At 42.1% G+C, this 121348-nt stretch overlaps 1 protein-coding gene across 1 annotated transcript; it reads right to left on the minus strand.

Moving 5' to 3' along the window:
* Positions 1–657: 657 nt before the first annotated feature.
* Positions 658–91661, minus strand: SDR42E2 (short chain dehydrogenase/reductase family 42E, member 2; the record flags this gene model as incomplete). Its single annotated transcript, XM_082261294.1, has 12 exons — positions 91545–91661; positions 56448–56807; positions 47375–47470; positions 46083–46140; positions 41840–41958; positions 34377–34452; positions 24138–24220; positions 6913–7050; positions 6215–6280; positions 4119–4182; positions 1801–1874; positions 658–867 (listed from the first exon to the last, which is right to left on the minus strand). Exons 2-12 carry the CDS (start codon positions 56772–56774, stop codon positions 658–660), a joined length of 1311 nt encoding a protein of 436 aa, XP_082117420.1. The 5' UTR covers positions 56775–56807; positions 91545–91661.
* Positions 91662–121348: the final 29687 nt, after the last annotated feature.

Raw genomic sequence — 121348 nt, forward strand, 5'->3', positions numbered from 1 at the left:
CAGATCCAAGCAGAGAGTCAGGTCCTTACTCCTGACTAGGCAGAAAAAACTATAGCAGGAAGTGATGGTATACCCCCTGGGACTGCCTCAGGGGAGTAGCCAAAATTGTTTCCCACTAGTCCTACTCCTGAAGAGAGAGTAGAATAAGCCCAAGGGTCTAGAAGACATGGAGCTGTGTCCGGCAGTGAACGAAAGAGAAATTATATTTTTACAGTAGTGGGTATAATTTTTCATATACTGAGTGCTTTGCTGTAGTGGCCAGAAATAATGAGATGTAGCAAATTATTTGGTTCAGATGGTTCCAGTAAAAGGATACTGTTAATGCTGTAGCATCCAGAATCAATACATGTTTTTCTAGTCTTAAATTGATCTAGGCATTTGCCATTGTTGCTTGGTTAGATTTATTGTAGTAAAACTTTGGGGATCTGTAGTTGTTTTTAGCAATAATCGGGCTTCTGGTGTGCTGCTGTACCTTTAAAGAGGAAGGGACTGCCTTAAAGTAAGCATACTCATTGTATGCATTTCTATATACAGTATGTCTCAGAGTTAGGAGCTCAGATCTAGTTAGCCAAATGTGGATAGATCTTAGCATGCCCTGTCAATATTTTGGCTGGCTACCCTCCAGCTAGGCAAAAAGCCTGCCTCTGCCTTACAGATCTAAAAAAGTAAAACCAAGCTCAAACATAGAAATACACACAACAAAATTTGCATTAATTTTGTAGAATTCAGCTTTTGTTGGGTTGGACTCTGTCGGTTCCTGATATAAAAATCCACAGAATCCGCAAAGGAGAATTTCTTTGGGTTGTAGCCAAGTTCCCTCCGAGCCTTATCTATTCGAAAAGTGTGCATGACTGCGATTTTCATTACCTGTGGAGAAAAATCAGACCCTAAATTTCATGTAGGGAAAAAAGGAAATCCTGCTTTTCTTCAATTAAGTGTCATTAAGCAGATCTGTCACTTGAAGCAGCATTTTCTGCATTCCTCTTGCCATTGTTTGTCTCAGGAAAGTGTTTACAGCTGGGACAAGATGCAGCTATGAATCAACTGTCTCCATCAAAGTTGTTGTTGGGTTAGCCACAGCAGGAGGGGAGGGGAGCAAGTCAGTACCCATAACTAGAGCACTTAGAAATGTGGCACAAAGTACCACATGTACTTCATCCCATAGGGAAAAGAACTGTATAATAAAAATTTGAATGATAGATCTTTATAATGGGCCTATTGCCAAATTTTAAACTCCCTGCCCTGCCTACCATATTTCCTAATAGTGATGACAGATAACAGCAGTCATCACTTAACTTTCACTTTGAGAGAAGTCGAGGAGGTTCACAGGACACAGGAATTGATATGAAAGCTAACATAAGCATTCTTGGACACTACAAGGTGCCATTCTTCAGCAGTATTTTTACCTTCGATACTTGTTAGACCAGAACCAAGTTGCTTTGAGCCATGGTTAGCCCTTTAAGCACCATCTTGCTCAACAAAATTCATTTTAAAACAAATTACAGGTAGAAAATGATTAGCAAAACAAGGACTGCATCCTATTAGACGCAACCACTGTTCGGGAGCACCACTGTATTGAGGCCTGAATAAGATTGCCAGCAGTGGAGATCCCTCCATCCATGCTATTAACATAGATGGGGGAATGGGATTATTTCCTCTTATTCAGTTCTTCAGGCTGATCAAGAGAAAATTGAGCCGTTCCTGGCCAGCTTTTCTCCTCTACCCAAACGAAGTGCAAACTAAGATAGCAGAACAGTTCTAATAGGCTTGATGATGGGGCACTTTATATATAAGCCTTACCTCATTTCTGGTCAGTAGTGGGTTCATATCTACAAACGGTCTCAGCATTAGGTGTGCATATTCCAGCATGAGAGCTATGAAACAAAGAAACTTATTTATAGGTGATGAGAGAACACAGTAACTCCCCTCCATAATGCAGTATGTTTCCAGAAAGCTCCCTTGCACTTATCTGCCAGCTCCCCTAGCAGACATGCTATGTTTACTGGCAGCTCTCTCCCACTGCCCCCTTTCCTTTTCCTGGCAGCTCTATCTCACTGTCCATATTAATACCTCCTTGGCAGCTCTCTCTCTTGTCTACAGACTCTACACTGCTCTTGTACCTCTCTTCCATTGTTCATGCTACTGTTGGGAGCTCTACCCACACCTATTTGGGAGCTCTATACAGTACCTCAAACATGAGCCCTGTGACAGGTAAATTGACACTGCTTTTGTGCCCCCCCAATATACATATATTTGTGTATCTATATATTTATTAGCCAGGTGCTGGGCTACAGCAATATGGAGAAGGAGACCTTGCCTTATAGGTTTCTCTCCCTCTACTGAGATACTGTTATGCTCCACCATTCTCCTCCAACCAGCAGAGGGCTAAAACCAAGCAATAGACATCTATGCAAGGTACAGCACAGATAATCCTGGGAGTTGCAGTTTGAGAGGTCAGCCATATAATGGAAAAAATGTACTCATTACACTACATATCCTAATAGGCATTTTGCAGTAGGAAGAATGGAGAGATCATTTTTATAAACTGCCTAGGAAATGTTTTTTTGTTTGCACCGAGGGAGTTAGAGGGAGCTCAGCGCACCTATGTCTGGATAATCACCTGCCAGCAGGAGACCATACCAGCGGAGATTTGAATCTAAAACTGGGCACAGCACCTGTTTCGGGGTGACATCACGCGGGAGCGCCAACGGGAAGACAATCCAACCAGCCTGGATCGCAAAGGAAAGTGTTCTAGGCTGGTTGGATTGGCTTCCCTCTCCAGTTCAGCACTTTACCCCCTGTGTCGCAGTGACATCATGCAGGAGTGTCGGCGGGTTCCGACCTGGCTCCCGAGTGTCTGTGGCTTCATGCCAGTGGCTGGTTACTGCACAGACTAGCAGACCCCTTCTATCCTGCCCACTGGACTCAGCAGACATTGGCTCTTCCTATATCTGTCTATGCCGGCTTGGTATTGTAATACTTCTTCTAATGATTTTTCTTGTCTACAATAAAACATTTAGACTTACAATCAGCTTCCTATACCTGTGGAGTATTAAGGCCTCTTGCACACTGCAGCTTAAAAATGCTCAGTACAGCTTTTTTTTTCTGAGCTAAAATAGAGCCCATTCATTCTTAATGTGCCTATGCACACAGCCGCGTAAATGAGCAAAGCATATTCTTCAGTAAGAACAAATGAGGCAAAATGCTAATTGAATATCAAGAACGCTAGAATAAATTTGCGTGCAATTACGCACATTTGCGCGAACGCATAAGCGCGAAAATGCGCGCATTACAATTACGCCAGAAAACGTAGATGCTCTAACAGGAGTATCGTGTGTAAGCTGCCTTAATGTCTACCACCCATATCCAGATAGCGCTTCCCAATCTCTTGTCTGCTATTTTACTTACTGTATGTACTTATCCTGATGGCTGCATCTGTTTGGCCCTGGGAAAGTGAACAGTGCTAATTTCTATAGGGTCTAGCGCTTAGGACACCTTGTTGTTTGAATTAATGCTCTGCCTCCCTTTCTGCCATACCCAGTCACCTACTCTAACTTTTCTGCCTCTACCATCGATTATCTCATGATAGGCTATCTTTCTTCCCTCATGGTTCACGATTAGCTCCTGCACCGCCTCCTATACTCCCCTGTTCTACATTCGGTTTACAGTCTTTATTATGTATGTGTTCAGTTCCAATGAGGCAGCACGCTTGATGAAAGAATACAGTCCCAGCTAAAATATTGCCTGACTGGCCAGTAATACAAAAAACCAGCATGTCATCAATCATTCAGACGTAAACATTATTTAGCTTCAATTAATCAGTTCATGTACAAGCATGCATTTACTTTTTTTTTATCAAAGATAGTCAGATTCTCTTTTGGGATCAGAATAAAACTTGGGGAAAGGCTGGATAGTTTACATTCTGATCTCAATCAGACACACACCTCTTAAACATTTGATGCAACTTTCATTACAAACTTCTTGCTAACAAATAATACTAACAATACTAATAATGCTAAAAGTAATATACAAAAAAGCCGATGGCATTTGTTTTTCCCTAGATAAGCCAGACCCTTGGCCTGATAACTGTAATCCAAGTTGTGAATGATAATACATACCTACAACATAAACCAAAGAACTAGGAAGAGGTATCCAAGGATCAGGAAAGCCAAGCTTTTCAAACTGCAAAAAAAAAGGCAGTGGTCTGTAGTATATATACACACATTCATGCTAATGTCCAGATAATACAAAGTATTAAGCCAAATTCACAGTAGCAAGTGCATTTTGGTGTGTTTTTGTGTTCACATTTCTTCATTTATTCAGATGGTTTTTGATTTCTAAACATGAAATGCCTGTTCTGGTCACTGCAGCTCTCAGATTTGTGTCTTTACATCCAGGGGCCTGATTCATACTGTCCATGTGCAATGTTTCCTTGAGTACACTGGTTGGTGGTCTTTTAGCTATGGTTGGTCGCACGTTTGTGTGTATTCCTTGGCATGTGTGAAATAGTGTGCAATGGCATGTGTCCCTGATGATGGGTGCACACAGAGGCCACGGAGGGAATTTAAATTCCTTTCCGTGTGGTGGCTGTTACTCAAACTTTTTCCCAACTACCTGGTTCCTGAAATTGCTTAAAGATTGCTTATTCCTTCCTTGCCCATTTTTGGCCTGGACTGGCTGACTGGCCTTTGTTGCCGATTCTGCTGCTTCCTGTTTTACACCCTACCTGCATAAATCCCTGCATGGGCAATAGTTTTGCCTGATGCCTGCTTTGCCCTGTACTTGGACACAGACTACCCTTGCCTGCCAACCCCCCCTGACCTCAGCCTGCACCTTGACTGGCTTCAGTGTTGCCAATCCCTGGCAACTTGAGCAGGCAAAATCATGGATGGCAGCAAGGGTGTAAGACGGTTTATTAGGATGTGTACATACATTTTACTATCTACATTAAATAATGGGATATGGGATTGGCCTGTAATGAGAGTTGTGGCATCTTTACCTGGTTTTGGTAAAGCCTAGTACACACCACTAGTTTTTTTTTCGTTCAACCCAGTGGGGTGAATGCAAAAAAAAACAAACTGACAGCTCCAGTCATTGTACTAACAATCCGATGTTTGTACAGCGATCTCCCCTGCTGTTCTATTGTTTTTCTGTTCTATTGTTCTACTGTTCTGACGCATCTGTCTGACCGGCTGCCATACACACAGGTCAAATGTCGGCCAGTGTATATTGAACTTGCCAATGTCATCTGACATTCGGCCCAGGTGTACAAGGCTTAAGACTGATATAAGCCTCTAAGTTGGGGATTTATGTTGGGCAGTGAATACATTTAAAAAGGTCAGCCTGACGGGTGGCGATTTTTTTGTGTCTTCTGACACAAGCCACATTTTCTCAGGGCTGGTGTATACCCTGTGACCTTGGGGAATCGCTCTATTTACTGTACCTACCTATAAGTACCCTGGCTTCTTACTTTTATTGGAGTTTGGGCTTTTTGGCCCCTCTATACACCTTACTACAATTTGCTTTTTGGATACCTATGCTGGTGGCTCACTACTACTTCCATCCCTGAATAATAAAGCATATATAGTTTGTCCTTAGCACCTCTGCCCGCGAGTTCCTGCTGCTCGGCTGTGGGTCCTGGTGCCCCTATGCCCACCCCAAGGCTGTACCTTATTGGGTAGGCATAATCCACTACAATAGTTGTTGCTCTACTGTGCCATATGGGGGTCCCAAAGAAGCCATGTTATTGGCGAAACAACCTTGCAGATTGGGTTACAGGAAGCATACAGCTCTACAAATGTGGTCACATTGTTTGATACCTGTATTTATGGTCTTCCAGTACCTCAGTAAAGTTTATTTTGCAACATTTATTTGTGGATCAATTTTAGGCTTGTATGCCTTTGTTTTTATGAATGTTGTACAATAAATATAATCCATTTATTTATGCATTGTCTCCCATGTTGTAAGTCCAGTTAATAAGTTGGGTTCCGGCACATACGGCCCCACAATCATTTTGTATTCTTTATTTTAAGATGTGGCTACAGCCTAGATTCCCTTTCGAAATTTAGGATTTATAATATAATATTGAAAAGCCACCCAGACCTGTGCTTTTCCCAGGTTTAATATATTTGATCGCCAATTGTATTTCTTCCATTTCCAAAGGCCTATCAAAATTCTTTAGCTAGATTAGTAATTTTGCATTTATTACACGTACCATTGGATGAAACCACTTGTGAAAGCTGACATGTTCCCCGTCATGGATAAAATACGCCTTTCCACTCTGAAACATGGTAATAAAGGGTATGTGGTTATTCATTAAAATCAAGTAAAACCACATCACGGGATAAAAAGGAATATCCAAACCCAAGGACAAAATTGTAATATATTGCAGCTTACAAGTTCTTAAACTTGATGTCAGCATGTGTCCTTCTTTAAGGTAAAGTAAATTTTCTACAAGAACAATAAATACCTGTTGATCCTGTTACTGCATTTGTAACTTCCTTTGGACAAAACTGAAACTTCAAATTTTAACAGCTTTCTCAGTTTTTTCATTTTTCAGCTTTACCGACTATGAAACTATGTGAACTACATAGTAACTCTGCCTAAATGCCATGAAATAGGAGGTGTTTGCAGTCCAAATTGGGCGAAAAGTCTACGGTGACTACACCATTCCACCATGCATACAGTGCAGTAAGTAAACATTGTAACTCTCAATATACAAATGCCAATATATTCACAAAGAGGGTTGAAGCATGACTGGCAGAAAATCACACTGGTGGGCTATGCATGGCTAACCTATATTATCTGATCCCCTAATCATTACAATGTTATCCTTCCCTATTTCCAGTGGCAATACATACATTTTACATGTTCTTGTGTTCCAAAGGTAATATACATAAACTTTCAACTCACCGCAATATACCCTTTGCTGGCGGTCAGTGCTTCTGCGGCAAGTACATGAGCGTCTACCAGATTATACAAGTGAATCCAATTTATCTTGGTATGGTCATTCCAAAACTTGAAACATAATAATCTCTTCTCAGCATTAGCCTACATTAACATAGAAAGAAAAACTTATAAACAGCAGAGCTAATGGAAATAAGAAAATAAAGCCACTGCCTACCTGAAAAGATGTTTTTTACTGAAAAACCATTTACATCAGCAGCTTAAATATAGGAAAATGGAAATCATAGGTGTTTTCGTTGTTGGATAATTGGATATACAGTACATTATTTTGTAATGCAAGCTTTAGGGAATTCTCAGCTTTCTTTGCCAGGCATAGAGTTATAGAAACGCCACATACTTCTGCAAATGACATTATAGAACCTAAGCTAATTTATTACAGGTCTAGATGAGGAGACAAATACAGATCAGTGGAACTAGTATATTCATTTGTAAGTGAGTCCAGGCAATAAAGCAGTGGTGTGAAATTTGATCAGAGGATTTGGTTTCTTTATAGGTTATCTGTCAAGGAATAGAATTGTGATAGAATAGAATTTTGAGCTTTATAAAGACTGCATACTGTAGCTCAGAAAAAAAAAAAGAAGGTGCTTTTTACAGGCATTTGAGCTTTAATTTATAAAAGCTTGTGCTTTTTTGTGCTCTTTTGCACATTTTTATTGAGCTTTTTTGAGCATTAGCGTTTTTCCCCCCACAAACCCTACCCTCTGCTTATTTTTTTGTTTGGGGTTTTTCAAGCATTATGGGCACTTAGGCGTCTTTTCTGCTCGTAAGAGCATATGCCTGTAAACTCCTGAAAAAGCCATAGAGGTTGATATACTAAATGCAAATATACCGTGCACTACTAGTGCACTGCAAGTGGAGTTGCTCTAGATCTCAGGGGAAGCTCTGCTGAGTTCTATCATCCAATAACGTTTAAGCAAAAATGCCAATTTTTTTTATTTTCCTTGCATATTCCCCTAAGATCTAGAGCAACTGAATCTGCAGTGCACTTGAAGGTGCACTTGCAGTGCACAGACTATTTGCCTTTAGTAAATCAACCCCCTACTGTGCATGGGCACAATGGGGTTGATTCACTAAAGGAAAATCCACTGTGCACTACAAGTGCACTTGGAAGTGCAGTCACTGTAGATCTGACGGGGAGGATCTAAAATGAGGAGAAGCTCTGCTGATTTCTTTCATCTAATCATGTTCAAGCAAAACTGCAGTTTTTTTTTTTTTTATTGATCTTGCATATTCCCCCCAGATCTACAGCTACTGCACTTCCAAGTGCACTTGTAGTGCACAGTGGATTTGCCTTTAGTAAATAACCCCCATAGGCTAACATGGAGGGGAGTTTCCAAGCAGAAAAAAAAAAGAGCTCAAAAGCCTGTAGGAGCCGCTTCTTTGAGTTTCTATGAGATGCAGTGTGCATTATGGTCCCAGTGGGACATGAAATCTCTATTTAGTACACTTTGCAATGTGTTACATTTCTATATGAATATATGTTCTCATTCTAACTGCTCTCTTTATATCCTAAAGTTCCCTATCAGAGCAGTAATCCTCAGATCCTCAATATTGTGTTCAAGGTGAAGGTGTTCTGTCATTAAAAGTCCCATCCTACTACTATTAAATAGTAAACTGATGCAAGTTTATCTGCTGATGATGTGCTTACCCTGTATCGCCCATATAAACTGCAGTGGGACATTGCAAGCACATTTTCAAATATATTGTATAAGACTGGACATAAAAAAATGGCTTTCCTGATCATTTATATTAGCAATCATGCTCAAAGCCTAATTTACTCATAGAGTCAGACTCCATGTTCTAAGTCAACGGTTAATCATCCATATTGTTTCAAATAGACTTCTTGTCTAACCCTTGTGGCTGGCGTGGGGACTCAGAGAGGCTGTTGACAGAAAAACTCCACAAGCCTGCATTCTGATATCAGAAAAACAAGAGGAATGTTCAGAATTGTCACCAGTCACTAATCCCCAGCGGGGACGATGACAGTAACAGCTAACGCGTTTTGCACCAAAATTGGTGCTTAATCATAGTGCTTAATTGAGCTATGATTAAGCACCAGTTTTGGTGCGAAATGCATTAGCGGTTACTGTCATCATCCCCGTGGTGGTATGTTCATCTTTTATGGAGTTTTGCAATTTTGAATAAATGTGAATTTTTTCAGAGTGCCGCCATCCAGTCCATTTTTTCTACATGCTTCTGTTGCAACCAGGGCGTGCACCCGAATCATCTTCATGAACTTCAACAAAGGTTCCTCTGTCCCATAGTAGCACACTACTTTGTTTAGTTACTAATCCCCCTTACGGGCAGTAGGTAGCATTTGTTTAGCCCCTAGCAGTGTAGATTTATTGCCCATGGAACACTTCTACTACAGTCTAGCCAATCTGTAATTAACACTGTACGCCTTACACAGTTTTCGGAGGCTGTTAAAGAAATCCCACAGTGTGTCCTCAGATAACCCCTTTATAAGACCGAGAAGGTTTGTTGCTCTGCCAAAAAGAAGTTTGCAATTTTCTCTATTTACTAAAGGAATAGAGCACTAATACTTAGTGAGTAAAGTCGACCCAATTATATGAAGGCAAATTTTGGAAAACAGGATTTTCCTTGCACTTGACTGTATGATTGCGGACACCTCTTCACTACACTGCACTAAGCTAAATAGGCTCTCTACTCTACAAATCAACACTATTACGTCTAGGAGTGCTAACAATTATGTTAGTATATAATTATTTTATGCTCTACAATTTACAGATTCTGACTGTATGTCTGCCTAAGGTTCAAGAAATTCAGGTTAAACTGGCCATACACATTTTTTGTTCAGTCGGTGGGCTGAACGAAATACAAACCAACAGATTCTTGCATCCCAAAAAATGAGGTGGACAGAGAAAGCCCCCCCGCTGGGGCATAGTATTCTGACAGCTGCACCCTCTGTCAGCATACACTGATCAGTGGCTGCAGCCACTGATCGAGAAACGTTTTTCAACATGTACCATGGATAAAAGTCGATCAAACAATCTACTTCTGTCAACCAAGGACAGCCGCACACTAATCAAAATTTCACTGCTCCCCGCTGAACTGGTTGAATTTCAACAAGTGTATGGCCAGCTTTGGACCCTAAAATCTGATAAGATAAAAAGACTGGGGAGCTACTGAGGACAGAGCAGTTTGTGGAAGAGCAGTGGTGAAGGGAATTAATCTATAATCTTAAAAATTTCCAGCAACCAGGGCCACTGATAAGCCAGTACAGCCAGCCCTTCTGTACTGGGCCCAGGCCCCATCAGTTCAAAAGGGGGGCCCCGGCACCTGTTGAGCAGGAGGTCTGGCTGAACTGTCTTAAGGCAGACACCAATTCTCTTTGGCCTTCCCCTGCAGCACCGCAAGCTTCTCTTCTTTCCCAGTCTGGCTGCACTGCAGGGGGATGGGTTCTAGAACATGTGCCCCTTCCATCTGCTCTCTGGCACCCCTGTGTGTCCCTTTCCCTCGCAGCTACGTCAGCCTTCCTCCTCTTCCACCAGCAGCTGCTGCAGGCCTACAGGGGGATGTATCAAGATAGAAAGCAGGGCAAGGGGCCGGCAAGTATATAATTTACTGTCCCCTGCCTTTCCAAAATGAACACAGTGAGCAATCGGTACCAATTACTCCTATGTCCATTCATCACTGAAACATAGTAAACTGTGCTTCAGTTTGTGAATGAGCAGAAACTCAGAGCGCATCCTATTTATTCATCTGTGCAGCTGAGGCTAAAGAGAAAGTGACTGATAAATCTATGTCCTCAGTCACTTTTGGACAGTGGAAGGGGGCCCTGTCAGGTAGGTTGTACAGGGCCCCATGATTTCTAACAGCACCCCTGTCCACAACCACTTCTATCCATAGCACTGGCCCTGTGCTGTGTATTGACAGCCCTCCTGCTGCCTTGCCTTGTTTACTATATGATAAATGATAAAGATCCTTTGACACTACCATGTGCCACAGAAAGAGGTTGCTGGGGGCTGGGTCGGGGACCTATTAATATTTTGATATAGGGCCCCATGATCTTAAGTTATATCCTTTGGTATACAACAGTATTTTTGGTTGGTGATCTGATACAACTGCAATAAACAATACTTTATGTAAATTATGTAAATATTACCTTGGTGAAAGATGGGTGTTGTCTTAACCACTTGCAGACTGCCTAACTACGATTTACGTTGACAGCCAGCCGCTCACAGGCAAAGTGACGTAGTACTATGTCGCTAGTCTGTGAGGCTCTAGGGAGTGAGCACGCGCCGCTGGAGGCGCGCTCCCGCTCGCTCACAGACCCCCCCCCCGCGCGTGTGAGCGGCGGACCCGATGTCCGCCGGTCACTCGCGATCGGCGGTTACACCGGGTGAAAGGCAGGCGGCTAATGTAAACAAAGCCGCCTGTCATTCTTCCCTGTGTAACAGCACAGATCATACGGTCCTGCTATGTAGGACCGTAGATCTCTGCTGTTACATCACAAGCCACATCCAATCACAGTTAGAAACACGCCCCTTAACCCCTCCTTCTCCAATAAAGTTAACCTCTTCCCTGCCAGTGTCATTTTTACAGTAACAGTGCATATGTATAGCACTGATTACTGAAGTAATGTCACTGGTACCCCCAAAAGTGTCAAAAATGTCAGTCAAGGGTCCAATCTGCCTGCCGCAATGTCGCAGTCCCGCAAAAAAATCGCAGATCGCTGCCATTACTCGTTAAAAAAAAAACAATAAAAATGACAAAATTCTTTCCCTTAGTTAGTAAACGCAATAACTTTTGCGCAAACCAATCAAAATACGCTTTTTGCGGGTTTTTTTACCAAACATATGTAGCAAAAAACAAATTGGCCTAAAATGTTAAAAAAATTTGATTTTTACATTTTTTTTGGGGAATTTCATATAAAAAAAATGTGAAAAATATTGTTATTTTTGCAAAATTGTCGCTCTTTTTTTGTTTATAGCACATGATCAAAAAATCGCACAGGTGATCAAATACCACCAAAAGAAAGCTCTGTTTGTGGGAAAAAGGATGTCAATTTCATTTGGGTACAGCATCGCACGACCACGCAATTGTCCGTTAAAGTCATGCAGTGCCGAATCGCAAAATAGGGCCTGGTCAGGAAGGGGGTAATATCTTCCGGGGCTTAAGTGGTTAAGGAACATGCTTTATTGTAAAAGACCTATTCACATACTGTATATGCTAAAAAGGAGGGGTTGTAATGGATGCATTGCAAATAAGGCAGTGCTTTATGAGGTAAACAAGATAACTGATGCTTTATGGAAATAACTTTTTTTATGAAGCCTAATTTACCAAATGAGCACAGCATATATTTTACAGTTTTGCATTCTTCCAGCATTGACTTCCTCTCTGTATTTGGTTACAAACATCTCAGTACAACAAAGGATGTACATATTGGAAAATTGGAGGTCTGGACATGGAACATATACCTATATAACATCCAGCAGCTGTCACTAATTGCAGTCCGCTCTCTGACTGAGGCATCTCACATGTTGGCCACCAGCCCAATCTGTATTATTTGTACTAACACAGGGGGCAATTGTCACCCCTTCTCCCTATCCCGGCCCAATCTCTTCCTGGAGTCAGTCGATGTATAGGAGAATAACACACTAGATGAAATGGTAAGCCATAATATAAAAATAAAAAAGGGAACAAAAAGATCTTCTCAGACTTAAAACAATATTAAACCCAAAACCAAAACTAATATATTGCAGCTTGCCAATCCTTAGATGTGGTGGCTGCATCCATTTTTTTTAGGCTTTTCCCCCCTCTTTTTTTACTTTGTGATCTGGCTAGTAACACTCCTTTATAGGAATGACCCCACTCTGCATAAAGGAGCACATTTAGACAGTAGCATTGTCATTCTAGGGATGAGGGTGATGTTAGATGTACTAGCAGATTTAAATACACCAATTAAAGATGAACTTCAGGTAACACTTTATAAGCAGTTACAACAAACATGTTTTTCCCTTTTGGTATAATACAAGAAATGGGCAATTTGGGACTTTAAATGAGAACTGGCGAGCACTGCACAGTGTCTCCATCCCTGTCAATTGAAAAAAAAAAAAATCCCATCTTGTTTTTCAATTGACAGGGATGGAGACACCGTGCAGTGCTCGCCAGTTCTCATTTAAAGTCCCAAATTGCCCATTTCTTGTATCTTACTAGGGATGGAGACGCTTGCTTTACAGGCGGGTGTCTCACTCAAAGTCCCCATTTTCCTATGGCATCTTTACTAAAGGGATGGGGGTGTGTGTCTCCCAGCTGATCACATTTAGTTTGCACCCCATGGCTTTTTTGTGCAGCCATGCGTTTTTCGTTGCCAGTCGTGGATTGGAGCAGGTGGGGGAGGATTGGGCGGTCTCCATTCCCATCTGTTTCCAATCCACCTATTAGCAAGCATGTACTTCCCTTTGTGAAGACACTTATACACTCAGGTTGAGCAGTGTTATTTAGTGTTAGGTTCTGCAAGAACGCAGGATGCCTTGTCGCTGGCCTTGCAGCTTCCGCATGCATTTGCAAATATGTGTTAACTAAACTCCTGCTTTTAACTAAAGGCCCGTACACACGTACCGATCGTCGGCATACAAACGTCGGTGGACGAAGGATCTGCCGATTGTACGCGTGTTAGTATGGTGCCTCCGACAGATGTCTGCGCACAATCCGCGGACAAAAGTCTTTCTTGCAAACATGAAAATATTTGTATGCCGACACCAGAACGGACGATTGTTCGCCTGTCAGTACGCAATTCTGCCGACACACAGCTACAAATCCCAACACGCATGATCAAACCAAATGAGTTCCCGGAAGAATTTTCTCTAGTAAACTCAACATTTTATTCAGAAAGAACTTTCGGCTCGCGGAAGTCCAAGAAATAGGTGAAATGCGGAGCACATGCTCATCTTGATAAATGTGAGAAGAAGGAAGATGCTGCTCATAATGCCATACTTTTCTAATAAAAAGGCATGTGTTCTGTTATGATGAAGATAATGTTTGTCTATTCTATCTGTTCTATCAAATTTTAGAATTAAATAATTTGAACTCTTCACCATTATTTTTGTATTTTCACACCAAAGATCTAACTATTGATATGACCCTTTATTCTTTTATGAATTAATGTCTAAAACATATTTTTCAGGTTATGTACAATATTAAACATGTTAACAAATTCAGATAGGCCATTTTTTATTTTCAATTTTCTTTATTTTTTGGATCTCAGCAAAAAAAAAACAAAGCAAACATCAATACTTTCCGTATAATAAACATAAAAAAGGTCCATTTGGACAAAATTAAACTAGAAACTGGCAAACAGGGGTAAAATAAATAATAGGGGGTTACACAAATTAAAGTTGGTGATAGCTATAATCAGGTTGCCATGAGGGCAGGTTTGGATCCTGCTGGCCATATTGCCACTGGCCATGTGGCATTTGGCGAGGTGGTGGGTGTTGTGGAGGTGGAGGTGGAGGTGGAGGTGGAGGGCACGGGTGCTCCTGGCATGCATGGCTGTGCTCATTAAGTATGCCGTTTTCAGCGTTTTGCAGCACATCCAGAATAATTTTTCTGGCATACTGACACTGCCTGAGGTCCACCTTATCCAGGATTTTGGCAGTCATATTCCCGAAGGACTCATTGGCCTCCGGTTTCCGACGTAGGGCTATGGTGGCCTCCTGGATAAACTCGTCGGTGATGTCATCCACGTGCTTCCTCTTTTGCCTCCGTTTGGCAGGAGGAGGTGGTGGTGGAAATAGTTCCGCAGGCTCCTCAGGCTCCGCAGGCTCCCCAGGCTCCTGGCTGCAACCTGGCTCCTCCTCAGTGACACTTCCCTGTTGATGAAATGAACAATTGATTAGAATGTTATAGTGTATATAAAAAGTCATGTTTGTTATATTATTGTGAACAAATAGCAGACTTTACATACAGTGGCGTATCTAGGGTCTCCAGTGCCCTTGTTGAGGAGCTGTATTTGGCAACAACCCCCCCCCCCCCCCCCAAGATCAATGGAAAACTGTAACCCACCCCCCCAAAAAAAAATTAAAGGGCATTAAAAGTTTCTAATTTGCCCCTTGTTTGCCCAGTGTAGAGCTCTCTAGTGGGCAATCATTGTCTCAGGTGTGAAAAAGAAAGAGAGGGTTGAGAGATAGAGAGAGGGAGAGAAAGAGGGGGTGTGAGAGAGAGAGGAGGGGGTTGCAGAGAGAGAGGGGCCTGAACTTGCAGAGGGCTTGATGTAGGGCATTGAGGGTGAAGCAGTGCAGGGAAACATGAATAAGGAAGCCACCTGCCTTGCTGACCCAGAGTGAGAGACCAGAGACATGGAAGCAAGGATGGATGGATCATTTGCAGGAGCTGTTAGTTTTGTATTAAAAAAGGTTGAGCCAGAGGAATGCTGAGGCTACAGCAGTGTTTCTTTGGACCAGAGGTGTGCTGGGGATGCAGCACTGTTTGTAAGACCGGAGGTGTGCTGGGGATGCAGTGAGAGGCAGTCTCAGTCTCCTGGTCTTTTGGCTCAGCTGCTCTCAATGTTTTACACCTGCATGAAGCTGCTCTCAATGTTTTACACCTGCATGAAGCAGCTCTCAATGTTTTACACCTGCATGAAGCTGCTCTCAATGTTTTACACCTGCATGAATCCGCCTGCAAACTGGGGGTTCTGGGGTGTGCAGGCTGAGTGGATTGTTAAAATAAACAATAAAACAATGCCAATGTTTTTGTGACCCACCCCCCTTGGCCTGCGCCCCTGGCGGTTGCCTGTCATGCCAACCCCTTGCTATGCCCGTTTACCTAAAGGGTCAATTATGGTTTAGCTTATAATTTTGTTACATGATTACATTTTAGCAGACAATATATTGTGAAATGCCATACCTGAGTAAAACTCTCCTCCAGGAAATCCTCATCCTGGCTTGGATCTACCGACACTGAGCCCTCTGCCGAAGTAGAAGGCAGTGTAGAAATTGACGGCCTGGATTCCAAGGTGTCTGCCAGGAACCGCATGTTATCATAGTACCACAGCCGTGGTACATGTACATTCCGTGCCCCTGCTCCAGACTGGGTGGACTCCTCTATTTTTTTTAACTCCCGCCTGTAGGCAGTACGAATACTGTTTATTTTTTTGCGTATATACTCAAAATTTGCCCCAGGACAGACGGGCTTGTAGAAGGCCACCAAATGTTCCATGGCCTGTTTTCGGAGTTTTCGATTTTTATAATCCGCGGACTTCACTTGCCACAAACACGGCAGTTGCCTGAACTCATCAATAAAACTTATTAAAAAGTTGTGGGTGGTGAAATTGTCCACCATATTGCAGGACAGTATATGCCTGCAAGACACAAAACAACACAAAACATATTAAAATAGCATGTATTTTGGCACATAATAAAGATATTCCTAATAAAAGCTGTATAGGGCCCAAAACACACACTTTCTATTAAAATAGTCGTACCTTTGTTTGTGGGGAAAAGTCGTGATTCGCCGCTCGATCGTGCTCCAACTCTCGATATGTCCGCTAGCGAATCGTCGGCCGAACGATCTGGCGTCCTTTAAATACAGCGCAGGCGTCAACTCCTCCTCCAGTGGCGGGCTTGTGCAGGGGTGTGTACGTGCCGAAGATCAGGCCTACATGCGACACTCACACCTGAGGCAGTGGAATAATAATTGTTTAATTAGGAACCATGTCTCAACAATCTGGGAGCTCAATTAGTGGAGGCCGAAGTGATTGGGCCACCCGAAAATCAAGGGCTACACCCATGTCAAAGCCAGAAATGGTGGAGATGGTCTCCATTTTAGAAAAAATGGATTACGATGGAAAGTTGGCAAATTACGAGCGGCCCAATGCCAGGAAAGATGGCATCATGGACAAGGTGGTGGCCTGTTTGGTCAGAAAATTCGGTGTCGAGCGATCGAAAGATCAGATTAGGAAACGATGGTCTGACCTCAAACACCGTGAGCAGGATCAGCTTTCCCAAATCCATCGGATTTTGAAAAAAAGTAAGTTTTATTTTTTCTTTATTTTTTTAATCATGCAATATGTTTTTTATAATTTGGTGTATGTTGTATTAACATGTCTAGATTATAATGTCTATGTAAAAAGTTAGATTACTCATTTTAGTTGTCATGTCGTGATTTGATCGATCTATTGTTGATGTTTTAGTATATGACATTAAAAGTCAGGAAGCCATAGTGAAAAATATATGTATTGTGTTGCAACGAACGTTCTTTCCTGCACGAATCTTCTCAGCAAACATTCCTATTAATCACAGATTATTATTCAAACCTTTAAATAGGAGAAAAACGTAAACTCCGTGCCAAACAGTGGGAAAGGAGGAGGAGAGGTTTGGCAGCTCCATCTGCAGTGGAGGAAGAAGAGGAGGACATGGGCACAGAAGGTGGCACAGATTCCACTAAAGGTAATTGGTTCCTATGCACTGTCAAACATTAATGTACCATATTTTTCGTAGATAACCATGTACATGTCTTCATATTTGTTACTAAAAGAGCTATCAAGCAGGGCACCATGTCCTAACAAATGTACCTCTTGTGACTTTTATGATATGGCCAATGTTTTGTATTATGTAGATGAAGACATTATGCCGGAAATAATCCTGGTGGAGCCTACAAGTGACCAGACACCAGAGCAACAAGAAGGTTGGTAGTCACAGATTTTTGTGTAGTGGGATCATAGAAATATGTGTATTTGCAATGATTGTTTAACCTTATATTCTTGTATTCCCTTACAAATTTACATTGCAGATGTTGCATCATGCCAGGATGTGGCATCCCCAGCCAGGTCAGAAGCCCGATCTCCTGGCAACTTGGCAAGCAGCGTGGAAGCCACTTCAGAAACTGTGGAGGAACCAGGACCAAGTGTCCAAGAGCCAATTGTGTGCCCACGTAGGTTTTTTCAGAATGATTTTTATCAGTGTTATTTTTAGCCTCCAATTTACAACACTAGTTCCCTATGGGAGCCTCTTTATTTGAATGGAAGTCGCACCGTAAGTCGGATCAGGATGCTCTGACTTGCGGGGCCACTTGCGTTGTGAAGATTTTTGAGGGGGAACTACACCAAAAAATTGAAGAACCCACCGTGGGTGTCCCCCCAAGTTCACAACCAGGCCTTTTGTGTGTGGTATTGAGTTTGAGGGTATGCCCACAACAAAAAGACAGCGTGGGTTACCCCCAAAACCCCTACCAGACCCTTATACAAGCATGCAGCTTGTCAGGCCAGGAAAGAGAACGAGCAAGCGGACCAAACACCCCCTGGACCACAGCAGGACACATGCCCTCAACATGGGGGGGTTTTGTTGCTTTGGGCCAGGGGGCCTCTGCACCGCACACCCAAAAGCACCTTACTCCCATGTAGAGGAGGACAAGAGCCTCATCCCCACAACCCTGTCTGGTGGTTTTGGGGGGTCATGCGGCCAGGGGGTTCCTAGGACTTTGGAAGCAACCTTTAACAAAGGGTGGCCCCCAGATCCCAGACCCCAATCACTATGTGAATGGGTATGGGGTACATAGTACCCCTACACATTAACCACATAAATGGAAGTGTATGTGAATAACGACAGGAGACGTTTATGAAATGTTCTTAAAGATCTTCATCCGGTCTTCTCCACTCTGCTCTTTGGATCTTCTCCTCTCCAGTCTTCTGCTGTCCAATCTTCTGCTCTTATGTTGTCTGCTCTTTTGCCCTAGGCTCTTCTTCTTCCTCCTGTCCTCCTCCAATGCTGTTGCCGTGCATTCTGCCCGTCTCTGGTCTCTGCATCTTAATATATATACATTACAACCATGCCCTCACAATGACGTCATCATGCGTTCACACCCCTAATGAATATATAGTAAGCTCAGGAGACCGGCAGAATCATCAGCAACAGCATTGGAGGAGGTCAGGAGGAAGATGAAGAGCCTAGGGCAAAAGAGCATAAGAACAGGGTAGGTATTAACTCGAGAGGAATTTAAAGATTACCTGCACACCAAATGTTTCTATATTATGACCTCATGTAGGTGATTCACATTGACTCCGTTGTATTTTATTTTCCAGATCATGTATTACACACTTGCACATTGGCCAAATTGACCCGTGAGGCTCTTCAATGCTGCTCAGACCTCGAGCAAATAAAAGAGACTGCAACGGCATTGCAAGGAAAGATGCGTGATTTTGTGGACATGCTTGCCAAATTTTAAAAATAATTATTTTAAAATTTTTTACAGTTTGTATTGGGATGTTCCCATTTTTATATAATATTTTAGGCCAGTTTTATGACACTCAGATGTTAAAGAGTGTACCCAAGTTTGGGAAAAGCACTTTCCAACACCCTAACCCTAACCCTAACCCTAACCCTAACCCTAACCCTAACCCTAACCCTGTGAATGTTTGATACTAAAACATTTTTACATTCAACAATGTGTGTTCAATTCTTTATTAGACTTTCGTTGGGGGGTCGAGGTCTAAAGCTGTGTAAAGAAGCACTAAATGTATGATGGCTGTCCTATTCACATATTTACATGTTAATGAAAGCATTTTGGACACTGCCATATGCAAGTTGCTGGAGGTGTCAATGAAATGTTAAAGATACCCCCAGTTTTAACGCATATCACAGTGCGATCTGACATTTCACACAGGATCGGAGCACACAAGTTTGAACGACTATGCGATCCTATCCTGATGCGGCTGAATAAATGCATCATGTGCGACTTTTGTGCGAGTGCAGTGCGAATTGAGCCATACAAACTGTATAGCTGATTTTCGCATGAACATCTGATCGCATGTAATAAAGGAGCAGTGCGCTACGATATTACATGCCATCAGATGTGCAGTGTGAATTGAGACATACACTTTGTATGGCTACATTCGCACTGAACACGCATACAAGTCGCACATGACCCTTTATTTCTGATGTATCTGGATTGGATCGCACAGTGCTTAACACTTGTGGAATACAATCCTGTGGAAAAAGTAAGTGGCGGGTCACCCTTATGCAATGCTGGAAGGCTGCAAAGTCGCAGACTTCCCGCATCGCATAAGTGTGACTCAACACTCAAGGTACTAGCAGTCCTAGGATTCAATATGGCATTGATATTGCCAGTAGCAATCAGTGTAGGGAGATCAGTGTAATCTATAGTGTATTGCTTGTTCGTTGCTCTAGTTCACTTTCCATTACCTATATATATATAACACTTTGAGATGAACAATGATCAAGTTTCACATAACACTGACATATCCTAACATTGGTGGGCAGTGAGAAGGATGTCATAAATGAACACAACATAACAGGTGTAGGTACTTTGTTAATACCCTAATGTATTATCTGAAATATATAGTAAGGCAACTTCTGGACAATGAACACCAATATAAGGTGACATTAGATGAACCTTGGGTGTGACCTAGTTCTCAATGTGACAGGGTTTGTGTACATTTTGTGGGGTGCAGAAGGCCCTTGTATTTACACCACTGGCTAAAAAATAACACATGGCCATCATCACTTTGGATCAGCTGGTGAGAGACTACAGTCAAGAAACACACTGATGAATGTATTAACCCTTCCAAAGTCACACATATATAACACATGATTAACCCAAATAATTGTGTTTGGCATATGTGCCCAAATGATTATAATCCACAATACAGAATCATTGCAATTTTTGTTTAATGTGTTGAAAAATAAGATATCTCTGACATTTATCTTGTGTGTCCAATCTTTAACAAGATTAATGTGTTTGTGACAGTGATTGCTGCCAGGACACAGCTCCTCTCCCCACGAAATAGTCCAGATATTCCTGGCGGATCTGACGGGCCCTGTGTGATGCCAATGCTGACCGTCCAACTTCCATTGACGGCATGGACTCCACTTGGTTAGAAGGTTGGGCCTCTCCACTTGTACCTGGCATAGCAGGGTCAGTATCCAGTTGCTGCAAGACATAATTTTGTGCATTCCTGCGTAGGAAGTTGTGCAAAATGCAGCAACACAAGACCACATTATCCACTTTGTACAGTGCCAGGTTTATGGACGTCAGGAATATCCGGAACCGGTTGGCCATTATCCCGAAGGCATTCTCCACAACTCTGCGAGCTCTGGACAACCGGTAGTTGTAAATCCTTTGGTCTGGGGTGAGGTTCCTCTGAGGGTAGGGCTTCATGAGATGCTCCCCAAGCGCAAAAGCCTCATCTGCGATAAACACAAAGCTCATACCCTCAACAGTTTGCTCCCTGGATGGCAGGTTCAGAGTGCCGTTCTTTAGACGACGAGCGAACTCCGTCTGATCAATAACTCCCCCATCCGAATTGCGGCCATTTTTGCCAATATCCAAAAAAATAAACTCATAGTTTGCATTAACTATGGCTAGCATGACTATACTAAAAAAACCTTTATAATTATAATAAAATGTGCCGGAATTCGGAGGGGGGACAATGCGGACGTGCTTCCCATCAATAGCACCCCCACAATTGGGAAAATTCCACTTCTCCAGAAATTGATCAGAAATCTCCAGCCATTGCTCTGCGTTTGAAGGAAACTGTGGGGAAAAAATAAAAAAAAAAAAAAATAAATAATTAGTGCTTGAGCACATCACATTATTAATTACACACACAGTTGTCTGTTAAATGCTTATGCAACTTGCTAAAAAAATATACAACAGGAAGGCAAAGGTTTGGATATGGGGATGTAACATCTACATACATTTATTTTCAACCTCCTATTGTTCTTATATTGTAAAGGGCCATACACACTAGAAGATTCTCTGAAGACTTTTTCGTGCAGATTTAACTTTTCTATGTAGTGCAAGGGCCTACCAGATTGCATAGGATTTGAAAGTGTTTGTTGGACCTCATATTATTTGGTTTTGGTAAATCGGAAGGATAAATTGTTCTGACAATCTTCTAGTGTGTATGGCCCATTATACTCACCAGCTAGAGCTGAGATTTACAAACTACGGCCCTCCAGCTGTTGCAGAACTACACATCCCATGAGGCCTTGTAATTCTCTGACATTCACAGACATGACTAGGCATGATGGAAATTGAAGTTCGTGAACAACTGGTGGGCCATAGTTTGAAGACCTCTGAACTTGAGCTTTGGTATATGCTGACTTTGAGATTTAGCATGTGGGTGGGGGGATGGGTAAGTAAAACTGGGCATTTATACATCAATTAGGGCTTGTGGTCAGTGAAGGTTTTAACATCATTACATAAACATACAGAATCATAGGTGGGAATGGATGGACTGATGTATTTTAGATAAATCATTAACTAGGTACTAAAACATTGGCCAAGGAATAATTGTTTGAGGGAAAGCAATAAAATGACCCAAATTCAAAATACTGTTAACAGGCAATGCGTTTAGGGACACATAGGAGAGAATGGTGGGGTGGTTAGTGGGTAATTTTACAAATGGTTAAAGATAATCTACATCTTTACTACTATGTGCATGCGGACAGAGGGTAGTTTACAAATAATGGCCTGTGTCAATTGCTGTACATCCAAAAACATCATAATTCGGGTGAAACTAGTAATACATGTAATGTAAAAAATCAAACATACCTTGATATAGTCCTTCTGCAAGACCTTGATGATGGCAGAGCAGGTCTCAGGGATGATGACTCCCAGTGCTTGGGGGGAGATGCCTGTGGTGAACTTCAGATCCTGCAGGCTTCTCCCTGTTGCAAGATACCTCAACGTCGCAATTAACCTTTGCTCAGGAGTAATTGCAAGCCGCATACAAGTATCCTGCTTCAGAATATAGGGGGACACCAGGGCAAGAAGACGGTAAAAGATGGGATCCGTCATCCTCAAATAATTCCTGAAGTCATCAGGATTATTTTCCTGGAGCTCCCTCAGCAAGGACATATGAGAAAATTGATCACGGTTAAGCAACCAATTTTTCGTCCAGGAGGTCCGCTTCTTCTTCCTATTGCTCGTACGTCGTCTCAGAGCCAAAACTCCAACACTAACGACAGCAACGGACGAATTCACGGTCGCCATAATAAATTCTCGAACGATGTCTCGGAAAATAGCGAAATGTCGTCAACCAAACAAATGCTACCGAAATCAGCGCGAGATGCCCAGAAGGGTCACGGCCAAACACTCACTTCCTCTTTTGTAGCGGCGAACGTGCGTGGAACGTAGTGACGTCATTTTCTGTCGGAAGACAAATGTCCTGGGCAAGTTTGGAGCACTTTTCAACAGACAAACAACAAACACACCAGCCGCGAACATTTGTAGGACGTTCCGTCGGCCGACGATCGGTACGTGTGTACGGGGCTTTATTTGTTAGACAGGTTTATTTTGGGTTGTTAGCAGACTGGTGGGTAAGTATTTCAAACTAGGGATCGGCTGTTTTTCACACACCCTCATGTATCCCTTCTTTTGGTATAATAGCGCGACTTGTCAGGCGACTTGTCAGCCTGACAAGTCGCGGTATGTCGCGGTCCATAGTGTAGTTCAGGACCCGTTTTAATAGTAGCGACACAAGTCGCTCCGACTTAGAAAAAGGGTCCTGTACTACTTTGGGGCGACCTCGGAGCGACTTGCATAGACTTCCATTATGTGAAGTCCTTGCAAGTGACGCCGAAGTCGCGGTGCACGCGACTTCACAGGTCGCCCCCCGACGTCGGATCGCCTCAGTGTGAACCGGCTCTTAAGGTTTTACATAAATAAAACAGATTACTGTAAGCACCCTTGCCAATGTTGAATTGTTTATCTCATCCCTGTAACTAATACATTTTGCAAGATAGCTTGTTCTTTTGAAAAAGAACAGACTTACTGGTCAGATTACCAGATAAAAATTAAGAAAGAAAACCTAAAAAAGAAAAAAAAAACGAATGCAGCCATCACCTCCATAATATCCATAATCTAAGAATTGCTAAACTGCAATATAATAAAGGTTTTCCTTTGGGTTTAATACAACTTTTATAGATTCGGTCCACACATGGCTCCGTTCCATAGGCATCAAAATAACTTATAACTATTCTTCTATATTTAATTGCAAGTTAATACTCTTTAAAGGCTTTACCTTGTTGTAATCCACAGTCTAAGTGCTGGTCCAAATCTACATTGTTTGCAGAAGTGTCCCTTAACTGATAATGCACTTACAAAGTTTTAATCCCATTTTCTGCACCTTTTCCTAGTTTGTATATAAGCTTTATGTACATAACGTTTAATAACTGAAGACATACCACTAGCCTAGGCAAAAGTCTTCTTTCATCCGGTCCATAAATTCCTGGAGGTCGTAATACGCAGGTCAGGAGTTTACTGCCGCCTGTAGGAGCAAGTACAATTCACTAATGTAAAAAACTTTAGTTTTGTGATCTTAAAGTATTACTAAACCCACAACAGTAAAATCAGTCTGTATATACAGTAAAGTATGCTTGTTATACTCACTGTCGAACCTAAGGGGTTAATCCTCCGCATTGTGCAAAAAGGCTGTTTGCTCCTGTCTTCTCTGTCAACACACAGTTTGGTGTGCATTGCTAGAGAGTTTTCTTTTCTTGGGAGAGTGCTTTTGATCAGCACAGGGCCAATCAGCACTCTCCAGACAGAGGGTTAGGGGTCCTGCAGCCTCACAGGACAGTCAAAGTAGAATGAAAACTCCTACAAGCTATAACAATATATATACTGCTGATGAGAAAAGGTATTTAGAAGTTTATATTTACTAAAATAATTGCATTGCCATGTTCCGTATACTGTGGGAGACCAGATATAAGGAATGCAGAGTCCTGGGTTTAGTAACACTTTAAGGTTTTATGGCACTTTTAGCAAATTTTTTATTTTTCGGTTCTGGTTGCATAAAGTCCAAAGTATACTATAGTACACACATACAGGACACATATTTTGGACATTTTGAACATGAAGGCAAAAAAGGAATAATTAGCTGCATTAAAAAGGTTAATATTCTAGTAAAAATATAATGAAAATCTGCCACCCTCTTGTTGCCTTGGGCTCATAAATTGGGGGTTAGTGAATGCACATGACAGACGGGTCATCAACATTCCCTATTTTTGCTCCATATATTGTATAAGCAAAATTGTGCATAACCTATGTGAATTGGTGCCACCTGGCAAGAGTCTGAATCCACCAGCTTCCTATAGGAGGCATGTTCGGCTTGCTGGTTCAGCTTCCCATTCTGTAACGGTTCCTTGTGACAGCTGACCACTGACTGTTTCACTCAAGCTGCTTTCTTACCGATACCATTGGCATAATATCTTTTTATGTTAGCAGCAACAATAGAACATTCTTATGCTGTTGACTTCAAGAACCTACTGGGATTTGTGCATCTGCAAAGGGATAAAGATGACCAGCAATGGAAGGGAGATACCTCCTCCCTTACAACACCATGGGATACCCATTTAACACTTTCATGTGGTAGTGTGCTGCTATGGATTGGAAAGGAAAATTACAGTAAGTATTTGATATAATTTTCCATTATATTTTCTTAATCATTTAAATGGCCCTGTGGCTTCTTTAAACATGTTAATGTGCTCAGTACTATAGCTATTTACTTTACAATACAGATGTACATTATATCCTCTGCAAGGTGTCGATTCATTTGGAAAAAGGTAATCAAATAATACTTTTATGATACTTTTATGATGGAGAATGTATTTTCACAATAGAAATAAACAGTATTTTACTATGCTGGTTTTACTAGCTGATTACTTGCATGTATGCCCCAGTGTGTGCAGGTATCAGGTGTAATGATATCGTATTGTAACATTTCCCCGGCTATAATTATCACGTCTCACCCTGGGCACCAGGGATCACATTGCACTTTACATTAATTTGTTGTACACTGGCATTTCTAACCTTATCTTCTCTCAGGGCAGCTTAAGTGTTGAAATGCCTCCCATGCTATGGAAATGTCTGGGCTTCGCCATGAATAATTCCAGCTGAGTATATCAGGTGACCGCTACAAGGCTTTTCGCTAACAAAACAATTTGAGGCAAATGTGGGGAAAACAATTAGAGAAACTTATGATGTCCTGTTTGCACAATAAGCAATCTTGGACCAGTTACTCCTGGCGCCGGGATTTTGGTGTACAAGATTTCAGTGCAGAGGTTCCTGTTACAGGACAAGTTCGGTATGCAACAGAATAAGGGTTAGGGTTTAGTTTGGTGGGTAGGCTCAATTTAGGGGTCATGTTAGTGCCTATTTGTGTTTTCTGCTTCCGTATACCTGACTATGTAGAATCACATTCTTTCTAATTGTGCCTGTTCCCACTTGTACACTCAGTTGCCCTAAGCTCCACGCCCTACACTCAAAAAAGCACATGAGTTTTTTTTTGTGGATTCAGGCATTTCTGAACTCAGACTTCAACGGGAATGCCCATAAACCTTTTTTGGGCTTGTTTGTATACCTAAAGAATTTCTTTCCTCTTATAAAACTGCTCTCCCCATTTGACCAATGGAGGAAAACATCTCCTGAAGCTTGAGACATGTACAAAAACACTTGTAAAACACCTGCAATACGTCTGAAAGATGGGTGAAAAAAAAGCTTCAAAATCACCAGGAATACACACCGCTTGTGCTCTGCTCAGGTCTTAGGAAAAGTTTAAGGGTTGAGGGGTTAACCGTTAACATTTATTTTTTAAAATGTAGGTCTAGTGAGGGTTAATGTGTGTATATATATATATATATATATATATATATATATATATATATATATATACACAGTATATATATATATATATATATATGTATACATACAATATATATATATATATGTACATATATATATATTGCCGCAGCATCTCATATTCCTGATATGTGCCTGTTGTACCATGTGCTCATAGCTCCCAACTGTCCCTGATTAGGATAAAAGTCCCTCTGTTCCCCTTCCCTGATTTTGACCAGAGCTATATAGTTGTATATAAAATGCAAATTTTTATCTTTCAAAATGTGTTTTACAGTGTTTTACCTTTCATTAAATTTCTAATTTGCTGCATTTGTAAATCCTTTAAGGTGGCGTGGCAAGGGTGTGTGTCCTAGGGCTACATACTTTTGCTAATAGGTGTCCCTTGTTCACATCTCAAAAAGTTAGGAGGTATGTGTACTCGTGTTAAAAAGTCTCTTTTTGTATTGCTTCCTTTGTGTGAAATCCCTGGTGTTCCTGCCAGTCCCTCTGATTTCCTATTTCAGACTGACCACGCTAAGAATCAGAGTAAAGCCTTCCCAGCATGGTCAATTTTCTGGCTGTGCTGGGAACAAAGCCTACCTGTCCTCCAATGACAAGACTTCTGCTGACTTTTGAAAGATAAAGGAATGGTTTCACGCTATGGACCTAATGATGTATGTCCCTATACCTGCTGCCTCTACTGAAACTACCAAGGTAGAAGTCAGGATTTAACCACTTGCCAACTGTGCACTGTACATTTACGTCAGCAAAGTGGCTCTCCCAGGCAGAATCACATTAATAAATGTCATCTGCCTGGGAGGAGCTAGGGGGTGAGCGCGCGCCGCCGGCACACTCCTGCCCTCGATCGTCAGCGGGAAGGCCAGTGCGGGTGTCAGGCGGCTCCAATTGCTGCCTGACACCGGCGATCTCCTCCCCCCCCCCCCCGCTGACAGAGAAGGACGGACGGCTGATGTAAACACAGCCATCCGTCCTTCTCCCTCGGATGATCACAGAGGCTATGTGATCCTTCTATATAGGATCACATGTCTCTGTGATCATGTCACAAGCCCAACCCCCCCACAGTTAGAATTACTCCCCTAGGCTTACATTAAACCCCTTGATCACCTATACTGTTAACCCCTTCCCTGCCAGTGTCATTATTACAGTAACAGTGCATATTTTTAGCCATGATTACTGTAGTAATGTCACTGGTACCCCCAAAAGTGTCAAAAATGTCAGTTAGGGGTCTGATCTGTCCGCCGCAATGTCGAAGTCCTGCAAAAAAATCGCAGATCGCCGCTATTACTAGTAAAAAAAAAAAACAATAAAAATTACATAAATCTTTCCCGTAATTAGTAGACGCAATCACTTTTGCGCAAACCAATCAAAATACGCTTATTGCTAATTTTTTTTACCAAAAATATGTAGCAGAAAACAAATTGGCCTAAAATGTTAAAAAATTTCGAATTTTTTTTGGGAATGTCATACAGCAGAATTTGAAAAATATTGTTTTTTTTTTTTGCAAAATTGTTGCTCTTTTTTTGTTTATAGCGCAAAAAATAAAAATCGCACAGGTGATCAAATACCACCAAAAGAAAGCGCAATTGTCCGTTAAAGTAACGCAGTGCCGAATCGCAAAATAGGGCCTGGTCATTAAGGGGAAAAACCCTCCGGTCTGAAAGTGGTTAAAAAAAGGGGATAGGTGGATTTGGCACTGCTAATGATAAATGTGCTATGCGTTTTACAATATGGGTAACAGAAAGAAAAAAAAATGATAATTTAAAAAAATGCTAATAGTTAAAGTGCTATGTGCGTTGCAACATGTGTGACAAAAAAAAAAAAAATGAGCAAGTAAAACTATTCAAAGTATTATACAATCCTAATAATTGAACATCTATAGCAGGCATGTCCAAAGTCCGGCCCGCGGGCCAATTGCGGCCCCCAGGCCGCTTTAATACGGCCCCACAGGTAATTTGGAAAAATCTATTGTTGTGGCCCCTGTAAAACCCAGAGATCTTTCAACGCCCATGTTACTTGTGAATACACTATTGTTAACACCCACCGCCCGTGCCCACCAGCTTTATATCCCTTGCTCAATACAGCCTCAGACTTAACCTGATAAGGGAGCACTAAAAAACACAAATAAATTTGGCGCTAGTATAACAGGACCAGCGCCCTCTCCATGATAACTGGCATAACATCTGTTTAGATTTGTCATCCATGTGACGAAATGGAAAAGTATGCCGTTTGCAATAAACTTTGCATAAAATAGTTAATTTGCATTTCATTTTAATGGTCCAAAGAATGTCTGGCAAAATGGTCGGCCCTCACGCATGTTCACTTCATCAAATCTGGCCCTCTTTAAAAAAAAGTTTGGACACCCCTGTCTTAGGGTGGATTAAAATTGCTTAGTCCTGACCTGCAGAGTCTGCCCTCCTATATTGGTGCGGATTTCCTAAAGCAATAGTAAAATCATTACAAAAAAAAAAAAAAATCTGGGCCCCGGCAGATTCATGTCATATTGTACTAGTATGTAAAATTTTGATTTATAAGTAATTACAGTCATTATACAGCATAATTGTTAGAATCTATTGACCCAATTACAGTTGCCCCAACACATACTGTGACTAATATAGTAATAAGCTGAATAAAAACAATGACAGCAATGTTGGATTGCAGCTAGAAACCTATACAGGCATATTAAAAGTGTAAAGGAAAAGCGCTAACACTCAAGTGGACAGTCTTCCTAGAAGAGTTGAAGCTGTTCTAGCTGCCAATGGTTGGCCAACTCACTCAATACTGAAGCCTACGGATTAATACTGGGATGCTATTCAAGTCCATGTCCTTACAAAGGCAATCATCCCAATTCTGTTGACAATATAGTGTATATTAAACTATGATTCAATAAAAGTGAGACTTAATGTCCTTTTGTAGAAAGTGAAAATAAAGTCTATAAGCATCAATGAAAACCTCCACCATGCGTATTAAATCCTCAGTGTGCTCTTATGAACTCTTGCAGCTGTGCCACCACAAATCACCATAATGTGTGAAATGCACACTCGCCATCAATCCAGAGACCTTTATGTTACTAAAGGTCTATTAGCACATTGGGATATCGCCTCCAAATCAATTACATCACACATCTACAAATCTTCCTACTCCTCTGGGTTCTTCAGTTTGTACTCAAGAAACACCATAACATCAAACCATAAAAGGACACATAGTGTAGTATATTATTGCACCAAGGTGTATAAAAACTATAAAAACATAAGGTATTCCACCAGCCTGCTAAATTCCAGCACCACCGCACCCCTTGGTGACCGGTGTGTTCCAAAAACCTGGAAGTTAGACCTGGACGTGATGTCACACCGAAGCAGGAAATGACCACGTCCGTGGAGCCTTGACTAGTTTCACAAATAACCTTTTCAGGAAGCCACCATAGTGAACAAATTTTAATGGCCTAATTTGCTATCAGTAGTGACATGCATCAAAGAAGCTGCTTTTCCTTGTGTAGCTATCAGCCACCGATATTTTTGTCGCCATCAGTAGAAATAAAATCATCTCCTATAAACTTATTTACACACTGTCCCAGTATCTGAGAGCATGTAAACCCTAACAATGAACTGCTGTTCGATTCTTCAATTGTTCAATTGGCTTTGAGTGCAAGCATCGGCATGGCAAGTAAGGAAAACGGGAAGTTAAGTCTTGCAGTTTCATAGCCCATGTTCTTACAGTGCATGTGTGTGCCGCATTGCACCTTGTGAATGTTCCTGTAGACTTCTGGGACCAATGATGTGTCCCAGAAGACTGACGGGGAAGAAGAGGGGCCAAACTTCTGGTTCAGATTGCCGCGGAGATCTGAGCTGGAATTGAGAGCAGGTACCTGACAAAAAACAGGTACCATCTCCCCCCCCAAAACTGCCAAATGTGGCCGTTGAGGGGGAGAAGGTGGGAACAAGTGGAGCATCGCCTTTTAGGTGGAGCTCCACTTTAAAATGCATAAAAATCTCGCACTGACATAGCCTTACTATTGCAAACCACTAACAGTCCATAATTGCACCTGAAATCACATGCAAAACTGATTGCACTAGTGTGAACCTAAGTCATTTTAGGAGCAGTAGAATATTCTCTGTGTAAAAGACAATCTTAGCAGAAGGCTTGTGTGCCTAAATGCTTCAGTAAGGTAAATATGCCTCTGCCCCTATAACTATCCACCATAGGGGATGTACGACTGCAGGACAAGGGTTCTTCTGTTTAGTTACAAAAGGGTTTAATGGGACCGTTCCTTTATACTACATGGGATGAAGCATGGGCCTGTTTTGCCTAGGATTTTCCTCAAATTAAAATATTTAATTTATACTCATTAGATTTTTATAAATTGTTTAAAAAAAATATAGCACCCTACAGGTAGGTGCTAGGTAAAGGTATAGTGGGCCGTGCCTGCCTAACAGCAGGGCTGTGATTTATTAGTCAGGGTGTCATGGTTTACAGGTGTGCCTGCTGAAGGAGGAGTCTCCCCACTGGCTCCTGTGAGAGGCTTCTCATAGGGCAGTGGAGGAAACCCAATCAGGGGACACATCCAGGCTTGTAACTACCCCAGAGGTCAGATTGTGCTGCAAAGGATTCTGGGAGTGGGTATAAGTCTGGGGGTGGCACATGACACAATGTCTTTGGCGGGAGCAGAGTCCCAGGAGGGAGAGAACGGCTGTCTCCCCTCCTGTCTGAGGAGGAGGATCTCGGGGTGCTGCCTGAAGATCCAGAGAGTGCTGAGCTAAGCTGAGGGGCCGGTGTGCCAGTGGACCCTGAAGAGCTTAAAGTGTAAAGGGGTTGCCTTTGGTTAGGGCCCAGAAGTGATAGTGCACAGTGTGAAGTGTGCCAGTTGAGAGTTGCAACAGTACAGGAACTTACAAGGAGTTTCTCAGTCAGTGCAGTGCTGGAGGGAGCCATTCAGTGACTCTGAGCTATTGTAGTGTTACAAGTCAAGCAGTTCTACAGTCCTGGATCTTCTGGACTAAAGTCGAGGATCCAGCACAGTTTCAGTAATTACATAGTTACATAGTTACATAGTAGGTGAGGTTGAATAAAGACAATAGTCCATCCAGTTCAACCTGTGTAGGTGTGTGTGGCTGTAATCATCTCGCATACCCCTGAATGTTCTGATCCTTGAGATGTACGTCTAGAAGTCTTTTGAAAGCCACCTTACTACCTGCAGAAACCACCTCTTGTGGTAGAGAATTCCACAATCTTGTAGCCCTAACAGTAAAGAACCCCCCACGTTGCCTGAGGTTAAAACGCTTCTCCTCTAATCGCATTGTATGCCCCTGAGTCCTCATGCAATCCCTGCGACTGAACAGCTTTTCTTCTAAGCCTAGATCCCCATTGAGATATTTAAAAATTGCTATCATGTCCCCCCTCAGGCGTCTCTTCTCCAGGGAGAATAAATCAAGCGATTGCAGACGCTCCTCATAATCAAGGTCCTCCAATCCCCTAATTAGTTTAGTTGCCCTTCTCTGGACCCTCTCCAGCTCCAACACATCCCTTCTGAGGACTGGTGACCAGAACTGGACAGAATACTCCAGATGCGGTCGGACCAGAGCTTTATAAAGTGGAAGGATTATAGTCTTATCTCTGGAATACATCCCTTTCTTTATGCATGCTAATGTTCTGCTAGCCTTGGCAGCTGCCGCTTGACATTGCATGCTGTTGCCTAGTCTATCATCCACCAATACTCCCAGATCCTTCTCCATTTTTGATTCTCCCAGGGGTTCCCCTCCTAACGTGTATTGTGCTTTTATGTTGCTAGTCCCCAAGTGCAAAACCTTACACTTCTCCACGTTAAACCTCATTTGCCAAGTCGTTGCCCACTCCGTTATTTTGTCCAGGTCATACTGTAGGATATCTGCTTCATGCTGTGCTGTTATTGCCCTGCCTAATTTTGTGTCATCTGCAAAAACTGATATTGAACTACAGATCCCGTCCTCAATGCTGTTTATGAATAAATTGAACAAGGTTGGTCCTAGGACTGAGCCTTGGGGGACCCCGCTTACTACCTCAGACCAGTCTGAGTATGCGCTGTTTATTACCACCCTTTGGACACGCCCTTTTAGCCAGTTCCGTATCCAAGAGCAAACCCTGCTGTCGATACCTGCATAAATTAAGCGTTTATGGGGAACTGTATCAAACGCCTTAGCGAAATCCAAGTACACCACATCCACTGGTCTGCCCCTATCTAGCTCACAGCTCACCTCCTCGTAGAATGTTAAGAGATTGGTTTGACAAGAACGCCCATTTGTAAACCCGTGCTGGTTACTACTGATGATGCTGTTGTCCTTAGCAAACTCTACGATATAGTCCCTCATCATCCCCTCCAGAAGTTTACATACTACTGATGTCAGACTGACAGGTCTATAATTTCCCGGTATATGGCTCTGACCCTTTTTGAATATCGGAATCACGTTAGCTTTCCTCCACTCCCCTGGTACATCTCCTGTCCTAATACTGTCCGCAAAGATCAGGAACAGTGGTCTGGATATAACCTTACTGAGTTCCTTGAGTACTCTCGGATGTACGCCATCCGGGCCTGGTAATTTGTTTGTGTTAAGTTTATCCAGCCTTTCCCTGATTTCACCCTCTGTTAGCCATAGTGGCAAGTCCTGTGTATTACTACTAGCCATACAGTCATGGTCAGTGTACCCCTCCTTTTCCTGTGTAAAGACTGACGAGAAAAAAGCATTCAGCACGGTTGCTTTTTCAGTGTCCTCTGTAACCATCCTCCCATCAAAGTTAATTATGTGTGCAATATGCTCTGCCCTAGTTTTTTTGCTGTTGATATACTTAAAGAATTTCTTTGGGTTTTTTTTACTATCCTCCGCTATTTGTCTCTCAAAGTCTATTTTAGCCATCTTGATTTCGTGTTTACACTTCTTATTTGCCTCCTTGTATTGGTCGAAAGCCAATACTGTGCCTTCTGATTTATATTTCCTGAAGGCCAATTTTTTTCCCCTAATAAGATTTTTAACGCTACGGTTTAGCCAGCCAGGTTTGGCTTTGTCTCTTCTAAATTTATTTCCCATAGGAATGCACTGCAAGATGCCTTTGCTTAATATATTCCTAAAGCATTCCCATTTTTCCTCTGTGGTCAGGGATCCCAGGGTTCGGTCCCAGTTTACCCTTTCCATCAACGAGTACAATTTTGGAAAGTCTGCCCTTCTGAAGTTAAGGGTTCTTATGTTCCCCACTTGCCTTGCTATATTGTTATTTACGCTAAATGTGATCATCCGGTGATCGCTAGAGCCCAGGTTGTCCTGGACCCCTACCTCCGAGATTAGGTCTGGGTCATTAGTGATCAATAGATCCAGGATTGCGTTTTCTCTAGTAGGAGAATCCACCAACTGTGACATGTAATTATCCTGTAAGGTTTCCGTGAATAGACGGGCCTTCTGTGAGTGTGTAGTCCCCTCTTCCCAGTCAATGTCGGGATAATTGAAGTCCCCCAAATTACACAGTGTTCAAGTGTCAGGAAGCATTGGCTAGCATCGGCTAGCGTCAAGACAGCGCTAATAGGCATTTTTGCCAGAAAATTCCCACAATTGTATCTAGTTAAGCCTTAAGGAGTATCCCACTCATTCCCTTTTCCCATCCCCTTAAATACAATAAAACCACAAAACAAAGATGCCGGAGTTGTCAATGTCTCAGTGCTCACACCCAGGGACGCAGCTCACAAGGGCTGGAGGGGTAACCAGTACCGATGGCAGACCCACATCAGGCCATAGGCCTGGAAAATCTGCTACAAAAATAAGACTTACCTTTGAGTGTAGTTCCATTGGCTGCCAGAATCATCTGATCAGCAATAGTCTTTGTCTTGGAATAATAATCCAGCTGCTAAAAAATAAACAGTAAACTTTTTAGATATACAGTAATATAGGGTAAAACTACATTCAGTAGGAGTGCAGCATCAACTGCATAAAAACAGAAGGAAATGAGAATTCATGGCACTGTGATGGACGTTTTTGACTGAAGTAATAGAGCACACAGGGGTCTTTTTGAAGAGTAGAACCCTCTAGTGTGTGCTACTGGTAGTGGCAATTTAAGTAAGAAGCATTTTTCTGGCTCTAGAACTAAACCTGAGTCAATTCATTGGGTCAGTTAGAGACCAGGGCTAGAAGACTCATCCTGGCAGCTCTCTGGTGCCTCCCCATGGTATCTGGAATATTGGAGAATATTCTAGAACTAGAGGGCGGGCTTGAGGAGGGGTTGCCTTCAATATTTAGGGGTCTTTAGCCAATCCCCAGGTTGGGTACTTGGCATGGAACTAAATCGCCCATATGTAGGCTATTAACCATACCAGCAGGAAGTTCAGGTGAAAGAGGGAGAAGCAATGCTGAAGAGGCTGTTGGTGGCCCTTGAGGGACCCCTTACTGGGGGGGGGGGCGGGGGTATGGAAGGATCCTATCACAGGAGTCAGAAAGCACAGAACAGTGCTCTAAGTGCTGATTGATTTATTGGGGTATAATAAAACAAAAGTAGCAACTCACAAGAGCCAAGGAATGAAGAGGCTGATGTAACAATTATTAGGCAATGCTCCTCTAGCTAATGCCATCCATCCACATGCAAGGACACATCCGAAGTAAACCGTCTGTCACAGGAGGAAAGATGCTGGCTGCCTGCTGTGATTGTCCGCGTCACCCGAAAACTGCTGGGCGCACAACGCGTTTCTGAGCATGCGCCAAGTCTCGAACGGACATGCGCGCTCTTTCATCAGGCACCTGATGAAACCTGGGACCCAGACAATCACAGTAGGCAGTTGGCATCTTTCCTCCTGTGACGGACGGTTTACTTCAGATGTGTCCTTGCATGTTGGTGAAAGGCACCACCTAGAGGAGCATTACCTAATAATTGTTACATCAGCCTCTTCATTCCTTGGCTCTTGTGAGTTTCTAATTTTGTTTTAATATACCTCAATAAATTAATCTGCACTTAGAGCGCTGTTCTGTGCTTTCTGTATTCGTTCCAGAGTTTTCCTCACTCGTGAGAAGAGCTGCTTGGTGCAGTTGTATGTCTTACTCAATGGACTTTTTTATATGGACATTGCATACTAATTTATTGTAGACTGATTTCCCCCTCCCCTCTGCTTTAGAATTTAGTCATTATTTATGTTGGATGGACTTTAGCGCTTATACCTGTATGTATGTGCTTTTTATGCTACCACGGGAGGCGGTGGGGATGTTCAGACTGGAGAAGCAGCAGAAAGGAGCAAGCAGAGACAGTGAATAGATCAGCATGGTGCAGGGGCAGACAAGGGGAGAGACTGCCAGCTGTAGTAGGTCTCTCTTGAAGACTGCGGTGAGCCAAGTCTTCATCTAGCCTTGCCCTGGGAGAACTCCATGTGTAGTGTGCCAGTCGGGCAGGACTGGGGAAAGTAATCAGCCAGGTAGGCTGGTATCCATTGCAGCAGTAGAACTGGGCTCAGTCTACAGGAAGGTAGAAGGTGTTGCTGTTAACTCCACAATGTGCTACTTTATCCACAAAGGGACAGGATGTTCCTAGCCTGTAATGGGCTGTTGCTGAATTAACTAAAGAGACTTAATTCCCCTGGATTGAATTAGCAGGCGCTGTATACAGGAAACTGGTGCATGCAGGTAGAAGGAGAAGACCTTTGTAAATAGAGTGGAAGTTATCCCCTTTTGTTCTGGACATTTTCAAGTTGGGCATCCTATAATCCTTTACCCCATCCAAGTTATCTGCCCCTAATAAAAAAACAAACCAGCCAAGGACTGTTTTTGTGTTTTAGTGCATGAAGGAAATGCTGTGTGCCTAGCTGTGCAGTAGTGGGGAACCCTAACTCTTGCAGCTCCTATGATGGGTGTGCTACAAGAGCATAAAAAAGCACACAAAATCAACCAACCACACTGACCGGGGTTATAATCCTCCTCTACTCTATCCAAAATGAAAAAGAAAAAGTTTTACCTATAATTCTACTTTAAGTCTGCTGACATCACATCCAAGATGGTGTCACCTAGCAGCAGTCTCAGGGCTTTTGGATGTCTAAACATGAATACCATGCATAAAATATGTTAAATGGACATATAATCTTATGGAAAGATTATTGTTGAACTGAATGGTCTGGTGACAGGGTGCCTTGAAGCAAAGTCAGAACAGGCTGAAAGTCAGAGATAGTAGCAGAGAAATGTAGCTTAAAAAACATTTAGCAGGTCCAGTTGGGCTTCAGGCAGAAAGCCGAATTAAAAAACAGTCATTAACAGAGGCAACCGAATGTAGCAGATATCCAAGGATTAGTGCTAGTCAGAAATAGATGCCAAGTTTATATCAAGTCATAAAACAGAACACAAAATCTGCAATACAGAATTGCAGAGTGCAGGCAAATTGGTCAGGCTATGGACACCATTAATCGCATATTCATGGAGTACACTAATTCCGATTTAACCTGTGCTGATTGAATTCATTCGTGTACCTGACCACACCACAGTGCTGGATATCATTTAATAGAAGGAGTGGGCACACATCTAGACCAACCTTTTTCAACCAGGGTAGCCAGGCACCCTGGGGTGCCTTGAGGTTTCTTCAGGGGTGCCTTGGCAAAATGCATAAAAAGTGATTAAAAATTGTATACAAGCCAGCAGGTGGATGAAGCCTGCGTTTTAGTTACACAAAGCCACAGGATTTATTATGCATCATCTTGACTTTCTAGACACTGGCACCCTAACAGCCAATGATGTCATCAGTTAAAAAAGAAGGATTTCTGTTACCTCCACAGCATCCTTGTTTGACCCTCCTGTGCCCCTCTCACTCAGCACTGGGGTGACATCAGCTGACAGTTGAGGGAGAAGAGAAACATTAGAATGCTAGTCAGTACGTGTGCAAAAGTGTATTTGCTTTGGAAGAATAAATCGCCTCTAATGTTGGGCGTCCTACGTGTGGATGTTGCTCTTTTATGTAAAGCTATTAGAATAATTTTTTACATTTTAGAATGGGATGCCTAGAGGTTTTCCATAATTTCAATGGGTGCCTTGAGATGACCTATAATTTTAAAGGGTGCCCTGACTGAAAAATGGTTGAGAAACACTGATCTAGACACAGCATCTTAGAATACCCCAAGAGTATCTGGATGCAGGCATGGGCATCCGCAGGTAGGGGCAAGGGGGGGCAAATGCCCCCCCCTGGAATCTCAACTTCCCCTTTCAAGTGGATGTTAAGCCACTTTATACCATCCTGTCTGGTCTGTTTAATAATCCTGTGTGCCCCTGTGTCTGTGTATGTGTTTTAAAAAAATAAGCCGGTCTTTACAAGTTTTCAGAGGGCTGAGCTCCGCTCACGTGACCCACCAGCTCTCTCTTCTCCCAGTCTGACAGCTGCCTGCAGTGGACGGGGCCGAGGATTACTCACTGATGTAAGTCGGGAGGGTAAGGAGGATGGGAGGGGAGAGGAGGAGAGAGGCAGCAGGTCACGTGAGCGGCGAGTGGCGCTCTGAAAACTTGTAAAGAATGGCTTATTTTTATAAAACACAGACACAGGGGCACACAGGATTATTAAACAGACTGTAGACAGGATATGAAACTTTAAATGAAACTACAGCTGCAGGAGGGGAGGGGGAGGGGCACTGACACAGGAGCAGTCAGGTAGGGAGGGAGGGGGGAGAGAGGACAGAGGAGGACAGGAGGGCTGCAGATGATGGAGGCACGTAAACCGACCATAGTGTCAGAGTTCAGCAGCCATGGTATACCGTGGTCAGTTTACAGAGGGGAGGACATAGCCAGGCAGGATCAGCCAGGTATTTTAGGTGATAGAAGGGGCCAAATTACACAGCAAAGCATTGTGCTATATAACATGCTTTAAGGGACCGGATTAATTTTTTTAAATTTGTTTTAGGTTAACAAATGCTTTAAAAATAAATGCTGCTGTTTGCTCTTTAAAAATAAATACCGTATTTTTTGCCGTATAAGACGCACTTTTTCTTCCCCAAAACTGGGGGGGAAAAGTTGGTGCGTCTTATACGGCAAATACACAGTCTGAGCCGAGTGACCCGCACGATCGTTCTGTCCGGCCGCCCCCCCCCCCCTCGTGCAGCAGTGTCAGAAGGAGCCGATGGCTTCGTTCTCACACTGTGAATCTCCGAAAAGGGTGGACCCGAGGCGCAGAGCAGTGCACCTCGAGCCCGCCCATTTGTGTGACAATAGCGAATGAAAATTCGCTACTGTCTCACGGATCCTCCTCTCACGGACGCAGGAGGACTCGAAGAGACGCGGGGACTGAAGAGGAAGCCGCAGCTAAAACAGGTAAGTGAAGTGCACTGGCTTGGTACGCTGTTCACTCTGCATTCTGGGCACTCCGCATTGAAAGGGGGGAGGCTGTAGGCACTCCGCATTGAAAGGGGGCAGGATGTGGGCACTCCGCATTGAAAGGGGGCACTCCGCATTGAAAGGGAGCAGGCTGTGGGCACTCCGCATTGAAAGGGGGCAGGCTGTGGGCACTCCGCATTGAAAGGGGGCACTCCACATTGAAAGGGGGCAGGCTGTGGGCACTCTGCATTGAAAGGAGGCACTCCACATTGAAAGGGGGCAGGCTGTGGGCACTCCGCATTGAAAGGGGGCACTCGGCATTGAAAGGGGACAGGCTGTGGGCACTCTGCATTGAAAGGAGGCACTCCGCATTGAAAGGGGGCAGGCTGTGGGCACTCCGCATTGAAAGGGGGCAGGCTGTGGGCACTCCGCATTGAAAGGGGGCACTCCGCATTGAAAGGGGGCAGGCTGTGGGCACTCCGCATTGAAAGGGGGCAGGCTGTGGGCACTCCGCATTGAAAGGGGGCACTCCGCATTGAAAGGGAGCAGGCTGTGGGCACTCCGCATTGAAAGGGGGCAGGCTCTGGGCACTCCGCATTGAAAGGAGGCACTCCACATTGAAAGGGGGCAGGCTGTGGGCACTCTACATTGAAAGGAGGCACTCCGCATTGAAAGGGGACAGGCTGTGGGCACTCCGCATTGAAAGGGGGCACTCCGCATTGAAAGGGGGCACTCCGCATTGAAAGGGGGCAGGCTGTGGGCACTCCGCATTGAAAGGGGGCACTCCACATTGAAAGGGGGCACGCTGTGGGCACTCTGCATTGAAAGGGGGCACGCTGTGGGCACTCCGCATTGAAAGGGGGCACGCTGTGGTCTGCATTGAAAGGGGGCACGCTGTGGTTTGCATTGAAAGGGGGCACGCTATACCTTGATTACTGAAGGCTCCTTTCAAAATTGTTCTTAAACTGCTGTTAACTTTATACAGTTTATATAAAATATTTTACTACAGTATTTGGTTCAGAATCTTTTTTTTCTAGATTTTCTCCTTTAAAATTGGGTGCATCTTTTACGCCGGTGCGTCTTATACGGCGAAAAATACGGTACTCAAAATAAGTAGACTGACTAAGCCCCTGCCCTTCATGACATTATTGAAAAGGGGTGGAGCATGGGTGACCTTAAAATAATGCCCCCCCCCTGAAAAAAGTTCTGCGGATGCCCATGGATGCAGGGTGTATATATCATTTGGCTGGCCTCAGCAGCTAAATGGACTATATAGGTCTTCTTAAACTCCTGTTGAAAGTGGTTACACTGCTCTGCAACTTCCAGCTGCAAGACTCTGCAGATTCTTGTGGCTAGAATGGACAGCCGTGTGCCCAACCTGTGGCCCGAGTGCTGCATGTGGCCCTTTGGTATGTGCAGGCCTCAAACCTCAGCAAAGCAGACTAATAAAAAGATTGATTGGGATTATAACACTAATCTCTACTGGCCTCTGCCGGTTTTGTATGGTCTTCTGCAGCTTGTCTCAGGCCAAAAATGTAGCATATGCATAGTCACTGACCATCATTTTATCTATTAGGTATGCAGTCTGGCCTCTCTCAAGCATTACATACAGTCACTGGCCACTTTATTTGGCACACCTTGCTAGTACTGGGTTGGACCCCCTTTTGCCTTCAGAACTGCCATAATTCTTCGGGACATAGAATTAACAAGGTGTTGGAAACATTCCTCAGAGATTTTGGTTAGGATTGACATAACATCACGCAGTTGCTGCAGATTTGTGAGCTGCACATCTATGATGTGAATCACCCGTTCCACCACGTTCCAAAGGTGCTCTATTGGATTGAGATCTGGTGACTGTGGAGGCCATTGTAGTACATTGAACTCATTGTCACTTTCAAGAAACCAGTGTGAGATGATTTGCGCTTTGTGACATGGCGCATTATTTTGCTGGAAATTGCCATCAAAAGATGGGTACATTGTAGTCTTAAAGGGATGGACATGATCAGCAACAATACTCATGTAGGCCATGGCGTTTAAATGATGCTCAGTTGGTACTAAGGGGCCCAAAGTGTGCCAGGAAAATTTCTCCTACACCATTACACCACAATCACCAGCCTGAACTGTTGCTACAAGGCAGGATGGATCTATGCTTTCATGTTGTTTATGGCAAATTCTGACCCTACCATCTGAATGTCACAGCTGAAATCGAGACTCAAACCAGGCAACATTTTTCCAGTCTTCTATTGTCCAATTTTGGTAAACCTGTGCGAATTGTAGCCTCAGTCTCCTGTTCTTAGCTAACAGGAGTGGCACCCGGTGTGGTCTTTGGCTGTTGTAGCCAATCTGCTTCAAGGTTCGATGTGTTGTGCTTTCAGAGATGCTATTCTGCGTACCTTGGTTGTAACCTTGGTTGTAACGAGTTTCTATGATCTCGAAACAGTCTGCCCATTCTCCTCTGACATCAACAAGGCATTTTCATCCACACAACTGCCACTCACTGGATATTTTATTTTTTTGGACCATTCTGTGTAGAGATGGTGGTGTGTGAAAATCCCAGTAGATCAGCAGTTTTTGAAATACTCAGACCAGCCAGTCTGGCACCAACAACCATGCCATATTCAAAGTCACTTAAATCCCCCCATTCTGATGTTTGAACTTCAGCAAGTCATCTTCACCACATCTAGATGCCTAAATGCATTGAGCTTCTGCCATGTGATTCACTGATTAGCAATTTGTGTTACCAAACAATTTAACAGGTGTACCTAATAAAGTGGCCGGTGAGTGTATATTGAACATTATGTGCAGCCCTTTAGTGATGTAAGGGGCTGCAGGTGAGGCTCCCTTAGCTCATACGTTTTCAACCACTGGTCTAGAAAATATTAATGATAGTTATTAATGAAAAGAACAAACATTTTTTTTTTTTTTACTATGATGTTCCGTTCCTACATGCTCCTTTAAAAGTTAGACTTTACCTTTTCGGGTGGATAATATGAGGTTGTTTCTTCATCACCGTCCTCTATGTAATTTCCGCCAAATACTACATTTACTGTACTGGTGTAAATTATTCTAGGAATATTTCTTGCTATACAAACTGCAAAACAAAAAAAAAGAAAAGTACACGATTTAGTAATAACTTTGTGATTACCTCAGATTTTGAATACTTATATAGAATATTATTTTTTTGGGACTAACAATGTTTTTTTTGGCAATGTTGTCCTGCAAAGATTTTTTAAGTGAAGTAATAAAAAGCTTGACCAGAGTTTTTGTTGGTTGAACCAAATGGACTTGTGTCTTTTTTCAACCTGACTAACTATGTAACTATGTAACTATATGTAAAGTAGTTCTAAAGCCTGAAGGTTTTTTACCTTGGAGTTGTAAAGGCAGAAGGTTTTTTATCCTAATGCATTCTATGCATTAAGATAAAAGGCCTTCTGTTTGTAGCAGCCTCCCCAGCACCCACTAATACTTACCTGAGCCCCATCTCTGTCTAGCGATGTCCACAAGTCCCTTGGCTATCTGGAGTTCTCCCTCCTGATTGGCTGAGACACAGCCGCAGCGCCACTGGCTCCCGCTGTTGTCAAAGTCAGTTAGCCAATCAGGAGAAAGAGGGTGCAGGGCTGAACAGCAACTCTGTATCTGAATGGACACACGGAGCTGCAGCTCAGCTCGCGTGCCCCCATAGCAAACTACTTGCTGTGGGGGGCACTGAAAAGGAAGGACCTAGGAGCAGTGAAGAGGGACTCGAGAAGAGGAGGATCTGGGCCACTCTCTGCAAAACCACTGCACAGAGCAGGTATGTATATCATGTTTGATATAATAAAAAAAAACACCCACACCCACACAAGAGACTTTACGATCACTTTAATGCATTCTCTGCATTTACCGGGGTTGTATATCCTCACATATACCCAGTGAGCTGGCTAACCTTAGGTGCTATATAGAGATTAAACAAATCCTCCTACATCAATTGCGCCTTTTTCTCTACAGCTGTTTTTCCGTTATATTCATTCAAAGTGCATAATTTACACAGGCTCTTTCAGCTCTGAAAAGCAGGGGGCGGACAGCTGAGGTTATATAGGTGAGGAAAGCTCTGAGAACTGAACTGATTGGAGGGAAAGGTTACACCCCATTCACACAGCACACAGGAACAGAGGTGAGGCTGTCAATCAGCTTGAGGACTCTGTCACCATTTTTCTCTTGGTGTCAGGAAAACTTGTCAGAAGTGACTAATGCTTATAGTAGAGGAACAAGGCAGCAGACAGAAATTACACTTATTGCTCTTGATTAAAAAGGGGACACACTAGAGGGATATGCCTTGTTCATATTTCATGTCTAAGGTTTACAACCACTATGGTAAAAAATCTTCAGGATGCAACTCCCCCCCCGGCCAGCCCCCCTTATACACCTGAACCCGATTCAGCGATGTGCACCAGAGCAGAGGCTCTCTGCTCTCTCCCTCCTCATTGGCTCAGACACAGCCAACTGTGTTCTGATAACTGCATATTATTACATGTAATGATTGCATTCAGGTTTTTTTTTTTTTCCTTTTTAACAATGACAGTAATTGGGACAAACTAGAACACTGCTGGGTTTTTTTTTTTTTTTTTTAGCAGTGGGCCCTTTGTTAGGGTACAGGCTAGCGATCTGTATACTAGTGTTTTCACCCAAGATTCACACAACTTTCACCCACTTTCCAAATTAATTTAATTAAATATTGATTAATTTAGGGTGAAAGTTCTAAGAATCTTAAATGAAAAATTTAAACCCTTAATTTTAGAAGTTAGAAATGGCTGTGTGCATGGAAAGGAAATCAGCTTTTAAAATGCAAAAACAACTAAAGCACCAACAAGTTCTATCAGCTCTGAAAAATGGCCATTGGTGGTAGGTTGCCTTGATCTGCTTTGTCATGTTTGTGTTTGAAAGCTGGTTATAGTGGTTGAATTTGTCTAAATATATCCATACATATAGCCAGAATAGTGGGAAAAGTTATGAAGAGCATTAAAGTGGAACAATGGACAAAATAAAGAAAGAATTGCTAATCAGATACATTCTGCCAATTGTATTTACATCACAGTTGGGTTTTTCTGAGTCACCCTGTAACAGTCTCATTATCAGTAGATCCTGCCAGTACATTTTATTTTTCTCCTTCCTGTAACAGACCAATATGGCCAGCAAAAGTGGCAGTTACAGAGTTGGGAAAAAGCATATTACAGTGGCCTTTGTCACTTTAACCTTTCCCCCCCCCCCCCAAACAAAAAAAGTGCCTGTAACTACTTAAAAAGTGTTTCGAGTTAGTGTAAGGCTTCTTTCACACGGTCCGCAGGCGGATCCGTGTTGCTCAGCGGGGATCGATCCGCGATCCCCGCTGAGCCGGGCGGATGACAGCTCCGTCTCCGCTTGCAGAGCGGAGAGGGAGGTGTCTCAGCACCCGCTGCCTTCTATGGGGGATCGGAGGAGAGCGGACCACTTGTCCGCTCTCATCAGATCCGCTCCGCTCCGATTACTGAACGGATGGAAAAATAGGGTTTCCATCCGTCCAGATTTCAGCACAGGATCGGATGCGGATGGCAGCGGGTGTCAGCGGAGGTGACCTCCGCTGACACCCGCTGCCCCATAGAGCTGCATGGAGGATCCGATCAGATCCGCCTAAAAAACTGACAGGCGGATCTGATCGGACCGCCCGTGTGAAAGAGCCCTATCTTTACCCCCGAAAGAACCATCTGGTAGACTAGGTTCTCTGTTCTTTTGCCTCAACTCTGTTAACAACCTCAGCCTCTATGACAAACCTGGTTGAACTAAAGTGGCAAGAAAATGAACACCAGACTAGTTAATGCTAAATGAACTCAGTGTACTGTAATAGGTTGAGGTAAGTGACAGTATGTACAGTACATAAATGACCAAAAGGAGAAATAGATCAACCACAGTTCAATAAGAAATACGATCACTAGGCTACAAAAATTGGTTAAATTGTTCTATACCCAATAATCTATAAATCAGCAATAAACAACGGCTTAGATAACAGTAACGACAAAGGTGATTAACACTGCAATAACTTTGAGACCAGTAGGCTATGCTGCTTAGGGTGCATTCTGTATGAACTCTTGCGCTAAGACCCAGACGTTCCTATAGAGGCACCTATTACTCTGGACTACAAGTAAAGTAGTTATAAAGCAGCTATCGAAGAAGACAGTCCTTTTCCCTAATTCTATAGCTGACTAAAATTGGGGCCCAGTCTTTACGGTGATGCACATAAGTACAGTCCCAGTAAAGTCTGCATGCAGTGAAGAGGGCTGCTAGTTAGATGGCCTGTCCCTATGTACTCAGTCTCCACTAGCAACCATAGATCAATACAATAATGTCCTCTCACCAGACCCAGTATTACAGCAACTTTGGTCCAACTGTTTAGATGTCAGCTCACTTCTGGATCTGCCTAGAGTGACTCTGGTTCTCAGCACACATGTTTACAAGCGCTCAAGTTTCTTTCTCAGGCTGCAGGCTTGTAGCAGGTTAGTGTGCAATCAGGGATAGCGGTGTGCTTACTCCAGCCCCCCTCATAGCAATAGGAGGTTCTCTCTCTCTCTGGTCCAGGAGAAAAAACCCTCCTGCTAAGAATGTATATCTGGGAGTTTCAGTATCTACTACTCCAATGAAAGATCCTCTTCCCAGGGCTCAGTGCGGCTTGCATCAAAGTCTCTTTAGTCCTTCATGCCCACAGATGCCCTCTGCTGTACAGATGCTGAATGGCACTAAAAGCCAGCATAAGAGTCTTGTAAAGGCACACAAAGCAACTGCAGGACAGTGTCATTATATTGGCTCCTTCTCTAATTAGGCACCTGGCTACATTAGGGCTTAATTTGTCCATCTACTACTATCCTGTCCAAAGGGTCAAATACTGCTGTGATTTTACAGCAGAACGAACAGCATTGTCAACCTGTTCAGAAATTGGAAAACAAAAATGGATCTACTGACACGATCAGCAGGAAATACTACATTACAAGAGAGACTCAAAAGAAACTAAATGGATGTGGTATTGCTTTTTTTCTCTCCTTTCACAGTTCTCTACATCAGCAAAACTAAAACCTGATTGGTTCCCATACATGACTGCACCTTGCTCGTTATAGTAAAACTTTTAATGATTTTCAAAATAATCCCAGCAGTTGTATATGAATTATTACCATAGTTTTGCTGTGACATTGCTAAAACAAATTGGCTTACCATCTATAACAACTTGTGTCCCTCCTATATTTATGGACTCAATTTGTCTCTTCTGGAGCTAAAAAAGAAATGAGAAACTACAACTCAGTTTCAAAAAGCACCATTATTTTTATTTCTGGGACACTTTGTTGAGCTATGGTAGCATGTATGAAAAACAAAGAATGTTAATGGAAATACACAAACCCATCATACAAAAACCTCCCAAAAAACTAAGCTTAAAAAAAAAAAAAAAGAACAGATGCATGGTCATTCAGCCCACACAGCTGATCTGTCTCAATGAAAATGTTAATACGGAAGCTAACATTAGGGAACGCAATTTTAAAAATCATATCTTTTCACTATCTCCACTCAGGGCACACTGAACAGTGGCACTTAATATGATGTGCTGTATAGTGTGACAAAGGGTGATGCACTCACCAGTAAATAAAAAATAATTTATTTCTGCGAGTGAAAGATTGCAAGATAAAAAAAAGGCAAAGTAGTAATATAAATTAAAATACAGAGAAAATATTAAATAACACTCTAGCATAGCCTTTCTCAACCTTGATACCCCTGAAGAACTCTAGATAAAATGTTTAAGTCTCAGGGAACCGCTGCTAATAATTATATCTACAGTTCAAGGTATATGAGCATGATCAGCAACTTGCAGATTTAATAAAACATGCTTTTCATAAATATGAAATTAAAATAAAGCAGACAAGGAAAACTAATGTTCGCTTACATTGGAGGTCAGTGGAGAATTGTCTATTGAAGACCAGTAAAGAAGGGCCCCTTTACATTGGTGGTTAGCAGATAAGGGCCTCTTATATTTATGGTCAGTGGAGCAAGGGACCCCTTAAATTGGTATACAGTTGAAGAATGTCCGTTACATTATTGATCAGTGAAAAAGCCCTCCTTTACATTGGTGGTCAATGGGAATGTAACTCCTATATTGAAGGTCAAATGCAGAAGGTCCTCCCTTACAATGGTGGTCAGCAAACCAATGTTAGCAGGACGAGGGCTCTCACATTGGTGGATGGTTGTAGGAAAATTTCTCATTACATTAGCGGTTTTGTTAGAGGTTAGTCAAGGAATGCCTAGCAACCCCTCAGAGAACCATAGTTGAGAAAGACTACTCTAGTAATATACATAAAATATTTTAGCGGTGCTCCTACAATTATTACTCCAAAGTCTCTTAAAAAAACAGGGTTACTAACTCCAATCTCAGAATCTTTCACAGAATACCAAGTGTTCAGTATTTTAATAAACAAAGGTTCCTCACTCCCGTTGGAATGATAGAAATTATCACCCACCTGCTGATATCCTGACATTCCAAATGATGCAGCATGGAACACACAGTCCACCCCTTCACAAGCTTTGTAGAGGGAGTCATAATTCCTTATGTCACCCTGTAAAACAAACAAGGTGCATTAGAATGTTTTCTGAATAACTTCAACAGCTAACACATTAGTTTAAATTGTAGGAGTTTCTCTGTAGATGTATGGGCTAGGTTCAGGTCAAGGGTTAAGTTTATATGGGTTTTTTGATGAATGTCACAATCCCCCCTCATCCATTTACAGAATGTCTTGTTCTGTGAAAAGAATACAAAGCATTTTGTGAATGGACGAAGAGGACAACAAGCAACCCACTATCGTCACTGTATTAAAACCAGAACTGTAAGTTTCAACACCAGAAGTTTGGCGCTTACAGTGTCTAGGATGGATGAAAGTAACAATTTTACCTAACACAGCAGCATCCACACATTGTACACTTTCCATTACAGGTAACCTATTTGTACATGGCAAATGTCAATTTTCTTTATTTCCTGAAGTTCAGCTTTCAGGCCACCCATTCTATTTGAGTGGGCTGCCAATGCACTACAATTCAGCCAAGAGTGGACATGACCCATTCTTTGTAACACAGTGCACCATAATGCATTGTGGCTGTGGTGAGCTGCAGTGTGGGTTCGTTGTGAGCATTATTGCAATGCATAAGTGTAAATGGGCACCAGATACAAAAATAACTCCAGTTAATGTAGTTCTGTATTTATTAAAACATTTTTAATTCCACTATTGTAAATATCTGAATTTGCCTTTATATTAGCACCCCCCCCCCCCCCGTTATCCCATGTAGAGACAGGGACTGTGCTGTGTGAGACAGAGGGGCAGAATTATAAGCTAACTAAATTCCAGGCCATGCACATGTGCTTACCGAGAACATACAAACAGTTTGAGAGTAGAGAGAGCAGAGGGATGACCTCATTAGTAGACACGTGCAATTTGTTTTGTAACAAATCAAAATTCGGATGAATTTTGTATCTTTCGTACATTCGGATGCATCCGAATAAAAAAATTAAAAAATAACAAATGTGTAGGCATGGCGTCCAAGCTCCGGGGTGGCTGCCTAATCCAGGAGCTCCGCCAAAACACCAGGGGAATACGCCGACATCAGGGCTTTTGAGCTACCCCAAGGCCAGCAACTCATACATCCAGCTCCCAGGATAAGAAGAGGATGGCAAGAAGAAAAGAACCACCGCCAAAGCCGCGGAAGCTTTCAGGCTTCTTCCCCTCAGTAACCTCAGGGCTTCAACAAAATGGCGGTGGCTTCTGCTCCTTGCGGCCGCAGGAGCAGGCCAGGGTCCAAACCTCCTCTACACCCAGGCACCTGAACCAGCAGATATCGGCAGCACCAGCACCCTCACAGCGGATTGTCCTCTGCGGCCTCCACCCCGACCACCAGGAGTCCAGTTAAGTCCAAGCCGCGCACAACATCCCCCTGCAGCAACAACTGGGGCACTGAAATTGAGGTGGGTGGGACTCAGGCCTCCCAGACCACTGACACTCACACAGCTCCTGACCTTATAGACAGTTTCACCACCATGGGTCAACCCCTGTCAGACACAGTGCTGAAAGACATGTTAATGTCATTAAGATCCTAATGACATAGTGGCCACAATGAAGAAATGTAAAGAAGAAGTACAGGCCCTAGGTGAGAGAGTAGATGGAGTGGAACATAACATGGGTGAATATTCCACCTTGTACAATACTCAAGTGGATGCCCACACTGCACACAGCGACTAAATTCTCTGACACAAAGATAGGGTAGCAGACTTAGAAGACTGGTCCAGACCCAACAATATAAAGATCAGAGGCATCCCTGAAACAGTACTAACAACACAGCTCCCGCAATATGTTGCCGATATGTTTGCTACGTTAGCGCCTACGCTGTTCTGTCCCCTTTAGAGCTCACAGTGGACATAGTCCACAGAGTGCCAACATCCTCGTTCCTAGCAGCTGAAGTCCCCAGAAACATCCTCCTAAGACTTCACTTCTATCGCACTAAGGAGTTTCTTCTTGATGCATTCCGGAAAACTGACCAGCGTCCAGAGCGATTTGCTGCACTCCAATCGCTTCCTGATCTATCCAGACACTCTTCAATGTAGGCCGAATCTGGCCACAATCACTAAAAGCTCTACGCAATCACCAAATCCTGCATAAGTGGAAGTACACCTCTACCCTCTCCATCACACACAATGGATCCACTGCAACATTCTCCACTCTGGATGAAGGCCTAGCTGCTTTCCGCCAATGGGGTATCATCCCAGAATCGCCTCCTCGCTCCACTTACCCTAATAATCCAGCAATCATCCATCTGGAATGGCAACTAGTGTCCTACAAACGCTCAAAGAAAAAGATGAACAATGGAGGCCCCTAAAGCCCCATCTACGCACAAGACTCAACACATCCCCTGGTCATGGAAACCCTAATTATTCCTCCAGTTTCCCCCAACTTCTTTCAGCAGAAAGCTCTGCTTCGGATCCCTAACGGATTCTCTTTTTATACTTATGAACATGCTGTTACTATTGTTTTACTCTCATTTTTTTCCAGAAACAACTCAGACGTCTGTATTAAAGAGACATCTAAACTCCACAGACAGATTATCAAGAACCTTAATCAATTCTTGAACTTGCATCACACCTCTTTGAAAGAACGAAGCATTAACCCGCCACCACAGCCACAAACTACCCACTTTGCGGCTTGCGCAGTAAGTGTTTAACATGCACCTTCATACACACCCCCCACTAGGCCACCATGACAATCAAATGCTTATCCCTAAATGCCAAGGGCCTTGACCACCCGGCCAAAGGTACTCGCTGTGGAAGGAAGCCTCCAGAGCTCAAGCTGATATTCTGATTCTGATATGTCCAAGAGACTCACTTTCAAGTGTCCAACTCCCCTAATTGTACTCAGAAACTACCCCCACATATTTATTTCATGCCGAGAAAAAGAGAGGTGAATTACTGGCCATTCATTACATTCTTACCTTTCAACTAAGAGACTGTTTTAGATGATGACGGACAATATGTTATAGTTACCTGTGACATAAATTTCCAACCATTCACCGTAGTGGCGATCTATGCCCCTAACACACACCAATTAAGTTTTCCTCGCAGACTTCTTAAGCGCATTAAGCTTGTTCAATACAGCCACTTCTTGTTATGTGGAGATTTTAATCTTATGGTGGATCCTAATATTGACTCCACCTTAATGAGCAAAAAGTACCCACACACTTAAGTTATCTGCTACATTCAGAGGAGTTGTATGATGTCTGGAGGTGTCAACATGCGAACGAGAAAGATTAAACTTCTCCCCCAGACACCATACATTCTCCTAATAGACCTCTTCCTCACTGATAAGTGGTTGCTATAAAAGGTGTCATCATCTGTTATATACGAGAGTAGCATGGTCCGACCATACTGCTATCGCCATAACGATTGTAGAGAGCGCTACTTGCACCTCCAACTCTATATGGCGATGTAATATCAAAATTATACAAGATCCCAAATGTTCCAATTTAATTTCCCAACACATCAGAGATTTCTTCCTCCACAACTTCAAATCTCCATACACTCTGTAATGCTCACAAGGCGTTTATCAGAGGAATACTTATCCAGCAAGGAGCCAGACTAAAACGCGACTACAACACTCGTCTTAAAACAATCACAGCGGAAATACACAGACTAGAGACTCATAACTAAGCTCATCCAGCAACAACGACCTCAGAAGCCTTATTCAAGCTTAGAGAGGACCTAAGAATATTGTTAACTCATCAAAATGATAAACACCTGCAACGATTAAAACTCAACTCCTACGCTAACACGAACCACGTGGGTAAAATCCTACCCAACAAACTCAAAGGCCCACAGACCAAATCTAAATGTTCTCACCTACTGCACCCTACATTCATGCGCAAAATAATCAACCCCCATGACATCGCAGACCAATTTGTCGATTACGGTGCACCGTATAATCTGCAAAATGATCAGCAGAACCCACAACCCACAGCTGAGTCTATTGCTGCCTTTCTGGAACACGTAAACTAACCCAATCTCTGACGAACAGCTCCAGTCCTTAAACTCTCCTTTTACGCCACTAGAAATAGAATAGACAATAGCATCTCTACCTATCGGAAAAGCACCCGGGCCTGACGGCCTCCCCAACGAATACTACAAGATATTTAGCTCCTTGCTCTCCCCCTATCTGACCTCCGTATTTACCAAAGCGGCCTCCACCTCATCATTTCCCCTGAAGATGCTGAGAGCCTATGTAGTGACATTGCCCCAAAAAAGGAACCCACGACCCCAGCGAACTTTAGGCCTATTTCCCTTTTAAACAGAGATATCAAAATATACTCAAAACTACTAGCAAGACACCTATCTAACAATGTTCCCACTTTGATTCAGAGTGACCAAATGGGTTTTGTGAAAGGAAGACAACCCTCAGATGCCACCAGAAGGATCCTGAAAATATTACACGTTGCCGAGACAACTTAAACGCCCTCTATGCTTCTTTCTATTGGTGCAGAGAAAGCACCATTGGCAGTACAGGTCCTCAACTCTCACAAAATTTGGCTTTAGATGACCTATCCTATCAGCCATTCTAGCCTTATACTCCCACCCTTCAGCTCAGGTCTACACCTTTGGCCAACTGTCCAAAACATTTCTGATCACAAATGGCACTCCCTTATCCCCCATTATTTTCAACCTAGTTATTGAACCACTTGCAGAAAAAATTCGTACACACCCACACATTTCAGGGGCTTGATTTGGCGCCCACAAGTCATAAACCTCTTTGTGGACGATGTCATCCTTTTCCTGACAAACCCATCATAATCACGACCACATACACACCAAATACTCAAACAGTTCAGTGCTGTATCCTATTACAAGGTTAATTTTGATAAGTCGTTGATCCTAAACCTAGGAATCCCACACAATGTCAGCCAGTCCCTCAAAGATCAATTGCTATTCACATGGTCTTCCATACCTGGGAATTACACTAACAGCCAAATCGTCTTCCCTAACCCATTCCAACCTCTCTACATTCATATCCAAACTTAAAGCACAACTAGCCCACATGTCGCAACATGATCTCACCTGGACAGGTAGGCTTGCGGCCTTCAAAATGGTGATCCTCCGCCAAATACTCTATGTATTCCACACATTACCCATCCCCATTCGAGATTCATACCTAAAATCCCTTGTGGGTCTAAATAAAAAGGCTAGATGCGCACACTCAATCCTAGCAAAAAACAGATCTATTGGTGGAATGGGTATGGTAGAAAACAAAAGCTGTGGGCATGGACCAAATTACAAGCGCAAAGAGGACCCCCTCTGGCTAAAGGTTGAAACAACACTATCGCCCACCTGAGACTTACACTCCTTACTCATTAGCGACAGTTGGAAACCATGGGATATTTCTACTCTACTTCCTCCTATTAGAGTAACACTCATGGCGTGGAGAACATTACAACACCACTTTAAGAACTCCACACAGATAGAACTACCTACAATCCCTATTGGTGTCCTGGATGCCATGATACCACCACTGCACAAAAAGCCTCTCATCTCCTATGGTATCTCTAAAGCAGGGATCCTCAAACTATGGCCCTCCAGCTGTTGCGGAACTACACATCCCATGAGGCATTGTAAAACTCTGACATTCACAGTCATGTTTAGGGATGATGGAAATTGTAGTTCCTGAACAACTGGAGGGCCAAAGTTTGAAGACCCCTGCTCTAAAGCATAAGATTTCCAATCCAAATCAGGCCTGAAGTCATGGGAAACCCTAAGAGAGGAATACAATTTACCCACAAAAATTAATTACACCTGCATTTGAATATGAATATGAATATGAATGAACTTTTTATCCAAATGCCCCGCTCCCAAGCTTCAAATCCACCCCAAGGCCTGGGAATTCTACCATTCCTGCAAACCCGTAGCAAGAGGCATTTCTCTTTTTTACAACCTATTACAAGATAATGCTCCACCATTTTTAAAATAGGAAAAGGATTTTGACATTTCTCATTCATCTGAAAAATGGCCTTTAAAACAACATTTAAATCATCTTGAGCACGATATGGCCATATGGTGGGACTAAACCCCCATTTTTATTTATGGATTGTCTCCATATTTAATAGTCATTTCTTTTGCATGGTTGCGCTATTCTTTTTTAATATACATGTTGCTTTGTCCATAGCTGCACCGGCTTTAGATATACATGTTCAGGGTTTGCTCCCCCAATATTTTGCTTGTTTATTATGTATTCGGTCTGACCAGACTTCTGAGGTTGAGCATCCCATCCCCCACACACACCTGTACTCTATCAGTGTCCACTATCAAGTAGATATAGGAGGAGTCCCTTGTAGTGCATTAGCACATCTTTCCCAGCAAGGAGTGTTGTCTCCAAGGGTTAGAGAGGCTGGATTCACCCCTTTTTTATGGATAGTGTAGGACCCACTGATAATGGGGTACTTTGACGCAGTGGTGGGCTTGAGCACGATATGGCCATATGGTGGGACTAAATCCCCATTTTTATTTATGGATTGTCTCCATATTTGATAGTCATTTCTTTTGCATGTGTGCGCTATTCTTTTTTAATTTAAATCATCGTATTGTGTCAACCATTGGGAAATGATGCTCAAAAAAACCCATAGATGGTACTATACCCCCTTTAAGCTAGCTAAATTTGTCTCTCATTCAACTCCTAACTGTTGGCAACAATGCGGACAAGTTGGTAATCTATACTATATACTGTGGGAATGCCCTAGCTTGACCAGCTTTTGGAAGCAAGTTTTCACTCTGTTAGCGTCATGCACAGGTATCCTCTTACCCTCAAATCCCAGGCTAGGTATCGTTAATCTGGGCATAACCTCATATCCACACCACATGAGGCCCGTTGTTACACACATACTCTTAGCAGCCCGGAGTGTAATAGTTACAAAATAGAGATCCCAAGAATCACCAAACATTTCTGAAGTGATACAAGCAGTACACCTGAACCATTCATATGAACGACTACTGGCGCTCAATTCCCATAGAGGTTCCAAATTTGACCAGGTTTGGTCACTGTGGACACCCATGCACTCTTCTCCATAGATGTACTAAGCGCTTGATCCTCTATCAACCAGCTAATAGCTGAGATTCCAAAATACATATGTCTTTAACCTGTTGTGACTTAACTATATTGTGTACCGTTCATTCTCTCTTTTGTTTCTACCCCCCTTTATTGAAAACCATTGAACACAATATAAAACATGTATATTCATCAATGGGTTGTGCTGGCTCCCCTCCCCCATCACAGTTTGTTCCCATGAGGGGCGACGAGGGACATGGAACAGCACGACTTTATCTTACGCCTTGTACTCAGCATTGATGTTATTCTTCTATGATTATTATTCGACTATGGCATAATACAAGTGGCATATCGCAAGTGTCTCTCTGTATTGCGTTCAAATGTATGACAATCTTGTTATCCCCTAAGTTATCTCCCGTTATGAAAACTCAATAAAAAGTATTGAATAAAAAAAAAAAATAATGAATTTCAACTAATACCAAAGAAATTATACTGAAAATAACAAATTAATTTGGCATGATTTGTTAAAGGTCTAATAAAACAGCAGGTTGACTGGGAGTAAATCTTTACAGCCCAATCAGCTAATTCAATTTGTGCTGGAGGTTGGATTACTAATACTGGCAAAGTGCATTTCTGAGAACTGAGTGAGAAGGGTGTTGTATTTGAGCAGAGGGGGCGGATTTTGAGAAGTAGCAGGAGATATTGTGTGTGTGTGTGTGTGAGAGAGTGTGTGTGTGTGTGATTGAGTGTGTGTGTGAGAGAGAGTGAGTGAGTGTGTGTGTGAGTGTGTGAGAGAGAGTGAGTGAGTGTGTGTGAGAGAGTGAGTGAGTGTGTGTGTGTGTGAGTGTGTGAAAGAGAGTGAGTGAGTGTGTGTGAGAGAGAGTGAGTGAGTGTGTGTGTGAGTGTGTGAGAGAGAGTGAGTGAGTGTGTGTGAGAGAGTGAGTGAGTGTGTGTGTGTGTGAGTGTGTGAAAGAGAGTGAGTGAGTGTGTGTGAGAGAGAGTGAGTGAGTGTGTGTGAGAGAGTGAGTGAGTGTGTGTGTGTGTGAGTGTGTGAGAGAGAGTGAGTGAGTGTGTGTGAGAGAGAGTGAGTGAGTGTGTGTGAGAGAGTGAGTGTGTGTGTGTGAGAGAGTGAGTGTGTGTGTGAGTGTGTGAGAGAGAGTGAGTGAGTGTGTGTGTGAGTGTGTGAGAGAGAGTGAGTGAGTGAGTGTGTGTGTGCGTGTGAGTGTGTGAAAGCGAGTGAGTGAGTGTGTGTGAGAGAGAGTGAGTGTGAGAGAGAGTGAGTGAGTGTGTGTGAGAGAGTGAGTGAGTGTGTGTGTGTGTGAGTGTGTGAGAGAGAGTGAGTGAGTGTGTGTGAGAGAGAGTGAGTGAGTGTGTGTGAGAGAGTGAGTGTGTGTGTGTGAGAGAGTGAGTGTGTGTGTGAGTGTGTGAGAGAGAGTGAGTGAGTGTGTGTGTGAGTGTGTGAGAGAGAGTGAGTGAGTGAGTGTGTGTGTGCGTGTGAGTGTGTGAAAGCGAGTGAGTGAGTGTGTGTGAGAGAGAGTGAGTGTGAGAGAGAGTGAGTGAGTGAGTGTGTGTGTGTGTGTTTGAGTGCTAATAGATTAAAAAAACAAAAAAACAAATGACTTTCAGAATTACGATTCGTTATCACAAATTTATATACATAGAAACTAAATTATTTGAAAATGAATCGCTCCATTATAACGAATATCTATACTCTACAGAATGAACAAATTATCCGAAAAGGAATTAACGTAACATGACAAATTTAACAGAAAAGAATTATGTATTTTATGAATGAAAGCGAAACAAAACTAAACTAAATTTTCCGCCATGTACAAGTCTACTCATTAGTATGCTACTTCTCCTACATTCCCCAGTCTGTATTTAACAGCTTACCCAAAGTTTATAATTTTCAGTTACAGGAATACCTAGCGTTGTAGAAATCTCGGTGACTAACACATTTTTTTCCTTTTACCTGAATGAATGTAGTGCGGCTTTGTACTTCCCAGTCTGGTTTGTTTAGATCAAACAATATAACAGAGTATCCCTGCTTCATCAGGGCACATCCAAGGTTTTGTCCCAGGTATCCGGCACCTCCAGTCACCAGCACCTTTGTCATTTCCCAAGTACCAGGATGTACACTTGGTATACAGGGAGGCACTCTGCCTTTGTGTGGTACCACGCCATTTGATCTGACAGTCCTGAATGGTAGAGAATTCCTGAGACATTCTGTACAGATTTCTTCCTTCTCAATTTTGTTTCTCAGATCTTCAAGTTCACACCCAGTTCCCGTTTCCCTCATGATGATCCAAGTAACATGCAGTTTACCCAAGATCTGTGGATGAAAGAACCATAAACAACAGCTATATACAAAACATTAAGATATATTACTTTATTTCAGTCGGAAACATTTTTGAGTTTTAAATATTAAAATGTGTTTTTAAACCCAAGAACACAAATGTAATAGATTGCAGCTTACCAGGCCTTAGATGAGATGGCTGCATTTGTTTTATTTTTTCCTCTTTTTTCACTTTGCGATCCTGACAGTCACAACTTTCCTAGCCACTTGCCGCAAAATCACATACCTGTACGTTATTTTGCTCAACTGGTTGTTCCAAGGTGATGTCGGTTGGCTTTCTTGTAATAACAACCAATGCAGCTAAGCAGCAGCTTGGCTGTTATTACAAGCAGCAGAAGGGGATGCCCCCCCCCCCCCCACCTTCTGCCGCTCCACCTGGGTCTCCTGGCCCAATGGGAGTCCTGAGCGACCAGCTGGCATGTCCGCCGGCTAGCTAAAGACCTGAACATTGCCAAAACCGGCTTTGCACAGGTCTCCGATGTAGTAATCCAGAAGCGATGTTACAACGTCCCTTCGGTTTACTTGGCAGCCAACGATGCAGGTTTTAAAAAATTTTAAGCATTTAAAAACGCAGATCTTGGTGTTTTGAATACTTTCAAGTGCATAGGAGGAGTTTGGGGTCTTTTAGACCCCAGATCAGTCCATAAAGAGTACCCGTCACTGCCTATTACTGTCAATAAACAAAAATGTAAAGGGACAGTGTAAAAAAATTAAGCTAACTTTAGTGTGCTGTTTTGTTTTTTTTGTAATTCATTGAAGTGTATTTTTTCACAAGAAATTGCGTTTGAAAAAACTGCTGCACAAATAGTGTGACATAAAATATTGCAATGACCGCCATTTTATTCTCTAGGGGCTCTGCTAAAAAAAATTTATATATAATGTTTGGGGGTTCTAAGTAATTTTCTGGCAAAAAAAAAATGGATTTTTGTCTTACCGTAAACTCCTTTTTTCTGATGTTAATTGACAGACACAGCTCTTTGACCCTAAGGTTATGCTACTCTCCTTAGGAGTAGGACATTAGGCAGAAAAAAATTGATTACGCCTATAGGGCAGTCCCAGGGGGTATACTCCCAATACCTGCTATAGGACTTCAGTCTTGTAACAAGCAGTGTCAGAAGAATACATAACCCGACTCAACAGAGGGGTGGGTGTTATGGTAAGACAAAAATCCTGTTCTCTTTTGTTCATTGATGGACACAGCTCCATATCTTTTGATCCTTGGGACGTCCCAAAGCAGTGTCAACATGAGGGGTGGGAAAAACACAGCAATAAACATATTTCCCAAAAGTGCTAAACTTAGCATACCAGGTAAACCAGGAGCTCAACCAGGAACAACTGGATCTCACCTACCAGGAAAAAAAATACACCCTCTAGAGGCAGGAGCCTTTGCAACTTTTTCATTTTCAAAAGGCGGTTTTTGAGGAACTGACAGTACCAGATTAAGATCCCACGGAGGAACCAGGGACCTTACCGGAGGAGCCAGATGGCAAATCCCCTGCATGAAGGTGTGAACCAAGGAACTCGTGGCCAATGGGCGTTGGAAAAAAAAATTGCCAAAGCTGAAATCTGACCCTTGATGGTGCCCAGGGCCAAACGCTGATCTGCATCTTTTTGTAGAAACTACAACAGACGTAACAGCGAGAAGGAACAGGGGCAACCTCCCCAAACCCCCCCCCCCCCCGAGACTCACACCAAGTAATGTACGCCTTCCAAGCACGCTGATAAAACTTCCTAGAAATAGATTTCTTAGCTTTTAACAGAGTAGAAATGACTGAATCTGACAACCCTATGTCCTTCAGTACCTGGCTTTCCATAGCCAAGCCATTAAAGCCAGCGACCGTAAAGCAGGATGCAAGATCGGTCCTTGAGACAAAAGATCTTCTCTGAGAGGGAGTCACCAAGGGGCATCGACTACCAGTCTTACCAGGCGTGCATACCAAGACCATCGAGGCCAGTCTGGGGCCACCAGAATGACTGCAATCCCTTCTGCCTCGATTCTGCGCAGAAATCTCGGCAGAAGCTGTAGTGAAGGAAAGGCATATATTAGACAATACTGGCCCCAAGGGCCCACCAGAGTGTCTGCGGCGTCTGCCAGAGGATCCAGAGACCTTGCCACAAGCCTCGGAACCTTCCGGTTGAGGTGAGAGGCTAACATGTCCACATCGGGGGTCCCCCACCGGAGACACAGTTATTGAAACACCTCTGGGTAAACGGACCATTCACCCAGACTCAGGGTCTGTCAACTGAGGTAGTGTCAATGTTTGACCCCTGGAATGAGCACAGCAGAGAGGGCTGGAACAAAGCGTTCTGCCCACCTTAGAATGCCGGCCACTTCTTTGGCTGGTAGGGCACTTTTGGTGCCCTCTTGATGATTGACATATGCCACAGCTGTAGCATTGCCAAATGAGTCCTTACCGGACACCCCTGCAGATGATCTGTCCACTGGGACAAGCAAAGCCTGATCGCCCAAATTTCCAGGATCCGCAAACTGGACTTTTCCTGCCGAAGCACCGGGGTAACTGAGCCACCACAGCAAGAATCCCCTCGTACTCCGGCACAATAGGACCAGGATTGTCCAGGGACCAAGGATTCTTGTCCCATTTGGCCAAAATCTCCTTTTGCAGAGGTCTGATATGAAACTGAGCAAACAGAACCACCTCGGAGGTGGAGACCATCAAACCCAGCACTTGCATGCAAGTCCTGAGAGATGATTGGCGGTTGGATAACAGGAGCTGAATCGCATGCTGCAACTTCAGCAGTTTTGTTTATGGAAGAAACACCTGAGCCGAGGCTAAATCCAGAGGCAGGCCCAGGTAGTCCAATTTGTTGGATGGAGTTAGAGCTGATTTTTGAAAATTCAGGGTCCAACCAAACTCTTGCAGACTTTGCATAGTGATGTCCAAATTGTCCCGTAGGACAGACGGAGACTCTGCTTGCAGAAGGAGATCGTCCAGGTACTCCAGTACGTCAATCCTCCTCTGCATGAGCAAGGCCAACACTTTTGTGAACACCTGAGGAGCTGAGGAGACATCAAAGGGTAACTCCACAAATTGATAGTGCTCCTCGCCTATGGCAAAGCGCAGAAAACGATGATGCCCGACATATATTGGGATATGAAGGTAAGTGTCCTTGCAATCGATAGAGGCCAGATAATCCCCTTGATGAAGGGATGCCACCACCGTGAGAATGGACTCCATTCTGAACTTCTGAACCCGCACAAAGCGGTTCAGGGCCTTGAGGTCCAAGATTGGACGAACCTTGCCCCCGTTCCTGACAACAGTAAACAGGTTTGAATAAATGTTCAGACTCTGGAACTGGTACAATGACTCCTTGTGAGAGCAAATACTGAACCGCCCTGAGAAGGCCCTGTAGCCAATCTGGGGACAGGCGCAGGTTGGAAGGAAACGGAGGCACGGACCAAAACTCGATCTTGTACTTGGACCAGATAAACTCGTGGACTCATTTGTCTTGGATGGAGGAGGTCCACGGGTCCGGAAAAAAGCAAAGACATCCCTCCACCCCATGTACAGGTGAGGGCGCCCCTTCAGGCAGAGGAGGACTTGTCTGCGTGGCCAGTGGAGTCCGCTTTTGATTTACCAACTTAGGGTCTCTTGGAACCTCCTGAGAATGTACAGAAGGCTTTAGACCCCTTGTCCTGCGACCCTGCGGGAAGAAAGACCGAAGAAGACAGGACCCCGTTTGCGGGGAGGCTCTCTGCTTTTCGTAACCTGTGGAAGCAGGGTGCTCTTACCTCCCATGAGACCTTTAATGATCTCTTCTATAGAAACGCAGAACATGCGGTCCCCCACAAAAGTGATATCCTGTCAGCACCTTTTTGAGGCCTGGTCCACAGACCAGCGTTTCAGCCAAATCATGCGGCGAAGAGTCACCACTGTCACAGACCCACTGCAGGCCAAAGGGGCTGCATCCAGTGAGGAATACAGATATACTATAACCCCTGTATCAACTGATCCGCCAGCTCAGGGGGGTGCTGACCCCCTTCCAAATCCTGGGGTAGAAGCTTTGCCCATTCGGTCAAGGTCTGGGGGACCAAGGTTATGGCAAACACCTGCCTCAAAATTGAACCTGCCACGGTAAAGATGTAGTGAAACAGAAATTCCGCCTTCCTGTCTACAGGGTCTTTAAAAGACGGAGCGTCCTCCACTGGATGCAGTGTGACTTTATTTAACCTGGAAACCTGAGAATCCACCACCGGTAAAGGATACCTCCTAGCGAAATGCTTAGGTATCCCAACCATACTTTTCAGGGAACTCCACTGATTAGCGACAATCTTGTTGAAATAGGCAGGAAAGGGCAGGAATAGGCAGGAACACTTTAGTCACCTTGGATGGTCTGCGGGTACCAAATTGCACCATCGCAGCCGATGCAGCATTAGCTGTGTCCTCCATTTTTAATGTTTCCCACACTGATGCAACCAGTGCCTCCACCACTGGCTTTTCTTGCGCAGATGTAGTGGAAGAGGGAATCATCCTCACTCTCAGCACTCTAAGTGCATGGACGCAGACCCCGTGGGATGGCTGGTGACCAAATCCTCCCCAGAATCTGAGGATGCAAGTGAAGGCCTGGGGCACTTTTTGCTAGGTCTTTTTTTAACAAATAATTTTTTATTGATTTTTTAAAGAATAACATAGCAAAATGAACAAATAGTATAATAGTCATACATAGGAACAAGGGGGTAGCATCAGAGAACAACAAAAGCAAAAAATATGGAACGCTTCACAAATTTGCGTGTCATCCTTGCGCAGGGGCCATGCTAATCTTCTCTGTATCGTTCCAATTTTAGTATATGTGCTGCCGAGGCAAGCACTTGCTAGGTCTTTTTTGAAGAGCCATATACACTTTGAACACCAGGGACTGCAGGACCGCTGTCATGGCTGCCAGGGCGAACTGAGACCCAGAGGGTCCCACAGCTTCTGAGAGGGGTTCAGATAGGTGGTGATACATGCTCCAGGGACTCCATAGTAACCTGGGGTCTGCCAGCAATAACTATACAAAAAAACTGTAAAAACGCTGCAACCCCCCCCCCCCCGCTGCACCAATGGCACTACAGGTCTCAGGGCACCAAGCATTGCTCCATTCGGCTACAAGAAAATGGCCGCTGCATTGAGTTAAATAGGAAACCACTAAAACATGGCGCTGGACTACACAAACATGGCCGCAGAGCTCTCATGCAGTCAGCCACCGGTAAATGGCATTGCCACGCGGTGGGCACGCGACTCCTGGGACCCCAGGGACCCTTCAGGTACTTAAGCACAGCAAGGGGGGCCTAGACAAGGACCCCCCAGGACATTTATTCCCAAAAAAAAATGGCAATGCCGCAGCGCGCTCTCTCCCCTTTTCTAACCATAACTTACCTCACACCCCACACCAAGGACAGCACAGGCACTCAGAAGAGGGGACTGGGGGGGAAGCACAGGGGAACCCGCTAGTGAGGGGGCACAATTGGGGAAGGAAGGATACATGGGGGGCCTAACAATCCAGGGAGGGGCATGCGTCCACCCTGAAATTTCTCAGAGGGGAAGGGGGCACCAATTCGGGCAGATCACCTCCCCATCTTTGAATGGGGGTGCTGTGGGCCAGAGGTATGCTGTGACTTAGGTCGTGACCAGGTCATGTGCATGCTCACGAGGTGTGTCACTCACAGGCCAGCGCCTGTCTAGTGGGGCTGCTGTATGTCACGGCCGACCTAGCGTGGAGCTGCGGTCTGCACACTCTCGCTGGCCAGACTGGGGAGAAGGTAAGGATGTAGGATATCCAGTGTGTCACCCAGTCCGGCAGTTTATTGTAGTTCTCACTGTACAAGACTTGATTGTAGAAAAAAAAACAACAAAAGGAAAAAAAGCTCAGCTTAAAAAGGAAAAAATGCTAGGACCAAAGATCCCAAATGGGAGCTAGGTACTTACTCCTGACTAGGCAGAAAAAAAAAACTGAAGTCCTATAGCAGGAAGTGGGAGTATACCCCCTGGGACTGACCTAATGTCATAGTCAATTCTTTTCCACCTAGTGTCATACTCCTAAGGAGAGCAGCATAACCCAAGGGTCAAATAAGATATGGAGCTGTGTCTGTTAATGAATAAAAGAGAAAGACTGATTTTAACTTGTAAACAACAAACGTTAGAAATAGGCCTGGTCTTGAAGTGTCTAGAATAACAATACTCATTTACTGTACTGCATGTGTGGTGATTTCTCCCAAGGATGCTTGCTTTGGATTTAGATTACAGAACACCTTCTCTTTTCCTCATCTTCCTGCTATAGAGGGGGTGTACTATTTTGTCCACAGAGGAGAACTGGGCAAGGATGATAACACTGCTTGGAGCTTCAGTGCTGCAGAGTGCACAGCATTTCTGGCAGGCTCAACAGGAATTTTTCTGTATGTGGTGTTTTTTAAGGAGACAAGAAATGAAGAAATGTGCATGTATTAAATAGACATACTGAATATTTTTTCCTTGACATACACTTTATATCTTCATAAATTGTTTGGATTATCAACTTTTTATGTCTACCTACACTCTGGTAACAATGGGAGTTTTAAGGACGTAGCACATTTGCATTCTGGCGTTTGCAAACAATATAAAAGATCAGAACTTTTTTATGATATTAGGAACCGTGGGCCATCTTGAAGGGCAATAATAGGCATATTATCATTATGGCTTATAAAGTTTTCTGGTATATTAGAAATTTCTTTAAATAAAAAGTGAAATGTTCCTTTTATTCAATTATAGGTTGATCTTCAGGCTCTTCCTATCCCCCAACCCCCTCTACCTAATTGCAGGCACAAAAAACACACACACACACGATAAAAATATGTTTACCTAAATCCAAGAACAAAATGTAAAATTTTGCAGCTAACCAGTCTCTAGATGTGGTGGCTGAATCGTTTTTTTTTCCAATTATTTTTACTTCCTTATCCTACCAGGAATACACTTTCTGTCCCAGGATTGTGGATGCAATAACACTCACACTGTCTAGGTGCAAATGGTAGAACTTGTATTAAAGTAAAGGCAAACTGTCCACAACAACCCGCTGGGAGGAGGCCCAACCGGGAACACTCACGAATTCCAACCTCGTATAGCGGAGCAGGCTACTGACAGCATCTGTCTGGAGGGGTCGGAATGCAGCCTGGTTGGTCCGAGCCAAAACAGAAAGGTGTCCAAGGAGAATGTGGAGCCCTAAGCTTTCCCTACTCATCTGGAACCTTTCCCTGCCACTAGTGCTGTCCCTGGCAGGCAGATGACCTGTCCCTACACTACCCAGCCCAGGGACCAGGGTCTTAAATAGACTCTGCCACACCTAAGATCCAATCCAATTGCTTCCCTAGTGACTTAGAAAACCATAAAGGAACTCTGTTCCTCCTGACTTCCTCTTCCTCTGCATTGCCGCTGTGGTTGTGAACCACCTGTATTAGTGACAGACTGCACCTGACTAAACGATGACAACGCTCACTCACTGTGCTGTATCTCAAGAGCAGTAGTGCTAGCCTAGGACAGGAAGTGCATTAGGACTGCAAAACACCTTTCTTTGCCTTATATCCATAGCAAAAGTGGAGGCATTCTGTGGTCCATAGAAGTGAACTAAGCAGGACAGGTAATATTGCTTAAGATAACACCACAGAGAAAATAGGAAGTTAAAAGCATGTTAGATTTGGGCAAGATCAACAGTTTGTTTGCACTTACGGAAGAGATATAAAATGAAGTCAATGGTATATTTAACAGACCAAAACTGAGCAATCAAGAAAAGTTTAAAGTCTTCAGTGGACACCAAGATTAAATTTGCAATATATTGTAATTATTATATTATAGTAAAAAAAAAAACCACAACATCTTTAGTGTCAATGAAACTGACTCTCTGATCTCACACTCATTGACTCAATGCACATTTTATTGGATGGAGGAGAATAATATTACATATATAGGTAAATCTAAAATTATCAATAGCAAATATTTATCATTTACTTTGTCAGTTATAATTTTTATGTCAGTAATTACACTGGCTGCCCTCATTCAACATTTAGTTACAGTTGTTCTTCCTCTTCTTTTTTTGCCAGATTTATTTCTTTTGCTGTTGCTGCCTCCAGCCTCTGTCACTTGACAAAAGTCCCCATACTATTTATCCGCCACTTACCCTTCGGTCTGGCCTGCTTCCAAGTACAGCCTGTCTTTAGATATCCTGATCATTCACCTGTCTGACCCCAAGTCTTGTCTGAATCCTCAAACTTATTCTAGTCTTTTCAGTACCAATTCACTTCTCTTGCTCATAACACACTGTCCTGAACTTTGTGACCAATAAAGGGACTTACTTCATACTACATTTTTCCATTTTTATTGTAGGAAGGTCAACAAATATATATATATATATCTTTTTTTTTTGTAAATATTTTATTATATTTTTTTATGTGGCAACACTGAAGAAATGACACTTTGCTACAATACAAAGTAGTGAGTGTACAGCTTGTATAACAGTGTAAATTTGCTGACCCCTCAAAATAACTCAACCCACAGCCATTAATATCTAAACCACTGGCAACAAAAGTGAGTACACCCCAAAGTGAAAATATCCAAATTGGGCCCAATTAGCAATTTTCCCTCCCCAGTGTCATGTGATTCGTTAGTGTTACATGGTCTCAGGTGTGAATGGGGAGCAGCTGTGTTAAATTTGGTGTTATTGGTTGTCTTTGGGAAATAAACGTATGAGTGCTGCCAGCATTGCTGCAGAGGTTGAAGGGGGGGAGGGGGGAGTCAGCCTGTCAGTGCTTAGACCATACACCGCACACTGCATCAAATTGGTCTGCATGGCTGTCATCCCAGATGGAAGCCTGTTTTAAAGATAATGCACAAGAAAGTCCACAAACAGTTTGCTGAAGACAAGCAGACTAAGGACATGGATTACTAGAACCATGTCCTGTGGTCTGATGAGACCAAGATAAACTTTTTTGGTTCAGATGATGTCAAGCATGTGTGGTGGCAACCTGGTGAGGACTACAAAGACAAGTGTGTCTTGCCTACAGTCAAGCATGGTGGTGGGAGTGTCATGGTCTGGGGCTGCATGAGTGCTTCCGGCACTGGGGAGCTACAGTTCATTAAGGGAACCATGAATGCCAACATACTGAAGCAGTAAAGTAAGAATGGTTTGGGAAATAGAAGTGTTAATATTTATTTTTTATGAATGAACAAAATGGAAAGTAAATGAACAGATGAGAAATCCTAATAATCCTAATAAAATCAATATTTGGTGTGACTGCCCTTTGCTTTCAAACCAGCATCAATTCTTCTAGGTACACTTGCACATGGTTTTAAAAGAACTCGTCAGGTAGGTTGTTCCAGACACCTTAGAGAACTAACCACCGATTTCTGTGGATGTAGGATGCTCCAAATCCTTCTGTCTTTTTGTGTATTCCCAGACAGACCTGATGTTGTGATCAGGTCTTTGTGGTGGCCAAACCATCACTTCCAGGATTCCTTGTTTATCTTTACATTGAAGAAAGTTCCTAATGACATTGGCCATATGTTTGGGGTCATTGTCCTGCTGTAGAATAAATTTAGGGCCAATCACATGCCTCCATGATGGTATGGCATGATGGATAAGTATCTGCCTGTATTTATCAGCATTAAGGACACCGTTGATCAGGCAAAGTTGAGGACCATAGACACAGTGGTCGGCCAAGCAAACTTAATGCAGCAGATGAAGGACACATCATGCTTACTTCTCTTCCACACTGGAAGAGGTCTAGCAGGATGTCAAAATCAAGGGTGTCCTCAATGCTGGGAAATACAGGCGGATATTTATTCATCGTGCCATGCCATTAGGGAGGCATGTGATTGACCCCAAATTTATTCTGCAGCAGGACAACAACCTCAAACATGTTGCTAATGTCATTAAAAACGATCTTCAACGTAAATAAGACCAAAAAGTCCTGGAAGTGATGGTTTGGCCCTCAACAGTGGTGTCTGATAATCAATATTTTTTTGGGGGGGGGGCGTCAAACAAACCTGCCCCCTCACTCACACTACCACCCATCTGCACCCGAGCCCACCCTTTTTTGAAGCCAATTAGAGCGTCAAATTATGTGCTAAGAAAAAAAAGAATATTGAAATCCATGTGTCCTGCGCCCTTCATGTAGATTAGGCAACGGGCGCATGGATTGGGGGGGGGGGGCGGGTGCGGTGCCAATAGTGGAGCGGCCGCCACTGGCCCCCAAAGAGCCCTGATCTCAACATCATCAAGTCTGTCAGGGATTACATGAAGAGATAGAAGGATTTGAGGCTGCCTACATGCACAGAAGATCTATGGTTAGTTCTCCAAGAAGTTAGAACAACCTACCTGCCAAGTTCCTTCAAAAGCTGTGTGCAGGTGTATCTAGAAGAATTTATGGTATTTTGAAGGCAAAGGATGGTCACACCAAACGTTGATTTGAATTTTCCCTTCTGTTCATCTCCTTTCCATTTTGTTAATTGATATATACATAAACTATAAGTGAATAAAAAAGTAGGCGCTGATTGGTGATATCTATTAAATAAATGTGCTATATGTGAATTAGGATTAGTGCTTAATGCTAAAATAGTAACATAAATCAGTGCAGTCCTTGTGGTAAATGATACTAAGTGCTAGGTTTTTAAAAAATATATATATATCACATTTTCTGTAAAATAATACTCTGTAAAATTTTGTGATCAAAAAAAGTCCAAATATTAATGTAGAGTGTGCCCAACACTGTGCTTGAAGACAGACAAATTTCACCTTGTGAGCTGTTCCATACTAAAATGCTCACCAGAATATAGCCTGTCTCTAGGACCTATCAAGCTCCTCAAAAACTTCTGAATTAAGACATGTGGATCATTTCCTCTCACTCCTTCCCTTTTCTCAATAGTGGTTGGATGTACGCACTCCCAGAGAATAAGGAATAGACTTGTCTCCACCAAATAGTCAAAAGTAAAAGGAAACAAAGGAGCAGGACATAGTGTAACTCTGTTTTTATTCCATATATAAAATTAAAAAGATGTGCTCTTACATGTGTTGGTGCTCCCCGGCACAGATAAGGACCGCCAAATGTATGGTACTGTATCCCCTCTGTATTCAGTGCACTCATGCACCCTTCTCTTCTCTTTCCGTGGTCGCGGCCGGCGTGCGTTGCAATGGCTGCTCACCTCCAGGTAGGTTAGAACAAGCATGGCTCAGAGAAAGTAATTCTCCTGTATGGCTCCAGGCGGTGGTAACTGGACAGCTGGTAAGTGGTAATCTCATAAAGCAAGGGTCCTCTTAACTCCCTCTCTCACATATGGACACAATAAAAAAAGGGGGCTCATGGTGTAGTATGTAATAACATTTGTTTGAATTAAAATAAATCACTCACAGTAAAATAAGGGTAGATGCTCCTACCCAAACTCGCAGTGTACACTGAAATGTGAACTTACGGTCACGGCCATAGACCGGAAATTACGTCACCCGGTTCCTCCCGACGCGTTGCGTTACTCACTCACGTGGCTTTCTCAAGGGTATGGGCTTAGGGTGACGTTCTCGGGGGTTAAATAGTAAACAGTTACCATGGGAACCAGATACACCGCTGTTTAAAAGGCTCAAACCGCCATTTTGATTGCTGGAAAGACTAGCGATATGCGTATTGATCCCAGCAGGTTGGATTAAAACGGAAATCCTCAATGTTGATAAAGATAGTATATAAAATGCTGTATTAATATGGCCAAATGTAAATATTAGAAAATAGTTATAGACCGGTTGCCAAGGAAACCATGTACATAATACCAGGGTCAAATATATCATAAATAAATGACGACGGGTCTTTTTGGTGGACTTCAGCATAGTGTCTAGAGACACTGTGCTTCGGAAAACCTTTCTGTATATTTTGCACGTGTTCTCTTAGACGTTTCCGTGCTAGTGGATAAAAAGTCTTCTTTCTTCTTTTTATTTGATAATGTGCGTTTACATGCGTAGCACTTTTTGCATGGGTAAAAGCCTTTCCCTTCAAAGAAGCTAAAATTATTCTTCATAGGTTGATCCACTACATTTTTTGCTACAATGTCATGGAGAGTGGGTGCTCTCCTATACGTAAACTTAGGGTATTGTGGTAAGGATTCAGCAAAGTTTCTATAGGCTAATAAGACTTTCCAGTGTCTCCTTATGATTGTTTCCAATTTCTTGTGTTGGACATTGAAATCGAAAATAAGGGAGGGTGTTTTCTGTGATAGTTTATTTGTTTTTCTTCTATTTTCACTTGTTATGAGATTTTCTCTTTCAATATCTCCTACTTCATTGATCTTTTGTTTAATGAAGGTGTCTTTGTATCCTTTTTTTATGAACCTGGCTCCAAGCATTTCTACTTGTTGTTCATAGTCACTCTTATTGGTGCAATTCCGTCTAAGCCTTAACAATTGACCTTTCGGTATATTTACCAGCCAGGGTATGTGGTGACAGCTGTTCATAGGGAGATAGCTATTTTTATCTACAGGTTTGAAGAAAGTTTTGGTTTTTAGTAGGTTTTATTCTTGCCATATCTCTAAATCCAGAAAGGTGATTTTTTCTTTACTAATCTCCCAAGAAAGACTGAGATTTTTATCATTTGAAGCAAGTGTGTTTTCAAATCTTAATAGAAATTAGATATAGGAGATGGCGCTCAGTGTGCATATAGTAACAAACCCCAATATGGACTTAGATGGGTAGTCTCATAAAGACTTTATTATGATGATCCAAGGGTAAAGCATATTATGAATAAAACAAGGTCAGTCCTACCACCCTTTGTAGCCTCTGGACATTCACACCGATGGTAATGGAATCCTGTAGGAGACCGGTGGATGATGTTAAGAGCCGGTTGTCAGATGGGGTCGCAGGCAGGAGAGCTCGGTTGGTCTGATGTGCGGCCGCTTCCTCAGACCGGAGCTTCTGTGTTAAACTTGATAAAGCTACTATTGTAGCGAAACATGTCGTTGTGGAGATCGGGAGGCTCTTCAGAAGCAAACTCAACCAGTCCCCCATCCGTGCTGACATCCTAGTATTCCTCCAAGCCGGCTGGCTGTGGATCTTCGGTCCCGTGCAGTGACGTCATCAAAGCGCGACTCCCGAGGCTCTTGTCGGGTGCCGAGGGAGTTTAACACAGAAGCTCCGGTCTGAGGAAGCGGCCGCACATCAGACCAACCGAGCTCTCCTGCCTGCGACCCCATCTGACAACCGGCTCTTAACATCATCCACCGGTCTCCTACAGGATTCCATTACCATCGGTGTGAATGTCCAGAGGCTACAAAGGGTGGTAGGACTGACCTTGTTTTATTCATAATATGCTTTACCCTTGGATCATCATAATAAAGTGTTTATGAGACTACCCATCTAAGTCCATATTGGGGTTTGTTACTATATGCACACTGAGCGCCATCTCCTATATCTAATTTCCATTACATGTTCTATGCTGTCTTACATCAGGAATTGGGCGAACAGTGTTGCTATTCCCATACACCTTACATAGTTACATAGTTACATAGTTAGTGAGGTTGAAAAAAGACATCAGTCCATCCAGTTCAACCTATGATGCGTGTGTGTGTTTGCTTTTAACCGTACATTGTATACCCCTGTATGTTGTGGTCTTTAAGGTGTCCATCTAATAGTTTTTTGAAACTATCAATGTTCCCTGCTGATATGACTGCTTGTGGAAGAGAATTCCACATCCTTACCGTTCTTACAGTGAAGAACCCCTTACGCACTTTAAGGTTAAACCGCCTTTCCTCTAGTTTTAGTGAGTGGCCACGTGTCTTATTGTATCTCCTTTCTCTGAATAGTTTGTTCCTTATGCTCGGGTCACCAGTACAGTATTTGTACATTGATATCATATCCCCCCTCAATCGTCTTTTCTCCAGAGAGAAAAGGTTCAGGGCTTGTAGTTTTTCCTCATAGCTGATGTCCTCCATTCCCCTAATTATTTTTGTTGCCCTTCTCTGGACTTTCTCCAGTTCCAGCACATCCTTCCTGAGGACCGGTGCCCAGAACTGGACAGCATACTCCAGATGTGGCCGGACCAGAGTCTTGTAGAGTGGGAGAATAATCTCTTTATTTCTGGAGTGAATCCCCTTTTTTATACATCCCAGTATTCTGTTGGCTTTGCTTGCGGCGGCTTGGCATTGCATGCCACTGCCAAGCTTGTTGTCTACCAGTACCCCCAAGTCCTTTTCCATCCTAGACTCACCCAGAGATTCCCCCCCTAGTGAGTAGCTTGCTTTCTGGTTTCTGGCCCCCAAGTGCATTACTTTACATTTATCAACATTAAACCTCATCTGCCATGTAGTTGCCCACCCCGTTATTTTGTTCAGGTCTGCTTGCAAGGTTTCCACATCCTGCATAGAAGATATTGGCATGCCTAGTTTAGTATCATCTGCAAATACTGAAATTGTACTAGATATCCCCTCCTCTAGATCATTTATGAATAAATTAAACAGGATTGGTCCCAGGACAGAACCCTGGGGGACCCCACTTTCCACACCCGCCCAATCCGAGTACTCCCCATTAATCACCACCCTCTGTACTCTCCCCTGGAGCCAGTTCTCTATCCAGGTACTCACCTTCTGATCCATACCTACCTTCCTTAGTTTGTACAGTAATCGTTTGTGGGGAACGGTGTCAAAGGCCTTTGCAAAGTCCAGATACACCACATCCACAGGCTTACCTTTATCTAGGAGGCTGCTCACTTCATCGTAGAAGGTTAATAGATTGGTTTGGCACGAACGATTTTTCATGAATCCATGCTGATTACTACTTATAATACCGTTTTCATTACTAAAGTCTTGACTGTGGTCCCTTAACATCCCCTCCAAAATTTTGCAGACTACAGATGTTAGGCTGACCGGCCTATAGTTACCCGGGATATATCTCGGCCCCTTCTTAAATATTGGTACCACGTTGGCTTTTTTCCAATCAGCTGGCACCATACCCGTCTGTAAACTATCCTTAAAGATCAAGAATAATGGTCTGGCAATCACCTGGCTGAGCTCATTAAGAACCCTCGGGTGCAAGCCATCCGGTCCCGGGGATTTATTTATGTTAAGTTTCTCTAGTTTGGCTCTAAGTCTATCTTCTGTTAGCCATGGTGGCACTTCCTGAGGTGTATTATTTAGTTCGGCCTTACAAGCTGGGTTAGTGTAGCCCCCCGATTCTTTTGTGAAGACTGAAGAGAAGAAATTATTTAACACTTCCGCCTTTTCTCTGTCCTCAGTGGCCATATTTCCTTTATCATCTTTTATGGGGCCAATGTGTTCTGGCCTCGCTTTCTTACTGTTTATATACTTAAAAAACTTCTTGGGGTTCTTTTTGCTCTCCTCCGCTATATGTCTCTCGTGTTCTATTTTAGCCGCCCTGATTTCGTCTTTACATTTCTTATTACACTCTTTGTAATGCTTAAATGCTGCCAATGACCCCTCAGTCTTGTATTTTTTGAAGGCCTTTTCCTTAGCACTAATATGCATTTTTATGTTGGAGTTTAGCCATCCAGGGTTTATTTTTGCTCTTTTAAATTTATTTCCCTTTGGAATGCACTGGTCAATCCCCCTGTTTAGTATACTCTTGAAGCACTCCCATTTTTCCTCCGTGTTCTTTGTTCCCAGGGTTCTATCCCAATTGATATTTTCTAGCAGTGAGCGCAGTTTAGGGAAATTGGCTCTTTTGAAATTCAGTGTCCTTATATTACCCCTCTGCTTCCTATTACTGTAATTAATACTGAAACTTATTGACCTATGGTCACTGTTTCCCAAGTTGTCCCGTATTTCTATATCCGTGATCAGGTCTGTATCGTTGGTAATCAGTAGGTCAAGTACCGCATTGTTTCTTGTCGGTGCATTCACCATCTGACCCATGAAATTGTCCTGCAAAACATTTAGGAACCGCCTAGCCTTGGCTGAATGCGCGATTCCTTCTGCCCAGTCTATATCTGGATAATTAAAGTCCCCCATTATAATGACATTTCCGATCCTTGCTGCCAATCCTATCTGTAAAAGGAGGTCCGCCTCACCCTCCTCCCTCTGGTTGGGGGGCCTATAGCATACGCCCAATATTACCTTCCCCGCCGTGCCATCCCTTTGAAGCTCTACCCATAGGGATTCTGCCTCGTTCTTAGCTCCATTATTAATATCATCCCTCATATTTACCTGTATGCTGTTCTTAATATACAGACATACCCCTCCCCCTTTTTTACCCTCTCTATCTCTGCGATAAAGGGAATACCCCTGAATGGTCGCCATCCAGTCATGAGAGCTGTCAAACCAAGTCTCAGTTATCCCCACAAAATCTAAGTCCTCCTCAAACATCAGTAGCTCCAGCTCTCCCATCTTGTTGGCCAGGCTTCTGGCATTGGTATACAAACCTCTTAATTTTGATCGGTTACAAATATCCTCATTTGATGTTTTTAGGCTGCTCTCTTGAATTTTCCCCATTTTCCCTTCAACACATGAACTTTACAGATTTTCGTGTATTCTCTGTGAAGGGACATTCCAGGACTTCATCATCTTGGAGTAGCGCCAGAACTTTTTGGTAATAATTTCAAATCTTAATAAACTATCTTTGTCACCAGCCCATATGACAAAAATGTCATCTATGAATCTTTTGTAAAAGAGTAATTGGCTGGGTTGATCGTCATAGATTGCTGTCTCCTCCCACTGTGCCATATAGAGATTGGCTACACTCGGAGCATACTTGGCTCCCATCGCCACACCTTGTAGTTGTTGATAATAATCAGAATTGTACCAAAAGTAGTTGTGTTTTAAACTATACTCTAAGCATTTTAATAGAAAGTTTCGTTATTGGCATTGTTAGTCGCTCATCTATCTCAGGGTCCATTTTGTTGCGGATATTGCCTCTTGATGATTGATAATAGTATATAGACTGGCCACATCTGCTGTGGCCAGTTGGATGACATCTGAGTTGAGTTCTACTTTTAATACTGTATAAGGTGTTTAGTGTCTTTCAAGTATGACTACCGGCTGTAAGAACCAGTCAATATATTCTCCCAATTTTGCCCCTACCGAGTTGATACCATTCACAATAGGTCTCCCTGGTGGGTTAATATTATCCTTGTGAATTTTCGGTAGTGTATATAATATAGGAGTGCGACAAGTACTAGGCACTAGATATTTCGCCTCTTTTTCATTCAGTATTTCTTTTGTTTTTCCTCTTAGAATCACTTTTTCCAATTCTTTTTTATATGTTTGTGTGGGGTTGGACAGCAATTTCACATACGTGCATGAATCTGATAGTTGTCTCATGATTTCATTGTTGTAGGCATGTTTAGATTGTACCACTATCGATCCTCCTTTATCTGCTAGTCTGACGATCAGATTTTTCCTCTTTTCTAGCTGTTTAAAAACCTCTCTTATTTCTTTGGGGTCCCTTATTTTCTTTAATTTTAGCTTGTGTAGATCTTGTGTCACTAATTTCTTAAATACCTCACTATAGTTTTCATTTGTTGCTGGTGGATTAAATAATGATTTATTTTTTAAGGTAGAGTGTATGATCTTATCCACTGTTGGTCTACATATCGGGGGTTCACCTGGTTTTAATAACATGTATTTCTTTATGTTAATTCTTCTTATGAATTTTAAAATGTCAACATATGTATCAAATTTGTTAAGATTCTTCTTTGGGGCAAATTTTAAGCCTTTATCTAACACATTCAGTTCTTGTTTAGTGAAATCAACGCCACTTAAATTGAAGATACCTTCGTATCCTCTCGTCTTTTGGAACTTCTTGGTCCTTTTTCCGGTAGTGGTGATCTCCTGCCTCCGTTTTCTCCATCTGGTCTTCTTGGGGCTCTCGGTTGACGATCCCCTAAAAAACGCTGGTCTTTGTTGTAGTCATCTCTGTATCTCTCATCTTTGTAATAGGGGCGAGGTGTTCTGTCTAATTCTTCCTCTCTTCTTAAAACCTCATACCTATTATAGGTAGGAATTGGATCTCTTCTATCATCATATTGTCTATTTGTGGGGGTACGAGGAGGAATAGGACTTCTCCTATCATAATAATCCCGATCTGGACTTCTTCTTCTTTCTTTCTCTGTCATAATGTTGATAGTGTGAGCGTTGATCATAGGGAGTTCTTTTCTCTTGTTGATAATAATGTTGTCCCTTATATGATCAATATATTAGGGGTTGTATTGCGCTTCAGGGTGTGCATAAATAGAAACTTATCAGTGCTTTATTCACTTCTCTTCTGGTCACATGTAGTATTAGATATAAATAATGTTCATCAACCATCTAATAAATAAATAAATACATCTACTTCTTCTGTTTCTTATTCACAGTTAATCAATAAATAAATAGATAATATTGTGTATCTAAAAGGGCTGTTGTGACCGTTCACAAAAATATTAATAAAGGTGAAGAGGGATAATATTGTGCTTAAAATAATATATGGTTGCAAAGTGCTCCTGTACATCAAAGTAAAGTGCAATAATATATATCTCTGTACTTCTTTATCACTTGTTTAATCGATATGGAGTTTTTCTTTCAAAGTGAACACGTGCATTAAAATAAATAATTGTGTTCAGTGTTAAAGTGCTAGCATATAGATATTATGGGAACAATTAATTCCTTAGGTGACAGAATAATAAATGATCTTCAATATAAAAGTTTCCAGTTCATGATTGTGCACAAAAATGTGATCGAGGTGATCCGTGGTGCTTAATATCTTCCTCCACGTTTACTCTCCATGTCTAGAATCTCTTCAGTGATTTCACTTCTAAGTGTACTAAATGCTCACCTCACGCCTGTATCACTTGACCCACAGTGGATATGATTCCTTTTGTCCCAGTGTCGTTCAAATCCTTTTTAGGGTGGTCTCCGTTACTCCTGATTTTTAGTTGGTCCTCTCTCCTGGGTATATGTGTTCTTTTAATGGGGGCTTTCCTGGGGTCCTTCCGCGTTCGTCTCCTTAGCTACTTCCAATATTCCTTAGGGCTCATGCAAACAATGGGACCATCATGGTGCAGTAAACCTAGACCTTTATTTAAAAAAAATAGCAAACTTGCATTTAAAATAACAGATTTCTGTGTCCTGAATCGAGCTCGGGGATCTCCGTCTCGCCACTTCCGGGTTTTTCCTACGTGTTGTGTCACGATTCCACGTGACTTCCTCAGGGAATTTTCAGGGAGAACTCCCTGAGGAAGTCACGTGGTGTCGTAATGCAATGCGTAGGAAATACCCGGAAGTGACGGGTCGGAGATCCCGGAACGCAATTCAGGATACGGAAAAGCGTGCTTTTAAATGTAAGTTTGCTATAATTTTGGAAATAAAAGCTTTGATTTACTGCACTATGATAGCCCCATTATTTACATGAGCCCCAAGGACTATGGAAAGTAGCTAAGGAGACGAGAGCGGAAGTACCTTAGGAAAGCCCCCATAAGAGAGACACGGAAACCCAGGAGAAGGGACCAATCATTAACCGAGAGAGACGGAGACCACCTCAAAAGGACACGAACAACGTTGGGATAAAAGGAATCACAGTCACTGAGGGTCAAGTGATACAGGTGTATTGCTGACCTCACTAAGGTGAGCATTTAGGACACATAGAAGTGAAATCACTGAAGAAACTCGAGACACGGAAAGTAAAGGTGGAGGAAGATATTAATCACTACGGATCACCTTGAATTTATTTTTTCTTTTACACAATAGAAAATTGGACACTTATATATTGATAATCATTTATTATTTTGGCACTATAAGGAATAAATTGTTCACATAAGATTCATACAGGAGCACTTTTTGTATAAATATTTATTTACTGGCGCACTTGTTCACTTTGAAAAAAGCACTTAATACATATGCGTTATATTGGAACAACGGCACTCCATATCAATTTATTATATAGCAGCATGGATTGATTTAATATAGGATTATAGTTTGATGCACAGGAGCACTTTATAATTATTTAAGCACATCACTATCCCTCTTTGCCTGAAATTTATATTTATATATGGGCACACCAGCACTTTAAACATATATATTGCTGATTTTATTATGAATTATAAATAGAAGAAATAGATTGATTGATTTACTGGATGTTAATAGAACAATATTTTTATATAATACTATATGTGACTAGAAGAAAAGTGAATATAGTATTAAGAAGTTTCTGTTTATACACACCCTGAAGCGCGATACAAATCCCCTATATATTTGACACTGAAACTGTTTACCTAGTACCAGTTAAAGTATATGCAGTATTAGGGTGAGTAGATATCTCTCTCCTAGATAGCGCAGGAACCATACTCTAAATAACTCCTTATCTTTTTGTTCCATATCCTTATTGAGTTGTTTGGATAGGGTAATGAAATCCGGTAGTTTTTTTAGTGGTTCCATCAGATTTTTTAGATCATTAATTTGTTCATCTATGGTTCTAATCTTCTTCTGTTTTCTTTTTATTAGAAAATGTAGTAACTCCAGTCCTTTGTTGTTAAAAAAACTGAACCATTCCTCCGTGGAGTCCTTATCCAATAATCCATCGTTAATTGGTACATCCCACTGTGATCTTCTTGGTACAATTTGATCTTTTATGTATTTTTCATGAGTAACGATATCCCACCAAGCATTCATTTTCTTCTCTATATTAGGTGCTTCATTTTCCTAAAACCACTCTCCATATTTCCTATTGGTTTATTCTCTTGTTGTGAAAAAATGTCCTCCAAATGAACTGACCTTCTTTTTATATAGTCAAATACTTCCATGGTTGCTGCACAGGTGTAATAGATAAAGAATTTAAGTATAAAGCAAAAAAGCCAATGCGCTACCACTGGAGTAGTTGAAAAAGATCTATGTGGAAAGTAAACCACAATTAAGTGGTAATAATGAAGAAGAATGAAAAAATCTGCCAATTAGAGTAGTGTCACCACATACTCACATGAATAACTAAAATAGATAAATCGGTGCTAGATTCAAATAAAAAATATTTCATGAATATATCATAAAATGATGATAAACTGTGCAAAATAGTGAAATTCATGTAAGCAAATAAGCTGTGCAAATTAGTGCAGATTCATATAAAGTGCTGTGCATAAGGCTACGTTTACATGTTGGCATAGCGGATCGCGGGCATAATCACCGCTATTCTGCCCGCGATCCGGAAATCATTGCAAATCGCAGGACGCCTGTGCGTTGCCATTTATTTGCTAACTATCAATATAACGTCCCAGTGGAAAATAGATTTTACCCTTTAAGGGACAATGAGGGCCCTAATAACACCTTACCTCCCCCCAACCAAAGTGCTTCTCAGCCCCTTAGGGAGATAACGTCAGATAATACATCATCCCAGATACCCACCAATCAGAGCTATCCAGGGTGGGGTTTTCCCAGGGCCACACAGGGAACCAAGCGCCCCGCCGAGCCACAAGAGGAAACCGAGGAGGCAGGCGCATCAAACTTAAAAAAAGTAAAAACATAGCTGGGGCTGGTATATTTAATCTGAGTAAGGTAGCACTATCTGAACCCGAGAAACTTTTATTGGATAAAGGCTTGAAATATGCTCCTCCGAAACGTCTGGATAAGTTCCAGACGTACATGGATATCCATAAATTTGTAAGAAAACTCAATATAAAAAGATACATATTGAGTAACCCTATTAAGGAAAATCGCTTAGTTAGCTCTGAGATTCAACACTCAGGGCTTTCTAATGCCTCATTATTTAACCCGCCTGGTTCTTTAGCTCCATCACTAAAGGTATTTAGGGATGTGTTACTTAGAGATCTGGATAGGGTCAAACCACATAAAACCTCTTTGTCCGCCGACCTACAAAAGGGATTAGATTCCCTTTGTGACAATAAAGATCTGGTCATTAGGCCAGCGGATAAGGGGGGTGGGATCGCTGTACTTGACCGTAGCGATTACAACCGGGAGATGCATCGGATTTTAGGTGACAACTTAACCTATGTCCCTCTATCTAGGGATCCCAAAGTTTCCTATAAAAAGATTCTTGAGGGTATTGTAGAAAGAGGATTCAATCAAAATATAATCAATAAAAAAGAAAAGGCATTTTTGATCCCCAAATGCCCCCGCACTCCGGTTATTTACTATCTACCGAAGCTGCATAAGAGTCTGACTTCCCCCCCGGGTCGTCCCATTGTCAGTGGCATCGACTCTGTGACGTCCCGGGTGGGGAAGTACATTGACTCTTATCTGCAGCCACTGGTGCAAAACACACCATCTTATATTAAAGACACGAGACATGTCATTGGTCTTTTGACCAACGTGACCCCCACTGATAATCTTTGGATGGTCACAGCTGATGTCTCTTCCCTATACACAATCATTCCACATAGTGTTGGGCTAAATGCGGTTAATATGTTTCTCAATAGGAATTCTGATTTGCCGGCTATCCAGATATCATTTATTATGGAGTTATTGGAGTTTGCAACCCACCATAATTATTTTTGGTATAGCGGGCAATTCTATCGCCAGGTCACCGGTGTGGCCATGGGTGCCAAATATGCCCCATCCCTTGCAAATCTGTTTATGGCCCAGTGGGAGGAGGGCGTCATCTATGCCCATCGTAGACCGCAGATACTCCTTTGGGCTAGGTATATAGATGACGTGCTCCTCCTCTGGGATGGCCATTACAGTGACTTGATATCCTTTCTAGATCATTTAAACATCAATGATCGGGGTATACAGTTAAACTATGAATGCAGCCAGTCTACTATCAATTTTCTTGATCTTACTATTAACATCAAAGATGGACAGTTCTGTACGTCCACATACTTTAAAGCAACCGATAGGAATTCATATATTCCTACCGATAGCTGCCATTATGCACCTTGGCTGAGGGCCATACCCAAAGGCCAATACCTCCGCATTAGGCGCAACTGTAGTGACTTTCATGATTTCCAAACTCAGGCTCGTGTCCTCACTAGGAGATTTCTTGATAAGGGATATGACGAGGGATTCCTTAGAGAGACCCTGACGGAGGTTAGTCAAATAGACAGAAGTCAACTACTGAGTGGGAATCCAAAAGTGGATCCTAAAGATTCATCATTCAGCCTGCCTTTTGTCACTTCTTTCTCTAGCCAGCATATGAGTATTAAGAACATTGTTAGCCGCCATTGGCACATTCTAGGGAATGACCCTGTCTTGGGCAGCACTTTGCCAGATAGACCACGTGTGGTGTTTAGAGGGGCTCCCACCTTGAGAGACAAGGTGGCACCTAACATTTTGGAATCACCAGCTCCTAAACCTACCTTTTTAAGCCAAATGACTGGATTCTACAAATGTAATAGATGTCGGGTTTGTTCCTTTAGCTCTAACAAGCGTAGAACAGTTAAAGAATTCACTTCTACCAGTACAGGTAGAGTTCATGCCATTAGACCATTTGTTTCCTGCATGAGCACTGGCATTGTATATTTACTCCAGTGCCCATGCGGGTTACAATACATAGGCCGAACTAAACGACCGCTACAAGTGAGACTCAATGAACACATATCCAATATCCTTAAGGGATTCCCTAAACACTCAGTGTCCAAACACTACGCTCTTGTCCATGGTAAAAATCCCGCTAATACTTTATTTTTAGGGATAGATAAATTCACACCACACTGGAGAGGTGAACCCCTAGTTAGAGGCATCTCTAAATTAGAGATGACCTGGATTCACCGAGTCAAAACTTATGTACCGTTTGGACTGAATGTGGATATAGAAGTGAATGCGTTCATAAATAATGCTTAGTTTGATCCGGTTATTCAGTCATATAAGCCCTTATTTCCATTGTTATTAATATATTTTCATCATCTGATGGAGATGTATGATATCACCTGTACATTTTGGATTAAGTTCACTTGACCATATATTGTTTTTATTATAATTTTACAAATTTTAAATATGTATATCATTCAAATTTCATTTGAGATTGTAACAGGACAACACCAATATATAACTGGTATATGTGACATTTATTGATGTAGGGTGGGGCCAAAAAATCTTTTAAGTTGGTTCCGGTTCTTGACCCAATATACACAATGATTGAGAGCGGTTTGTCAGAATAACTTTATTTCATATATCAGCAACCTTTGATTATATTCAATAGGTTAATATTGTTGTTGTCTTGATGGGGTCTATGTGAATAAGATCATATATATGGACCTTTCATATTTAATATATCAAATATCCACTAGATGGCGTTGCAGCCAGCCCTCTCTATGGGATTGACATTATTGTTTATTATATATGTATTGCACCAATGTATTGTTTGTACGGGTTGACAACCCTATGGGTGTTATTTGTGCTGCGTAGAACAGCTTAGTTTAAATTGTTTGCCCGATGGTGGATGTATGATCGTAATAGTTCTGATTACCTCTTCAATGATGGCGGAACGGTCTTCACCCACTTCCGGGCATCCAGTCCTCTCTTCTTATAAATAGATGGCGTCAGTACGCCGTCCGCACCTTTGATAACGTCATCTGTGACGAAACGTCGTCAGGGCAACGGCGTACTGACGTCATCTGACTGCGACCCACGAGTGCGGACGAGCGGAGCCGTCCGGCCGGCGGCAACCTCCATTGCTCACCCATTCCTGGTCTTTGTAAGTTTTTTTGCTTATATGGAATAAAATGTTTTTATGGTTTTACGCTATGGGAGCCCTTTCTTTCTTCTTATGGTGGTGATATCCTATATTGCTGAAACTTCTGAGACCCAGTTACTTACACCTCTGGTCGGATCCCCTGGTTATTCGTATACACACAGGCTTGGATTCAATTTGGGGTCGGTCTTTGGCCACTTGGTTTACCCTACAGGCTTGATACAACTTCATATGTGGTAAGAGGCAACTCTCACAGGTGTGAAATTGCTGGATCCTGAGTGTTACACTGGATTTGTTTAGTGCACTTTGGCTAATCTATATCTATCCAGGGTAAGAGGCGAATTCAGCTGGTGGTGGTTCAGCACGATTACCTTTTTTTCAACGTTTTCTTCACTGTGTCATTATTTTTTCTGTTTGGTAAGAGGCTACTCCAACCGATACACATTAATCACTTAAGGCGTCAACCCTCAACCTCTCTGGTAGGGGTTATTCACCCTAAGTTCCCTATATTTTTGCATGATTTATTTATTCCATTTATTGTGGTGGAGGTCATATCACATCACAATTTTCATTTACCCACACCTATGGTGATAGTCACAATTTGTTTGTTGGGTTTTACGCTATTGCGGCATTTTTTGCTTTTCATGATCCCATGTCCACTGAGTTGATCGATCATAGAAGCTTGGATCTACTGTCAAGGTGACAAGTTTCTACGCAGCGAGACTGCCTTTTCCTTACCTTCATCTGGTAAGCACATACCCTTAAGGGAGCTTGGTCCTGGAATTTATCAATAATATTATTTTGGACTTTTATGGACTTCACATCTCCATCTAATATATTTAGCGCGACTTATATGTATAACATTTATTTGCAATGGCAACCCAAACACTGTGCGATGTTGCCGCGATTTCCCCCTGCCGAATCCTGGTAACATCAAATAAAATCGCGGGTCACATGACGCCCAAAAAAGGTACAAGAGCTTCTTTGGGACGTCATGCGACCCGCCATTTTGTTTGTGCGATGTTACCACGATTCGGCAGGCGGAAATTGCGGCAGCATCGCACAGCGTTTGGGGTGCCATTGCAAATCAACGGCAATGCACAAGCGCCCCGCGATTTGCAATGATTTCCGGATCGCGGGCAGAATCGCGGTGATTCTGCCCACGGTCCGCTACACTAACATGTGAACGTAGCCTAAATAGAACCGTGAATAAAATCAATATTCAAATAAATGCCAAATTATCCATATAAAGTGCTGAATGTGAAATGATATGTGAATCAATTATATATATAAAATAATGAGACAATATCAATAATATAAAAAATGCCAAAATCTGTACAAAAGTGATGGTAGTGAAGATAAATACATTTAAAAGTTCATAAATATAAGTTCATGTGCAAATGTGCCAGCATAAAGCAAATGATGGTGATCTGAACACGTGGGGTGCTCTCCAATCTGACTACGGTATATCACCGATGTGCACCAAATCCCACAATGTATGCAATGGCCGCTCACCTCCAGGTAGGTTACAACAAACGTGGCTCAGAGAAAGTAATTCTCCTGTATGGCTCCAGGCGGTGGTAACCAGACAGCTGGTAAGTGGTAATCTCATAAAGCAAGGGTCCTCTTAACTCCCTCTCTCACATATGGACACAATAAAAAAAGGGGGCTCTTGGTGTAGTATGTAATAACATTTATTTGAACTAAAATAAATCACTAACAGTAAAATAAGGGTAGATGCTCCTCCGCAAACTCGGAGTGGAAAAGAAGTATATTAACGATGTATTAATATGGCCAAATGTAAAGGTTGACATATTGATTTTACTTGAGGACAAGGCGCCTTCACTGAATTCTATACAAATAAACTATTAACACTTCTTTTTCTGAAAGCATTTCTAATTTGCAGTATTTTTGCACAGTACTGTATGTTTATGGAGCCATTGGGATGTGGACAAGTCTGACAATCGTTGGAATACAAACATTTGACTAACTGTACTGCCTAAAACAATGCTTAACATCATAATTTTGGTTATCCAGCATGCCAATAATATAGTAAGAATGTCACAAATTCCTAAATAATTTAAAATTGTTGAGGAATTGTGCACATGACTGACAAAGCAAAGCATTCCATAGAAACTCACAACAGCTCTTAAATTCTTGGTAGCCAACCTGAGGCCAAAGGGATGCATATGGCCCCACCCAGGTCTTTTTATCATCTGGGACTCAGTTCCACCACCTCTGGCTTAGGCTCTCTGCTCCCGGCTCACCACTATCACTTGTAAACACAGAAGTCCAGCTTCTGTGCTTCCCATTGACAGCTTGTCTCCCAATGGCTCCAACAGATCAGATCTCCAGAGAGGTTTCCACTGAGTGCAGGATGGGGACAAGGGAGATGCAGGTGCCTGGGGTGATACCCAGGATGGTGCCCAGGGTGCAGTGCAGATCCCGACACCCCCACTGGATGATCTCCCTGCAAGTGAGAGAGACAGAGCCACCTACAGTGTGCAAGGAGGTACTGGGCCCAGAGCTGGCTGGGTTCTTCAGCCTAATACAGCAACACAAGTAAGACATGTGGAAGATGGTGGAGCATTTAAGGAGGGAAGGAGAAGGTGGGGCAGTGGACAAGGGGTTGCATGCTGAGGTCAGCGCTATAGAGAGGTGAAAGTGAGATGTGGATAGGGGGATGCAGAGGTAAGCAACTGTGAACTGTGTTTTCCATCTTCTAAGAGACTTCATGACAGTTGATAATCCTCCATAACCTTTTAACTGGTATTTCAAGAGTTGACAGTTGCTCATCCCTCGCAACCTTTTTGCAGCTAGTTCATATGCTTAAACAATTCCTTCCAGCAGTCCATTGTGAGTTTTTGAATATGAACTCTGCACATAGCGCACACCTAAACTCTGCACTCCAACATCCCCCCCGAACTTTCCACTCTGTACATAATGCACTCCTTGTATTTAATGCCCCTTTCACTGTTAGTGAAATTTGACCACACCCACTATTTCATGAGGTTTGGAGGGTGTGTGTGTCTGTGTGTGGGGAGTTGGGGGGCGGTGGTTGAGTTCCTGCACTTCTGAGAAAAAAAGCCCTGGCCCCACCAGTACTCAAAGTTTTCCCTGCTGTACTGAGACCTTTGGATTGGGGTGTTGTTACTGACCTTGCCATAAAAGATTTCATTTGACCAGAAATGGGTTTGGTGGTGCTGATGACATCTGGGAGAGCAGTGAAAGCCAAGGCCTTCTCGTAGGTGGAAAGGACCTATATGGCATGGACTTGTTTTTCAGAAACACCTTTATATTCAAGGACACCGGAGAGAGACAATTCCATGGCACTGTGACCATCTCTTGCATGACAGAGTCTTTGCATTGATATCCTGTTGCAAATATTAGAAGCTGCGTGTTCAGTGGAGTCTGCTTGAGAACTAATGCTGGAAAGCCTCATTAGGCCAATATGTGTTTGAGGCACTTGTTAAAAAATATTCTGCTAACTGAACCGATAGTGGATTTTGCTTGAAGACAGTTAACTGGCTGTAAGTGGCTCTCTGCCCAGTGAAAAGTTTCTGTTGCAAGGTGTAACAGGAAAAAGGCTTCTGGTGTCCCCATGGCAAGCAATGTGGGCTACTGCTGTTTTGTTGTCAGCTTCACTCAGGTCCCCTTAAAGAATATCCTGAAAGGCTTGCGATGCTAGAAAAGGCTTACTTCCATTCAAGATAATTTAGGGGTCTGCATTCCACTGCGTGCCAATGGTCCTGCACCTGTTTCTTAAGATTTGGAATCCCCAGCCCCGGGGGCTGGGATCTGCCATCAGAATCATCCTATCTCCTGGGCTGAGAGGCATGTACCAAAAGAAACACAGTGACGATGTCCAAAAATTCCAGTTCTTGCTGAATTTGTATTGGCACAAAGATTTTTAGACAGTGCAGCTCAGACTAAAGAAGTCAAATTGAAATGCCCTCAAGTGCCACATGGCCCAAGGCACCACCACTGCCAAAAATATCTTTAAAAGCTTCCAGGGGCTGTGCGAATTCTGTAAATGCAAACACCTAAACTGGAAGTGACATCTGGCCACCGCAAATCCCACATGCCTCTGGTGCTCAGAATTGATCAGTACATAGAAGTATTAGTCGGCAGGTTGATTGACACTAACTGGTTCTCCAGGTGAACTATCCCTGTGACTCTCTGCATGGACACCATCTTGAACCTCTTGGTGTGTATGTACACATTCGATACCTGAGAAAAGCCCCTAGATGATTCTATGTTTCTGGCATCACTGGCAAGATAGCCTTGTAGCAGTATAAAACCTTAAATGTAATCTTGCAAACATTTTCTCCTGAGATCTGTTGGTCATGAATGAAATGGATTCAGTGGTCTACTTTGGAATTCACCATTGTACTCCCACCTAACTGTCTTCTGGACCCACTGGTCTTTGATGGTTGTTGTCCAAACCTTCCAGAAGGAGGCTTCAGTCGTCAACTTCACTCAGGTCTCCTGCCCCAACTGGAAGACACTATTTGGGCACACCTTCAAAAGACTTTCCAGCCACCTTAGCAATTTGCTCTGGACTTGATTTCAGGCAAGTAGTAACATTAAGCCACCTCCACTGTGATCTGGTAAATCTGCAGCCTGTCCTAGAAAATCTTCCTCCTGCACCCTTCTGAAGTTCAATAGGCTTAGGTGAAAGATGGTTGCCTCCTCTTACTAGTCTGTGGCCACAGTCCAGACTGTTTTCTCCTGTCATTAACTTGTGTTGTTAAGCGTTTGACCAAACAATAACCTCCCATTATAGGAAATGTTGAATACTTATCTGGCCATCTGCCCTCCAGTGGAGTAACCACAATGCGCTAATGGCGGTAACTGAGCGTGCCAGTGCTTATACTAGGTCTATCAAAGCCTCCCCCAAAAGTCAGCTGCCCAAATCTTGCAGTTTTCAGTCTTGAAGTTAATGCCATTTCTAAACAGTTTATATATCGAAGTTAATGCTGTTGCTGGTTGACAAGCAAAACTGTCACTGTTAGGGATGGACTTTATGTTCGAGTAGCTGTTCGTGTGTTTGCTGAACACACAAAGGGGGCACTTGGTGGGAGCGCCCCATATTGCACTGCGCTGTTGCAGTACATTGATTGCTGATGATTGGCCAAAGCGTGCACCTGATCTGTATGCCTTGGCCAATCACACCACAATGTCCTGTCAGAGCCATGATTGGCCAAAGGCAGGGTCCCTTTTGCCAATCATGGCTCAGGTGCTAAGTCCATGCCTCACACTATATAAGGCTGCTGCTGACACAGCAGCCGTGTATAGTGTGTTATAATAGAGATTAGGCAGATAGTTAGTGGATAATGTGCTGAGTCAGTTTAGTGCAGTCAGTGTAGTGTACAGGCATACTCTACTTTTAAAATGTATGGATATGTTGTAGTCCTGGGTCCGCCTCCCAGTGCTCCCCAAGTTGTGTCTGTCACTTACAGTTCATAAGCAGTGCCATGCCAAGCTGACCAATATTTCCCATAGACACCAATGTTAATGACGGGGAGCAGTGCCATGCCAAGCTGACCAATAGTTCCCATAGATACCAATGAGCACTGAAAGCTGAAAATTGGTCTGGGCAGGAATGGGGTGAAAGTGCCCTGTATTTAAGTGGAAGGGGAACCCCATGACAGAAAAAAAAAAAAAGGAGAAAAAATATGGCATGGGGTCCCGCCCCCAAAATCTTCAGGTCTGGTATAGATTTTAACGTAAACTCCACACCAAAATGTAAAAAAAAAAAACACGCCGTGGGGTCCCCCCAAAATCCATACCAGACCATTATCTGAGCATACAGGAAAAGTGTGGGGGGGGGGAACAAGAGCACCCCCCCAAACCGTACTTGGCCGCTTGCCCTACCCATTCACCAAAAAAGTGTACAAAAAAATAAACACAAATAAACAATAAACACCTTGCCTAAAAGAGCTGTCAAAGTTGAAGAGCATTTGGCGGGTAGCCTCAGAGGAGGCAAAGCGCTTTTACAATTTTTTCCTTTTTTTTTCGGGTGCGGCGGACTTCGTGATTGAAGATGAATTTACATCAAGAAGATAATAGAATCCGCGCTAAGGAATCAAAGGATATAAATAAGTACTAATAAGCTGCAGCCTCACTTAAACTATAGCCAAAAGACTATATAAATAGATAAGAATGGAGGTGATGGCGCTGCTTATATTATAAGGTGTAATTAGGTGGATATTCCTATGTAAACATATATCATCGGATGAATTGTATATAAAAAAGGCTATGGAGAATAGCCACCAGGTGGCGAAGTGTAATGTGCAAAGATGTGCTGAGATAAATAAATATGTGTATATATACAATATGCAATAGTGATAAAAATAAATAGTCAACAGAGTGAATCTATAAACAACATTAAATAAATCAATCAATAAATAATATAAAATGACTCAAAAATCACGATGATAAAAATTAGTAAAATAGTGCGGGAAAAGCTTGACCAAACAGGATAAATGTGCAAATATACAGGAGAGTATTGTCCAAAGTGTACAAATAGGTGATAGTACTAAAAATATAAAAAATTATTATAAAAATTAAAGTTCGTGATCAAAAAATTGTGCAAAAGCAATAAAGTGCGGGAAACTTCTTTCCAAAGTGTGACAATACGTAATAATCAGTCAATTCATATACTAGAATACATCCATAAATAGGTGAGTGTACCCAGTGAGATAGGTGGGCAGTGACTTACGGTGACCCCCAAGGTGGGTGACTGGTGAGCTGCAAAGTGGCTACTGATGAAAAACCTACTCACCAGATGTACCCACCCCACACAGGGGTATAGAGTGGGTATTGTAGATATGCCTCGCTGGTCCTTACTCTGTGTAGTGGTTCCCTTCCTGGGGGAGAATGATGTGGGGTCCGCGGGGTATCGCAGATATCCTAGCGTGGAGTCCAGTACTAGGGTCTTGTTCCAATATGTCCGATGCTCCCCTAATGCCTTCGAGTATACACACTGCAAGCTCAGGTGGTAGACAAAACCTGTCTACCACCAGAGCTTGCAGTGTGTATACTCGAAGGCATTAGGGGAGCATCGGACATATTGGAACAAGACCCTAGTACTGGACTCCACGCTAGGATATCTGCGATACCCCGCGGACCCCACATCATTCTCCCCCAGGAAGGGAACCACTACACAGAGTAAGGACCAGCGAGGCATATCTACAATACCCACTCTATACCCCTGTGTGGGGTGGGTATATCTGGTGAGTAGGTTTTTCATCAGTAGCCACTTTGCAGCTCACCAGTCACCCACCTTGGGGGTCACCGTAAGTCACTGCCCACCTATCTCACTGGGTACACTCACCTATTTATGGATGTATTCTAGTATATGAATTGACTGATTATTACGTATTGTCACACTTTGGAAAGAAGTTTCCCGCACTTTATTGCTTTTGCACAATTTTTTGATCACGAACTTTAATTTTTATAATAATTTTTTATATTTTTAGTACTATCACCTATTTGTACACTTTGGACAATACTCTCCTGTATATTTGCACATTTATCCTGTTTGGTCAAGCTTTTCCCGCACTATTTTACTAATTTTTATCATCGTGATTTTTGAGTCATTTTATATTATTTATTGATTGATTTATTTAATGTTGTTTATAGATTCACTCTGTTGACTATTTATTTTTATCACTATTGCATATTGTATATATACACATATTTATTTATCTCAGCACATCTTTGCACATTACACTTCGCCACCTGGTGGCTATTCTCCATAGCCTTTTTTATATACAATTCATCCGATGATATATGTTTACATAGGAATATCCACCGAATTTACATCAAGGGACACTTTTTTATTTTTGAATAAATTACTTGTCAAAAACTGTCTTTTAGGTGTTTTTTTTTTGTACACTTTTTTGGTGAATAGGTAGGGGTACAATGTACCAGATACCCATTCACACTTTTTATATCAGTAACTTTAATCTCAGCCTTTAAAATGAGGACTTTTGATTTTTCATGTTTGTGTCCCATAGACTTTAATAGAGTTTGCATGTTCGCTAGAACTTTTCCCTTGTTCGAGATGTTCTTGTGCGAACTGGACAGGGGGGTGTTCTGCCCATCACTAGTCACTGTATAGATTCTCTACAAGCCTGATGGCCAGATCACCACAATTTCTGAGTTCCGGATGTGTTTCTACATGAGCGTTTTTGATTCATTCCAATGCCTTTTACCACTTTTCAGATGTGTTCCATTCAGAAACAATGTAACATTCTACTTTGTTGACTGCACTAGAATGTGCTGCACTGGTGTGAACTAGGGCAGTGGAATCCAAATTCCACCAATCCCGCAATACAGATTAAAAATGAAAAAAAACAGCGTAGGGTCCCCTCCAAAAATCCATACCAGACCCTTATCTGAGCATGCAGTCTGGCAGGTCATGATGGAGGGGGGACGAGCGAGCACCCCCCCTCCTGAACCATACCAGGCCATACCAGGGACCCCATGTTATAAGGGCCTGGTATGGATTTTGGGGGGACCCCATGCGATTTTTTTTTACATTTTGGCATGGAGTTCCCCTTAAAACCTATACCAGACCCAAAGGGCCTGGTATGGATTTGAGGGGGGGGGGGGACTCCATTTTTCTAGATTCTGGGGGGACCCCATAGCGTTCTTTTTATTTTTTATTATTCTGTCATAGGGTTCCCCTTAACCACTTTAATGCAGGGCACTTTCACCCCCTTTCTGCCTCTATGGAAAATATTGGTCAGCTTGGCATGGCACTGCTCCCCCGTCTCTAACATTGGTGTCTATGGGAAATATTGGTCAGCTTGATATGGTACTGCTCCCTGTCTTTAATATTGGAGTCTATGGGAAATCTTGGTCAGCTTGGTCAGCTTGGCATGGCACTGCCCAATCATGACTCTGATAGAAGATTGTGCTGTGATTGGCCAAGGCATACAGGTCCGGTACATGCTTTAGCCAATCATCAGCAATCAATGCACTGCAACAGCGCAGTGCATTATGGGGCGCTCATTGGCGGGCGAACTTTGCGCTGAACGCCCCATTTGTTCATGTGTTCAGCATCTATGCATAATGATCAATGGAGTCTCTGGTGGCTGAAGACAGCTCTGATCCTGAAAAAGTTTGTACAACATGGACTTGTTGGCGGTCCTTCAGCTACTTTCCATACTCTAGTTTTGCAGTAAACTATTTACTCTTTCTCGAACCCCGTGTTTCTTCAAGTGTTTCCGGATCTTTTAAAATTGCTTTATCCAGTTTACCCTTTGCCCCTTTTCCTTTCCCTCCAAGTTTTTGTTAGGACCTTTACTTATCTGTTTACTGTTATTTGAGTAGTACATATTTATCCTTTTGCTGTTGCCGGAAACTATTTTATTCATGTTCCTTGAAAATACTTTGAATAAAAAGATATTTGACTAATAATAATAATCTACAGTAAATTAAAAAATTTATAGTACATTAGCTCAGTTCACTATTAATACTAAGCATAGCAGAGAAAGACCTCCTTTTAGACATTTGGTAATCTGTCATAAACTTTTCAGCAAGCTGCAAAACCAAATCCGAATATCTAAATAGTGGGTGAAACAAAAGGTTCCTCTAGATGAAAATGACAAATATTATCTGCAGAGCTAGCTAAGGAACAGCTTCAATCATATCTAAACCCAAAATCAAACATGTAATATATTGCAACTTACCAGTTCTTAGATGAAACGGCTGCATTGGTTTTCTTTTTTCAGCCTTCTTCTATATTTTCACTTTGTGATCCTCTTGGTAATATACATGCTGTTTTAGGATGACAATGCCTACTCACTGCACTGTATCAGGACAGAAACTGTGAAGGAGCAGTGTTGTCACCATAGGGCAGGACTACAGAAAACCTCTCTACTTCTTAATAACATAACTGGGAACAATGCTAAAAGAGTCAGCAGAGAGATTATCAACTCAAAGGATTTCTATAAAGATTAACAGGTATTTTCTTTGCACTTATCAAACGGGTATACCAAAATGCTTTTCCAAGGTATTTTTACCGACCAAAGGAAAAAAAAAAGAGAAATTCATTATTGGTTTTTAGATACACCCAAGAAACAAGTCAAAATATCACTCTTGCTTTAGCCTAAAAATAAGCAAAATATAAAAATGCACACATACCTGCTATTGAATTGGTAAATAAATATGAAAACAAGTTTCAATCAGCCAGGACTGCTAAAGACCTACATCTGAATAGATAGATGGCCACAGATTCCTTAAATGTCATTTAGCAGGATTGAAACTGGGAAGGGCCTTCAGAGAGCTAGATTTTAACTAATTGCTATATGACTTGAAATTATTAAAAGTATATGCATTGTTATCTCATGACTCAAAGCATCTGCAGTCATAAGATGGAATGTTTGATAAAGTAAAGCAATAATTGAAAAAAATCAAGTCAATATCACATGCTTCTAATTTCGTAATTAAAGCTGAACTCCGAGCCAAAATAAAGCACCCAAATTAATGCAGCTATTTATTCATGAATTAATCATTCAATGTAAGTTCTAAAGGAAAAGTTTGGGATTTATAAAAAATAATCTACAGGTGCATCTCAAAAAATGTGAATGTCATCAATAAGGTAATTTATTTCAGTAATTCAATTTAAAAAAGTAAAATTCATATATTATTTAGATTCATTACACACAGAGTATGTATTATGTAATATTCCAAGCATTTCTTTCTTTTAATGTTAAGGCTTACAGCTAGTGAAAACCTAAAATTCAGTATCTCTGAAAATTTGAATATTGTGAAAAAGTTCATTATTGTAGACTCATGGTGTCACATTCTAATCAGTTAATAAACTCAAAACACCTGTAAGTGCCGGTTCACACATATGCAATGTGGGAACCCTGCGAATCCACTGCGGGTTCCCGCATCGTACTCGACTCGCAGGCAGTTCACAGTGGCATATGCAAATTGGGGTTGGTGTCAATACAAAGTTAACGACACCTTCAGATCAGTTTGCATATCGCAGTGCGAACTGTCAGTTCGGACATGAATCGGATCGTATAGCTGTGAACACCCATTCGATTTGATTCTGGTGTGAACCCAATATAGGGTCCTGTGCGACTTTGGTCCAAATGTGAAGCAAATTCAGCCATACAACCTGTATGGCTTATTTCGCAACGCACAGACATCGCATTTGATTTGCATAGCAGTGCGATGCGAATCACTTGCGATGTCTGACATTGGATATGTGTGATAAAAGGTTTTTGGCGAAGGCGCCCAGCCCTAATAAAAAGATGTTTAAAACCTGCTGCCCTTTTAATGGTTAAAAAACAATAAATAGATATATAAAATTGGTAAAAAGGCGCTGGTGATCTTTTATAGTGCAAAGTTATAAATAATTAGAGTGTAAAATTATTTGTAAAATTACTATACAAACATAAATAGTGCATATATAACCAATATATAATTGATAAAGTGCACGTGCTATCCTTTAATTGTGCAAAGATTAGTGCAGAAATATTATTAAAGTGCTTATTGGTGCATCCAAAAAATGTGGTCTCTGCTAAACCCGGAAGTAGGAAGTGTAGGCATTTGGAGCGCAGGCTGTGATACACGCCGATCGCCGCTGCAAAGGAGGGGAAAGGAGACACAGGAGGGTACTGCAGATCCTCGGATAGTGGCATTTCCTAATACCCGCAAGCAACCAATACCAAATTGCCTAACTGCCCAGTGCCAGGAGGGCACAACCAAATGATATTCTGAAAAAGGAGCCAATTAGAGGTCTGATACACCCTACAAAGGGATCACAGGCGTTGGGGGTCCTTGCGACCTGCTTCTATTTGGTAAGAGGCAACGAGTGACACACCCCATCACCTGGAGCACTACAGATCCAAGCAATGAATTTTACAGCTTCTTTTGTATAAATTGACTTGGACGATTAAATAATATAAGCACTTTAAACACTTTATGAGCACTGCAATAGTGGGCACTATATATTGTGGACATAATTTGCTATTATATCTATATAATTTGATATTTTTTGGATGCACCAATAAGCACTTTAATAATATTTCTGCACTAATCTTTGCACAATTAAAGGATAGCACGTGCACTTTATCAATTATATATTGGTTATATATGCACTATTTATGTTTGTATAGTAATTTTACACTCTAATTATTTATAACTTTGCACTATAAAAGATCACCAGCGCCTTTTTACCAATTGTATATATTGCATATGTGTGAACCGGCACTAAAGATTTCCTGAGCCTTTAAATGGTCTCCCAGTCTGGTTCAGTAGGTTACACAATCATGGGGAAGACAGTCATTGACACCAGTGTTAATTTTGGCAGCAAATTTCAATTTAGTTTTAGTCTTAGTCTTAGGACTAAAATGGCATTTTAGTTTTAGTCCTATTTTAGTCTTCTGCAAGTGTTTTAGTCGTATTTAGTCGACTAAAACTCCAGTATATTTTAGTCGACTAAAACGCCCTACATTTTAGTTGACTAAAACTAATTTTAGTCATCTATAACCAAATGGGTGTAGTTCAATTGTAATTTGTAATGCATTATTTAAGCATTTTTCTACAATTTCCAAACTCATTATATACTACTGCTGGTCCTGGAGTGAAAAATCTAATATGTTATTATTTATGCTTTGAGCATGCACCAGTGTTGATTTTTGGCAGCAAATTTCGATTTAGTTTTAGTTATAGTCTTTTGACTAAAATGCCATTTTAGTTTTAGTCATATTTTAGTCTTAAGACTAAAATGCTATTTTAGTTTTAGTCGTATTTTAGTCATCTGAATTGTGTTGGTCGACGAAAACGTTTTAGTCGGTTTTAGTCGACGAAATTAACACTGATTGACACCCTCCACAAGGAGGATAAGTCACAAAAGGTCATTGCTAAGGAAGTTGGCTGAGTGCTCTATCCAAGCATTTTAATTGGAAAGTTGAGTGGAAGGAAAAAGTGTGGTAGAAAATGGTGCACAAGCAACAGGGATAACCCTAGCCTTGAGAGGATTGAAGAGCAAAGGCCATTGAAAAATTTGGGGGAGATCACAAGGAGGGGATTACAGCTGGTGTCAGTGCTTTATGAGCCACCACACAGATGTATCCAGAACATTGGCTACAACTGTCGCATTCCTTGTGTCAAGCCACTCCTGAACCAGAGACAACGTCAGAAGCCTCTTACCTGCGCTAAGGAGAAAAAGGACTGGACTGTTGCTCTGTGGTCCAAAGTCCTCTTTTCGGATAAAAGTAAATTTTGCATTTCATTTGGAAATCAAGATCCCAGAGTTTGGAGAAAGAGTGGAGAGGCACAGAATCCAAGTTTCATGAGGTCCATTGATGATTTGGGGAGTCATGTCATCTGCTGGTGTTGGTCCATTGTGTTTTATCAAGTCCAAAGCCAGTGCAGCCCTCTACCAGGAAATTCCAGAACACTTCATGCTTCCCTCTGCTGACTGGCTTTATGAAGATGCTGATTTCAATTTCATTTTCCAGCAGGGCTTGGCACCTGCCCACACTGCCAAAGTACCGATACCTGGTTTAATGATCATGGTATCACTGTGCTTAATTGGCCAGCAAACTCGTCTGACCTAAACCCCGTAGAGAATCTGTGCAGTATTGTCACGAGGAAGATGAGAGACACCAGAACCAACAATACAGACGAGCTTAAGGCCACTATCAAAGCAACCTGGGCTTCCATAACACCTCAGCAATGCCATAGGCCATGGGTGTCCAACCTTTTGGCTTCTCTGGGCCACATTGAGTGTAGAGAAATTTTCTCGGGCCGCATATAAAATATATACTATAATTAAGGTATATAAGTAAAAAGATGCCGCCGCGCCCTTCCCACGCCACCGCGGCCCCCCGCACTAATTTACCAAAACTAGAGGATGATCAAATGAAATGCAATCAGTATACAGAGGTTTACTTCTTTTAAATGATAATAAAGGAACACTAACCACCATGACCATCTCAGTGACTTCAAGTGGTCATGGTGGTAGGAGTCAGAAACACTGCACATGCTCCCCCCCCCCCCCCGAGGCAGCCTCTACCTACCGTTAGTTGGAAGCTGCTGTGGCCGTGCCCCCAACCCGACTTCCTTCCTCCTTCCCCAGCAAAAATTGTCAGGGGGCAGTGGGCCACATTGCCTGAGGTTCTGGGCCGCATGCGGCCCTCGGGCCGCAGGTTGGACATGCCTGCCATAGGCTGATCACCTCCATCCCACGCCACATTGATGCAGTAATTCATGCAAAAGGAGCCCCGACCAAATGTTGAGTACATTTGTAAGCCAAAATTATGAAGATTGAAACAAAGAAATGCTTGGAATGTATCACTCTGTGTGTAATGAATCTATATAATATAGGAGCTTCACCTTTTGAATTGAATTACTAAAATAAATTTACTTTTTGATTATATTCAAATTTTTTGAGATGCACCATGTTAGTTCTAAGACTGAGAACTGAGCGATTACATAACTGCTGATCACTTAGTACTTGGTCTCTTTGGAGCAGAAAGTAGTGACTGCCTGTCAGTCACAGATCTCCACTCTGCTCCTCTAGCATTCAATAGAGCGCCGGGCTGGAGAGGGGATAGGTGCAGCTGTGTGCTGAGAGCCAGAGGCAGCTGCCAATCAGATAGCTAGGTGGATCCTGACAATATTGTTGGAAACCTCCCAGAGCCTGGAGCAGCTCAGCCACGTCAGCTGACAGCAGGCTATAGCTCGCCATCAGCTGATTCTGGGTCACAGGAAAGCAAAAGTAAGTACACTTCAGTGACCCACAAGGAAAGTATGGCCAAAAAAGCTTTGGACATACTTCTCTTTTAATACAGCTAGTTGAAGTACCTAAATATAACCTGTTATCTGCATTTTGTGATCCACTCTACAGCAGTTTGGGAGAAGGAAGGGCAGTACTATGACTCATATAGATGTAATCTATTCAAAGGTGTTGGCAAGAAACAAGTTGGCAGGAGGGGAAAGCAGAGAGATGTACTCATCAGTCCAGTCTGCTGCTGCTCCTTCACTAATCAGTCAGCTGACTGAGGGTAGGGAGATAACATTACTGTGTTTAACCATAACATAATGATGTTACCATCCTGGTTGTGCTGTGTGATAGGGCTGTATACATTTCAGGACTGAATTGACAATTTTCTTGCATTTACTTCTCCTGTGAATTTACAGGTTTGCCTGGAATTCAGCTAGTTGCTGAGCTGTGACGATGTCTCCACCCCCTGGAAGCACCCCTGGACCCACCCTGTCCAGCTAGTGACTGATGATCTGCAGGAGAGCTGTGAGCCACCTCTTCTCTGTTGCTGCAGGCTCTGAGGAAGAAGGAGAATCCTTTGAAATGCATCAGTCAGCAGGGGCTCTTTTGTGGTCCCCCCACAGTGTGGATAATGTTGATTCCAGAGCTTTCATGCTACAAAAGTGTGGCTTGTATAAGCAAACTCATAGTCTCATGCTTGTGAGTAGCTTTTATCATTTTGTTCTTCAATAATTACATGTGGGATAATGCACTAGGCTGGTACACCCTTTTTATTTCCATTTTTTAGGACATCCCCAGTCCTAGAGGGCAGCAAGGCCTGAAGCAAGAGATGCACTTTGGCCCCACCCCCTCTCTCTCCTCATTGGCTAACTGACTATTATTAACAGCAGCAGGAGCCAATGGCACCACTGCTGTGTCTTAGCCAATGAGGAGGGGATTCCTGAATGGCTGAGACAGTCGTGGACCTCGCTGGAGTGAGAAGAGGCTCAGGTAAGCATTAGGGGGGTTGAGGGGGGCTGCTGCACACAGAAGGTTTTTTTATCTTAATGCATAGAATACATTAAGATAAAAAGAACCTGACTTTACAACCCCTTTAAAAGTGATCAACCTATCTCAATTTGTTCTAACTCAGGTGCCAAAAAACCCTTTTATTAAAAGGTTTGTCCTTTTGTCCCACTCTAAAAGAGAATGTGTTTGAAGCAGTGAAAGAAGTATATCTCTTTGACAGGAAGTTGGTATTACAGGTCCTACATGATAAGAAATTGAATTCAACTTCCTTGGGCCCCCTAGAAGACTGGTCTATTCTTAGTAGATGAGGGTATAGAATTCTCAGGCTCCATGCTCACTGGCTTACAAATCGCTGCTTCTACGGGAGTTTTGTGTTTTGCCTGTAGAAGCAGCTTAATGCCATCTTATGTGTCCATTCACATTAGGACGTTTAGAGGCAAACTTTAGGTCAGTGTTAAGAGGCAGGAAAAAAAAACCTTCTGGTTTGCGTTTTTGATTGGAGCTTTCTTGCAGAAAAAAAATGCAAAACTCTACTAAACTTGTCTAAACTGCATACAAAAAACGTTCTGTATGAACATTTTTTACTGCCAAGGGAACTGTCGTTTTTTTCAAGTCCAGTGTGTATGGAGCCTCAGTGATTTGATCTATGGGAGGAAGGTCACACAGAGGGGGATAGAGATAAAGATAAGGGATTTACTAAACTTATGATGGATTTAGCTCTGGAAGTTAGGAGTTTCAGGATTCACAACACCAAACAGAAGTAGTCACTCACCTGAAGGATGTTAATTTATACAAAAAAAATACAGGGCATTCCCCCTTCTGTCGGCAAACCCGGGAGTTGTCCCAAGAATTGACCCAAGAATTGAGACATTTGAGATCTTATTGTATTGTTCAAGGCAGTTTAAGGAAAGGGATATATGAAGAAATTGGTCGCCCACCACTAGGAGATTCAGTGAAGAAGAAGATCTTTACTGTACATGCAAATGTACAAGCAGGGGCTAACTGGCAACTTTCGGCCAAGGAGGCAAGTACAATCCAGAGGCCCATGGTGCAGTTTTTCGGCCCCCCTCCCACTCTCCCTTTTCCCGGCATCCTCCCCACCCCCATTACAGGCTGAACCTTTGTTCCAGGTACTCTCTACTCACCAGCTGAATCCATGCTCCCGACCTGGTTAGCAGAGGGCAGTTGGGGGGAGCTAGGACAGCTCAGTCGGGGCTGCCTGGGGGAGCCTCCAGTGGGGCATCTGCTCAGACACAGTTTACACCATCCATGCTGGGGGGGGGGGGTCTCCGCCCTGTCCTTGTCTTCATCCTGCACTCAGTAGGTCAGCAGTGGGGACTTTTTACTTCTCTTCACCAGGAATTCTTTAGGCATGTCTGTGGCAGAGGCGGTGAAGCCTTTTTACAGAGCATGATAGTGTTTGTGGTGGCGAGCCGAGGTCCAGCACCCTCCTTGGATTGTAGACACAGACTCACCTGAGCGTTGTTACTCCTCTCTCCATTTCAGAAAGGGAAGCACTGCATGACTTATGTACAAATCACAACTTTGTTATCAAGACTGATGACACGGGGTGGAACATTATTTTGATGCATAGGGAACAATACATTAGGATGTGTAAATGTATAACTGACAGTGAACATTCCTATTCATTCCATCAATATGGAAAGAGATAAAACGTTACTGCATTGCGTCATTGATTATGCTTTCTGGGACCATTTGATTATTAAAGAAACTGTTGAAATCTTAAAAGTAGATCATCCAAAGATATCTGTTTTATACGCCCCCCAAAGATACACAAATCAGTGGATCTTCCCGTGCTTCCTGTTATTTCTGGATGGGGTTCTCTCACAGAATCTGTGAGAGAATATATTGATTGTATTCTACAACTCTTTGCTTGTAACCAATTTCCATACGTGAGAGATCTAGTCTGGCAAGATGTACTATTCTTTGGAACCTGACAATTTGAGCTGACTGCCCCTGGCTGTTGGGTAAACTTTTTCGCCTTCTCTAGCTGCTCTTTAAACTGTCATACCTACCTTTCTGGCTGACCAAACCCACATGGTGAGACATTCCTTTGCCTAATAACAGACTAGGTATGGACCTTTGGTCTTATATTTTCTTATCATTTTTCTCACTGATTTAAATGCTGTTACTCATTTTCCACGCAATTTTGACCCTGTGATCATGGCGGAATTCTCTTTCTGACTTATTAATCTTCTTCCCTGATTTCCTGCGTCCAGAAATTTATCTCATGCTTTGCTATTGTGCATTAGCTGTCCTGTACTCCAGTATACATATTATAGTCAGATGAAACTTAGGTGTTTTTCAATGGCAGTTGCTGGTTCTCATTATGACCATCTCTATTGTACTAGTGTTTCTATCTCGCCATGTAATTCTTCTATATGCACATCTACGATGTGTATTATTTTGCAGAAGTATGTAGACACTTTGAATAGAATAATGATTTTTATTCAATTGTGCTAAAAAAATTTCTCCAAAAAAAAAAAAAAAAATTACTACACAAAAAAGATACTCCACATTTGCTCACTGTGTTTTATGACCTGATAGAGTCTGAGAATACCATTCTGTTTACCTTGGATATTGAGGCAATATACTTATCTATTCCACACATGGGTTTGTGGGTAATCAAAAAGGTACTCCAGGCAGGAGCAGTGAGAAAATGCGGACATAATCAATTTGCATTAAAACTTTTGCAGTTTTTGGTAACCTATAACAAATTTTCATTTTAAGGAAGATACTATTGTCAAGCCCAATGTACAGCAATGAGCACTAAATGCGCCCCTGCCTTTGCCAACATACACTTGGGAGATGGGAACCCTGGATTTTTAATGGGGGCACATCATTGGAGCACTTGTCCAGGATCCTCTCCTGGTTCAGGGAAATCAATGACGTCCTTATACTTTGGACTTTGGTACTGAAAAGAAAGCATCTGAGTTTATTGGGAGTTTGGGGGATAATCATTATAACTTAAAATTCCTGAGTGAGTGTCATCCAGGTAGGGCCACATTTTTGGATTTATTAAATGAACTGAGACATGATCATACAATCAGAGCTAAGTTGTTTAGGAAGCTCACAGCTACTAATATCTGCCGATCGCTATCATTCAAAGACTAATCCGCAACTTTAGCTCTGCTCCCTTTCTTAAGATTTGATCATTTATTTATGAATGCCTATTAGTGGCTCAACTCTCACTTGTGTAGTAATTTTACCATTTTTGGTGTTTTGGTTTTGTATGTTTTAAATGTTGTCATTATATAATTAAAGGATGTTCTGTGCTGACCATAGGTCTTGGCTGCTCTGATTCTTTTTCTTTTTGAAGTGTATTTAACCTCATAGTGTATAACAAGTACAGTGCGTTTCATAAATTAGTACACCCCTACAGATTTGTTCGAAAACCTTTACTTTCCTTTCAGAATCAACATTTTCTATGGGACACTATATTGCAAAAATGAGTAATTGTCAATCAAAGTGTGAGTGCACCAAAAGCTGAAAATTGGCCTGATCAGGAAGGGGGTTAAAGTGCCCAGTAGGCAAGTGGCTAAAGTGAATAATTTGAACGGTAATCATTAAAAATCCTGTGCAGTAAGTGCTATACTAATTAAAATATCTAGTGATAAATAAATTCATTCATAAGATATATAACAACACAAATATAATGAGGTGAGAACCCACCCATTAGGGGGGGGGTCACAAGAGTGGAGGTGACACATCTGACAAGCTGTTATATTGTTTCAACTATTTTCACAGCACTGGTGATTGGGATCATATATCACCGTCTCATCAATTTGTATAATCATTCACTATTTACTTTCATTGATATCGCTATCACTTTTTATTTTTATTTTTGTTTATGATGATTTATCATGTTTGTTGTTATATATCTTATGAATTTATTTATCTTATGAATTTATTTATCACTGGATATTTTAATTAGTATAGCACTTACTGTGCAACACTTTTAATGACTACCATTTGTTTTTTACACAAATTGATTGGGGAGTGATTAGGGCAGGCTGCAGTTTTAAGACTTATGCCTCGTACACACGTGCAGATTGTCGGCCGAATGATCGGCCGTCTTTTGTCCAAGGTCTGTTGTGTCTGTTGAAAACTGCAAAAGACTGCACACGACTGGCGAACAATCGGCCGTTCTGGTGTCGGCATACAAAAATTGTAATGCTTGCACGACAGATTCTGTTCGGCCGAAAGTGCGCTGTCGGCTGTCGGAAGCATCATACTAACAAGCCGAAAATCGGCCGATCGGTCGTCGGCCGAATCTTTTCGGCCGACAATCTGCAAGTGTGTACGAGGCATTAGTAGCTCACAGGATCACTCTTATACACATGTAAAGTGAATAATTCACCACCAAGTTCACTATATGGGCCACTTATGTATTTATACATGTTAATCATATCAGCCTCTTAATTTCATCTTCTCAAGAGAGAATACATTCAGTTCCTCTAATATTTCCTCATAGCTGAGCTCCTCCGTGCCTCCTCCATGCCATCAGTTTGGTTGCTCTTCTCTGCACTTTCTCTAGTTCCCAAATATCCTTTTTGTAAACTGGTACCCAAAACTGAACTACTTATTCCAGATGCGATCTTACTATTGATTTGTACAGGGGCAAACTGATATCTCTCTCTCTCTCTCTCTTTGCTCACTTTGGAAACCGTTGCTTGGCATTGATTGTCATTATTAAGCTTATGATCTACAAGAATACACAGATCCTTCTCCACCATTGATTTCCCCAGTTGTACTTCCCCTAGTATGTATGATGCTTGCATATTCTTAGCCCCCAAGTGCATAACTTTAAATTTATCAACATTAAACTTAATTTGCCACATAGTTGTACAATTAAACAGTGCATTGAGGTTGCCATAGCTTCGTGTCATCTGCAAAGACTGAAATAGTACTTTTAATCCCAGACCCTATGTAATTTATAATCATATTAAAAAGTAAGGGTCCTAACACTGAATCTTGGGGTATACCACTAACAACCCTAGACTATTCAAAGTAAGAATCATTAACCACTACTCTTTGAATTCTGTCTTTTAGCCAGTTTTCTATCCATTTACAAACTGATTTTTCCAGGCCTGTAGACTTAACCTAACACATTAGCCATGTGTGGGGAACTGTGTCAAATGTTTTTGCAAAATCCAAGTATACTACATCCACAGCAGTGGCAGGACTACCAGGGTCACAAAGGTCATAGTTGCGACCGGACCCGAGCATTCTGTCACTGTCCGGGGACCCCAGTAGGGTTTGCTGGCTGCAGGGCTCTGAGCTGAGAGCATCTCTCTCATACAGCCTAGAGCCTGCACTGATAGTTCCCCCTCCCTCGCACAAATGGGAGAGGAGAGCAGATCTGCTCCTCCTCCTCCCGCCCTTTGATCATTTGATCATTCAGCTGCTGGGCTTTATACTACCCAACGTGCACACAGGAGGAGAGGGGCAGGAGGAGAAGGAGCAGATCAGCTCTCTCCTCTCCTATCCGTTCTAGGGAGGAGGGAGGGGGAACTGTCAGTGCAGGCTCTGGGCTGTAGGAAAGAGATGCTTTTAACTCAGAGTCCTGCTGAGGAGACACTGATAGGCAGCACTTACCGTATCTCACAAAAGTGAGTACACCCCTCACATTTTCATAAATATTTTATTATATTTTTTTATGTGACAACACTGAAGAAATGACACTTTGCTACAATTTAAAGTAGTGAGTGTACAGCTTGTGTAAATTGTAATTGTAATTGTAGTGTAAATTTGCTGTCCCCTCAAAATAACTCAACACATAGCCAATAATGTCTAAACAAATGTCTGGCAACAAAAGTGCGTACACCCCTAAATTAAAATATCCAAATTGGGCCAAATTAGCCATTTTCCCTCCCCAGTGTCATGTGACTCATTAGTGTTACAAGGTCTCAGGTGTGAATGGGGAGCAGCTGTGTTTAATTTGGTGTTATCGCTCTCACTCTCTCATATTGGTCACTGGAGGTTCAACATGGCACCTCATGGCAAAGAACTCTCTGAGGATCTGAAAAAAATATTTGTTGCTCTACATAAAGATGGCCTAGGCTATAAGAAGATTGCCAAAACCCTAAAACTGAGCACAGTATGGTGGCCAAGACCATACAGCGATTTAACAGGTCAGGTTCCACTCAGAACAGGCCTCGCCATGGTCAACCAAGGAAGTTGAGTGCACGTGCTCAGCATCATATCCAGAGGTTGTCTTGGGGAAATAGACGTATGAGTGCTGCCAGCATTGCTGCAAAGTTTGCAGGGGTGGGGGGGTCAGCCTTTCAGTACTCAGATCATATGCCACACACTGCATCAAATTGGTCTGCATGGCTGTCGTCCCAGAAAGGAACCATGTCCTGTGGTCTAATGAGACCAAGATAAACTTATTTGGTTCAGATTATGTCAAGCGTGTGTGGCGGCAACCAGTGCAAAGACAAGTGTGTCTTTGCACTCCTGTCAAAGACAAGTCCTACCTACAGTCAAGCATGGTCCTGGGAGTTTTACGGTCTGGGGCTGCATGACTGCTTCTGGCACTGGGGAGCTGCATTTCATTGAGGGAACCATGAATGCCAACATGTACTGTGACATACTGAAACAGAGCAACCTGTGAAGCTCTGGTGAACTCCATGCCCAAGAGGGTTAAGGCAGTGCTGGAAAATAATGGTGGCCACATAAAATATTGACACTTTGCCCACAATTTGGACATTTTAACTTAGGGGTGTACTCACTTTTGTGGCCAGTGGTTTAGACATTAATGGCTGTGTGTTGAGTTATTTTGAGGGGATAGCAAATTTACACTGTTATACAAGCTGTGCACTCAGTACTTTACATTGTATGGCAGTATAATTTCTTTAGTGTTGTCACATGGAAAGATATAATAAAATATTTACAAAAATGTGAGGGGTGTACTCACTTTTGTGAGATACTGTATATGAAAGAATGGTTGGAATTGGCTCAATGTTGAAGTGGTTAAAGAACATACATATTTTGTTTAATGCTGAACCTCCAGGGATAAGCAACTATTGTCTATGTACAAAAGTGCCTTTGCCTTTCTGGTAGAGATGGAGCTTCTCTTGTCTGGCCAGGGACTGGGAGGCGCAAGGAGCTCCAAGTCACGTGCCCCCTGGGGGTATCATCCCAAGGGTGCACTATGGGTTTTGGACTGCACAGAATATTAACGGCACTTAGTCACAGCTTTTTTATTTTACTTGAACACACTTCTTTGGCAGGCCTTTTGACTATTCCAGAGCAATTTTTTTTTTTTTTACCATCTGAGAGGCCTTCCTTGTATACTACCCTAGGCATGTATTTTTTTTTCTTTTTTACTTATTTATTGTGCTAGCACATGAAATGCACATTTTGGTTTGTTTTTTTACTCACAGGGACAGAGGATGCAGGTTTTTTAGGCCTATCCTGATGTTGGGTAGAGTACTTTGCTCTTATCAGGAGCCTTGTGTCACATAAGGTTCAAGGATTGAGGCCCTTCCTCTTGGGAGGCTGGAGTATTCTGTACCCTTGTGTACTTTTTTCCATATGCTGCAATTTCACGTTTCCCTTTTTTTGTTCACAGGGTTTCGACAAGCACTGCACCATAAACCTTCTGAAAAAAATCAATAAATAACCTGATAAGTGGAAAATAATAGTTCCATGATGTACCCATTTATACTGAACAAAATTATAAACGCAAAACACTTGTTTTTGCCCCCATTTTTCATGAGCTGAACTCAAAGATCTAAGAAAACCAGGATTCAATTGTGAAGAGAACCCCTCTCCAAAGTACCAGACGCCATTGAATGTGAGCATTTGCCCACTCAGGTCAATTACGACGACGAACTGCAGTCAGGTTGAGACCCCGATGAGGATGAAGAGCATGAAGATAAGCTTCCCTGAGATGGTTTCTGACAGTTTGTGCAGAAATTCTTTGGTTATGCAAACCGATTGTTGCAGCGCCTGTCTAGGTGGCTGGTCTCAGACGATCTTGGATGTGAAGATGCTGGATGTGGAGGTCCTGGGCTGGTGTGTTTACACATGGTCTGCGGTTGTGAGGCCAGTTGGATGTACTGCCAAATTCTTTGAAATGCCTTTGGAGACGGCTTATAGTAGAGAAATGAACATTCAATTCACGGGCAACAGTTCTGGTGCACATTCCTGTAGTCAGCATGCTAACTGCACGCTCCCTCAAAACTTGTGACATCTGTGGCATTGTGTGATAAAACTTCACATTTTAGAGTGGCCTTTTATTGTGGCCAACCTAAGGCACACCTGTGCAATAATCATGCTGTCTAATCAGCATCTTGATATGCCACACCTGTGAGGTGGATGGATTATCTCGGCAAAGGAGAAGTGCTCACTAACACAGATTTAGACAGATTTGTGAACAATATTTGAGAGAAATATGACTTTTGTGTACATTTAAAAAGTCTTTGAGTTCAGCTTATGAAAAATGGGGGTAAAACAAAAGTGTTGTAATTTTGTTCAGTATATTTTGGGGTGAAACTTCCTGTGTGGTCACTGGGACATGAGACAAGGGGAATCTCACTTACAGGGGTATTGAGAACACTTGAGTGCACTATCGGTGCCAAGGCACTATATACATTATTTTACCTTTTATGCAAAAGTTTGGAAGCTGTGGTTACTCTAGCTTGGATACATATCCCCTCTATGAGGTGATTTTGTTGTCAGTGACTGAGAAGGATCCACAGTCTACGTGGTGAAGGTGAAGCCCATCTAGTTGCAGAGAGGCAGCCTTAAACTTATCACTCACACCATGCAATATAAACCTATAGATAACATGTACCTTGGCCAGTCTTGCTATTAGACACAGGGCTATGAGATTGCAGTCTGGCTCCACTAATTAAAGATAAAACCAGTGCAAAATAAAATGACTGTATAAAATTTTACTACATGGTACATTTTTTCCTCTGCTGGAGAGAGGACGTGTTATAGAAATAGATTTATACTGAATTATATTGAAATGGTTGCTAAGGATTCTTGCACGTTGTGGTTTTCATTATTTAAAAGATAGGAGCACTTTTAAGATGTTTATCAATGGCATTGTTTTCATAATATAAAATCCTTAAAGCAGAGCTCCACCCAAAAGGGGAAGTTTTGCTTGTTTGCTTCAGCTTCCACATTTGGCACCTTTCCGGGGGTGCGGGTACCTAGTACCATGGCATACTCAGCTGGAAGTTCTTCCCCCCTCCTCCTTGCTTGGCCATTCACAAAGCGCAGCACGCTTCACGCATGCACAGTAGGTTTCCTTCAGCCGAGATGGCAAAGGCAGCACCCGAGAGCCGATCGAAAAATCGGCTTGAGTGAAGACACCGCTGGATTCGTAGGGCAGGTAGGTGTCCAGTATTTGTAGCTGCTGACTTTTCATTTTTTTGTGAAGAAGCTTGGAGCTCCGCTCTAAAGTGCATTATGGTAAAAAATGTCCCAGTAACAGTATCACCACCCCCCGCCACCCCCCTATATACCTACCTGAGTCCTCACTTGATCCAGCGCTGTGCCTGTCTGCAGGGGCCCTCTCCCCGCTCTTGTAGGCGGGAACCACTATGGACGCACACAGCCTGACTCAGGAGCAAGCTCACATGTCTCTTGGTGCTCTCTACTCTTTCTCATTTATGTCTGCCCCCATAGCAAGCGCTGAGGTGGTTCAGGGCCACTCTGTGCAATACCATTGCACAAAGCAGGTAAGTATAACATGTTTATTATTTTAATTAAAAAATAGAATAATTTATAACCACTTTGACTAATGTGCAATTCTTTAGCTATCTTTGTTGTGTGGTCCTGAATGTTATACAATGCAACAGTTGTGCAACAGTTGTCCATTATCACTGATCAAAGCCAAAGTTGTATCCAAGTTGCACCCATCTAAAGTTGCATCAAAGTTGCACTCCAAAGTCGGTGCAATTTTGGAGCTGTACAAGTGTGAATGGATCCTAAAGTGAAGAACTTTGCATCAAGCTTAATATATGTAATGTAATGTAATTACACAATGTGATCGCATACCCCACTTAAACCCCTCCTCTCAAGGGAGAATAATTTCAGTTTAATAAAGCTCCTCCTTATAGCTGAGCTCCTCATTGCTTATTATTAGTTAATTGCCCTTCTCTGCACTCTCTCCAGTTTTGCAACATCCTTTGTTTTGAGTTGGCGTCCAAAATTGAATTGCATTTTCCAAATGAGTCCAAGTCTTACTAATGCTTTTTACAGAGACTTATTTTAATACAAGGAGTATCTAGCTGGTTCTAGAAGGCAGTGCCATCTTAAGAGCATTATAGCCCCCCGGGCAATGCAGTGCACTGGGGCCCTGCCTACACAATCACCCACGAGAATAAAAATGCAAATTATCGATAAGGCGATATTTATTGGTACAGCAGTGCCCCGCTAATGACAGCTTCCAATTTCGGCGGCTGGGTCTGGTGAACACACACACGGATGGGAGTCAGACTCGACTGTCCTGTGTGTGCCTGTTCCCGTAGAGGCGGACAGGCATTCCTGCAGTTGTGGGCTCCCCCTCCACGGCCCAAGTGTCCTGACAGCAGCGGAGGACCGACAGGCGCTTGTCATCTGCTAAGTTCGGCGGCGGGATGCACACAGGAATCGGGACTAATACTTGGCTGGGGCTGGGGGCAGGTGCAGATTAGCATCGCGTGCTATAACTAAGTCTATGATCTACAAGAAAACCCAGATCTTTCTCTATCACTGACTTGCCCATCTAACTGGGAATACAGTATGTCAGTTATTTGGTTTGCTCATCACATTCATATTTATACATTTATCCAGTCACTTAGGACTTTGAGTGTAGACCTGGAATAGGTCATCTGTCCTGAGGATTTATAAGCAATGGTAAAACAGCCCCATTACTTAGCAGAGCATTGGGGACAAGCTGATCTGCAGTTTGACCTTAAAATTAAATGTGGACAAGCCTGAATCTGGTTCTGTCCTTCATTAACTTAGAACATTTGGAACTATGCAAGATAATGTTCTGTTTTGGATTGAATAAAGTCAAATTAAAGGAAAAATGTTTTTTCCATTCTCCATAAAATAACGGAGGGTTATAAATCCCTCTATTGCTGTTTTAGTGACCAATAAAAATTTGGGATTTTCTTGCACTTTCACTTTTGATGATAATGGCCATCCGGGCAAAAATCAGGACAACCCCCCTATCCATGCTATCTAAAAGGAAACAAAGTGCCTTCAGTGATAATTTGAAGTATAACTAAAGGCTTAGAACACCTGCTAGATATCTAATGCTGTGTGTGTGCCCCCATTAGGGAGATTCGCCCTCTCCATTGGTCCTGCTTACCTTTATCATCAAAAGTGAAAGTAAAGAAAATCCCAAGTTTTGGGTTGTCCCCAGAACATGAAAAGAGGGGAAATCTTCTAGTGAAATCTTCTGGTCCTGGTGACCTGGGGGCACTAATGAATTCCTTTCATTTGCAGTAATTTCCTCCCACTTCCTCTTTTGGCTATGAGACAGGAAGTGAAGGTAAATCTTCACAATAGGACACAGATGGCAAAAAAAAACTTACAGGGGTTATAACTCTCCCTTACCCTAAATTAGTTTTGCCTATAGTTCTACTTTAAGAAGGACTAAGGCTGGCCATACATTATACAATATTCTCGATTATATGATTTTCCTTTCGTTTTTCCAAAACCATATAATATAAGATCAAACCTTAACACTTTCAATTTGTATGCAATCTGGCATGCCCTTGAACTACATAGTTGAAGGTAAATCTAAAGGAAATTAAATAAGAACATTGTATAATGTATGGCGAGCTTTAGTCGACTCAAATTGAAAATTACAGCTCAAGGCAGATAATGGTGGGCTGAATTCCCCACTGGTCTCTTTTACCTCTTTGAAACTGAATTCTTCCCTGTGTTAATAGGACAATATAAAACTCAGCAGATAAAGCTAGAGATCGTTGTAATAGCCCTCGGTGTGGGTTGGAGCAGAGATCTCTTCTCCTAGTCCCTGGGACAGATGTATGAAGGATCTTTCCTCCTGACATTTATTAGGAAACTTCTTCCTGGCATTCAGACCCTTACCAAAGGTATAATGCATATTGTACTTCACATCCAGTAAGTTCTACTATGAAAGCTAACAGTTCTTCATAGTGGGCTAAATAAACAGTGACACATATAAAATCTTGAATGATACTTTAGGGCTCATGCACACAGGGCTTAAAAAAATGGCGCTAATGTTTGTCATTTTTTTTTAGCCCACATAGGCGTTTACAGGCATTCCTTGAAGAGGAGCATTTAAAGGCTAAACTAAGCAAATCATCAGCACATTCAGGAGAGGAGCTTTTGAGCAGAAAAAATGATGGGTGTGTGTAAACACGTCTAGATCTGCCTAAACCCTAAACGCATTTATTGCTTGAGCATTCATTCATTCCGGTGGCTGGAATAAATCAATATTCTGGCCAATGGAACAGAAGGCGTTCAGAGGAGAAAATCAAACGCCCTGTGTGCATGAGCCCTAACAAGGGTCCAGCACAGTGAGTGTTCTCGTCACACTACTTTAAATTAGTAATTTAACTGACCAACTTACATAAAAAGCTGAAACTAGTTTCAGGATCCATTCACACAGGAGCGTATTGTTTTCAGGCGCTTTTTTGGCATTTTTCAGGTCTTTATTTCAGGCGTTTTTGCAGGTGTTTGGAGGCAGGCATTGACATTCTAACAAAAACGCTTGTAATTTGCCAAAAAAAAAGCTCATGTACTTTAAGCTTCAGGTGCTTTGCTTTAGGCGACAAAACAGAGGGCATTGAAATGAATGCTTTTTGGGTGTTTTGAGACTTCAGAGATGAGCGGTTTATGAGCTGAAAAATGCTCAGGTGTGAACAGGGCCTTACTGTTCATTAGGAAAGCTTATCAGGTGGACAGCACTATGGCTTGCTGAATAGTACTGTGTACTTGCTGCAATGCAGGCCCAGGTATCCATTCCCACCAGGGACACATGGTGTGTTCATGGTTGGTTTCGTTTGAAAGCTCCACCATTCCCTATATCCAGAAACAGCTCCAGTATATTGGTGATCCTGTATTTATGTTGTAAGAAAATTTCATTATAAGACTTTTTTAGGGACAGACAGGTTTAAATTATTCAGGGTTTTTTTGTAAAGACAAAATAACCTTTTTTTTTAAAATAAAGAAGCCCGCTAAAACATGGTTTTAAACCCGGTGTGCTTTTACACTTTTAAATTGCAAACACAGTTAAATGATACTAAACGATATCCTTATTCTCCATGAATAATCTATACACATCCACTGGCCCTGTAATCTAATTTTCATTAAGTTTTTTAGTGTATTTTTCTGCCTCCTTGTAACGTCTTCTGCAAGCTTCCAAGCTTCTCCTTTTCATCCCCACTTCCATTTATTTGGAACGAGCAGTGCACATTAGTTGTGGTCATTCACACTACAAAGCCCATAGTATCTAGTCCGTCTCTGGAGCAAGCAAGAGAGGATGGTTAGGTTTCTACAGAGAGACCATGGAGAACAAACAGCCAACCTCTAACAAGAGGAGATTTGGAAGAGGCTGAGAGCAATGGAAGGCACTTTTTTGAGTTAAGAATAAATACTTTAATAGATTTTTTTAAAACCAGAGTTTAATGTCACATTAGGTGTCCAGAGAACAATATTTTGACCCAGAATATTGATCCAACAGCTTTAAATGTTAAGGAGGGATTAGTTTCCTTTTGTGTGCCAAAACCGACAGCAATTGCCTGGGGAGCTTTGTTTTATCTTGTTCTGGAATCTGGACCAAAACTACAGAAGCTTTTGCTGGTTGAACTATATGGACATATATGTGTGTAGCTGTGCTCAGTGTACTGTATGTATAGTACAATATAGTAAACTATTCTACTCAGTTTTCAGGTATCTTCACCTACTGCAGTGCTAAATGTACATTCAAATCACCTCCTATTGCTTATACAAACTTGCCTTGCAAAAAAAAAGTAATTTACCTGCGAAATTTAGAAAGCCTTAACTCATTTGACTAAAGCTGTGAAGCATACACGCTTTGGATGCCAAATATACAAACAATGCACCTTATCACCGGATCAAAGAAAAATGTCAATCTACATAATAATTGCTGTATTAATATTTTTCCCAAATTAAATATGAGCAGACACCATGAGTGATTAAATAATTATTGTACTATGTATGAGAAAGACTTATTTGTTCAGGGTAAATAGTGAGTAAGCAGCACTCAGACAATGCATTTATGCAGAACAGCCTGTATCAGAAATTGTGACATGTAAATATACATTAGTAAATATTCCACTTACCTCTTGGAGTGTTCTTTATTGCACCAAGCAGCTGTGGTAAATATCCTGCGATAATTTTTTTCCCAGAGGTAAAACTTCACTTTAGCTCCTCACTAACATCTCCCTTAGACAAAAGCACAATGGTCCATGTGCAAGTTCCAAGTCATCCATTTCAAACTGATGACAGCCAGCCAACCCTCCTGTAATAAGGACATCAGAACTACAGGTGCCCTCTAGTGGCTTTAAGAAATTAATTTGTATACTTTGACATCACAAAAGTGTATGTATTGGGTTTTTGGAGATTTTATTGACATTATAAAAACTATGAAACTATATGACAGCATGTGTAGACACCCATTGATGGAATTATTCAATCTACCCTCTCATGTTATGGCTCTTGTTGGCTTTGCACTATTGTCACTTCTTTCACATAGCCTCACTGCAATAGTCTCACTTCTCATTCTAAACTTTTTAGAATATAATAAGAAAAATAGTCCCTTGTACAGCTGTGCCAGAAGATGGGAACACAGATCTCATACCTGGAGTTACCAAAACAGATAAGTAGTCAGTGGGTGGTCCAACCTACTGCAAAACTAAATTAAAAAATGCCCAATTATGAAAGGTCACGTCAAATATAATTTTTGACTAGGCTCACCTTTTATGGAGTTGCACGTCTCAACAAGTCATATTCTAATTTATTGTAATTAAAAAAACCTTTCCTTTTCAGTGCATTAATTGTTTATAATTTTCAGGAAAATTGAATAATATTAAATTCACCCACGCAAACTATTTGCAAGAATTAAAACAGATAAGAGTTAGAACATTTTCAAATCAACCAATGGAATGGTCTGGGGGTCCAGCCAAGAAGTCTGCACAACTATTTTTAGACTCCATCTTTGGTGGAACATCCTAGAATAGAAATGTGTGCAGAGGAGACAAGGAACATAGAAAGAGTAAAGCAAGTCAAAGACAAGCAAGAATAGAAGAGAGAAAAAGGAGGATGAAGAAAGAGAGGCAGTAAAAGTGGACTCTGGGGCAGGCCAGGAAACGTATTATAGGCGGCCTAAACAAAAAGGATGTGAAGATAGGAAAGCATAATTAAGCCATGGTTCCCACATCCTGAGAAATTTAGAATGGGAGTCGATTAAGATACTGGGTATTTTTTCATTAAGCATTAATGTGGCCATGCGGTCTTTCAATTTCTGAAAGGGGACAGAGGCTTTTTTTTAGATGTTGGGTATTGTGCGTTGGGTAGCCAAAAAAAAAAATAGGTCGCCAGTTTTAGTTGATATGAGAAAAGGCCTGTGAATGGGTAATGCAATAGGGCTGACTTTGCTTCCTTATGGTTTTATAAGTGGAATAGTGTTTAGACTAAACCTAAGACCCTTGACCAAAATCTAACAATCGTGGACAGGACCACCAGATATGCACGACATCGCCACGCTGTCCACAGCCCCAAAAGCACCTATCACTGCAATGAGGGTTAGCATTAGCTATGCAGACAGGGACCCAGTACCACCTGAAAAGAACCTTATATGCTGACTCGAGAATAGTTGTGGTGAAGGAATATTTTACTATTGTCAACCATGCTTTGCTTCAGTCTTCTAAAACATATGGAAGTCGCAAAATCTCATTCCCAGTGACCCACATAGGAGACGATCGAAAAAGATTTCCAGCTATTTAGTGTGACATAAATAACCGAATAAGTCTTGGTGACCAGGGAGAATGCAACACATGTGTTTGAAGGTCCCTTTTCAAAAGGATAAGTTAGATGCTTGACATACTGCCATTATCCAATGTCAAAGTTGTAAATAACGACAGGACTTTGATGAGGACGCCTCATGGGCTTCTTGTATTGAAGTCCATGTTGGAAAAGCTCAAGCGTACAAAAAATGATGTACATGTGTGAACTGTGAACCCATAGGATGACCACCATATGAACGCTCTTGGCTGTTCCATGCCCAGCAGAATTACCTTTCTTTTTCAATCTGTAGCCACTGTATTGAAGTCCATGTTGGAAAAGCTCAAGCGTACAAAAAATGATGTACATGTGTGAACCCATACTGTAGGATGACCACCATATGAACGCTCTTGGCTGTTCCATGCCCAGCAGAATTACCTTTCCTTTTCAATCTGTAGCCACTGTAATATTCAGTAAAATGCAATATGGCAACCTGCAGTCCTTCTGTACACAGTTGGTATATAGAACTTTCCCAGAAATGTAATTTACTGCTTGTGTGATTGGCTCACAGATTTTCCCAGAAGTCTACACTAAGATACAAGTCAAATTTTAGGAATCTTCTGCAAAAGAAGTCATATTTTTGGTAAGAAACCCCCTAAGGATGAATCTAAAGGCATGCAGACCCTGCAACTTTTCTCATAAGAATGTTGCAAGTGCATCAGCTGATTATTTTGAACATAGACACACACACATTCAGGAATCAGTATTCAAAAGACATAGTGGAACATAAGGATTTTCTTAAAGTGATTGTAAAGTCTTGCTTTTTTTTTGTCAATAAAAATAATAAACATGTTATACTAAGACCCCGTTCACACTGGGGCGACCCGACTTTTCCGGGCGACCTGTGAAGTGGTGGTGCGCGGCTCGCACCGCGACCTCGGAACGGCCGGCACGGACTTCATATCATTGAAGTCAATGCAGGTCACTCCAGGTCGCCCCCAAAGAAGCTCCAGGCCCTTTTTCTAAGTCGGAGCGACTTGTGTCGCTCCTATTAGAACGGGTCCTGTGCTGCTCTATGGCAGGCGACCCACGGCGACTTGTCAGGTGACCAGGTCGCCTGACAGGTCGCCCCAGTGTGAACGGGGTCTTATCTGCCCTTTGCAGTTGGTTTTGCACAGAGCAGCCTGGATCCTCCTCCTTTCAGGGCCCTCTTTGGTGCTGCTGGCCCCTCCCTCCCTTTGAGTGTCCCCACAGCAAGCAGCTTACTATGAGGGCACCCGAGCCGAGTCGCAGCTCCGTGGATCCATTCAGACAAGGAACTGCGTTTTGGCCATGTCCCCTCTCTTTCATTATTAGACTTTCAGTTAGACTTTGATTGACAGCAGCGATAGCCAATGAGGAGGGGAGTCCGGGATGGCTGAGGCAGTCATGAACATCGCTAGATCAAAATAAGGCTCAGGTAAGCATTGGGGGGGGGGGGGGGCTGCTGCACAGGGAAGGTTTTTTTATCTTAATGCATAGAGTGCATTCCCCTTTAAAGCAAAACCCTTTAAATCCTAGCAAAGTACGTGTATATTTGTAGTGTTTACTTAGCTCTCTCTCCAAAGCTCTAAGTGTCCTTTCTCTCTGGTGCTTTGTTCCTCTGTTATCAGCATGAGTCCCTTCTGAGAGGTTTTCCCAACACATGAAATACATTTGTGTCAGGAGGGAGAGGGAGAGCTCAGCAGACAGCTTGTCTATTTACAACACAGTTCTTCTGCTGTGTGGAGGGGGTGTACCTTTCCTCCAATCAGCTCTCACTCACTGTACCTGCAGTCTCTTTGGCTCCTCCTCTCTGCTCCTGACAGATGAAGAAAGATTTTAACACTTTTATTCCCTTTTGAAGGGGTGTAGGGAAGAGAAGAGAGCTGCAGATAAACAAGTAAAACTAATGTAGGAGAATTTGTTTAATCTCTGTGTATCATCTGAGGCTGTTGACTTCACTGGGTATATGTAAGGGTTTACCAACCACTCTAAAGTGGAACGACACTGCATCTGAGCACCGCAAACCAAAAATGGAATTGAATTCATTTTTAATAATTAAAGCAAACTCACTAATCCTTCCAAGTCTCCATGCTTTATTTTGTGATTTATGAAATCACTTTGAAAAACACCCCATAGCATTTCTGACTATGGCCATCTTGAATAAGAGCAGACGATCCATGTAGCATTTACTGTACTTTCTGAAATCCATCTGCCCTTAGCTCAGGCACGCAGGAGGGTGTGCATAGCTGAGAAAACCCCTCCTCCCCTCCAGAAGACTCCTTAAATGTATGACTTCATATGCCTAGGCTTGGGAACCAGGAAGTAACTGAAGAAATGTAAAAAAAAAGTTATAACAAGTAAATATGATATACTTTCCTATATATTTACTAATGCTAGAAGCATAAGGAATAACTATAGACAATGTTGAATGAGAGAGTTAAGTTCTGCTTAAGCCACTTAAGCCCCAGAGGATTTGGCTGCTCAAAGACAAGGGCATATTTTGCGATTCGGCACTGCGTGATTTTAACAGACAATGGCGCGGTCGTGCGGCGCTGTACCCAAATGAAATTGACATCCATTTTTTTCCACAAACAGAGCTTTCTTTTGGTAGTATTTGATCACTTGTGCAATTTTTACTTTTTGCACTATAAACAAAAAAAGAGCAACAATTTTGAAAAAATAACAATATTTTTCACATTTTTTATATGAAATTCCCCCCCCCCCCCAAAAAAAATGTAAAAATCTAAATTTTTTAACATTTTAGGCCAATATGTTTTCTGCTACATATGTTTGGTAAAAAAAATTTGCAATAAGCGTTTTTTGATTGGTTTGCGCAAAAGTTATTGCGTCTACTAACTACGGGAAATGGCGGCAATCTGCAATTTTTTTTGCGGGACTGCGACATTGCGGCGGACAGATCGGACCCTTGACTGACATTTTTGACACTTTTGGGAGTACCAGTGACATTACTACAGTAATCAGTGCTATAAATATGCACTGTTACTGTAAAAATGACACTGGCAGGGAAGGGGTTAACTTTATTGGTGATGAGTGGGTTAAATGTATCCCTAGGGGCGTGATTCTAACTGTGGGGGGGCGTGGCTTGTGATGTAACCACAGAGACATACGATCCTACATAGGAGGATCGTATGATCTCTGCTGTTACACCAGGGAGAATAACAGGCCGCTTTGTTTACATTAGCCGCCTGCCTTTCTCCCTCTCCAGCGGACATTGGAGCCGCCGGCCACTCGTGCGGGGATGTTAGTGAACGAGCGGGGGCAGTAGCGCGCCTCCCGCGGCGCGTGCTCGCCCCTAGAGGCTCGTGGGCGAGCGACATAGCCCTACGTCGTTTTGCCTGTAGGGGGCTGACTGCCGCAGTAAATAGTCATGCGGCGGTCGGCAAGTGGTTAGGAACGAAGAACAGAAATCTGTAGAACTCTGCTACAAAGTTTGTTAAAATCCCTGCAATGTATATTGATCACCCAGAGGAGATTGTTTTTTTCTCAACAAAAGTGGAGTTACTTTTTAAATACATGCTGTTATCCACAACAACCAATCAGTTTCTTTCTTGTAACAAAAACAGGAAAACAATAATATAAATCCTTACTGTGGGTGACAGAAATTTCTAATTTCAGCAGCTTTAATACGCATGCCATACTGTTTCATATGCAAATTAATAAAACAAAATACATAAACACAAAGGTGGCTTGCTGATACAAAATATACTTTATTTACAAATAACAAAAAATATTTTAATTATATATTTTAATAAAATACACATATACTATATATACTGTATATTCGAAGGCACAAAACTATAATTTTACAGGTATGCAAACCTTTAGCTAATGATTACTGCTCTATGAGAGAATCTCTGAGACGGTGAAGCTAGGGATCTAGGGATGCCTTTTAATGTTGGCACACAATGGAAAGATGAATGGAGGCATTCTTAGGTGGCACATTGACAACTGATCTGTATTTCCTGAGCAGTGAACAGAAATCACTGGTGATGTGCGCCAAGAGTGCATGTTAAGCAATCACATGTAAAGGACCTTAGTGACCTTTTTACATTTTCTTTATTTTGAATAGAGTGGAGAAAATGGCAGCACACTAGAATCAATCCTAAAAGCCCTAAAACGTATCATCTGGAACTGATCTGCTACCCCCAGCAGAACTGGATCAAATCTGCATTCAAAACCAGCGCTTGCTATCAATACTCCCAAAGATGTCAATAAATTGTACTCAAAAATGCAAATCAACTTCCTCATAAAGTGCATAAATGCAAGTTTACAAACGTCTCTTGCTTCTTAAATTTCTTTATATCTCACATGATGGAACACCGGTTTTGATGATCTCGCCATTTTCTTGGTGACAATCTCCAAAATTACCCCAAGAAAATTATATAGTGTAGTAAGTTACCTCCCAAATCTACCATACATATAATAGTATATGTGCTAACATTATAATAAGGTGTAAAATACTTTTTTTATGTAATCCACTTGTGTGGTCTCTTCCTATGTACACTTTTCCTCCACCACCATAAGAAAGCCTTCAGTGTAACCTAACCCTCTTAATATTTCTTCTTAGTGTGTTCTTCCAATTGTGTATCCTCCTAGGAATGTTTCTCCTCTTCCACTCCAGAGTGGCTGTGAAAAATTGCTAAAAAAAAACCCCCAAACGCCTAACATAGTGTGATATCACTTTCAATATCCCAAACTCGTTTAGCTATTTCACTAACAACATTCAGGGATAGATTAAAGTGCGTAGCCCATAAACCAAATTAAAATTTCCACCACCTGTGAATGTGCACCCCACTCACTCCATGCATCTTACCACATTTTAAAATTTCTTGAGCTATATGAATCAGCCATTCCTGAGCATTGTTCTTCAAATAAGCTTCATTGGATTGGTTGAAACTCAAAAAAACAAAAAGAGCAATATAGTGTAGTACAGCTTTAAATATGCGGTTGGTAAGGTGCATGGAGTGATTCCTGGGGATGCTATAATTTAAATGGCTTACGTTTCCTTCCAATATATGCTCCACCCACTCCTGTTGTGACCTACGATACCCTCCTCGTTAGCTACACTTAACGCGATTTGCGTTTTTTTTTTCTATACAGCAATATACAGAATACTTTACTATAAATGCTCCAGACGAAGCTAATTGTAGCGAAACATGTCGAGCAATGTGAACACTAACAATGTGAATTTTGAATACAGCATCAACTGATCTTGTTGGATGACAGTCTCATCTTCTGTCACCCTTCGCTAGATCCCTCTGATGTGAAGTACCCATTTATACTCTAGTATCAAGAGTTTATTTTTTCTCGTATATAGTTGGATATTCTGTATTGCAATGTATATACGCCTTATTTAAGGCTACTGTTCAGATTTTAATACACTTCCTTGTTTTTACAAGAATTCAATAAATAAATAGATTTTTCAATATTTGTGTGCCAAAAAATCCTTGCCTTCCAATCCTCCCATATTTAGTCAATTAGGGATTTGGCAATACCTAGTACTTTGTTGTATGCTCAGATTGCTGCCGTCTGACGGCATATTTTGTCCTTTGATTTCTGGTTGGACATGAGGATCTGCTGTTTACGTATATGGTTTAGGGATATGCATGGTTTGGCTTGATTTCTAATGTGAATGTATATGTCACTTGGAGGGAGTGATATATAAATTGGTACGCTTTTGACACCTAATTATAATGTGAGCACATATAGTATTATTTTAATGGTAGATTTGTGAGGAAACATACCAAACTATATCGTTTTCTGGGAATTTTTTTGAGATTGTCACCAAGAATAAGGCAAGATCATCATGCAAAACTGGTGCTCCATTATGTAAATTGAAAAGTAATTTAAAAAGCATGAAACCTTTGTGAACTTGCATTTAAGCACTTTATTGAGACATTGATTTACATTTTGGCCCATTGCCCAACAAATTAATTCAAAACACTAACAATAACATACAAAGCCATTAACAACTCTGCTCTGAACTACATCACCAATCTTGTCACCAAAATATCATCCAAACTGTCCTCTCCACTTCTCCCAAGATCTCCTGCTCTCTAGCTCCTCCTCCCATGCTTGTCTCCAGGACTTCTCCAGAGCCTCTTCCATCCTCTGGAACTCACTACCCCAATCTGTCTTGCTATCTCACACTCTATCTACTTTTAGGCAATCCCTGAAGGCTTATCTCTTCAGGGAGGCCTATCCTGCCTTCAGCTGACAACCAAATCTTCTACTTTTTCCATATGTTCATCCCTCACAGCTACTACCTTTTGTTTCACCAGCTCCTCCCAATTAGATTGTAAACTCAAAGGAGCAGGGCCCTCCTAACCCTCTTGTATTGATTTTATTGATGCTGTATTGTATCCCTTTATATTGTATAACACTGCGCAAACTGTTGGTGCTATATAAATCCTGTATAATAATCATTTTGGAGAACACTTTATGGACTTCTTTGGGAGTATTGTTGGCAAACACTGGTTTTATTATGGTCTGTGTTTCCATTAAAGGTATCTCTAAAAGACAGTGGTGAGAAGAAATCTCACTGTTACAATTGTCACAGGAACAAGAGGTGAAATATTGAAACTTGTCCCCAAGGCAACTGTCAGAAGATGGATTTCCCTTTCCATTGAGGACTTTCCCCTTACTTTGAGGAGCGTCACCAAGGCAGGAAATATGGGGACGTCTCCCCAGCTGAGATGCAGATAGCAATAAACACTTTAAGAAAAGTTTGAAACTCCCTGTTATGCCATCTATACGTTTTCCTATGGAGAGGAGTGGCTTTTCGTAGTCTACAGCCCTTGGTACAATATCCTTCAGGGAAACCTGAGTGTTGTGTAAGCTCTTGGCTTCTTTCAGGAATCAGGTAAACTATAGGCATTTGTGTTGTAGGTTTAAATATCAAACCATTTATAACGGTTGGGGACTGAGCTAGGTCCAGATCTCAGAAAGCACAGTTTTTAAAGTATACCTAGCCATAGCATTTCAAGTCTGTATGAATAAATTCCTAACATATCACAATATCATTTTTGATCTCTATCTACCATGAGCCGCAATCAAGTGACTGTCTTCCAAGTAAAGATTCTTACATTTACATGGATACTGTAAATTGAATTAAGAACCATAATAGAAGCATCTTTTCATGTTTTAGTTATAACACATCTGGTGGCCATACAAATAAAATCAGTTTTAGTGTATTAATGTGTTTACCCAGGCCTAAAGCATGTCTAGCAAACAACGTACTCAGGACTCGGGTATCAGGATAAAAGATGTGGGTGGCTTTCTGAGTAGAAAGAAAAATGAGGACATTGTCAAGGGCTCATTTCCACTGTTTTGATTTACCTGTGGTTGAGTTAAAAAACAAACCACATAGAGCAAGGAAAAGTTTGTAGTTTCCATTTATGCATATCTGTGGGTTAGGAAAAATTTCTGCAAGTTGTATATAGGCAAAATATAACTTGATGCTTTTTCCCTGCGGTTTTTAGAAAGCTCATTCTTTTCAATGGCCTAAAGTACAAATTAAAAACAAAATGCATATTTATAAAACTATAATGGTGGGAATGGGCCCTAGTTGTTACTCCTATACATTTCAGCCAGTGGTAGGTTCCTTGTTAAATATATTAGTTGGCAGGCTGTGTCTAGTTCAAATCCCTTCTTAATGACTGGGCCAAAAGCAGTATGCAGAATGAAGTCAAAACTCCTGATCTGATCTAAACTTTAATCAGTGTGGTAAATTGAAAAAACCTGCGGTTAGTGAAATCCTACAATCAGATTGTGAAAATGATGTAAATTATATAGTGTGAGTTAGACAGCAGCACTCACAATATTGTACACATCAATAATAACCAAATAAAAATAAAAACGCGTTGCGCTGTCAATTTGTAAACAATATACAAATGAGAGGGCAAAATTAGTCACAATTCTGCAGACAAAGCAGTCAGCTTTTAACCTCAGCTTGTTTAATTAAGCTTTAGCAATAAAACCTGGAAGCTGATTGTTTTCTCTGCAGAATTGTGAATAATTTTGCCCTCTCTAGCTTTGGAAAATAAACCACAATGTGTCTTATAACATCTCATAACATTATATGACAAATGTCCATGTTGGTTTGAAATATTCATGCAATGTGAATATAGTGAAAATTAAGGTAATAAACCAGAAATAAAGTTCA

The sequence above is a fragment of the Pelophylax lessonae genome (assembly GCF_965119305.1).
Source record: "Pelophylax lessonae genome assembly, chromosome: 6".
Taxonomy (NCBI): Eukaryota; Metazoa; Chordata; class Amphibia; order Anura; family Ranidae; genus Pelophylax; species Pelophylax lessonae.